The sequence below is a fragment of the Xenopus laevis genome, chromosome 8L (assembly GCF_017654675.1).
Source record: "Xenopus laevis strain J_2021 chromosome 8L, Xenopus_laevis_v10.1, whole genome shotgun sequence".
Lineage (NCBI taxonomy): Eukaryota > Metazoa > Chordata > Amphibia > Anura > Pipidae > Xenopus > Xenopus laevis.
The window spans coordinates 69,849,229-69,979,463 of NC_054385.1; the positions used below are offsets into that span (position 1 = coordinate 69,849,229).

The 130,235-nt window shown below is 38.7% G+C and overlaps 3 protein-coding genes across 4 annotated transcripts; 1 reads left to right on the plus strand and 2 right to left on the minus strand.

Moving 5' to 3' along the window:
• The first annotated feature begins 10,706 nt into the window (after positions 1 to 10,706).
• prx.L (periaxin L homeolog) lies at positions 10,707 to 33,074 on the plus strand. The gene is made up of 7 exons (XM_018230236.2): positions 10,707 to 11,084; positions 15,125 to 15,180; positions 16,159 to 16,260; positions 16,631 to 16,744; positions 18,788 to 18,947; positions 20,463 to 20,656; positions 21,493 to 33,074. The coding sequence occupies exons 1-7, from the start codon at positions 11,069 to 11,071 to the stop codon at positions 27,565 to 27,567; spliced, it is 6,717 nt and encodes a 2,238-aa protein (XP_018085725.1). The 5' UTR covers positions 10,707 to 11,068; the 3' UTR covers positions 27,568 to 33,074.
• A 2,441-nt stretch (positions 33,075 to 35,515) lies between these two features.
• Positions 35,516 to 87,182, minus strand: LOC108698619 (numb-like protein). Of its 2 annotated transcripts, none has more exons than XM_018230238.2 (10): positions 86,686 to 87,182; positions 58,689 to 58,786; positions 54,749 to 54,890; positions 52,134 to 52,208; positions 48,157 to 48,231; positions 46,870 to 47,010; positions 46,466 to 46,670; positions 45,264 to 45,575; positions 42,295 to 42,468; positions 35,516 to 39,691 (listed from the first exon to the last, which is right to left on the minus strand). In XM_018230238.2, the coding sequence occupies exons 3-10, from the start codon at positions 54,872 to 54,874 to the stop codon at positions 39,033 to 39,035; spliced, it is 1,767 nt and encodes a 588-aa protein (XP_018085727.1). In that variant the 5' UTR covers positions 54,875 to 54,890; positions 58,689 to 58,786; positions 86,686 to 87,182; the 3' UTR covers positions 35,516 to 39,032. The 2 variants fall into 2 exon arrangements, with proteins under 2 accessions (XP_018085727.1, XP_018085726.1); XM_018230237.2 differs by lacking the exon at positions 86,686 to 87,182 and adding an exon at positions 60,429 to 60,551.
• Positions 87,183 to 99,316: 12,134 nt separating this feature from the next.
• Positions 99,317 to 121,323, minus strand: coq8b.L (acoenzyme Q8B L homeolog). Its single transcript, NM_001093990.1, is given in 15 exon segments — positions 99,317 to 100,355; positions 102,365 to 102,451; positions 102,626 to 102,691; positions 102,966 to 103,073; positions 103,598 to 103,739; positions 104,007 to 104,100; positions 105,811 to 105,892; positions 107,346 to 107,486; positions 109,014 to 109,099; positions 115,986 to 116,108; positions 116,198 to 116,275; positions 116,362 to 116,428; positions 116,697 to 117,005; positions 118,924 to 119,109; positions 121,279 to 121,323. Coding segments are annotated over 13 exon segments (1,683 nt in total). The 5' UTR covers positions 117,000 to 117,005; positions 118,924 to 119,109; positions 121,279 to 121,323; the 3' UTR covers positions 99,317 to 100,049.
• Positions 121,324 to 130,235: the final 8,912 nt, after the last annotated feature.

The window sequence follows — 130,235 nt, forward strand, 5'->3', positions numbered from 1 at the left end:
ATTAAAAGTTAAGTGTCAAAGAGACAAGAGGATATCTCTGCCCCATAGAGCTTACACTCTAAGTGGGAGGGTAACTTACAGACACAAAAAGGAGGTTATTAAGTGCTGTGGGTTCATTCAAGTGCCAGTTCCCAGTTTAGGTGTTAAGCAAGTGTCCCAATAGGCAGTATTCAAGTTTTTTTCTGAAGATATTGAGGGAGGATTCTCTCTGCAGGGATGGCGTTTCAAATGTAAGAAGCAGCAAGGGATAAAGGTTTAAGGCAGGAAACCCCAGTAGTAGTCGGGGAGTGCAATCTAGTGGTTGCTCTCAGAGGAGTCAGCCAGGAATGTATGGAGACACATGAGAAGAGATGTAGTGAGGTACAGAGCAATGAAGTGATTTAAAGATTATGAGATCTGTTATTCTTTGTTTTGTGGGAAGCCATGGTAAGGACTTCAACTGAGGAGGGGGCCTGTACCCTCTTGGATAACATGAGTTGGATTCTGGCAGCAGTATGTAATACAGGCTTTAGTGGGGAGAGTTGGGAGTTAAGGAGGCCATTTAGTAGAAGGTTACAGTAGTCTAAATGGCATAGCATGAGAGCATGCCTGAGCATCTTAGAAAGTGACTGATTTTGACAATATTGTCTTTAACAGGTTTTTACAGTGGTGTTAATATGGTCAGAAAAGAAGAGAGAAATAAGTCAAAGATTACCCCCAGACAAGGCGCCAAGAAAGCAGGGTTAACGAGCAATATATCAATAGAGGTATGAAAGGGGGGGGTCAAACCAGGTTTAGTTGGAGAGATGATTTGTTAAATTTTTGTAAGGTTTGTTTTGAGGTGGCATTGGTTCATGGAATTTCACACACTTGGAGATTGCTAGGAGGTAGAGTCTCAGTTTTAGCTGTCAATGAAGGGGTTCATAAGTATATTTGGATGTCATCATCAAACAGATGATATTTAAAGCCATCTGACCAGATGAGATCTAAAGACAGAGTGTACAACAATGGACCAAGTGCAGAGCCTTATTGCCCCCTACATTAAGGGGCCGATTCATCAATAGTCGAATATCGAGGGTTAATTAACCCTCGATATTCGACTGGGAACTAAAATCGTTCGACTTCGAATATCGAAGTCGAACGATTTTGCGCAAATCCTGCGATCGATCGAATCGAACGATTCAAAGAATTTGAATCCAACGATCGAAGGAAAATCCTTCGATCAAAAAATCACAGGCAAGCCTATGGGGACCTTCCCCATAGGCTAACATTGACTCCGGTAGGTTATATCTACCGAAGTAGGTGGTCGAAGTATTTTTTAATGAGACAGTACTTCGACTATCGAATGGTCGAATAGTCGAATGATTTTTAGTTCGAATCGTTCGAATCGTTCGAATTCGAACGAATTTAACCAATTCGATGGTCGAAGTACCCAAAAAATACTTCGAAATTCGAAGTTTTTTACATTCGAATTCTTCACTCGAATTTTGTAAATCTGCCCCTAGTGGAACTGGTAATGAGATTTTGTTAGAATAAAAGACAGTGAACAGTTGGAAAGGTAAGAAGAGAGCCAGGATGCGGCCTGATTATAGATACCAGGTGAATTCAGAATTTGCATCAGGAGGGAGAGGTCAACTATATGAAATGCAGATGATAGGTCAAGGAGCATTAGGATAGAAAAGTAACTTCTTTATCCTAGTTTAGGATTCATTGTTTAATGCAGAATATTTCCTCTGTCAGTTGGCAAGCAGAATGCTGGCTCTTCAATTAGATTACAGCTGTATTTATTTATTGTTTGATACTGTGTGATGCTCACACTTATTTTTCACTGTAGGACATTCTGTATGTCATGTAATTTGCAGAGGATGGAAAGCTCCCCCTGATGTCACCAGTAGTTGTCCAATCATTAGGCTGCTTTAGTGTTTTTGGGAGTTTTTGACACGCTGTGCCCAGCTCAGTAGCCTCTCCCCCTAGCCCTGAATGTCAGGCTCCCTGTGACAACTCACACACTGGCTGGAAGCAGCTCCAGAAGTGAGCTGGGCGGGGGAGGCAAAGGAGAGAGACCCCAGTTTGCTGTCAGGAGAATATAAAGACTTTAATCTAGGACCTTGGTAAGTTGATTACACTTCTGGAAATTTCTCTACTTTTCTGTCAAAATAGAATAGTGATGACTGTGTTTATGGGAATCAGAGGTATTTGTATACTGACTGCACAGACTGAAAAAATATAGACATTTATGTAAAACTGAAGTGTGTGAATATCATATAAAAAGCAGTTGTTTGAGTTGCAACTGAGGTTGCAGGTATCACCACACCTGGAGTGCATTGTAACACTAGTATCTGGTACTTTACTCTTTACCCAAGAGCCAAAGCTGGGTTTTAAATCCCGTTAGACCTTCAGTAGCAGGTGATTACTGAAACCAATGGACAGTGCTGAATTAAGGGTGTAGAAGTAATGACATATAAAATACACATGCCCTATAACACTGTGTAACTTTTCCTAGAAATTTTAAGTAAATACATCACAAAAGTCCTGTGTGCAGCTATTCTTTATCTCAGAATCCTACAGGCAGTCATATATTTACACCAACACTGCAGACTTACTGTTCTGTAAAATGTATACTCCTGTTTGCCTTTAAATTGTAAGCTCCCCGAGCCAGGGAAGTTAGAATTGTATGGATACCCAACATGGTGAACATTCCATATCGATCTGCAAACATGATATACTGTAAGTTACTTGACAGATGTTATAAATTTGCAGTTAATGATGCGTCATAATTTAAATAAGTAAAACACGATTTATCAAATACTGAACGGGCAATCCTGGAGGATATTTCAATATTTCCCCCCATTGATCAAAACTTTCTTGACAGTCAGGTACCGTAAATAATTGACAAATTGACACATTTATCAACCATGATGTCAGTTCTGCTGAAAATGGGACCGCGTTGTTTTGTACTTCATTTATTTAATTATCATTGCACAAGTGAGTATTAATCCTGATATACATATTACCTACATTTATACCTTTTATGACAAACAAACCTTTAAATGCAGGTAAAGCTGTGTAACATGTGGTCCTCCAAATGCTGTTGGACTACAGCTCTCAGCATCCTGCCAACTGCCAAACAACAGGCATTGTCACTTAAATTGAGTTTGCGATTGGTGTACATCTTACATCAAGGGTCATCTAAGCCTTTGCTGTGTTTCACAGCATTGGAATTGTCATATCTGCCTTGGTTGCTTTTGAACAAATTAGCATGACATTGAGATACTTGCACAATCGAAATAATTGAGCAGCACTCCTATTTAGTGCAAAAAGGTGAATATGTTTTTATGAGCCAGAAGCTTTCATTATACTGTTTGTACATCAAAACTTATTTTGCCTGATCAGTTTCCCTCTTGGATCAAGGCACTGGTTTAATAATCTTATCAGTCTATGATTGTTCTTGTTATGTGTGGTAAGTGTGTGAACCTCATCTAACCAACTCTCTGGGCACTTTAAATTCAAATGTCATTATCAATTTAAATTGGAATGTGTAAAGGAATCAATATTGAGGCAGGATGTCAGTCATACAGAATCTGACAGCTCTAAACAGCACAATGTTTCAAACAGAAGCAAAGTGCATAAGATAGGATTCATTCACAAACCCAGGGCAGAAGTGAGTGCATTTAAAGGGGAACTATGGCGAAAATGAAACATTTTTATAAGCTTCCTCATACTGAAGTAATAAACTTTCTAAATACAATCAATTAAAAATTCTGCATTGTTTCTAAAATAACCAAGTTTATATTCACAGTTCTTCTCTCAGCAACTGTTTCTCTTCATTGTGTCTTCATGCAGCAGTTAGGTGTCACGTGAATCATCCAATATATCTTCAAGGGGGGGCTCCCTTTCCTAGTAGATGAATTAAAGCTTACTTAAATAGCTGATTCCAGTACAAACAAAATAACTGCCTTTTGCACAAATTCTGCATGTAGAGAGACATGATGTCTGGTAATTTTAGCGTGAGCTCTAATACATCTTCTAGGCAAAAGGAGCCCCCCTATAAGATATATTGGATCATTCATCTGATGCCCATCTCCTGAATGAAGACAAAATGAGGAGAAACAGATGTTGAGAGAGAAATCGTGAAGACAAACTTGATTATTTCAGAAACGGTACAGAATTTTTAATTGATTGTATTTAGAAAAATTTTTTATTTCAGTATGCTGAAGCTAATATAAAATTTAAATTTTTGCCATAGTTCCACTTTAACCACAAATCGCAAAGGTACTTGAGTCTATACTTTTATAAGCCCTCCTTGCACCCAGTGCTTATTAACTGGTTCAGCCTTCATTGATGAATTATGAAAAATTGTGCACAAGGTACAAAGCACAGGGTGCATAGATGCAAAGAAGCCCTGGAATTATAACCTGTCATGAGGAAGCATGAGGAAGATTCCAGTGTTCCCTAAGTGCATTAGTTCCGAAACTGTGGGTCTTGCCCTTATAGGGTGCCATCAAGCAGTGGCAGGGTGGCTCAAACTAAATTTGCATACTTAACAGTGAAAATTGTGGGCAATGCCTATTTGCTCACCTTGATACACCTAAAAGCCCAACTTGACAGTAAATTATCTTGAGATTTGGCTCAAGATTATTCCCCTATAGCCGTTATATTGTTATGAACTAACAATAACAATAGGCTGGATGTCCAAGGAGAGCCGGGAACTGAAAAGTCCAACAATTACTGTTGTTCTCTGTTGCTCCCACATATGCAGCTGACTTGCACCCTATGAATCACAGTTGCAGTTCCACAAGCACAATATTATTTGGTGCAAAATATATAGTTGTGCATAGAGATCATCTCTATATGAGAAATAGAAACTATGCATTGAGAAAAGACTATGAGAAAATCAAACTTTTGGGACTACAGCCCTCAGTAAACAGCACTATTTTACCTCCTTGAACCATACAAAAACCCTAATACCAACCCTCAGGTACAAATGTGTGAAAGTCCAGCGGAAGGCTAACTAGTCTTGAACCAATCACAGACATTAAAGTCCACTCTAAGATGCAGAAGGTTTTTCTATAAACGTTCTCAGTAATTACATGTGATTCAATCAGAAAAAAACAAGATAGAATACGTCTTGCAAAAGGTAGTTGTAATATCAAATAAGCATTTAGCTTATCCCACAACTGCAATTTTGTATTTATAAATAAAACCCAGTTGTAGTTCTCATGTTGACCCAAGCCTTTGCAAGAGACTGTTCTTATGGAATGAGTAAGGGTCCCTTAGTATACCATTGATTTTGCTGACGTTACGGGATGACCAGCCCCGGAAGGATATTCACATCCTGCAGCTTATCTGGAATGAAAATAGGATGCAGAGGCCATTATTAGAGGCTGCAGGGCTGGGTCACTGCCCACATTCTGAAGACTGCACATGGGTCCCAGTGAGGAGGGAAGAGGACGCCCAAGTGTCTGAGGACCTAGGGAGTCCACTTTGTGGCAGGAAAGGCCTCTTCCTTTATTATGACGTAATCTTACAAATATTTAGTGGATGGATTCCTTTGGGTGCCTAAAATAGTTTCTAAGAAACTGAGAAAATGACAAGTCATTTACGTCAGACGTCTTTCTACTATTAAAGCTTAATGATTTAAGAAAAAGGAAGGGTTAATACTCCTTCACAAAATCTGCACGTTTCTCATAAAGTATATGTTGGGTCATCTATGTGATAATGCAATAAACAAATTACAACTTTTCTAGCAACCTATAGCAACAATTCACAGAAGGTAGCATTTACCAGCCAAACACATCTGGTTGGATGTTGGAGGTTACTAGATATGGGCAAAGTTCATAAAGGAGAACTAAAGCTTAGAAATTAGGCTAGAAATGTTGTACATTATGTTTTGGGCTTCTGTACCAGCCCAAGGCAACCACAGCTCTTTAGCAGCAAAGATATGTGCTGCTGAAGATGCCCCAGTAGCTCCCCAGCTTCTTTTCTGAGGATTCACTGCACATGCTCTGGGCTGTTGTCACTTACTGAATGTAGGGACAAAAGCACAATTTACTGTACATATAGAGTATAACTGTTACAATATAACAGAAGCATCAGATTTTAATAATCAGCCTTATAGCATCAGCTTATATTACAGGCCAACCTCATTTTCTGCTTGTTAATTTTGACAACCCCTAAGCTTAGCTTCTCAACAGCTGCTCAGAGCCCACTGAGCATGTGAATGTCACTGAGCATGTAACACTTCCCAAGATGGTGTCCCCCTTTGACAAGTTTGAAGTCATGGATCATTTCTGCTACTGAGAAGCTGAAACTTTAGGCTGGTGCAATAAGTTCAGTATATAAAATATCACATTTTGTGCACATTCAGTTTTAGGGTTTAGTTCTCCTTAAAAGGGCATAGACATGAATCAATTTTTAGTAGACTCTTAACTCACTAATACTGATCTGGATGTGAGTAACAGGTAAAATCATGACCAATCCAAGGAAATTAATGTAGCTGTATTCCACCTGCACAGTATAAGTTATATTGTGTAGCTTAAAGAAGAGAAAGGTGGGGTGTTGGGTCTTGAGAACTGACCCTCCTCTCCATAAACTGTTGGAAGATGATATGATATGAGGTATGATATATTGAGACTTCAGTACCTTAGAAAATGTCTTCTTTTGTTCATTCTTTCCTCATTTTGTAATGTATGGTCCCCAGGGTTGATACAAATAGGAACAGATTTACCAAAGTTAAATTTCAAAGTTTAATGAGATTTATACATCTAAAAATCCCATAGAAATGAATAGAAAACAGTGAGTTTTAATCTCACATTTGGATAAATCTACCTCTTAGTGTAAGGACGTTGTGCAGAAATAGTGCCCCCTAATAAAAAAAAATAGTGAGTGAGGGCGCCTGTGTTTTGGCAGCACATTTGCTGCCATGGGTGTTCCCACAGGGGATAAGATTTGAAATCAAATTCCCCCCACTCTTTCTATAGAGATTCTCTGTGAAGGGCTGAAAATGAGTTAAGAGTCAGTGCGAGTGTGCGCTTACACTAACACACACAGGATATTACCAGTTTGGGTTAGTATTTCCTAAGGATGCAGTAAATTTTTCTAAACAGATTTAACTCCTGCGATCCTGAGCCAGCAATAAGAGCAGCTGATTGTATTTCTGTCAATATCTTTTCCCCTGAGATATATGTGGCTTGGTTTTCAGCCAGTGGTAGTTTTGCACCATAAGTTTAGAGTTGTTTTTTAAATCGTTCTGCCTCTGATTACTGAGGATATAGATACAGATCAGTGTGAAGTTCCTTTGTATGGACTTGGCACTGGGATACAGGCTAAAATAGCTAAGAAGTCTTTGCTAGCATAGCATTATTGTAATTGAGTTTTGATAAAGGAAAAATATTTACAGCTGCAGAAAGTCCTATAACGTCTGTCTTCAATGCAAAAAAAAACAAGGCTTATACCATGTTAAATGACTTACCAATCATAATAGACTGGGCACCCACCTACCTTCCATGGACACAAGGCAACTAACAGCTCTGAATCCACTTATTTTTATATGTACTGTAGATATTTTTAACTTTGTTCACTTAGCTAAACCTTTGGCACCAATCCTCCAGCCACAGCAACCCACCTTCTTAGATTGATTATGGTTGCTAGGGTAACTTGGAGCATAGTGACTAGATGGCTGAAAATGCAAACTGGAGAGCTGCTAAAAAAAAGCTAAATAACTCAAAAACCACAAATAATAAAAAATGAAAATCAATTGCAAATTGTCTCATAATACTCTCTACTAAAAGTTAACTCAAAGGTGAACAACCCCCTTTAAAGATACTGACAAAAAGAGTGAAGAATTTTTCAGCAGTTGCATCTGACCCGCTACCTTCCTTTAAGCCATATTCAGGAGTTCAAAGTGTAATGTTGCTAATGTAACTAATTTAAGTAGCTCATGCCTTTCCTCTTTGTATTGTATATGCCCATTGCAGGCAGTGCTGTATTTCTGTTATAGTCTATTCTATAGGTAACCATTTATCCTGACAGAAGACAGACAGAAGGTTTTTACACTTGTGTTGAATTTAATTGTCTCTGTTAGTTGTTATTTGTTTCCCTTATATTTTATAAGAGCTGCAGAAAAGATAGCTCTCAATGACATCTTTAACCAAATTCAGTTTAACATGATGTAAAAGTAACTCTTCTGAAAGCATTAATGCTAATTTACAAGCAGCCTATGTAACTATGCTTTGATCTAGATTCTTCTTTTTCTAGCTTCCTTTGTACTCTCACTGTACCAGTATTGTTACTTGCTGCTGAATTTCTGTTTTTTGTCTATTAAAGGTCAGCCAACATGATTAGTATCACAGAATATTATTAAAGGGCCACGTATTCTACACAATTCACAATTCACAGCGTATCTTGTAGGGATGCACCTAATCCACTTTTTTGGATTCGGCCGAACCCCTGAATCCTTCACGAAAGATTCGGCCGAATACCGAACTGAATCCGAACCCTAATTTGCATATGCAAATTAGGGGTGGGAAGGGGAAAACATTTTTTACTTCCTTGTTTTCTGACAAAAAGTCACGCAATTTCCCTCCCACCCCTAATTTGCATATGCAAATTCGGATTCGGTTCGGCCAGGCAGAAGGATTCGGCCGAATCCGAATCCTGCTGAAAAAGGCCGAATCCTGGCCGAATCCCGAACCGAATCCTGGATTCGGTGCATCCCTAGTATCTTGACAGTGCTATATAAATAAATGATGATGATGACAAATTCACAGCCTTTGGATAATTTTTGGGAAAATATCTAGGCCTTCAACCTAAATGGATGCTGTAGGTGTTGCAGAAGCTCCCAAGTCAGTAACCCTTGGGCTGAAGCTCAATGTGCAAATTACTCTTTAACTACTTTTTTTGAATGTAGTTGTGCACTTGGGCCCCACACCTAGGACTTTATTTGTTCTAAAGCATGCTGATGATAAAGGGGGATTGTGGAAGATATGGTGCATTGTGCCAAATTAAATTACAGTAACAACAAAAAATTAAAAGATAATAAAAATATAATACAGTGTCGCCCTGTACTTAGGGTTGCCATTTGGCCTGTATTTTACCAGCCTGACCGGTAAAAATGATGCTTGACCCCAATGTTATTAATAGGGAAAAATCTAAATATACAGGAAGGCTGGTATTTTTTCCCAAAAAAGATGGCATCCCTACCTGTACTGGTAAAACTACTGTTGTTTAAATAAATAAGCTGCTGTGTAGAAACGGGGGCAGCCATTCAAAGGAGAAAAGGCTCAGGTTACACAGCAGATAAGCTTTGTAGAGCATACTGACATTATCTGTTAGCCACTATTTATCCTGTGCCATATAGCCTTTTTCAATTTCTGCCATTACTACACAGCAGCTTGTTTATATGAACTATAGTAGTGTTTCTGAAGCAAACACATCAGTTTTACCAACGCAGAGCCACACTACATGATATTTCCATTACTTTAAAACACTTTTATTTTATGGTGTTCCTGTTCCTTTAAGCCACAAAGAGGCAGGCCCTTGTTAACTGAGATCCTGGGTATGTATATTCTGCTTTCCAAAGATGAGCTCTTTTCTCTTCCATAGAATTTTGGAATTCCATAGAATTACTAAAAAATATTTGGAGATTTTACTAAAGGTGTAGATCACCTTAAAATTAACTTTTAGTGTAAAGTATACAGTGACTTAAACAGTTTGTAACTGAGTTATTTAAACCTTTTTTGTGTAGCTGGAATATTAATGACCATCTTGTTGCTAGGGCTTATTGCTATAGTAACCAGTCAGCAATCTGAAAGTCAGAATGGAATATGAATATACCATGCCTGAAGTAGGGACCTAAGAAACCCGGAAAGCTTGCATTTTTTAATCTAGTAAGATAGCCAATAAAATGTATCACATACTGCTATTTTCTGTTTTTGATATATGGTTGACATGTTACAACACTCTGCTACTATATGAAGAAAAGCAGCATCAGACTGAGGCATAGGGGGCTGACTGGGGCTATGACACCAAGAGCCCTGCTTGCAGCCACCAGACATCCAAATCCCCCCCCCCTTGCTCACACGTCGCATTGCAACACATCACGTCACATACAGATGGTCTCCTTCCTTCTCCTTAACAGAGGGCGACTAATCAAGGGAGCGGAGTCCACTGGGTTATTTTCTAGTGTTCTGGCGGCCCAGTCTGACACTGAATAACAGAGCGCCTAAGTGGAATGTTAAACAATTCTAAAAAGATGTAATTATAAAATTTGGTTGTTGGGGGTCAGTGTCCACAATGACCAGATCACATTGGTGCAGACTATTTTACTAATATTGGCGATAAAAAATATAAAGTTCTGGAAATGTTGCCCATGACAACCAACCAGCAATTAGATTTAAACAGCCATCTATAATTTAGAAAACAAATGCAAAGATCTGATTGGTTGCTATGGGCAACATCTCCAGAAATCTCTCCAGATATTTATCTCCAATGTTAGTAAATTTTAGGGCTAATAGTTTAAATTAATAAAAAAACACAGAATATCAATTCAAAAGTTGCTTAGAATAGGTCTATATGGGCATCCATAGCAGCTTACATTTATAATTTATAATTTGTCTGCAATGTTTTGGCAGCTATCGTAGGTTACAGCATATGCTCCAGACATAGTGACATACCCAATGCCCATTCTTAGTGACTGCCACCTGTTAGGGAAAACCCTAATGAGCACTGTATGTAGCAAGTAGAGGTTAAAGGCATAGAGACGTCTCCAGAAATAGACTGCTATTACCCAGTCTCCCAGTGAAGACATGAGAGGGATGCCTTCACACTCATGCTACCTGTGCGATTTACAATGCAGCAAAATTTGAAGCATTTTCTGTAAATCTATTTTACCATGAACATGATTCATACTTCATATTCTACTTGCAATTTTGTCTATTTATTATCCATATCTTGGGATTGTTCTGGCTGGAATTCAGAATGCAGGTGATATGATTATAAGAAAATAAGGCTAGAATAGGATGTGATTCTTTGGATCCCAGGGCTACAGATTTTAAGGCACTCTAAGGAGAGAGGTGTTGTATTCCTGAAAATGCCTTTCTGGAAAGGTGAGTTGGCATGCCTTGCTGGTGTTTTACAAGTAATTGGCATTGTAATTATTATTATTATTTTCTACCTTTTCTTTCTGAAGACTGTGCAGGAAATGTTCAGTCAACAGAGTTCAGAGGCAGACTGCTTCCCCCCAGCTCTTGAAATGCTGTGGCATGTTCTTTCAAAACCATATTGATATTAGTTTCTGTATTTTTGCTAGTAAGTCAATAAAAGAATATAATCTGAACTTGGTATCAAGTTTTACAAAGAGACTTGTTTTATAATTAGCCATCAATATATTATCTTTTTTTTATCTCCAAATATAACTTTCAGTGAAAGCATTTTGTTTTTCTCTGAAAGCTATACTAAGGCTGCCATGCTGGTTTTGGATAGTATTATGTAATATGCACAACAAATCTTGTGCAAAATTGTCTATTGCCTATTGATTCTATTACAGTAGATTCCAACACCAAAGCATAAATGACAGGGACACTGAGTCACTAAATTGTAGAACAATTATTTTAACTCCATGCTCCTTTGTAAGGGCAGAAAGCAGTTACAGTATATTTTCTCTGTCTGTACCCCTTCTACTTGTCTACTAGTCTGAAACTAGGACTCTTGCCCCCTCCCCATATAACTTTTAACACAAATATTGGCAAGATCGTAATAGCAGTATATACTTTTCCTACATGTTTACATTATTATTATTGATATTCTTTATGTATATTCCATAAACAACCATTTGTAAATCCTCCTGTAAATGAGGCTATTGTTTAATACCAGTTCTGCCTGTGCTGTCCGACAGCACAAGTTTCAATGGCATGATTTTCTGCACTGCATTAAGGGATGCATTGTATGGAAACCTTTCCTTGGTATGCCTGAAATGCTTTCTGAGGGGGTCCTGAGATGGCTGCCTATTGTCCCTCATAGGACTGAGAATTCCATTTATGAAGCTCTGACCTTTCATGTAATGACTGATTGTGGGCTGAGCTGTGCCAGACGTGGGCAGCTGGAATGGGCACCCAGGCTTTGACCTGCAATAGCTTGCAGACTCCAGAAATCTTATATTCAGATTGCCTCCCCATCTTTTCTTCTTTGAAACAAAGCCTTAGCAGCAGTTTGTAAACTCACAAAGCTCTATTCTATACCAGCCAAAGTTTACTTAAACATTATTTATGTGTAGATAAAGGTTATTGTTATTGGATGTGCTTTAATGCGACTTCGGAAAGCAGCGTGTGTCTCTGCCCTTCCTGGGCAGAAAGGCTGTCAACATTATTGCAAATACTAAATAGCAATTGGCTCAGTGGAAGTGCTAGCCACTTGTGCTGCCGAGGAACACACTATATCAAGTACCCACTCAATATTTACCTTTACATGTACATGAAGCAAGTAGGTTCTGTTATTTACTACCAGGACCAGTCAATTCATACTATATATGTTACCTGGTCTTGCTAAAACTTCTTATCTGCTAATATTGTTAAATGCTCTAAAACCTGCAGTGATGTAAAAAGTGGGTTTTAATATGAGATCCATTCCTTACATTATATAAATAAGTCAAAGCTCAACTATAAATAATGGCAGGACTGCTGTCCATGAGAAACATGAAACATTACACATAGCTGGATGTTTATTGATCTTTAAAATTGCAATACGTTGTTGACATTTTTTCTGCAATAATCCCCCCCCCAGGTCATGAGCTTATTTAATAGTAAGCTCAAATGGGTAACCCAATTGAATTAAATTGCAGAAAAAAGTAAAAAATCATATTGTTCCATTTATTTTCAACTTGCCCGATGCATACACCTCCTACTATTTCATTGTTGCAGGCTTTAGGTTTTAGTTAGTGACGTCTTTCATTAAAGTTTTCTAAATTTTTTTAATTGAATAAATCTTGAATTTTCATGTTTTAAAAACTGAATTGTGTATACATATGGGATCAGTATTATGCAAACCGAAATGTTAATTCTTGATGATAGTGCCCTATTAACATTTACATTATATTTATTAAATGCTGACAGAATGCCAACTGCCAGTCTTCTCACTTTTTCACCATGTTAAGCACTGAGTACAGTGTATATTACTGCCTTTTATACAGTTGCAAAGCAAACTATACAACCCTAGTACAGACAGAGCATGGACATGGATTGGCATTCAATCCCTAGGATAAGCCATCTTGTTATGCATTTCTAGCCTGTACAAGCAATTACAGATTCTTTTTCTGAGAGCAAAGTGTTTAAGATTTCTGTCGCATGTAATATCAGAGCCCATCCCTGCACGAACTTCAGCCTCTGACGGGAGTGAGAGGGGCAGCTGCCTTTATATCCCACCCATATGTCCTTAGCCTTCTAGCTTTGTCATCCAAAAATAGCCAGGCTTGTACAGTACCGCTGGCAGAAGAAAAAAGCTGCCTCTGGGTTTCCAAAGCAGAACATTTTTAAGTATAAAGCCATGTAACCAATTACATTTTCTATTTGAAACAGTGACTGTTGAATCTTCATGTAGTTTGTTGCCTCTGTCATGTTCTATGAGCCTTGAATATTAATTGAGCCTTGCGACTGCCAACAATTCTCTTGGTTTGAGCGGTTAAAGCTTTAGAATCAGGCATGTAACATCCAATATATCCATCATGGATGTGCAAGCTGGCAAAATCAGTTATTTCCGTGGCACTTATTATTACCAAGCTGGCATTGGTGTTAGATTATTAGATAAGTACTTTGGGCTTTTAAATGCTGTACTGAAAGTACAGAACAGTTATAAGACTGTACATCTTGCTGTAAATACTTTTTGCTTTTGCTGTTTAATGCAAGAGAATGAATTAAAATAAATGCTAGTAAATACAATCCAGGCAAGGATTAAGCTAAAGAAACATTAAACTAAAATAGTTGGAAAATGGTAAATATGGTAAAGAAAAATATCATTGATTTTTCTCTTGTATCCACAAAACAAAAACTGTGGTACCGTGTTAGCCAGTAGCAAAAATAACAAATAAAAAAACAAACAAATACAAAAAGTATTATAGAAGTGATACCTATATTGGCAAAATGCCTGACGAAGGGGCCTTGGTGATCCGAAAGCTTGCAATGTATTTTTTTTTTATTGTTAGCCAATATAGGTATCGCTACTACAATACTTTTTGTATTTGTTTTTTTTTATTTGTTATCTCTTGTATCCAGAAACCTGATGTTTAGAAAGTTCCTTATTACAGGAAATACATCTTGAAGTACAGTAGGTGCAGGGTCCACAGTATAAAGATGTCAGGATTTCAGGGGGCTCATATAGCTGATGGTCAGATTTATAAAATACAAAAGGGGCAGGGCTTGTGGCTGGAATGTGTGTGGTTAAGAAGGCTCTGGGTGTGTTAGGATGCAATGTGATGTGTCTGGGGAGACTTACCATAGTGAGCATTATTTTTCAATTGTGATCACTTAATTCTTAGTTGGCAGGGCCCATTGCCCAGTGGTGGGCTAAGCCCTGGGGAGAAGGGTGCTGTTAAAGGAACAGTAACCCTTTACTGTTTTGTTACCCTGCACTGGTAAGTTCTGTGTTTGCTTCAGAAACATTACTTTAGTTTATATAAATAAGCTGCTGTGTAGCCAACTATTCAAATTCAAATAGGGCTTAATTGCACAGGTAACATAGAAGATTCTAAATAACATATAATTCCTGAAGCTAACATAGAATTTATACCAGCACAGCACTACGTTGTCTTCTAATTACTTATTTTTGGTGTTACTGATCCTTAAACTAAGTAGTATGGGGCCTTATAATTCCTGACACAATTTAAAAAGGTATTTTTTGGGAATGTACTTGCCATGTCATTTGTATTTTCACCTATGCATTGTATAGCACTGCAGGATATGTTGGCAATTTAAAAGCCCATTGTAAAAATAGATTAGAGTTGACATGGGCAGACCAGGATGATAGCAAAGTCCATGGTTTCTAAGTCCAAGAGGAAAAGCAGTTTACTAAAATCCTCCTTATTTCATGTATTGGGGAATTAAAACTTTTGTTATAATATTACATCTGTTAATGTTTACATTAATTTGTGTTTCCATAGGAGCAGAGGAAAAAGCAGCTAAAATCCATGTTTCAAGCAGAGAGTGTGAAACCCCTGTAAGTATGAATATCACTGGGCAGATCTTCCTATTAATATCATAAATACTGAAGCAGTATGCTGTGGCAATGATCCAGACCCCTCAGTGTATGTTCTCTAAGTTTTCAACTTTTCTGAAAATGCTGGCCGCCTTCTTTTTATATTTCTTTCATACTAATAGCATTGACATCCAGCATCTTTTTTTATTGGCCAGGCTAGTAAAATACTAGTCAGGTGGCAGCCATAATGATCTTTTGGTTTGAAACCTCATCAACATTTCTGACACACATAGGCTAATTCTTTTATGTTATTTCAACTTTTCCAGTCAAGTAGGATACTTGATTCTGAAGTATAGTCCCCTCTAGTGGCATGCTAAGGAGACAGCATCTTTTGTAGATTCTGAAGAAAAAATGTGTGCCATGCAAAACTTCTATATATACGTTTGTTGATAAGCAGAATAAACAGGATGACTTCTCTTCACAAGCAATGCCTAGAATGGCATGAAAGCATCAGCACAGGTCAAAAATGCCATTTGCAGAAGCTGATGATCTACCGGTTAGCTTTACACAGCTATCAACACCAGGCAAAATTGCCCCTTGGCAGTAATTCATGGCAGCCAATCACATTTTTGCTTTTATTGATCTTATTGCAACTGGCTAAAAAAAATCTGTGATTTATCACTATAGGTTACTGTTGCCACCTTTTCCGCAAAAAAATACTGGCCTTCCTAGATATGTATCTTTTTTTCCCTATTAACATTGGGATAAATCATAATTTTTAACCGGCCATGCGGCAACCCTAGTTACTGTCCAGGTTCAAGTTAGGCCAGAATTGACAAATGAGCTGCAGTGCCTCAGGCATATCTCTAACTGGATCATTCACAGACAAAATTTCTCAGCACATTCCATAAATTGAAAAAAAAATACAATTTAAAAAGTTTTTTGTTTTTTTCATGGCCAACACTGTTCATTGTTATAATTTTTCTTTTAAACTTACAGCCAGGAAAAGTACGAGAGAAATTCAGCCACCTGAAGCAAAGGTCTCCTCCGGCAGGCCGACCCCACTTGTCCCAGGAGGAAAGTAAAGACATAGAACAAGCAGTAAGAATGTACAATGTTTCCTCAGCCTCAGTGGTAGGAGGGGAATGGGATGTTTGCCTGAAAAGTGAGCCAGATCCTGTGAATCAGTAAAGCGAAAAAATTATGCAATCCGCCATTTTGTTGCATTTTGCAGCTTACTCCCTACATAAATAAATTGCTGCATGTGTTATAAATAGAGCACTATTTGTATTCATTAGGGTCAGGAAGGAATGTATGCATCCCCCACCTTGCACAGTGTTCAGATGCACTAGTTAGGGAGCAGCAATGGATGTAGGCTGCAAGAGGGGAAAAGTTAAACTCAACTGTAAAGTATTTACTCAGGGTACTTGGGAGTCCATACAGTGAAGCTAAATATCTCTCTATGTTTTAGGCACAGAAGGAAAAGTTGCACGCAGAGCTTAAGAAAGTTCTGCTTCTAAAGGGACAGAAAGCCTTAGTGGAACAGGAACCAGCTAAAATGGAGACCCCAATCAAGATTACAGAGGTAACTATTGTTCTATTTCTTCCTCATAAAATACTTTAAAGGGGCTTGGCTTGGGAAGTCCAGGTGGTCTTGGTACAAATTGGTACAAAGTTACACAGAAGGGCGAATGTCTTCATGAATCATTTCAGGTGAAACTGGGTGAAAGGCTAAAGGTGAGAACTTTTAGGGTAATTATCTCAGATATATTCCCTGTGCCATGTGCTACATTTGGAAAGCAGAGAGAGCTTATGGCGATTAATGCTAACAGATTGGTGTATGTAGGAGGGCTTTGGGTTTTTTAGAGGACTGGGCTGAATTATTATTCAATTGGCTATTTGGAGGGATAAGGGAAAGAGAAAAAGGGGTATGCCTGTTTGGATTAAAACCCCAATAGAAAGGAAGAAGCCATAGTGGAAAAAGATCTGAACTTTTCTCAGATTGTAAAGCATCATAATTCACGTAAGCGAATAGGCTCAGTTCTTGTTGCAAGTAAGAAGGGCTGCTAGTTTGTGGCAAGTCTTGATAATAAGGGATTGTAATTACTCAGATAATGATTAGAGCAGAAGTTCTTTTTACATTGAATGCAGTCTCAAGATCCACTTAGTAGGGACACCAGGGCCTTATGATATATACCCTTAAGTGCTTAGCTTGGTTAAGGTTTAGCCAAACCACTTTTCTCATTTTATACTAACTTGTATGTACTTTATACTGACTGGTATGGCACCAATGGATTGGGGGAAATCCAAACTAAACTAAAGGTGGCCATACACGGAGAGATCCGCTCGTTTGGCGACCTTGAGGTGGGCAATATCGGGCTGATCCGATCGTGGGCCCCAGGGCCCAACGATCAGATCTTAATTGATGGGAAACGGGCGGTCGGACCGCATCAACGAACAGATGCGAACGCGATCCGACGGGATTTTTTGTCCCATCCGATCGAGATCTGGCAGACTTTTGGCCAGATCTCGATGGGGGAAGCCCGTCAGGGGGCCCCATACACGGGCCAATAAGCTGCCGACTTGGTCTGTGTATGGCCACCTTAAGATTTGTTGGTCTTAGTAAGGTTGTAAATAGATGCAAAACTGGGTAAAGGATAATGTACAATTACAAGAACAACATACATATACTTTCTCTACTTAGAGTAAGGCTCTTAATGTGGTGCCCCAGGGTTGTGTATTGGTCCACTCTTATTTAATTTGTTCATTAATTACTTGGGGAGGGCATGTATCATTATTAATTATAAGAATTCATTCCATCCAAGATGTGGCATCCTTGCAACAGGGCCTGGACAAACTGGCAATCTGGGCAGATGTTGACAAATTTAAGGTTATGCAGATGGGATGTAAAAATATGCTAACCTCTTATACCCTTAATGAGTAGTGATGAGTGAAAAATTTCGACATGGTCAGTTTTGCGTCAAATTCCCGTGTTTCACCACAGGCAAAAAGTTCCACAAAACTGCTGCAAAAAAATTGCCATCTGTTAAGTTTTGCGGATGGCAAAACATTGACACACATCAAAAAAAAATTGATGCTCGTCAAAAAAATGTTTTTGGGAACTTTTTCAATGTTTCACAAATTTTTTTGCAGTTTTGTGAAATTTTCAGTGAAGCAAAACATCACAAATTCACTCATCACTATTAATGAGATTAAGTTTGGCAAATACATGGTGATGCTAATGCCTTTATTGAATCCATGTCTGGAAGTCATGCCATTAACACACACAATCAGACAAATGTGCTCCAAATTGCTGTGATTTGCCAAAATGGGCATGAATTTGAATCCTTATTGGTGCACCTTGTACCTTGTAGCTGATCCATGCTACTACTCTGGAATTCTGGGAATTATACTGCATTATGGGTAAAAGAACATAGGTCATGTGGTCATAAATTAGTCCTAATGCCTGTTATTCCTCCCTTCCTGCTAGCTTTTTGGTTGGATATGAAAGGACATGTTCCATAGGCAGGACAGCTAATTTGGTCCCCCCTTTGTAGGGTGTCTAGGTCTATATACATTTCAATGCAAAGTGCACAGTTAAGGAACTGACAGTCTTTTCTTTTAACAGGAGACGCTGCAAACCTCAGAGGTGGTAGAGGTTATTGTAGAAACAGAAGCTAAAGCTGGCATGAGTGGCATCGTCATTTCTGGAGGTGGCAGAGAGGGAGTGATTATCAGAGATGTTGTCAAGGATTCACCTGCTGCTAAAACGTTGCCTCTTTTGGAAGGTAACAGTGGATCATTTATGCTGTGTAGAATGCTGAGATGTGCTGGTCATGTCTGCTTGCAGTGCACTCTGGGTAACTGTAAAATAAGGATAAATAAATTATAGCTCACAAAACAGGACTGCCACAAAAACAAATAAAGCTGACAACATGCAACAAGAACAGTGCACTGACATAGTAATTTATACAGGACACAGCATGACCTTCTTTTAACTAATCAATACAAAGTACCAAAAATACACCCCTTTAAAGGTTACAATAGGAAGGGGTCCCCATCCAAGTTTATCTCCATCTTCTTTATAATGTGCCACCTTGGGATATTCACACCCTTTGTACGGCAAGACACTACAAAGGAAAGTCATATTATAGGGGGGGGTTGAATTTGCCAGGCACCCCCCAGGGACTATAATCACTAACCATGAACCCCAGAGCAACACAGAATCTATGCAAGAGGTCCCATTGTAATTATATTTTATATAATTTGACCTGTAGAGAACATTGTTCTCTTTAGGGTTAACACCAATTCAAAAGGAGTTAGAGGAAATAGTGGTTGCAAATCTCAGTAGTAGCCTTGTCTGGATTCTGGCAAAAATGTACTTATGTTTTTACTTGGTATAGTTTGTGATAATACAGTGATGTAGGTTTTTGTTAAACTATTGTGTACATTGCAAATAATTCATTCTACCATTTACAATTTTCTTATTGAACCAATACATTTATTTTATTAGTAGTAATAATGGTGTGTAGGCAGCCATCTCAGGTCATTGTGCATGAGCCTGTGCTTTCAGAAAGAGCCAACACTTCACAATGGAACTACTTTCAGATAAGCTATTGTTTCTTCTACTCTTCTTCTAGTGTAACTGGAGGAGTCATGGTCGGACTTGGCTGTTTTACCGCTGAGTGCTATTCTTATATCTACCACTAGGTGGGGAAAAGTTTTTAGCAATGCTGGTGTCAGGGAGCTTCTGTCTCATTACCTTCCTATTGGTCTATTAATAGGCTACTGGGTGGGAAAGGGAACAGGGTGATATAACTGACTAAAGTTTTTGAGCACAAGTCATTAGCTGAGAGAATGTGGGGAACTAAGAACATGTATAGCCCCACTGTAAATTTCAGAATTCAATATAAAAATCAGTTTGCTCTTTTGAAAAACAGATTTCAATGCAGGATTCTGCAGGAGGAACACTATTAACTGATACATTTTGTAAAAAAAAACATATTTTCCCTTTGAAAGGGGATTAAAAAGCTGGAAGTGTTGTTATATCAAAGTTGGAGTCATATCAATGTAGATGCAGCGCAAAGTAATAACATTTTACTGAAATTCAATAATTTGATGCAGCTTTTCTACCCAAGCAATTTTTGCAAAATTGCCACTTCATAAATCCTCACAATAATTAGTCATTATCGCAGAATATTGGAATAGATAGTACAACACTGCAGTCTTCTACCCATAGTAGTGCTCAGTTGTTTTTAACATGTATCAAATTTTAAAGCCGCTTCTTTTCCCTTGGTTTGCAGGAGACCAGCTCCTAAGTGCCCATGTCTTTTTTGAAAATGTCAAATATGAAGAAGCTTTAAAATTACTTCAGTGCATGGAGCCTTACAAAGTCTCATACTGCCTTAAACGGGCTGTACAGTCCTCAGATGTCACAGTGTCGCCAACATCCGGAAGTGTAGAAGTCAAGGGTCCAAAGACCAAGATGCCCAAAATGGTATGCAGAGGAATCTTGCCCATCCAGTAGACTCTAAACCAATTACTGTGATTATTTCAGAGGAGTTAAAAAATTAAGATTTTTTTCACCTGAAGTGGGATGCTCTATATTTGTCTAAATCTAGTTAGTCAATCGTCCAGCTGATAACTAGACTTCAACTCCTTAAATTGCAGCCAACATCAGCTCTAGAAAATGTGTCAGTTATTTTCCTGTTATGTTAAGGGTACGGTTTTAAATGAACTATGGATTTTTGTTCCTTAAAGCTTGGCACAGAAAACAGTATGTAGAGCATCCCAGGGCTGTATTTACCATACAAGCACCTGAATTACCCAAGCCAAGAAAGTATAAGTCAAAAGTAATTCCTCCTAATTTTATATAGGGTTTATTTTATCTTCAAAGAGAAATTAGTACATTTCCTTGATGCCTCTGCAAAAACATAAAAACTGTTTATCCAGAAAACTATGTTTAAAGATAAGATATACCCCATATACATATTGAGAGTATTTTTAGTCAAAACATTACTTTCTGCATGTTTTACTTTATCAATGTGAGTGGGAGATGCCATACTGCTTGTCTCATCAGTTGAATTATGCATAGACTCTAACAGATTATTATTGTCTACTACTGATATATTTTCAAGTAAATAGAATACAACATGAATTTAAAACTCAGGTATATATTGTCTTTATGCATGAAGTGACATATCAGTGAGCTATGAAGCCAGACAAATGCACACACGGGCAATCTATAACTCTCTATCTACTAAGATTCCTTTTTTTTTTTACGTGTATTTTTTTGCAAGCTCCAAACTCAGCTGTGACTTTATGTCTTCTCAGACTGTTAAAAGCCTCACATCAGTGAAAAAGAAAAAGAAGAAGGAGCCAAGCCAAGTAAAGGGTTATGAAGAAGTCTCCATAGAAGCCCACAAAGGTTCAGAAGTATCTGTTGGCAGTATGGATATTCCACCTGTTGATGTTGAGTTTTCATTTCCCAAGTTTTCAAAGTTGATAAAAACCAAAAGTGCAGTGGAGACTACCACTGACATCAAAAGCACAAAGGTTTCAACTAAGATATCCACTGCAGAAGAAAAACGAGCTAAAATAAAGTTCCCTAGACTTAGAGTAAAAGATGCAGCTGCTGGGGTCAAGGTGACATCAACAAAAACCAGTTCTGAATTAGAAGTAAAAGAAAAGGAGAAATCTACATTTGGAATTTCTTTTCCTAAATTTATTAAGTCACCAAAAGTAGATGTGGTGGTGCCAAAAACAGAAGTAGAACTTTCTACACCAAAACTGGAAATGAAAACCAAGGAAGAAAAAATAATTAAGGGTCCACAAGTTGAAATAGATATACCATTGCCATCAATAAAGGCGGAAACCTCAGATATTTCCGCAACAGAAAGTGTGAAAATGGCCATATTGAGCACCACAGCTAAAATTCCAGATGTTGAAATAAAAGTGCCTACATCTCAAGTTGAAGTGCATACAGGCAAGCTTAGCACACCCCAAATGTCAAATATTGCCAAATGTTTAACTAGTCTTGAAAAAGAATCCTATGTGGCTATTGAGGGAATATCCAAGACAGAAATAAAACTTCCTTCTGTTGAAATAGCAGCACCAAAGCTTGATGATTTGAGCCTGTCTAAAATTGAAGGCAAAGCTGGAGCTGAGCCATCTGATTCAGGTAAAATGTTTCAAATCAAAATCCCACATTTAGGTCTGTCATCAAAATCTCCAGAGGACGATTTGGACGTCAAGAAACATGATGGCAAGAAACATGATGGCAAAAAACCTACTGAAGACAAATCTAAAATGCCTTCTCTGAAATCTCCAGAAATTGGTCTTATTGTATCTAAAGGAAAAGTTGAGGGGGATTTTTCAGAAAAGAAAGCTGTTATGAAATTACCCTCTCTAGACATTTCTGCTCCTAAGCTGGACTTTGATATAAACATTCCTAAAGGAAAATTGGATACAGAGCTCTCAATTGAACTGGATGCTCCAGCTCCTGCTATTCCTGATGTAACTTTAAAAATACCCACAATTACCCCCCCTAAAACGGGAATGAAGGTCAAAGAAGCATATGCTGAATCTCCTAAACTAAAAACTGGAAAACTGCAGACTGATATTAAAGCAGAGACAACTGAAACAGAAACTTTATTTGAAATTCCAGATTTCACAATAAAAATGCCTAAAATAGGCATTCCTTTGCTTGGAACAAAGGCAGAAACGCCTCATGCAGAAGTAAAAACAGGAAAAATTGCTGGGGAGAGTCCAGATATCAAACTGAAAAGACCAAAAATCAAATTACCTAGTTTTGGCATATCTTTGTCCAAAGAAAAATCTGACTTATCTCTTCCTGAAAAAGACATATCAGAGAAAGAAACAGCGACAGAAACAGATGGAAAACTAAAAATCCCTTTAATTAAGGTGCCGTCTGTTGATATATCTTTACCTAAAGTCCCAGATATTCAGTTAGTGAAACATGAAGTTACTCTACCTTCACTTAAAGCAGATATAAAGGCTCCTGAGCTTGAAGTTCCAGAGACTGGCGACTTGCAGTTAAAAATGCCAAAAGTATCCTTACCTAAGTTTGACCTGTCAACAAAGCTTGAAAAACCTCTGTCATCTTCTCCAAAAGTGGGAAAGCATGATAAAAAGACAGATACAAAGATTCCAGAAGTGGACCTAGATGTGAAGGGAGACAAAATGACATTCTCAAAGGTAGATATTTATCTTCCTAAGATAAAGACGGGTGATTTAGACATTCTTTCCCCAAAAACAGATGTAGACATTTCAGTAGATAAACCAAAATTAGGAATGAAAATCCCCAAAGTGGTATGTGATGCAATAGCATTTAATGCAGAATCAAGAGTTGACATCACTTCTGTTAAAGTGCCTGATCTTGAGATAGTCGCACCTAGGTTTGATGTTGATTTAACCATGCCAAAAGTCAAAGCTGAAGCTTCAGAGTGTCTTCTTAAAGAACCAGAGTGTGACTTGCAGCTGCCAAAGTTAAATCTCCCTAAACTTAGTGATGTAGCAAAAGATATGGCTGTTGAACTTGATGTTCCAAAAATAACAGGTGATGTCTCTTTCTCACAACTTGCTGCTCATTTAAAGGGTCCTGAACTGGAGGGAAAGGATGTGACTGATACAGGGGCAAAGATTCATCTACCAAAAGCTTTATTAGGATTTGTAAAATCCACAGAGGATCACATTTTGGAAGTAAAGGAAAAGACAGATGTAAAAATCCAAAAAGAAAGAACAGATGCACAGACAACAGATGCCAAAATCAAACTGCCTTCGGTCCAACTACCATCTGTAGAAATCGCTGTACCTAAAATTCCTGATGTTGATATTGATGCAAGTATACGAGAGGTTGCTATAGAGGTACCAAGTACAGAGGAAAGAACAGCAGGGATCATTGGTGAGAAAGACGTAAAATCAAAGTCAACAAAATTTTCCTTTCACAAACTTGGAATATCTGGACCCAAAATTAAAAAAGGTATAGAGGCAGAGACCAAATCACATTTGGAAAGAGAAAAAGAAATGCCATTAAAGGGACCAAGAATGAAAATGCCCAAGTTTGGACTCACTTTTCCAAAAGCAAAGCATGATATAGATGAGGATGTTGCTAAATTAAGCAAAAAGAAAACAGATATCTCAGTCTGCAAAGATGATGACTCATCTGGAGGGAAGATAAAACTTCCATCAGTGAAACTTCCTTCTGTTGACATTTTGGCTCCAAAACTAGAAGTTGATATTGGAGTTTCAAAGGAGGATGCTCTTCTTGTGACAGACAAACCAACTGATATTAGTATTGACATCCCAGATGTTAAGGTTAACCTTCCCAAATTTTCACTGCCCAGGTTTGGCAGCAAGATCAAAAGAGGTGAAATGGGTTTTGAAATGGAAAGCTCTAAATCAGGTGAGAAGGCGTCAGTAAAATCACCGGTTTCAAGAGGTGATAGTGGTGATAAAACAGGAAAAGAGCCTAAAGTGAAGATGCCAGCAATCAAACTGCCTTCATTTGGAATATCAAAGAAAGAATCAGGAATTTCAGATGCTAACCTAGAGGTGAAAATTCAAAAGTCAAAAGAGCATGGGAAAGAATCAAAAGTGGAGACAGATGTTAAGGAAACCAGTGAGAAAACAACATTCATGAAAATGCCAACATTTAAAATGTCTCCTAAGGTTAAAGCACATGATGTTAGCCTTGGTATGAAAGGTTCAAAAGAGGATCTTCATCTACCTGATGTCCATGTGAAAGTTCCCCATATTGCATTGCCTTCCATTGGGATGAAAAGTGATAAATCAGCTGATATCCCACTAATAAAATCAGAGGCAAAAGTAGCAGAATGGGTTCAAGAGCAAGAAATGCACTTAGAAAAAATAAAAATGCCTTCATTGGAAGTTTCAGTCCCCCAAGAAATTCAGTCACTGCTAATTTCTGTTCCATGTGTTAAAGGAGATGTTTTCACCTCTTTACCAAAAGCAGAAGTTGGTGTTTCAGATATATCGACAAAAGCACATGAAGGAGATATGAAATTACCTAAACTGGCCACATTCAATGTTCCTACCCCAAAGGTGGAGTTAGATATCAGTTTGCCTAAAACTTTTGAACACAAACCCGATCTTTCTCTGGAAAAATCAGAAATCAATTTAAAAATTCCAAAAGTGGAATTACCAAAGCTTGGGGAAAATGAGCAAGACGTGTGTGAAACAGAAGGAAAGTTGAAGATTAAAATGCCTCATGTTGACATTTCATTGCCTAAAATCAAAGCAGATGAAGAAGACATACCATTCATAGAAGGGGAGATGAAAATGTATGGGTCTGATTTTGAGGTAAGGTCCAAAGAGGAAACATTCAGTCTACCATCTGTAGAGCTACCTAAAATGTCTACTCCTAAAATTCGAGCTCCAGAACTTGAACTTGATATTAGCCTAAGCAAGGAAGGCGACAGAGATGCTGTGATAAGTAGCCCTGAAAGCAGACCATCTGATCTAAAATTCAAAATGCCAAAAATGAAACTGCCCAAATTTAGTGGTTCCAATGATATGGACGATGAAACTGCTAAAGTGGATGTCAAAATCTCAAAGACAAAGGAAAGTACAGATTCTGGGCAATCAGGCTTCAAGCTTAAATTGCCTAAACTGCATGTAGGTTCTTTAAAAGCTAGAGGAGTGGATGATGTGTCTGTGGAAATGGAAGGTGAACACAAAATAATCAAGAAAGGATATACAAAGGCTATAGATCATGAAGATTCAGAAGATAGGAGAGGGTATAAAATCAAGATGCCTTCATTTGGTATTTCTAAGGACAGCGCAGATGCTTGCACAGAACCCTTGCACTTAGCATCAGATGGGGCTGAAGTAAAGTTCAAAATGCCTAAAGTCAACATTCCTGATGTTGGATTTTCCAGAAGTGAAGCAGGGGGCAATGAAACAACCTTAGAAAAGGGATCTAAATCAACCACTGCTGAGAATTTAGATTTAGATTTGGGTCTGAAAATTCCAAAAATAAAGATGCCATCTTTTGGCATGCCTGGTCGAAAGGTAGATGATGACATGAATATGTCACTTGAAGAGGATAAAGAAGCAAATAAATCTTTATTTAAGGTGCCAGACCTAGAAATCTCCACCCCAAAGATGAAAGCACATGCAGAATACGATGTAGATGGAACACTGGAGCACGAAAAAGAAGTAGTTACTAAGAAAAAACTTAGCAACAAAATTATTGAGTCAGCTGAAGAGGATTCTGGGAAAAAATACAAAGTAAAATTGCCCAAATTTGCAATCAGTTTACCCAGATCTGTTCAAGCTGATGTTGAAATTTCAGCACCTAGATTACAATCAGAGGGTGAAGAGTCTGAAGCAAGTCTGAAAGGCAAAAGTTTAGAGCATGACAATCAAACAGGAAAAAAGTTCAAAAAAACGATTTTCTCAGTAGGAAAAACAAAAGAGAAACATTTCCTAATGGCAGATGCAGGAGAAGGAGACGGTCCAGAAATGAAAATTAAAATGCCAAAAATAAAGATGAAACCTACTTTTGGAATGTCAGGAGGTAAAGTCAAAGGGAAAGAAGTAAATGGAGAGTTTGATGGTTCTGCAAAGGAAGATACTGATATTAACCATGATGGCACAACAAAGTCTTCAAAGTTAAAGTTTCCCAAGTTAGGATTTTCTTCCAACAAAACAAACTCTGGTGACGTTAACATTAATGGCCTGAATGGTGAAACTGATGTGTCAGCACTTCATGGTGCACAGGAGGGTATGGTGAAAATCGGAAAAATAAAGTTACCAAAGGTTGAGTTTTCCTCACCTCATAAGGTGAAAACAGATGGTGAAATGAACTTAAAGTTGGTCAAAGCAGAAGAGTCTGATTCCAAAGAGGAGGGCAAAGAGAATACACTCACAACCAAATTTAAATCACCTAAAATAACATTTTCAGGGTTCAAGAAGAAAGATAAAGGGGAGGAACATCAGATCAGTTCTTCTACAAGAACAGAGTTGGCAACAGTGGAAAATATTAAGGAAGGAGAAGGAAAAACTGGGAGAGCTAAAATGTCACTGGGTTTTCTCTCAGGCAGATCTAAAGGTGAATACACAGTGGACAATAGTGGAACAGAGAAAGGATCCATGGTGGAGGCCAAAGAAAAATCAGCCAAGTATAACTTGCCTAAATTGTCTCTGAGCGCTAAAGCAGAAAGCGATGTAGAGGTTAAAACTGAAACTCATAAAATTGTTGATGAAAGTTCTCAAGAAGGTCTAAAAATCTCCCTACCAAAGGTGGGTTTTACTACTGAAGATGAAGAACAGATAGAAGAAGAGGTGACTGGGGGCATTCTGAAAATTACAAAAATAAAGCAAATTATAACAGAGACAGTGGCAGAAAAAACTCTGGCCTTATGAACAACAGTTAACAGCCCTGCTCAGGACTTCATATAACAGTGTTAGACTGTCACTGGCAGACAGCAGCTAATATCTGCTCTAACATATTTTATATTGTTTTCCAGCATTACCCAGTAGCAGGACTAAAAGCAAATCCAACTCTGTGCATGTATGTGTTTCAGAAAGCTTAAGCGATTAAAAATGCTGGTCAGAAAATATATCAAAATTAAAATGCAGAGCAAATGTTTTTGGAGACTAGTTCACCTGGGAAATGCTATTGATGGCAATACAAATAGGTGTAAAATTTAACTGTAATACATATATGTGAGTGATATATTTTCATATACATACCCACAATTTGTATTAAAATTGAGGGCAATAAAACTTCTGTATGTTGTGAAGAGGGAACATTATCACTAATATGGAGCACAAGATAACCTCACAGCCTTGTTCGTCATACTCAACAGCTTCTCCGGCACCCTTTTTCGCTTTTCACAAAAGTTGGTTTCCCCTGTTTGATGAAGCTCTATCTCTGTGGAAGAATCACTAATGAAGTACCAAAATCAACAATGGCAACAGTCTTTTACCCTGATTGTGGTACTGTGGCACCATCTCTGGCCTGTGCATAAACTTAACAGCAAAGGAACCAACATCCATAACATGAGTCAACCCATGAACTGTTCATATAGGCAATGTTAAACACTGGGGCAAAGGATTTTGAGCAAATTTTGCCTGGGATGTGTGCATTTGTGCTGAGTTTTCAGATATGATTTGTTTATCTTACCTTACATGACATATATAATTATGTGCTTGGCCTCATTTTCTCTCAGTTGTTATACGTATTGTTAATTTTTAAATATGGAAGTGGCTAATTAAGTCAAAATGCTTGTGTTCTGGCCAACAGGTGTTTAACCAATTTTTTGCAAGCAAGAATATTAAATGACCTGCACACATAATTATAGCCTTTATCAAATGCATGTGTGTTGATGCATGTGTGGTCACAATAAATGGGGTTCCCTGTCTACTTAATATTTTGTGTATGTGCAACTCCTTTGAAACTCACTTGCATTTTGTGTAGACATGTGTATCTAGAGGAGTCTGCACTACCATTGCAGGATTTTGGTGGAGATGTGGCTATACAGCATTGCTGAACTTTAATCACTTTCTGGACAGATTATAAATTCTAGGACCAGGTATCTGACCACCGATGCTGTAGAATTTACATGTTGTGTGTTTATTGGCAATGCACATTGTGAGAAGTTCAAAGGAGGCAGGCAGGGTAAGGCTTAAGTCAGTCGATGTTTTCAGGATATTTAGTTCAAGTAAAGACATGTATGCTTGTGTCGAGCCAGTTACCAAGCAGCTTGGTGCAGTTAGTAGAAAGCTTGTAGCCAGGTAATGTATTGACAAAGAATGGTGCTGTGAACCATTTAGTGTATTGCTGTATTGGTTTCATGGGAGCAAAATGGTGGACATGGTGGTTTGCAGACCCTTGTGTTGTTACTTCTGATCAAGGACTATATTTAGACACATTAGAGGTATTGTAATAAGAGGCGCAAAGTTTGGTTAAGGTCTAGGAAATCTTAGTAACTAGTTGAATGTTTGCTTTCCAACATAGACCAGTGCTACCTGGTTGCTCTGATTTACAGGAAAGAAATTATGCCTTTTTGTCTTTGATAAGTATGACCCTGTGTGTGTCCCTCACCATTACAGTTTACAAAACCATTGGCATATTTTATTTGCTTATTATCACATAGTTTAAATGTACACAGCATCATTTTCATCTAAAACGGTCACATTATATTTTGCAACTGTCGACCCATTATGCCCTAATCCTACCCTGCCTGCTGAGTCAAATGCTATCAATCCCATGTCTGGTCAGTGTTTTGTCTAAAAGTGGATGTTTGGTAGAGCTAAGCAAGTGAATATCTGCACTGCACTTTGGCCTCTGAAGGGCACTGTTTGTTTAAATTTACATATTAAGTTACATTTCTCCTCTCAAGTGCTGCTAGTATGGCAAATCTCACATATATTGATAAAAAACAAATTAGGTAGTATCTGTGTAATGTCGGCAATAGATCTAATACCCATTACAACCAAACAGGCGACCAATAAGGGCTAGCTGCTTATTGGTTGTTAATGATTACTAGACATGTTCAAGACAAAGTAGGCAAACGTACAAAGAATAGTTTCCATAATAGGAACATCTCAAAAATATTGTGCATTACTATATTAGGCCCTTAAGGTGATATAGGCCATACTGAAGTTTAGGAAGGCAATTCCACGGGAGAATTATAATACAATAATGCTAAGAAAAAAAGGATTTCTCTCTAAATTAAAGAAATACCCTCAGATATTCTTGGTGACAGTAACTCACGCGGTTGGGCTTAGAAAAATCTGAAATATTCAGAATGCATTTTGAATTAGTTAAATAGAAACAGCTTGCTGTAGTATGCAAATGAAAAAGAAACCATTGGTATGTCATCCTTTTCTCCATACACACTCAGTATTTCTGCCCAATTGATTTTTCAACACATTCAATAATAGCTGTCAAAATTCTGCCCTGACTCTTCTAAGAAGAGCTTAGGCAGATGGGTCATTGCACACTTCCATGGGGACAACTGGAAACAACCAGTGGTGCTTGGGCCTAGAAGTTTCTCCAGCTAATGCCAAATATTGTTCACGTTAAAAACAATCCTCCCTGTGAAATTGGGTGCTTGGGATGACATCTCAATGGTTGTTAAAATTATGGCTGAATCTCTGTCAAATGATACTCTCATGTGAGTAAATCGTGCCATCTGAATAATCCAATATCTTTGGTGGGATGGCCGAAAAGACATGTATAAACAAAGCTATGGTTACATAAACTGCATTTTTCCATCCTCCAGACCACCATCATGCCAGAAGGAAGTGGCCACAATTGCTAACCCTGGGAAATCATTCAAAAGTGCCAAGAAGTGTACGAGATGTTGATCAAGCTGATTTCTCTCCAGTGCAAAACTAGAAGTTATTGGGCCCCATGGTAAAACTTTGGAGTCCCCTCTTGTGCAGAGAAAATTATCAGATCACTTAAATATTTACTGAAACAATTATTTACAAATTACTATCACATATTAACTAGGACATTGATAGCTTTGATTCTGTCTCAGTTCTCACTGGAACCCCATAGTAGCCACATGATCTGCTATCTTTATAACTGAGTTCATGTCTTTCTCATCTTTGCAAATAAGCAATTGAAACTAATTTACTAATGCAGGAGCTAAATTGCACCGGTGCTGTTACTCTTAGCAATCAGACCTTTATGGAACTTGCAGATGACAAATCAGAACTAATAATCACTGCACTGGTGCAACTTAGCACCTCTGTCTGTTAGTCACAATATGTTAACAATGACAGCAAATAACAGTGATTAACTAAATCATTTTATTTCTACATTTTATTGCTACCCTGGTTTATTGACATTTGACAGTGTTTGCGGTATCAATAATATTTCGACCATTAACCAAAGACGAAAAAACTAAAATTAATGTTAGAATATCATCCTATTGGCAGGTTGTCATAAACTGTAATCTGGCCTAAAATATCACAAACGATTAGGAATGTGGTGTCATGATGGTTAATGTTGGAGGTGGAAAATGAAGCGCCATGTTGTAGCAGGTCAAATGGATAGTGTACACTCACCTAACACTTGCGATATAATGGAACAGAGATCATATTGCTGTTATTGGTACACATATAAGGTTGTTACATAGAGTATTTTTATAGATGCATTATCAACAAATTATATCAAACAGTAACAGCATGCTTTTATATATGCCATTAAAAAGCTGTGCTATCAATTATTGAAGCAATAAAGGTGCTTCAAGTTTGCCCTTTTGCCATTCAGAACTCTCTATCTGAGCCAACTTCATACTTAACATCATTTACATTTATCATAAAGATATTTTCAAACAGTACCATCCATCTCTCAGCAAGGAAGGAGGAGTACAGGGGGCATGCTAGGTTCTTCAAAAGTTCCGTGACCTGTATAAAAATACTCAGCTTGCAGAGCCTATATACATAGTCATTGAACTCTTCATTGACTTCTAATATCATTAGATGTCATTAATGGGGACATTGTTGCCTATATCTTGCAGGGGGCAGCTCGAAATCTGACCATTTGTTATAGCAGAAACATAGAAAAGATAATTGTTACAATTAACCAAATTAGAGTCACAGAATGCACAGCAATTAAGAAATCTCCTATAAGTCTTATTTTCCTGCTGATCCCCATAATGCCACGTTGATCAGCCTCACTGTGTCATAATTAACAATAGCGCATTCCCAGGCCAAGTATAAATGTCTTCTGTGCCATGTCCACTGGCAAACATTTAACTGTAGTTGGTTGGTAAATTTTAAACTATATTGTAGTATGTTAAAGTATGTATTACTGATTTTAATAATTGCCCATTTTTTCTTTTTAACTATGTTGTCATCAGAAGCCATATAGATTGCTATCCATGGGCTTTTCTCCCAACCATGCAACAAGCAAAAGCCACTTTCAATTTTTTAATGCATCTCAGGTGAATGAACAGTATGTAGGATGGGAATGTCCATTTTTTTAAGGTAGCGTGTCCTTTATCCTAAAGTTACCAGGTCTCTAAAGTTACCAAATCTAATTTACATGTAATAAATGAAAGTTGACGTCTAGTTTGATTCTCCCAAATTTCACATGCTCGTGTAACCTTGCATTGCAGTGGGCCATAACAATTCCTTAGAGGCCTGGGTTTGGCAAAAAAAAGCTTGAAATGACATTAAGATCGGAAAAATGTAGTAAAAGGTGCACAATTTGCACAGGTCTAGTAACCCAGAGCAACTAATCAGCTGGTATAATTTAATGATGTTGGAGGAAATGTGATTGGTTGCTCTAGGTTACTAGACTTGGTTAACATTTTGTTAAAACTGCTATATATAATATATGTAAAAACCCTTCTTACAATATTAGTAAGTAAAACACTTGATATTTGAAATGGCAGAATAATCAATGTAATGTTTCTGTACTACACAGCAACAAGCCTCAATTGTTCATATGTATATGTAATCTAAACTATTGTGTATCAGTTGGCACTGACTTGGAGAAGCTCAATCAGAAGTGAACAACAGAAATAAGAAACTACTAGATTTGTTTGGATAACATCATAATCCTTTGTATGAAAACAAATCCTGGTATTAGTCTTGAAGGTTAAGGTAGGGTATATTCTATCTGTGTATGTATGCCACTGCTATATAACAGCTTCCATACTATGTAAACAGAGAATTACTACAAGATGTATATTGTATTTTTGTAATAGCTTTATTGTTAGTTATTAAAAATTCAAGCAAGTTTTTCTTTGAAGTGCTCTTTTGAAACAGACATCTCATTGTAAATTACTGACTAACCGCTTTCCTGGATTTATTTTGTTCTTTTTTTTGTAATTTACATTTTGACATAATAATCAGAAATGTAATAAAAATGTTTATTAAACTTTCAAATGAAAATACTACCAGTATGTCAGATGTCTGTCTATTTTATTAAAAAAAAAAACCCTAGAACTGTAGAAAGGATTGTATATAAAAGAATAGAATTTTGCAGTATTTTGGAGATCAGAATGCTCATATATATATAATATCTCGATGGTTTCATGTCATCTGGAGAGCTGGAGTTTACACTACAGTAAAAAAATCACATCAGTTTAAAGGGCTTTTTTATTTTATAGGAAGAAGATGAAAAGGACAGTGGAAAGTATAAATGCTGAATAACAGAAGAGATGTTTAAAGTAAAGTAAAGGGTGGCCATAACCCAATAGATTCTAGACTACTTGACTTTAAGCCTCTTTTTGTGCTCCATCTATTACAGTTTATTGAGTTAATAAGAGATCACATCACATCCCTACTGGGCTTCAGTCTGGACTACTGAGACACTACATAGCACAGCAATTCTTTGACATACAGTAACTACAGGGAAAGAAGATCTGCAGAGGAACCTAGTGAGATAGAAGGCTCCATAAGATTCTTCAATTTCCCACACCTAAACTGCACTTGAAGGTCCCAAACACCCTGTGCAGCATATGACCTCCCTGCAGGTGCAGTGGTGGGAAGGCAGGACCACTTGGTACCTAGTGAACATTCATCCACTGAGACATAATGGTAAGGCCTCCCGCCTGTAAATCAGATCCCATCTTGTAAGATCGTCCCCTTAGTTCGGGAACCGATAATTTAACAGATTAAGCATGTCAATATCTAGAGAGAGGATAAGAGTGAAGAAAGTGATGGCAGAGAGAAGGAGCATTCTTTAATAAATAAATGTCAGGTGTCAGCTTCAAGTCTATCCTGAAAATACATTTTTACTCTATCCTATTCAGTTCAGTAGAGTTAAAGTAGTGGAGTTTAACATGAGAAAATATTTTTAAGTAGCACGACTGTTTTTCTGCAGAATGTATTAATACAAGTTGTAATACCTATTTCTTATGCCTGAAAACTATCAATTCAGTGTCACTTGGCCAGTAAGAAAATATGATTGGGACCAGTGTTATTAATAGGCAAACAAATAGTTGGTACGTATGTTTGTTATTGAATAGGAAGTTTCTCATAATAATTCAAGACCATTGTGGAGGTGAGGCCTATGGATTATGCTGTAGAATGCTACTGACAATTATAATGAAGGAAGGTCTTCTAATCCCATCTAGTGAAGTAGTTCCAGTATTACAGGCTGCTCTCTTACTTGCCATAATTTCCCTTTGCATTCTATGTTTCACAGCACTTGGTGCTAAAATATATAGTATTTAATGCCATAATGTTGTGCCAGTATTCCCATTGTACTCAGGTGTAAGCTGCATCATGCAGAATGCTAAGGTACAAGTCAATCCTGTACCTAACACCAGCTACCTTTGGGGCAAATTTACTATCCTCCGAAAATTCGCCAGCGATGGCTTCGCTCACATCGCAACACTTTGCCAGGCGTAGATTCACCAGGATAATGCTAATTCCCTAAAATCCTAAGTTGTGTCCAGGGCGTTGAACGATGGCGAAGTAGCTCTAGCGTTACTGTGGCAAGCAAAGCAAGGTTGCGCTAGCGTTGCCTAATTTGCATACGGCGGGAAGTTAAAGTTCAATAGACGTATATGTTGCAGCCAATACATTACACTACACAAGCCTGGGAAACCTTAATAAAATAGAGTTGTTGTATTGCCCTACACATGATCCCAGTGTATAGTTTATGTGCCATATGTAAGGAAATGTAGGGGGGAAGCCGAGTACCCCAGAAGTAATTTACGATCTTTTGCAGCCTATCACCCTGAATAATGAAAAGTCGCCAGCGTTTTTTGGGACTTTTCAACTATTTTTTGAGGAAGTCCGATCTACTATTTTGCACTTAGCCTGGTCTAAGGTGGCGAAGGCAAGTCTGGCGCAAGAGGTAACGTTCAGTAAAATCCGCATCTTAGTGAATTTTCGTAGTTACGTCCATTCACCAGAGCTCAACTTCGCCAGGCATAAGGGAGCGAAGTACCGCTTGAGTCTCTCTTTCGATAGCAAAGTTATGCCAGCGACCGTTAGTAAATCAGCGAAGTAACGAAATGACATCATGCTGGTGAATTTTCGCTAGCGTTAGTCACTTTGCCCTTATGTGTGCTAAATTTATGCCAAAAAGTAAATTGAATTAAAGGATGTGTAAAATACATAGGCCTCAGGATTGCCCTGTACAATTATTATTATTACTTTTATAATCTGCTCAATGTTTGCTTTTGGGGGAATTTCTAGGCCACACATTTATATGTTAAAAAATGGTTTACAATAAATTGATCTACAATCCTATCAAATTATTGGACTGAATAATTGTTTATTTGACCGTGGCTAATGCAGACATCCTTCTAAAGGGCTGTAAAGAGTTAACACGTCCCTTGATGTCAGTGAAAGCATTCCTAAGCGTTAAACATATGGGTGCACACACAACCGGGTTCTATATATTTATTTGATTTATTTACCTTTTTTCACAATGTTATTATACAAATACAGGAGTTTGTTTTAAGAGATACAAAATCTGGAAAGCAAAGTACAAATTTCTTCCTCTAGACCACTTCGGAACCTAAATTTAGAGGGGACAAAATGTTGTACAAAACAAGTTTAAAACCCAGCAGATTAAAAAAAAAAAGGAAAACAAAATAAATTTGAGAGGTAAATTGCAGCAGTTATTACTACAGTATTTTTTAATAGTAAAACCTTGTCATTGTTTTGGTTGGAAAGGTTCCCAAAAAAACCCAGCATAATAACTGTTCCTGCAGGCTTATTCTATGTGGTAGGGGATTGTGGCAAATTGTTGTTCTTGGTGATAGAGTTTGGTAAAGCAGTGCTTTCCATTGGAATTGTGTGTGGCTATTTGCTATTCTCTGGGGCCTGTCTCCACCTTTCCTTCAATTGGACCAACAGCCTGAACAATCAGAACTGCAGGAAGTAAAATGAAGCTCCTCATTGTTGCCAATTCTCTATACACCGGCTCACACAGTGCATCAGCCGATAACATTTTTAAACCTGCCAGACTGAGATAATGATATCTGCGGTACATACAGTAGATATCGGTCAGGACCATTCAGGCAACATACACGTAGCATAAAATTATATAGTGGTACGTTTGTTCAACTTAAGTGAAATTGAATTGCTTAGCTCTGTGGCAGTCTGGCTAGTAAGTGGTACCCCAAATACTAAGGAACTGCAACTTAACAAACAGGATTAGTAGTTTTCACCAGACAGTAAATATAGTCCTATATGCTCTCTGTAGCAGGTATGTCCCATTTAAAACTAATATCATTGTACTGAAAGAACCGAGGCCTGTACAGGTGGCTTATGCTTGGTACTGAAATGTATAGCATCATTGCATTTTATGAAGGAGAATGAATGTATACACACAGAATGTATACCTATTGTGTACTTGTTTATATATCTATAACTGCAAGTAAATGTATACTTAATCATGTAAGCACGCCCATTTAAATAGACTGTCACTGTATACAGGATTCCATAAGCTACTGTGTAGATATTTTTTTTTTTTATCACAAGCAACATTTCTGAGTTAACACTATATGTAGGTATTTTACACTTTAAAACATACACCTGAGTCATTGACTTATATGTACACATTTACACAGAGAGCACATGCTTAATTATCTGCGCAGATGGAGCCTAAAAGGAGAGCAGCTCATCTGCAGCATCGTTTTCCTTGCCAGGGAACAGATTTCTGGAGATGCTCCAAATAAAATCTAACTGGAACTCCATGACTAGTTTCTTCTTTAGCCCACTAGTATATTTTTTTGTTATAGTTTGATTGTAGGGGTCAGCAGCTAAAACTGAGCTAATGGATCAGAATATATATTATAAACAGTGTCTATCCCTATGTCCAGTAATGGTAGATGGTCCATATTTTCCTGCAGATTTGAAGTTACCACAGTGGGCCTGCTTAACTTGTGAACAGCAGCTCCTAATATCATTTGTATCTGAGCTGCAGAAATCTGCAGATATTGTTATTATTATTACCATGTTCTCATAAAGTGCCAACATATTACACAGGGCTATACAATAGAATATCCTGTACAGTATCCCACAATAATGCTCTGTAAACATCCATGTTGCTCATAATGTTGTTTCACAATGCATGCCCCTGAAATAAGGCTTAAGGGCAAAAGGAATGCTGTGGATATTATACATTTTGTACTCGTTCCAAAACACAGAGTGAATGGAGGGTGCTATGAAATTTGGTGGTGCTGCATGAGATAGTTACCTACACTTACATTTTGTAGAGTACATTACTGGGATCTATGTTCCAAGCAGTGGCATCTATAGAGTAAGCAGGCCCTATGGCTGCAGGGGATGCCCAGAAAGTGGCCCCTTGAGGCTCTAATTCATATACAATTTCAATAAATATTGTTAACACAGTTCAATATCTAGATATTTTGGGGGCATGAAATTTTTTTTAATGTGGGGCCCAGTAATGGACTAGTTACTCCACTGGTTCCAAACACCCTTACAAGCTCCATTTAGGTCCAATTTTAAAAATGTCCCCTATTTACAGCACTTGGTCTGTGTGTGACTCAGCATCTTGCTGTATCCAAAAGAATAGGGGCAGAGGTAAAACAAACCAGTTTAGGAAGAAATCCTTTGTCCTCTATAGAGATGCAATACGATATATTGCACTATTGTATAAAATTGTTCTCCAGATAATACTCTGCTTACTATATGCATTTTCATTTGGGGAAAAAAAATCAACATTTTCAGTCCCAACTGATTTTCTTCCTTTTCCTTACAGTCCTACAGCTGGGTCAAGTGCTAACCATTTAATAAAACCCTGTTCGAGATTAGTCATTCCAATCCATTCATTAGTTCTTCCCTATTTGGTCAGTTTTACATTCCAAAAAAAAATAATTTTTAATAACACAATTAAGCTAACAAAAAAATATATATTAAATATAGAATACATTTGGCATTTAACTTACAATAACGTATATAAAAAAGAAAACTATAAAAATTGTGGTCTTGTGTGGGCCTTTGAGGAATTTAGAGCACAGCAAGTACTTTACCCCCCTGTGTTGGATAATGTTTGTCGTGACTTGACAGGAAGATGTATGGCACAACAGATTCAGCTGGGGCACAACACTCTCCGTGCCTTCTTTTCATAAGGGATACATACCTAATGCCACTACTTTTCCACATGCAGATTGAAGATGTAGAGTCTGATAAATATTAATACGAAACATTGGATAGTGAAACATGAGGGCCAAATACACAGTATCTAGGCTATGCCTTTCACGTAAATCTACTAGATACTGTATATCACGACCTGCATAAATGAGAATCTTCATAGAATGTTCACAAACAAATATGGATGTAGCAACCTATGTAATGCAGTAATTAATAGAATGAAGACCTTCATGTCTTCATCCAAACCCATATCAAGAATACTTTCCTATATCCAGTCATTCAACTGCTGCGTCACCTCCCCATAATCACATACCTCAGACCTCCACCCAACATACTACTAGCCTCCATTAAATGCATGCCAGATTAATCATGCCCTCACATTCAAATTCAAAAGTCTAAATACTTCTTCCATGAAAAAGCAGCTTTTTAGAAGACCCTCACAAACTTGTCCATCAAAATTCCCTCTACTCAGCACATATATTACAAACAAATTGGATTATTTTTGCTCTTGGTATGTTTTAAGAGTATCTACCAGATTCCATATCCATTGTGAGTTTGATATAATCATCAGAACAGAACATTGGGGCTGATATTGTTGTGTCTCCATTTGCTCTAAAGTCACATATACCACCCTATGGTTTATAATTTGGCATCCAGCAGACTTGCTAAATATGTATTGGATGAATGCCTGAGTATGAATAGTCCTGTTGGCAGACTCTTGCTGGGCAGGCATGTTCTGGCAGTTACTCTTGACCTTACATCATGCTGGGATGATATGTTGGCTACAATTCTATTTGAAAAGTCTTTTGTAGTTCATTTGAAAAAGGATTGGCCAATCGCTGTTGAGATTTGGACTCCAGTGCTGCCCACTGAGCTTCGAACTGGTCCACTTCCTGTGCAGTAGATGCTAGCCTCAGTTGGTTTGGATCTGGGGGCCATGATGTACCATTAGCTGTGCCATTTGGCTTGGGTCCCAACTGGCTAGACTGGGCTGAGGCATTTGATGTTTGCAAGATGCTCTGTGGGAATGGGTTGGACTTACTTGCTAGGTTAGAAGATGGTACTTGGGTAGCAGAGCAGAAAACATTGGCTACCATCTGAGATGGAGTAATCCCCACCACAGGGACACTTGGTGCAGGGTAGGACATAGCAGGATTATAACCAGCTACAGGTACATAAGCAGGCTGCATATGAGGTGTGATAAACATGCCAACAGGAGCAGTTGCAGCATCATAAGGTACAGAGTATGCCTGAATGGCAGCCGGCACAGGCATTGGAACTGCCACCATAGGCTGAGGGGGAGGTTGTTGCTGTTGAGCCTTAGCTGCCTTTGCAACCTCCTCAAGCCAGCGCTCTGCTTCAGAGGGGGTTCGGCGATGCCCCATTTGGAAGCCTGAAGTAGATGCTGATGTACCGGTTTGTTCTGCCCACCCTGAGATCCCTGAAAGAAAATAAAACTTATGTTAGCTATAAAATCACAGAGGCAATGAACGATAATAGTTTCTATAGAACAGGGGTCCCCAACCTTTTTTACCCGTGAGACACATTCAAATGTAAAAAGAGTTGGAGAGCAACACAAGCATGGAAAAAGTCCCTGGAGTGCCAAATAAGGGCTGTGATTGGCTATTGGTGGCCCCTATGTGGACTGGCAGCCTACAGGAGACTCTGTTTGGCAGTTCACCTAAACTTGCCTCCAAGTCTGAAATTAAAAAATAAACACCTGCCACTGAGAGCAACATCCAAGGGGTTGGGGAGCAACATGCTATAGAACATAAGTATACCTTACAGTGCTAGTAAAAGGTCCACAATAATGGACACTGTACATTCATTACACACTTTCTATTTTTTTTCAAGTTATTTGTATTTTTTTTGCTATTGAAAGTTTGTACCTGCCTTTTCTCTGCTCTGTTGGCTCAGACTGTTGATAAAATCCTATAGTCATTGTCATTCTAATAGGGCAGAAAGCTTCTGAATAGGGTTACTATAGTTACTAGAGTAATGTCTGAGACAGGTGAAGCTTTCCTCCAGCAGATGGCGCTATTGTACATTCCTGTATGTCTTTAGCGCTTTTATGCCTATTTGGCTATATATATATATATATATATATATATATATCAATGTACGCTTATCATCTCCATGGTTTAAACATTTTCACCCCTATCACCCCTACATACAATGAAGATAATTTTCTTGGCCTGTTACACCTACATCTCTGTGATATTGTGTACTAATGATTCCATTATCCTGCAGATAAGCACAGATAAAATACATCTGCCTAGATTCAGTCAGTAATCTATGTCAGTGTGTGCTACCAGACATTTCTAGAGAAATAAAATGGATGGGAAAAGTGTTTATGTTTCTTTAAAGCTGGTCAATCACATATATTTCCCCAATGCTCTTTTCTCTGTTAAACTGCAGCACAGGTTCACTAAATCAGAAAAAAATATCAGATGCTGTCAGTCAAAATGATTTCCTAACTCCACACATGTATGTATGCATGTATATTTATTTATAGGCTAATTATCTATCTACAGGGCTTCCATCCATGTGTAGCGGTCTCACGTGCTTGATAGGAAAAGGCATACAAGATGGAAACATGTATGTTGCAGATATGGGTAATCAATAGCACAGACAAAGCACTTGAAGTAATCGTTAATAAATTAGCCCTTTAAAGGGGATGCACCAAAACAAATATAATGGAAGCCAGAGATTGTAGCACAGGAATAACATACCTCCCAACATTTTGGAAATAAAAAGAGGGACAAAAAAGTTGCAGTGGCAAATTTTTGGCCATGCTCATTTTGTAACCATACCCCATAATTACCATGTTCATTTTACAGAATTTGGCAGGTTATGAAAGTTTGAACACATTTCTGTGTTTTGTTTTTCAATTACAGTTTTGCTAATGAAGGTGAATTGCCCTTTAAACTGTGAGTCACAGTTTCCCCAAGGGACCTGTTATCTTATATTGTTACAATTACTTATTTGCTTATCTGAAATTGTTACAAAAGTTCCAAGTGCACCTGGCAACTTAGAAACATTGTTTCTTTTTCTGGCTGTTCAGTGCAGAGAAAAACAGGGCTTTCCAGTACAAATGAGGGACTGCAGATTGAGCTGTCAAAAGAGGGACTGTCCCTCTAAATATGGGACAGTTGGGAGGTATGGGAATAAGTATTTGAGAGTCAAGCCAAGTCGCAGATGAAACGTGTCAGGCTTGGTGATGGCTTTCCAACTTAAATGGTGGCATGTAACACCATAACCAGTTACTTGCTACTTGAAGCCATGATTGAATTTTCAAAGCACCAATGATTATTATGGCTGGTGAGTACACATCTTGACTATAAAAGCACATTGTCAGGGGCAATCCTGGCCCCTCTGCAGCTTGCTGGGGGGGGCACGATGTCGACAGAGGGCGGAATTTCCAGTTTGAAGACCGGGCACAGAGGGTGCCATATTATAGAAAGAAATAATACCCTATATTTCATTAGTCTGCCCTTTTCCTGTGCTACAAGCACTGACTTCCATTATATTTGGTTTGGTGCATCTTTGGTCTTTAGGGGAATGGAAAAGGAGAAATATACCTCTGAATATAAACAGAATGTGTAAGTAAAAGCCTTTTAACCTCCACTAAACATGAGTTTGGTCCTGAATTTTACACTCCTCCGTGTCAGGCTGTTCCTTGAAAGTCTGCCCACTGAGAGTGGAGATGCAGATGCCCCTTTCATTCCTGTTGACTAGTGTTTGATACAATTGGCTGGCACCACTCAGTCAGGGCAATGCCATGTAATATGGAAGAAGCATGTGAATGTGAAATTTCATCTTCAGCAGCACTGAACAACTTGGAATTTGAAAACCCAAGATCAATTGGAAAAAAGTTCATAATGGTATGAACTGTTCTAATTGAAACATCAAATTCAGACATGTGGAATTCTGCATTTTCCCATGTTTCATCATTAGCCTAAGGCTGTATCCCACAGTGCACTGCACAGAGCTAGATGATGGGTGATAAGACACGACTCCTAAAAAGTGTGAAGCGATTCTTACCTTGCACTGTTTGTGGTGGCAAGGAGACAGCTGGAAGCATGCTGGGTGTTCTAGTCCCGTTGCTATTTGCAAAGGGATCCTCAGATGGCTTGTTTGTGAAGGAGCTGTTGATTTGGTTGCACAGATCATTGATTCCATCATATTCTTGATGCATTGAAGACTCCATTTCAATGGCTGTAAGACAGAGTATGATTGAATTAATGCATAACTGATTATTTCATTAGCCTTAATGCTTCTTCGTTTAAGTCTTCAAAGCACTCTCTAATCATATATATTATTAGATTTTTATGCCTTCCTGTAGCAGGTCAATAGCTCATTTAAAAATGCTCTGAATACCAGTACTTTTATAAGTGCTGTAAACTCACAAATTAAGGTGGCCATACACGGGCAGATTAAAGCTACCGTAATTGGACCTTTAGACCGGTTCGGCAGTTTATCTGCCAGTGTATGGGGGCTTCCGATGGGTCTCCCTGATCTATATCAGGCCAAAAATCAGGCAGATATTGATCGGGGAGGTTTGATTTTTCTGGTGATCAAGGACTGCATCGGCTAGTTGATGCGGTCCTAAGAACTGTCCATTCTCTTCATTGAAATCAGATCTCTCTGTGACTGTGCCAAACGAGCGGCTCTTATCGTCTATAGCCACTTTTAACTGTGCTGCAGGCAACATGCACTTCTCCCAGAACTGCACCCATCCCAAGAGTCCAGTTAGTGAGAAGGAACAAAATATGTGTCCAATAAAAGCAGCATGAAACAGTTATATCAATGACTACACTGGTGCTAATTTACTAACCAATATTCTAAATTGCATCAGAGTACCAGAACCATCTTATCCACAATAAGTCTTGACTCTGATTGGTTGCTAAGATTAACAACACTTTTTCACTCATTCAGGAAATTAGCTCCACCGATTTAAGTCTAAAGCTTCTTAAATATGCATAAATCCATTTTCATTCCAACAGTCCAGGCAGATCTCCTCATTAATTGTTTTTCATTTGAATACAGAAGTTGACAACAATATTTGGCCAATATGAAAGTATTTAGATTACTTATAGTGTGACTATTTGTATTTAAACTTGAGTAAAGATAGGACGGGGTTAAACACTGGGATGAAGCTAGCATCACCAATAATGGTAATGGCACATGTGCTTTTAAGTGAGAATGTAACTCCCTCTTTTTCACTCAAGCTCATTCAATTGGGCTTATGTAGACAAGTTGCAACACTATCTGAACTTCCAGAAATATGTAGTGAAATGGTCTCTGAATTAGAGACAGGCTTTTAGGATAATTTTTTAAAAAATTATACAATAGTTGCTAATCCACTGATATGCTGAGAAATGTATCAACTAAGGTAGCAATTTGGAAAATGTTCCTGGCTAAAAGCAATTGCAAAAAGTCTATTTCTGGTGTACTATCTTACAACACCTGAATTGAACAAGTGATTTAAGGATCTGATTGTCCTTACATTACAGGCTTCAATTAGTGATGGTGAGGCAGTGGCAAACCTTCATGTTTTTGACATTTTGCACCCTGCTGCCCCATCAATGCTCTATAGTCTATTGCACTCCATGTATTCGCCCCATAAACACACTGCTTCCTATGTTTGGCAGTGCCAGTGTCAGAATGGGATGTCAGGTGCCCAATATAAAACCTTAGATCAGAGACCAACTCTCCACATTATTTTTCTTCTTCTGCTCTCTCAGCTTTCTTATTCTCTTCTCTGTATCATACTTTTCTGTACTATCTACTACCTTCTCTCCATGGGGCACATTTACTAAAGAGCGAATTGTGTTTTTTTGACAAATTTTCGATAAAAAGACAATTCGAAAGGCGACATTGCCAATTTACTACAAGAAGAGCAACTCCCTGCATTTTGCTAACTGAATTGTCGCTCAGGAGATTGTGTAAACATTTCAATTTGTTACCCTTTTCCCCAAAAATCTATTTTGCCAGGTTCTGACTGGTGAAATAATACAATGAAGCTACATCCTCAGTGACATCATATCCTGTATTCCAAAAAAAACATAAGTAAAAGTCAAAACCCTAGCATCTTGTCATATTTAAAGTGGGATTATAGTTACAAGTTGTAACTGTTAAAAATATTTTATTTACACTTTTTAACATTTGAAGCTCACGCCACTTTTGTTTTAGGGTGGGCTCATGGCCTAGGACAATTTTAATAAGAAGTGGCCACTTCCAGCAATTTCAACAGCATCACTAATAAATACATTCATATGACCTGTATGTACCCAACATATTTAAAGTGACATAAGTTAAAGTTCAGCTAGCAAGGACGTAACGCTAGAGAAACATTCATTATGAAATTTTCGCACCAACGAATCATTGCTGGCGAAAGTATGCTATCGTTCTTTTAACGAGATGTCATTTCATATTTTGATGAATGCGCGTATTCATCATGACATACTGTCTGATGTAGTTGCGCAAAGTATGGCAGAGACTTCCGAATCAAAAATTTGCAGGTAAGTAAATGTGCCCAGGACTTCTCTTTGATCTCAAACAAAAAACAGGAATAAGCATGATATAGGTATACAAAGCAAAAATAAAAGTCCACTGACACCTGGGCTGTATTCATGAGGCACGGGAAGGGGAGAAATTTAGGAACCCCTCTTCCTGTCCCCTAACTTCAGACCGTGGTTTGCAATAGAGTCCTTTACTTAAGGTCCACTGCTGTACTCTGCACTTCATGCTGGAGATTTAATTAGACATTAGGTACAGTATGCAGCAAAAACCCACACACAAATGCTTCTTGCATGAGCCTAAAGGGCACAATTCTCTAACCACTATTGCTCTAGCACTTATGTTCAGGGTCATCATAAATGACATCTTACATCTTAGTATTCCTGCAAGTTGTCTTATGAATCCATTCCCTATAACTTTTCAGAAAGTACCCTCCAATTTTTTACTGGTCATTCAACCCAACAGATACTGACTTTTCACATTATTATTACCTTGACTCTTGTCCTGGAAATTGGTTTTACGTTGAAGGGTGGACGGGAGCTCATTGAGTCTCAGTGAAAGCTGCCGTTTAAAAGGTGAGTTTTTTTGGCTCAGGGCAGGGAAACCACGAAAGGACCCCTGTCTCACGAGCTGTTCCAGGGGAGCATGTCTGCGGGGTATGGCATGCTGCCCACCAGCCTCACTCTTGTCTGATGGGACAGTGGCACACTGGGGTGGTGACTGGTCAGGCTGTGCTGGCAGTACAGGATTTGATGGTGCTCCCACGGTTGCTATACTGGAGCAAAGGGATGGAGCAGCTTCAGCTGTAAAATATTAAAAAGAGCATTGCTCCAACCAGTTATTGATATAAAAACATTAAGGGGCACATTTACTAAGGGTCGAATTTTGAAGTGCTAAAACTTCGAAATTCGACCATCGAATTAAAAAAAACCGATAGTAGAAGTTTTCTTTTGTTTGAATTCAGCTGTTTTCGGACGAATTAAAATTGTTCGATCGACCGTAGAAATCGTTCGAATCGAACGATTCAATTGATCGATTCGAACGATTTTCCAAAAAAAAAAACTTTGACTTCTAAAAACTTAGCCAAATATTGGCTATAGGTTCTAGGAGGTCCCCATAGGCTAACATAGCAATTCGGCAGGTTTAAGGTGGCGAAGTGTCGAATTTGAAGTTTTTTAAAGAGACAGTACTTTGGATTTTCGAATGGTTGAATATTTTCAATTCGAATAGAATTTTGGCCTATTCGATGTTCGAAGTACCCAAAAATGAATGAATTGAAATTCAAAGTTTTTGAATTCTAATTCACTTCGACCCTTAGTAAATGTGCCCCCCACTGTGTATGGCATTTCATGCTGAATAAAACAGGGGTATTTTAATTAGGGATGCATCTAATCCACTATTTGGGATTTGGCCGAATCCTTACTGAAAGATTCGGCTGAATACCGAACCAAATCTGAATCCTAATTTGCATATGCAAATTAGGGTCAGGAAAGGAAAAAATCTTCTTTTGTGACAAAAAGTCACGTGATTTCCCTACCCAACCCTAATTTACATATGCAAATTAGGATTCAGATTTGGTTCGGCCAGGCACAAGGATTCGCCCGAATCCGTATCCTGCTGAAAAAGGCCGAATCCCGAACCGAATCCTGGATTCGGTGCATCCCTAATTTTAATATCTGAGAGATATGTTTACCCTTCTTTTTATCTTGAAGTTGCCTCATTACTTCTTCACGTTCTGCCTGCTGGGAGGCAGATGTGACACGGAATGATCCCTCGCGAGCAAAACTGGTTCGACTGGCATCAAATGAAGCTGTGACCCCACACTCCTTTTCCCTCTTCTGTTTTCTTTCCAGGCAAGCGGCAAAAGCACAGCCAACAGCATGGCTCAGACGCTCTCCCTGTGTAGAAAGAATAAAAGAGAGAGAAGTTGGAAACCTGAAGACAGATTTTGCTGTTTAATACGAGTTTTAGGATGATTTTGGGTTTACTGTACAAGTTACTTAACATGAATGGAAATTATAAGTGTTTTTGGAATAGACTGTAGTTAAATCAAGCTGTATGGTTCTACATTGTATTTCTATACAATGCCATACTTACGGAATCCTTCAAGGCCAGGAAGCAGTGACAGATCCAGCGACGGGTTGTTCCATCCCGACAAATGTAAGAAAAGGCCTTGTCAAAGTTGCGATCAGGAGCACAAAATGATACTTTCTCAATGGTCTGATCCACTATCAGGTCCTAAAAATAGGTCATACGGTCAAGCATTTGAAAGAACTGTTAGATAAGCCTAGATGTTCAGCAGAACCTAGTCACAAACATACAATGAAATTAAAGCCGTCCGTAGGGGACATTTACATCTCCAACACAATGCAAGAGTGTACCCTTTAGTTCCCATCTGAGTAGCAATTAGAGCCAGTGTCAGACTGACCCACAGAGATACCAGGAAAACTCCCGGTGGGCCCAGGTGTCAGTGGGCCTCTTTCTTCAATCCATTTGGCATATTTCATGGTCATTCCCTATTTCTTCATGGTAACAAAGAGGCTTAATAATGGAATAATAGAGTATAGTATGTAGAGAAAAGTAGGGATGCACCGAATCCACTATTTTGGATTCGGACGAACCCCCGAATCCTTTGCGAAGGATTCGGCCGAATACCGAACCGAATCCGAACCCTAATTTGCATATGCTAATTAGGGGTGGGAAGGGGAAAACATTTTCTCCTTCCTTGTTTTGTGACAAAAAGTCACGTGATTTCCCTCTCCACCCTAATTTGCATATGCAAATTAGGATTTGGATTTGGTTTGGCCGGGCAGAAGGATTTGGCCGAATCCGAAATCCTGCTGAAAAAGGCTGAATCCAGAACCGAATCCTGGATTCGGTGCATCCTAAGAGAAAAGAGACTATGAGAATAAAGAGGTTGAGTGAGGTGAGGAGGTATAATTGTTTGGAAAGTGGGCCCTCAGCCTAAGGTTTTCTGGTGGGCCCTTGGCATCCCAGTCCAACACTGCTTAGGGCATGTGGTTAAGACAGGGCTCATGGTGGGCTGCACCTTCTGCTGCTCCCTACCTTGTGCCTCTGAACAATGTGCAGGTTAGTGGGAGGGGTTGCTGCTTAACACAGGCAGCTCTTAATTGAAGGTTCAAGGTGTATAGTACCAGCAAGTATGCATCGTTTTACATTCATTTATAACAACCAGGGTTTTTTTTACAATAATTTAACAAACAAGGGTTACAAAATAGGGCCCTACTTTCAAGAGCTCACAATGATTTTCAAAATGAGAATGAAAAGCAGAAGTTTGGACAGCACTCACTTACAAGCTTCTGGTATATATCAGTCCTACACAGTTAGAATGACACATCTATATCAGCAGCCTGTTTGACTCACCTTCGTTTTATCATCCACAACACGCAGCCCATCAGCAGAAACCCAGAGGATGGCTTTCACAGACTTCTTTCCAAGCTTGAAAGGGGATCATATCATTAGTATTTACATAAGATAAGAAATATGCTTGCATACACAAATGCACATTATATAAATATATATCACACATACATATTTACACTGCATAAAGGGAAGGGAGTACAATAGGGCTTCTGTACATAAACCGATTAAAGGATTATGCACAGCCACTGGTATAATTTGCTCTAGCCCTGTAACCCAAAGCCACCAATTATATCTTTGTTTTCACTCTTCTACCAGCAACAGAACATTAAAAAAATGACTGCTGACTGGTTGCTACGGGTTGCTGGACTTTTACCATATTTTGAGGGAACCCTGAATGTACCCTGGAGGCTTAACATGTTAGCTTCTCCATTAATCCCCATGTGTGATTTTCTATACACATGTAGCTGTAGGCTTCTGGTATATATTTAGCTACCATGATGATTTGCCCACTGATGAGCACAGGTACATTTCTCACTGTCTGCTATTTGCCACCTGATAGCTTTTTCAAGGGAACTCCAGGTGTGATAGCAGCAAACAAACACAAGAGGAACATTCCCAGGAGTGCATTCCCATTGTGCAAAACAAAAACTATGGGTAAGGGCATTTCTAATTATATTCATTCATTGGTGGCTGCAAAGAAGATACATGACAATCCCCTGACCTGGTGTATTTAGTGCATGGATAATTGTCAGCCTCGGGTTGCAGAAAGCTTACACAATATAACATTCAGCCAAAGGATATAAACTATAACTTTTAAAAGTTTATGTGTGCCTTACTCTATCATATACATTGCATAAGTGCCCCATATAAAGCTTCTGGCTGCAGTTTCATGTAATAGTTGTATACCAATCTTTTTTCCACCTGATATATTTTCTCATGCACAGAGGTCATATTTAATATGATATGCTACAGCCCCACATGTCCCCCTTATGAAGGTTAAATACATGAGACTAAGAAAATAAATAGACATTTTTTGACTTGTCACCGGTTCTTTGATGTGAACATTTGGATTCTTTCCTGTATCTTATTAAGTCAATCCATGCATATGACATGCTTTTCCCAGCCCTTTCATCTTATCTGCTAGTTTCATGCTGCAGAAGATTTCCTTTTTCCTGGCCCTTCGGCTCTTTCTAATTCCCCAGCTCTATACTGCACTTTGTATGCAAATGCACAGAATGGAGGTTTTAAACCCTATGCAACCCACTTTGAGATTACTATGATGAGTGAACAAAAGGCCTAACTTGGCAATAAACTGTTGCAGGAGATGGGGAGCCATAACCATCTGAAAGGCTTTTTGCCATTTGTTTTACTTGGAGAAATAGCAAAGCTACAGAAAGTGCTGTGACGGACCCTGCGGGTGTTGTACTTACATTCACCCACTTAGATTAGGTTGATACTGTATGCATTCATCTAATATCATGAGGCTGTGCTTCTATAACCACCTTATTTTCATCTTCCAGCTCAAATATACTCTACAAGAAGTGTTTTGCCACTGCATTTACAATCATAAATCAAAGCCTTAAAATAAACTTGGAAAAAGAATAAGACTTTGAATAAAAAGATGAAAGGGAAGATTTGGGCTGTTGAATGGGAGTGATGGGGAGAAGGCATTTAACAGAAGGTTTAGAAGCTGTGGCATCTGTGACATTATATGCAATTCAAATTGTGTGGCAGATTATTACCACACAGTCTGTCACTGACACTTCCATTCTTTCTCATAATTATATCCTACATTTTTCTAGCTCATATTATTTTGAAAATCTTAGTTTCACTGAGAATTGAGGATCATTTTTATTTAACACGTTGACATAACCACTGGGGAGAACGGATTCTGTATTTAGCACTTTGCTTTCAATAGTTACGTTTGCTTTACAGTGACATTTTTCCTTAAATTATTCCATTGTCAGTACAATGTGCTTCTGTATGGGCTCCAACGTGTAACTAATTGTTTTCTTAGGGTTGTGTTGTTCACATATATGGAAACTGAGTAGTATTCAGACCCATTACTGGGGGGATATATTCCTAAACCCCCAAAATTAGTTGCCATTGAGTCAGTTGTCTTTATTATTAAAGTCCAAGATTAGACTATACAAATTTACAGATACCCGTTTAGCCCATCAATTTATTTAGACTTTTCTAAAATGATTCAGAAGACAGATGTCAAGCCCAAATCATGCTGAGGTCCTTGCAGTATCTTATTCACTAGAACAGAGCTATCCAAATGGAGCCCTTTTTGATGCCCATTAAGATATTTTATGGTTCCAATACTAACAAACAAAGAGAATGCATCTCACTATATTAAAAAAATTGTACTGCACTAGAAGCAGTGCCTCTCATTTCCTTTTATCCTTTGCAAGGATTGTCCAGTGTGTAACCCATCAGCCTTTGCTTAAGAAAAAAATTAATGTTATGCTGAGAATTCCAAGCAGGGCCGCCATCAGAAACCGCAGGGCCCCATACGAAAAAATTTCCTGGGCCCCCTGGGCTGCGCCCACCATAAGCCCCACCTACAGGTCCGCCCTCCCCACCCCACAGGACCACCACCCACTACACACTAAAAAAAACATTGGTGGCTATGGTTCCCACATGTTAATAAAACAATATTGGTGGTCAGGGCCCCCCCCCATTGAAAAAAACATTTGTGGTCAGGGCCCCCCATTAAAAAAAACATTTGTGGTCAGGGCCCCCCATTAAAAAATATTCGTGGCTAGGACTCCACATGGTGAAAAAAATTGGTGGCCAGGCCCCCCCCACACGTTATAAGAAAATTGGTGGCCAGGGCCCCCCTGAAACGTCCATGTTACACTTACTTCATTAGTGTGGCCCACCTGCTGTCAGTGAGCTGCCAACTACAGAAGGGAGGAGGGGAGCACAGGTGGCTGCATCTTCTTCCAGTGACAGCATTTTCTTCCCTTATTGGTCACAGAATTTCAAGTCCTGGTAAAGCTGCATGGTGATTGGATCAGCTGGAGAAGTTCAAACCTCAACTATCCAATCCCTGAGCAGCTCAACCGGGACTTAAACTCAGTGACCAATAAGGGGAAGTAATGGACAGAAGATACCTCCCCTTGTGCTCCCGCCCTGCCTTCCCGAAGTCGGCAGCTCTCAGAAAGCAGGGGGCCCGGCCAATCAAGAAAGTACGGCGTGGCCGGGGCCCCCCTTACCCTCGGGCCCCCTACAACTCTCCCCCCTGTCCCCCCTGATGGCTGCCCTGATTCCAAGTGCTAAGAGCTGGTTGAGAAACTATGTCAACCCTTCTGCTGGTAGAAGAATTTTGTCTTGCTTCACATATAAGACTAGTTCCCATACCATCACCAGAAATAAAGCCTTTGTCCAGCAAAATGATCTTGTATTCAGGGTGGATTGTGTTGACATTTAAAGGAATTGTTCAGTGTAAAAATAAAAACTGGCTAAATAGATAGCCTGTGCAAAATAAAAAATGTTTCTAATATAGTTAGTTAGCCAAAAATGCAATGTATAAAGGCTGGAGTGATTTGATGTATAACATGTCAGTCAGAACCTGCTTTTCAGCTCTCTTGGTTTACACAGACTGGTTACCCTGGTTACCAGGCAGTAACCAATCAGAGACTTGAGGGGGGGCCACATGGGTCATATCTGTTGCTTTTGAATATGAGCTGAATGCTGAGGATCAATTACAAACTCACTGAACAGAAATGTACCATGTGGCCCCCCTTCAAGTCGCTGACTAACTAAGAGTTATAGAGCTGAAAAGCAGGAAGTTGGATTCTGGCTGTTTTATTAGACATCTGTTCACTCCAGCCTTTATATATTACATTTTTGGCTAACTAACTATATTAGAAACATTTTTTATTTTGCACAGCCTATCTATTTACCCAGTTTTTATTTTCACACTGAACTGTTCCTTTAAGTAAAACAGAATTGTAAAGTTAACCTACTGTTTTCAGCTTCTTCACTGCATCTTCGCACACGTGCATCCCTCTTGACTCCTCCACTTCCACATGTCCAAGGTACTGTGAGCAAAAGAAAAAAACTGGCTCGGGGCTTTTTAGAGAATAGATATCCTGACTCTAGTGGTAAAATGTTTTAAAATGTTATGAACTTATGGCAAATGTCAGCCTGGTAGAGAACTTAGGATTTGCCTATAAAACAGAAGCTTTAAAAATGCAATCCCTTTAAAACCTTTTTACAGAAAGCATGCAAATTACAGGAAGGCCATCTCCAATAGACTCCATTTTAATCATATAATTCTAATTTTTGAAAATTATTTCATTTTCTGTAATTATAAAACAGTAATTTGTACTTGATCCTAACTTAAATATAATTCTCCTTATTTAAGTAATAATAATATTTTTTTAGTAGACTTAAAGTATGGAAATCCAAATTACAGAAAAAAACTGGAAAACCCCAGGCCCGAGCATTCTGGATAACAGGTCCCATAGCTTTAATTATTTAACACCAGATACATGAAACAAGCCTATTGTTTTAACAGAGGTGAGGCTGTCAATAAACCTGAAGGAAGTGCATCTGCTTTTTAAGAGCTTAGCAATCAGACAGTTATCACTTAAGGGTGGTGGCAGACGTGAAGATTCGGAGTTGATTAGTCGCCCAGCGACAAATCTCTTGCTTGAGCGACTAATCTCCCCCGAATCTTCACGTCTGCCACCAACCTAAAGGACACTGCCATCTCCCAACTTCTCTTTAGTGTCCAGTTGCCAGAAATGCACTACCTGCCACCATGCTGTGTTTAAAGGGGACACTGACCTTTTTGTTCACTATCAGAGAGATACATGATTTTATTGTCAACAGCCACTTCCAGTTCAGGTAAATATGGTTGCACTGTGTATGGTGATCAGTGGCGTAAATAGCGCCCGCAGGACTGCACCGCAGGGGGGGGCCTAGGTCCTGAGGACCCTTGTCGCTACCAGGTTTTAAACAGAGCTTTCTCACCTTCACGTTCTGGCCAGAATAAATCAAAGATGGCCGTGCATTCCACCTGTGGAACGCACGGCCATATTTGACTTTTTCTTTGACTTTTTCTCTTACATTGTAAGTGTTGCAAGGTATACACGTGCTTCATCAGTTCTCGGAGGGGGAGGGGGCATCCCATGTTTGTCTGCAGGGGGCCCCTACTCCACTGATGGTGATACTCACTAAATGCCAAAACAGTGTGGCACAGTGTGGCTCTTTCATACTCAATAACCTGTGCAGAGTCTGTCAATGGGGAAAGGCAGTTTGATCACTGCAGGTATCTCTGAGATGAATTCAGTTATTCCATATAATAAGAGGAGATCACTCCAAAATAGCAATATGCTTTGGTTGTGCTTATTAAATATACTCGCGTATAAGCCGAGTTTTTCAGCCCCCAAAATATGCTGAAAAACTCTACCTCGGCTTATACTCTGGTCAAGCACAAAAACGGTCGCCGGCGCCTAAGAATAGTCGCTGTCGTCTGAAATAGTCGCCGGCGACTAAGAATAGTAGCAAGTGCCTAAGAATAGTCTCCGGCGCCTAAGAATAGTCTCCAAGAATATTTGCCGGCGTCCAAGAATGGTCACCGGCATCCAAAAACGAGCAGCCGGCACCTCCAATGGGAGCAGAAACCCTCAATTTTTTGATTGAAACTTACGAGAAGCTGCTGCATTTCTCACCCTAGGCTTATACTCGAGTCAATAAGCTTTCCCAGTTTTTGGAGGTAAAATTAGGTACCTTAGGTACTCGAGTATATACAGTACTCTCTCTGAGAGGCTTATGGTAGATTGTAAACACTACAGCCAGAGGTTCTTAACTTTTTTTCTGACTGGAGCCAGCCTAAGTGTGGGAAGCAACTTTGTGACCCATTATTAGGTTTAGAGTTAATTTTCTATCTGATTGTATTAAAGGTGATCACCCTAAACAGCATGGACCTAACCCACAGGTTAAAAAAAACCTTTTATTATGCCATTGTGTAAAGAGCAGCATATCATTATTGATGTATAAGCATAATGATAGTTATTATGCAATTGTGTAGCTTAGAGGAAAGGTGTGCTTGTGCAGCTATGTAAGCTTATGATCATGGGATAAATAATGTCAGTGGAGCCCTATGAGAATAAGTATTGCGGTATGAATAGAATGGCTGCTTGGCCAGGTATAATGTATAAAATTCCTGTTATGTGTACAAACTACTATAAGGCCTATTTATCATGCTGTGTAAAAATTGGAGGAAAACATCACTGGTGACTTTGCCCATAGCAACCAATCAGCAATTAGATTTCATCTGAGGCACAGGAGATAATTGATTTTTTACACAGCATGATAAATAGACCCCTAAATGTTTCCAGGTATAATGGCACTTTTTGACTGTATTGGCCCAGAATTTAAACTGCAGGTCATATTTTTGAAAAACAAAACCCAACCATAGAAGAAAAGGAAGACAACTGGGATGCACTTGGGTATAAGTTCACTATAAGTTATGTCGGAAATAACTGCTACGCATGAAAAACTACAGTTTGGACTTGTTAGCAGTCAAATACTGATATTAGCACCATGGCCTGATTAGCAAATAATGACTCACCCGCACAGGAAAGCTGCATTTCCCCCTTCTTACAGCCTCCTCATCTGCCCCCCACTGGTGCGGCCTACTGGCCTCAGGGACATACGTCTGCTTCTTTCTCCGCAGGCTCTGACGCAGTTTGTTCATTTCAGGCGCTGCAGCGCTAAGGAAAGAAAGGGGCATTTTATCCTGATCCACCGGTGTCTCAAAACATGTAGACATTTTTGAAAATACTGTATTTTCGTTTTAAATTTCACAAATTCACTGTAGCCCATATTCATATTTTCACCTTCCTGGAACTGTGGGCTATATGAGATTGGTGAGACCTTTCATAACTGAATGTACAGTAGTTGATGTTTGGCCTCAGGAAATGGAACTAGCTCTGTCTATTACTGAGCAGCCTGCTGACCCATAAATGTCCCTTTACCAAACACATCTGCGAGCCTAACACAGACAAATATTCTGAAGCTAATAAATGGGTTACACGTTCCCAGAATCCTCTCTGTCTTTCCTCTCTCCACCCTTCCACACATGTTAGTGGAGATTGAAAGCATATGGCAAGAGCAGAGAAAAATAACTTTTTCCCCCTCATTGACGAGAAAGCAGCCGGAAATGAAGGATTTGAGAGAAAGCTGGAAAGAGAGAACAAAAATCCCAAGGCGCTTATTGCAGTTCTATTTAATACACCCTTAATTAGTTCCAACACGAAGGAAAGAAAGAAAAATGTAAGGGCACTCTAACACTCCAGCCCTGATATATGTCTTCATTTATTGATTTTAGTGCGTGAGAATTTTAAAATGGCTTCCCAAGTGCATTTTGTCTTTTGAAACCTTTCAGGCATGAGAACTTTCTCTAAAGGGCTATGATTTAATAGGTTATTAATCAAAACAGTGAATACAAGAGCATGCTAATTATTATAGAAGGAGCTTTTAGGAGTGAAATCTACTAGCACATTTAACATCCACCCTGTGAGTGTTGCAGTTCAGCAACAGCTGGAGAGCTGCAGTTTGAAATTCTCAGTATACTGTCCATTGCCAGGGCGGGTTTACTTTTTGTATTTTTTTTTTACCATTCAGGAACCACATTGTAGTGGAACTGAATTTACTAAATCCAAATACCCATTTTTTCATACAGTACTAAAGCAGAGCACCAACACTTCAGTACAGTCACGCTGCCTCACACTTAATCTGCTAGGAAAAGCAGAGGAAATAATAGCGCAAGGATTTAATATCCAGCTATTAAGTGAGCAGTATAATCCTGTCGCTGTACAAATTGAATTAACCCTATAGGATGAAGTGAGAGATGGGTCCCATCGGTACTGCCTTCATTATGTCATAGTGACACTTCCATAACATACTCCTTACTTTATCCTCCTACAGAAACACAGATTATTATTGATATAAGGACAGATTGGCTCTTATCATTAGTAACTAGTCCTGGCAGGACACATTTATTATCATAAACAAGCTGGGGATTAATACATATGCTTGTGTTATGTTAAATTATTTGATAATATTTTTAACCCTTCCACATTCATAAGAGGAAATGGGTTTGTCATTGCCTAAGAGTGGGCAGGGGAGCTATAATACATTGAGGGATGTGAAATTTCCTGTGATACCAGAAACAGCAGAGGAGGTGTCATTTTGTTAGGTGTCCCTTTGCTTTGTATCACCTGGCAGTAGGAAAAACAGTCACCCTTCACTTAGAACAACTAAACAATTTCACCCTCTATTGAAAGGGACTGTCTTAATGCCTTTAAGCTCCATTCTATCTACATTTCTCTGCTCTACATAAATAATATTTCTGTATTTAATAGTTGACTTCGGAATCTCAGTCTAGCAACCACTAGCTCTATGTTTTATATATGTTGTCTGTAACTGTTAACAGAACAATAATTGTGAACAGGGATAGTGAGAGTCCAAAGGTTTCCATTCACAGTTATTACATATTTGGAATATCATGGGTTAATGGCATGACTGCTTTTAAGCTGTGTGTGGTCTCTCTATGTACCGTTTCCTCACTACTGGACACCCGCTGCTCTAGTAAAAGGAGAGGGCCGAGCCCAGGGAGACAGGACAAGTCAGTCAGAGCTTTTATTAGGATGGTTTTGTCTAATAAGCAGCTAATTAGCAGTGAATGAGAAGAAGAGAGTGGTACAGCAGAGTTGCTTAGTGTGTGTGTGTTAGAGATGGAAGCTGAGAAATCTAGCTTGCTAGTGCTGTGTCTCTGCTTTCCAACACTTACCAGCACTAAGCCTTTCAAATCTATAACTACAATTCTGCTAAACATTATGTTAATACTGCCTGTGAGCAAGTGCACTGTACACTGCTAGTACTGTTTCCCAGCACTTCTACTGCACGTTATACTAATATTAACACACTGAAACAGGTCCGGACTGAGAATTAAAATAGGCCCTGGCATTTCAAGTATACAGAGGCCAAATCAGCCCACTAAATACTGACTTTCTATGGCACTTTATAGCAGCCCCTCTGGCATTTGCCAGAACCCACAGATTGCCAGTCCAGCCTGCTCTGAAATGAAACTGCCTCCCTGCTACTCCAACACACCCTGTGCTAACAGTATTACTACTCTACTTAAGCAGTGCGCTTTTGTGACTTCACAAACACTGAATCGCCAATGATATGTTGCTGTTTCATTTTATGTTATGTTTTACAACTTTTCTATGTGTGACTGTTTTTCTAATATTGAAGTGTAAAGTGTCATTTTCACAGCAGCTCTGGGGAGGGGGTCGCTGACGCTGTAAACTAAATTGACACATTTAGTTGATACATTTCTTATTTTTTTCCCTGCTGAGCAGAATCCCTGAGTTTCATTAAAGGAAGCTGTTAGAATTGATACAATAGTTACTAATACTCCCTCTAATGCTGCTGAGAAATGTATCAACTAAATGTTGCAAAATAGTAACAGTTTAGAGTCTGCGCCTGAATTACTGAGCTGCCAGACTCAAAATTAAATTTTGCCTACTAAAAAAAACATAATTCTAAGCTTTCCAATGGACATTATTTAAATATTTTCAGTGGTTTTAAAGTTATTTGTAAAAATGATTGTTATTAAAAGCAGCATTGATTAATTCCTGGTTGTTACTTTTTAAACAATGTTGCAAAAGTCTTGGTTTCCCAGCAAAGACAGGTCTGTTAATCGGCTGCCTTGTCTTACATTGTATCAACAGTCTGAGCCACCAGTGCAGAGAATAGAAACGTATAAACACTGCTTTCAATAGCAATACATATTCAAATAACTTAAAACCTATAGAACATTTCTAACAAATGAATATGGAAAAGTTGCTTAGAATTATGGTTTCTTTTATTAGGCAATTTTTTATTTTGGGGTTGCCTTTTAAAGTTTAAACTTAGATTTTGTAAAAACAGTAAAAAATAAAAAATGGAAAGTAGTTGGAAAAAGTCTTTATTTCTGGTAAACTATCTAAAAACCAACTGAGCTGAAAAAAGTGTTGGAAGGTGCCCCTTTAAAGGACAATGCTCAGTGGGCCTGATGTTAAGAAATATATCAACTATTGTATCACATTTTAAACGTTTTCCCCTCCACCCGGAGATCTGCTTCCTGGGAAACATGAGAAGAAAAATAAATGTTAATAAACAAACTTAACAAACTAAATGACAAAAAAGTAAAAAATAAAAAGCGAAATGCAATCGAAAAGTGTTAATTTACAGAAACTAGTAAAACCAAATAATAATTTCTTTCCAGAAAAAGGGACAGTTTTCTAGAAGAGACATTTTTTAATACAGGCTGCATACGAGATGGAGATTGGCTGGATTTTAGTAGAAAAGAAAACTTTTGTTTAGGGCAGGACACCAATTTATAAATGGGGTCTCTCATCACACTGATGTTCTTAGGAAAGGACTGTTTTGCAATCTACAGTTTTCCTTTAAGCTAACAATCTTCAATTCCCTGTACAGACATTTACAAGTGTCAGACTTACAGTGGCGGTGGGAGCGGCAGGGTGGTATTTTCTGGGCATCCAAATGTTGAAGAACACCAGTGATATAAGATCAAGTTAGAGATGGTTGCAGATGTCCACTGAAAGAAAGAAAAAGAAATGGTTTCAGACGTGTGAAAGGGACAAGCACAAGCTGACACTCTCTCTTTTATTAAGTAACCTTCCAATAAAGAGAATATAAAGACCCCTGTTCAATGAAGCAAAATCTGTGGATTTAATGCATCACTATGCACATTATGATCCCTTTAAGTACTGCTGTCTGGCCTTAGGATGAGGCAGACCCACTTCCACAGCCACATCTCTCTTTTAATGCACATCTGCTATCAGTGAAATGATATTTTGCAGCTGAACCTGTCAAATCCCCTTAACGTGCATGGTTTTAATGCCATCTGACTAAAAGCCAAATTTTTGGTGCTCTTCCCACTATCTTTATCTGTGTACTTTCCACCTATAAACAATCAAAACTGGACACAAAGCATGACTGATCATAGCACATTGGTGATTAGTTACAGCATGTTACAATTTAACATCTATATTAAAGGAACAGTTCAGTGTGAAAATAAAAAACTGGGTAAATAGATAGGCTGTTAGTTAGTCAAAAATGTAATGTATAAAGGCTGGAGTGACTGGATGTCTAACGTAATAGCCAGAATACTACTTCCTGCTTTTCAGCTCTATAACTCTGAGCTAGTCAGCAATTTGAAGGGGGGCCACATGGGACATATCTGTTCTGTGAGTTTGCAATTGATCCTCAGCATTCAGCTAAGATTCAAAAGTAACAAATATAACCCATGTGCCCCCTCCCCATGTGTTCCGACTATGTTAGACATCCAGTCACTCCAGCCTTTACACATTACATTTTTGCTACTATTAGAAAGACTTTTTATTTTGCACAGCCTATCTATATCTATTTATCTATTAAGTTTTTATTTTTTCACTGAACACTTCCTTTAATCAAAGAGGTCCTACTCAGTTTGATGCAAAATTAGGGGCTGAAATAGAAGCAAGGCATACAACATTTAAATTAGACTGTTCAAATGAATAACTGTACATTTAAAATTGCCAGTTTAAATGAATAATCGTGCATTTCAAAATAAGATATAAAACAGCAAAGGAGCCAAAGCTACAGGGCACAATATCCAAATAATGTGATAACAAATAGACGTGGGTGGTGCTGCTACATTGTCTAAAGGGAAAGTTAATTACACCGGTTACTGCAACCAGTTCTGCAGTATCCATATCTGTCAATTTTTACTTTCTTTGATTATTGTAACCCATTTTGGGAAATATTGAACCCTACAACCTTTGAAGAAACCCCAAACCCTGAGACCCCATAGGGAATGATTAAATATAGCAGCAGATGGCAAGCTGGAAAAGTTCCAAGCCCATACTGTGCTGCATTCTCTGGGTTATCTAACTAATGTTGCAAACAATAAACTAATAAACAATGGTACCTGGACAACTCATTTCTTTCATTAAATATCAAAACAACTTATCACCAGATTTGATCACATTATAAAAACTACATTATCTGCATATTCACAATAAGCCTGTCTACAAATAAGAAAAATGTATATTATATATTCAGGTCTATAATGTCAAGCAATTAAAGTGTTTTAATTATTTAGATATTGTTAGATATTAACTTTGGCATGCGTAATATAAATATAATTTGTCCATACAGGCAAACCTTCATCAAGTTCTAAAGAACACAACACCCACCATTTCCCAGCCATGTCTACTGCGCCTCCTGTCCAGCAATGATCCTGAAATGTCAGTTATCCCGACTGCAACTGTTTTGGCAGCACAAGTGTAAAACAGCTTGAGGCACCCCTACAATATGGAGATACTTGTACAGTCGTACATTCCACAGCAGCAATACATAATTGAAATAGTTAAAATGATCTGTACTGCATACTTGAGTTTATTATTAATGAACTGTACATAGCCTAAACGATAAAGTTACTGGTGCCCTGAGAAAATCTTTTTGGTCATCCCCTGATAGCAGCCATACACTAGGTATCTGGCCAAATGGCTATAGGTCACATTCTATTGTTCTGTTTGATCAGGGCAATGACCAAGATTTCCGACCCCATTCACTTACTCAACTACACATGCATTTTACACCTGCAAACAAGGTTGATTATACCTGGTTGCAGCTGCCCCCCAAGGTGACATACATGCCCAGATGTAGTGGAAATCTGGTTATGCATGACCAGCTTTGCTCCCAAAATAATATTCCTACAAATAAATAAAAACTGAAAATCGGTCAGGGCTCCCACTGGGCCCCTGGAAGTCACTGGTTCTAATGTCTCTATTGTTAACCTAAACACATGCCAATATAAGATGCAGACTCAGTCCCTTTAGACCAAGCTGCCATCTTATGGGCTAATGTGTGGGGCCTTTCAGCAGCCGTCTTGATCAATATCTGACCAATGTGTTGGGTAGCTTCAAGAGATATCTCACGTATATGAGATGTTTATAAACATGTTATAGACAAAATACATGAATAATATAAATATATATCCTAAACAGTACTTAGCTAGGAGATAATCAACTATCTTCAATGCACTGGTTCCGAATCCACAAAACATGCAGAGATACAGGCCCCGCATGTGTGCCGTCCTATTGGATATTTCTATGCCTCAATCTATTTATTCATTATATGGCAAATAGTTTTGTTTCATTTGCCTTTAAAATTTCTGCAACAAAGTAGAAGTTCAGCAGAACCACCTTCTAAGACTAATGCCTATTTTGATGCTACACAACCCTGACCTCTTTTAAAGCAAGGCCATTTTGTCTACTTTCTTCCCCTTCGCACTACAATAATAGAAAAGACTGTCTAGAAAGTCAGTCAAAGAAGTCAAGCTACTGCTGTATAACCAATAAGTACCAGTCTCCCTATATTTTTAATTGGCCCATCTTCTCCAAAGTGTCATGACAACTCTGAATGAAAGGTGACAGCACTAGTTGACTATTTGATACAAATAGTTGTACTGTGTATGACACATGTAACACAGGGCTCAGCTGTCAGTTGTATCAGCACAAGTTGCTCCCACGTATCCCAGGAGCATGGTATCTATGGCAACAGTTGCCAGGTTATAGAATTATGGCTTGTAGAGTGCATTGCAGGGGTGAGCACTTTAATGATGGGAGCAGATAAGCTGTATAGGGGCCCTGTGTACAAGGCACAGAGAAGAGTGCAGTGTAGCATCACAAGACAGAGGAGGGAGAGGTGAAAGGAACGTTAGGCCTCCCACAGAGATTTTCTAGCTTAACAATCCCCCACAACCACAGAAACATGGCAGTCTCTGTAAATCAGACTGCTTAGCACAGCCATAAGGTTCTGATCTGTGGTCAGCCTCCCAACAGAGTTGGCCTGGACTGTAAGAGAATGTAAAACATCTTGGCAAAGATGCTCTACTGAATTACTATTTTTGCTTTCAGTGGACAGAGTGGAAAGTAGTAGTGGTAATAATAAATGGCTCTTATTTGCATGAATGTCCTGTATTTTAACAGGCAGCTTGCAAATGTACAATAAGCATCTGAAATGTTCCAAAAAAAAAAAAAGGATATACTTTAGGGATGTTCTACATTCTACACCCACCATCTACAGATGTGCTGAAGGATGTAGGTTTCTTTTAAAATGAATAGGATTCTTATGGATGTACAAAACACCTCTGGATGCATTAATGTCTCTTCTAATTAAAAAAAAAACACTGGTACAAATTGCAACAAACACATCAGGCACCTAAAATATGATGCAATAAACTTTCAGGTACATCAGACCCTGCCAATCTGTAAGAAAACTGGTAAGACTATAAGATCAAGACAATGAATGCTAAACATGCTCAGTGCACTGTATCTCACTCAGTAATCAGCTTCTATCATTGTTAATCATTGGCCCATGGTGCCTTTATTTAAGAACAATTGTCAATTACAGGTGGGGGCAAAGTGCAGCAGTACTTGGGGCTGCCACCTGGCTGGTATTTTACCAGCCTGGCTGATAACAATTATGCTTGATGCCAATGTAATTTATAGGGAAGAAAGGTGAAAATATAGGATGGACAGTATTTTTTTTTTCTAAAAAAAAAAAAGTGGTACCGCTAGTAATGCTGTCGGAGAATAAATAAACAATATCATCCCTTACTCTATCTGGAGAAAGGGGAAAGTAGAAAAAAATCTGATCTGGACTTCTGACCACTTTGCTTAGTAACAAATTAGGATGGTACTTCACCTACTGAGACCTTTGCATGCATAGACAGGGCAGATTACAGACAGAAGATGTGGATTCCATTCCTGTAAGTGCATACACACATTATGCCAAATCGGCGTATCCTCTGCTGGCATTTTTCCACCAGCTGAGAAAACGCTGTGTCTGACAATATCATTGAAATCAAGTTCATTTAAAGGCCATGTAGAACTTCCATAAAACTCTTTTATTGTACTCCCTAGTTCTCCACAGTAGACAGCTCAAACAATATTAACTAATGATGCAAGAGCAAATTCCACTCAGAATCCAGCCTACCACTACTATATCTGTTACCTTGCTACTATATAAAATATAATTGGGAGATAACAGATTCTTACTCAGAAAGACTTTATCCAGTGTATTGCTTTACAAAAAAAAAAATCTATCCTCTCCAATAACACTTTAACCCTTTGTCTGTCAATGATGTACAGTATATGCTTTGTCATCCTCAAGCAGAGGTACAGCCTGCAAACGTCATTTCCAGGTTTAAAGTTACACTATAGCCAAGCAATGTGCTTTTTGTGAACATGCTTATGCTGGCAGGTAAAGGCTTAACCCTTATAATATGTTGGAGTAGTATGCTAGAAGATGTATTATGGCAACCTATGGATTACCAGGTGGAGCAATAGTGTTTATATCTTTGTTAAGTCCATAAATGCTCTCATAAACTGTGAAAAGCAGAACAATCCTCTTACATTTTAGAGCAATATTTTACTGGATATCATGCACCCCTAGAGATCTGCAAATAGCTGTCCAGTCTAACTAATCCCTTGACAAGTACATACCGTACTGAAATATTTTGCAAAAACCAGGAATTTACCAAAACTGGATAAAGTCCAACCCTTCTCATAGAACATCTGTAATTGTTAAAATAACGCTGTTTACATAAATCATTTCATACAGGAGCTCCATTCCTAACCCTTTCTACGTACATGCACCCCTGTCCAGCATATCAGTGGTAATGAAATAGCTATCACTTTATACCCAGATACAAAAGCAGAAGTGGTGTACATGTCCGCCAGTGGTTAACAAAGAAAAATGTTGATGCAAACTCAGGAATATCTGGCCTTGCGCTGTCAGTGGATACAGGGTGATGTAGTTTTAGCTGAAGGGCTGCTATAAAGTATTCATGACATCTTGCCTTACCGCATACAATGATCTACAGATGCAAACAAAAAAATCTGTGATGCACAGTGGAGATGTTTTTCCCTTTACCATTGTATAAAAGAGCTGCTGTGGGAGTCCAGGGCAGTTGCCTCTACTTGTACCTTCTAAAGATTACTCGGAGTGAGCATGATACATGCAAGCCAGACTGGGGGGCTTTGTCAAGAGCTGGAAGTATTATAAACCAAGTGAATGAATTGAAGGAGTAAAAGGAGTTACGGCAGGGGCTTCATGCAGATGGTCAATACACTTCATTTCCATCTACCATGCAAATAATTAATATAAATGACCTCTCACTCATGGTGAGGTGAAGGAAAGCTGGGGGGAGGTAACAGGCCAGCGTGTGCCACAAACAATACCAGTCTCCTATTTCTTTATGTCACTTGAATAGGCTCAGCACGAGCGTCTAAGTAGAACACAGATGCTGTAACAACAGAAGCCCCCGCCCTTCATTTACCCCTAACAATACCACTCTCCTCCCTTCCACCAACTAAAATCTCATTTGCTCCGGCCCCAGGCCTTATCAGGACATGCTAGGCCTCAGAGCAGATTGAAGGTGGTTGCCCAGGAAGAAGTGACCCAAACCCCCTCCCTCTCTATTGTGTCCCCTTGTTTTAATTAAGCCCCAGAAAAGTCAAAGTTGGCAACAGCTGTTTGGGGAGGAGGGAGGCTGACAGAGTCCAGTGTTGAGGAGAGACAGGACAAAAGCTTTGGGCAGTGGACAGGGTATTGAAGGCAGCTGGGGAGCAAATACACACACTCTCAAAAAAAATATTAGGACAGCTGTTTGCCAGACACCCCTCCCCCAAACTAAAGCTATGGACCTCGGTCAAAAATCATCAACAGTTGGCAAAAGTCGTGGGTAGCTGGGTCAAATCATCTTCATGGTGTGTATTGTTTATTTGTATCCCCTTATGCCTGAGCATAAAACTGATGATGAGGAGATGCAATTGTAACTGTATCCACAGGGGAGGCAGGTGTTGGGATCATTTAACCCTGGCAGACTCCTTGAACAGACAGCAGCCACATTCACTGGAACGATTTATTGCTTATGCTCTCCACTTGTTTGCATCAAAACCATCTTTCAGTGGGCTTCCACAAAAAGCAAAGTATATATGCATTTTACAGTTAGTTACACTTCATGCTGAGACATGTAATTTGACAATACCCACAGAGCAAGACGTTGGGTATTTCTAAATAAATCTTTGTCCCAACAGCCTCTGCTATGGTGTCAAAAAGGACAAGATGCCAATATGGGCAGGTTAGCAGGGTACAACATTTTTTTTTACAGTGAATTAGCATAAACATTAAAGCAGGAATCACATATTAATATATCCCACTCTGGACTAGCAATACATCAAATTCTATATAACAAGCTCACCAAATGTAGCCTTTATTAACCATTCTGATGCTTGTGTTACTTGTGATACAGTCAAAACCAAGCTAATACTCCAAAGGAGTGTCCTATGGAATTTACACCAACCCACCTTATTCCATATCAAAGACAGAGTTGTGTTTTTTTTTCTCTTTTCAAGAATGATTCCGTTTTTGGGAGGGTTTTTTCCTAAAGTAAATATGACCCTGCACTTCCTTCCTAGATTGCCTAGTTCTGCGTCTTCAAGGGTGCGGACCCCCTTTGACTGTGCAGGAGACGACGGGGAGGGTGTGTGTATGAATTTCAACAAAAGGATTTCCTTCCGGAGAGGCCTTGGTCAGTATCTGCGAGTCTGCCTGGAGCTGAGGAAACCCAGTTTTGGACATTGGCGAGGCCCTATTTTTAACCTCTAGGCAGCAAAATATATCTCAGGTCATACAATCTCTAAAACTTGCCCAGTTTATATAATTTCACCATGAATTCAACATCTGTGTGTGCATGTGTGTCTCCTATCACCAATAAGCACAATTGGAAATGCTAGTTCAGTAATGGCCAGCTAAGTATGCTTAGTATGACAGAGTTAAACCAAGGGTCTGTCACTACATTTGCACAAATCTGCTTATGTATCAAAAAAAGGTCAGGCCTTTCTAATGGGTCTGTTTTGCTAAACATGTTCAGAGAACTATAGAAGTGTCAATGCTAGAAAAGAAAACTACACACAAGCAGACATTGCCTATAATAAATATGTAATTAGCAATTGGGTACATTCCTCCAACTGTTAATACAGGGGTATGATGTTCTTATTCACAGGGTTTCATCTGCTTACCATAAAAATTTCTCATACCTATTCTAGACCTCTTCTTGTTAGCACCAACCATACAAAAGTAAGAGTCTATCTTATGACAAAAACCTGTGTTCATGCACTGGTTGTTGGGTCTTCCTTCGACAAGGGATTCCTGGAATAAACTAGTTAACAACATGATTGCATTGGTTAAAATCACCCACAAAGCCAAAGCTACCTAAATTCCACAAAATTTAGAGTCCCTGGTGAATATAGAGAACCTGGGCCATTACTCATACTCACCCTCCTACTCAGTAAATGTAAAATGTTTCTTTGAGCTATGAAGTTTATACGGTAACAAACTGACTTTATAAACGTATTTTTGATACTTAACTGGTGACAAACCAATGCTATTTTATTGTATGTTATGAACCAAATAAAATTCACCTTTATATAAAACAATCTTGTACCTATAAGTGGAAATATTTATTTGGGCAAAAATTACTGAAATATTCAGAAATGTTTTATGTGTCTGGCACTGGTAAAGAGAAAAGTAATCACCCTTTGTCTATTTTTAGTTGGCCATTTATTCTCATTAATTTAATGGACTCCGCAACAGATATCTCAACACTATATTAAAGTAACAAGAAAGCAAAAAATAGTCAACAATATATACATTAAAACTGAGGTTGTCGGATTTTCCGCTCTATCCATCTATCTAGGACAACAGACAGGCACTTTCCCTAAGAGCCCTTCAAGGTGCGTACTTCATCATTTTTCCAATTTTCCCACATCCCCAATTTGGTGAACAGCCCCACAGTTTGGGAACCACTACCCCCAAAGGAACAGTTAAGGCCAATTGCTCTGTTATAAACCATTATAGAATCAATTACCTGTCCCACAACTAGAAGTTATATAAAAAGTTCCAGCTGAATGGCACAAATCCATATATTATTTAAGAAATAATTCACCACCGATTGTATGGATCTTCAAGATTACTTCTAATATTTTGCAACAGGAGGTATGTTAAAGAACAGGTTTTCTACACCTGCTGTATAATGCCAGAGGAGAAAATGCAGATTTTGTCCCCTACCCCCTATATGTGTTGACATCAGCCTGTGACTATGCATCATGGGTGGATTTTTGTCATAAAATGCTCAAAAGTGCCCCAAATCTGCCCCATTATGTGCAGTGAAAAACAGATTAAACTCTTTACAGTGCTCAAAAATAAGGGGCAGAATTTGCATTTTTTCCACCAGTGACACAAGCCTAAAAATTGATGTGCCTCCTGTAATATATAAAGAATCTAGACGTAATCTTTAAGTGTAACAGGAGCCTTATAATACACACATTTCAATGAGTCATGTGACACCAGTAAATACCAATTACAACAAATGAACACAAAGCCCCATTTACAAGGTTATATTTTACAGGTTCCTGAAGGCTCTTAGTAAGTAAAGTCACTTTATGCTTTAGTTTTACTTTCAGTGTACAGCTGTCATATAACACAAACAGGACACTCCCTGGAGCTTATTATTCTGCATCACAATAATTGGAGCTGAATGAAAATGGTAAAGTACTTCTTTACTTCAAATGTATAAATCTGAGCCAGCTTACCCTCTCGGGATGCCACCTGCTCTCACTCTGCTCAGACATATAGAAATTCACAGTATTCCTAACATACTCTTCAAGACACACAGTATACCAGCCCCTGGAGATCCACAGATCATCGGTCCTTTTCCCATTTTTTCAAAACCAAACATACTTAGATTTTCATCTCAATTCCTTTACTATAATTATCCCCAGCCAGTTTTTTGAAACTACATTTGGAATACTAACTATACCAGGTGAGCACTGGAGAGTATTCCACCTGACTCGATAGTGTACATTATTTAGTTAGACAGAAGACTGAAAGCAGAATTTACAGGAACCCAGTAAATATGCATTTTGTGGTTTTTAGACCTTACCATCTACCAGAAGCAAGAAAATGAGATCAGAGGTGAGGTATAGAGAGAGCTAAGCAGTCAATAGTTGCACCTGCAAGACAACACATAGGGGCACATTTACTAAGGGTCGAATATCGAAGGTTAATTAACCCTCGATATTCGACCATCGAAGTAAAATCCTTCGACTTCAAAGTCGAAGGATTTACCGCAAATACTTTGGTCGATCGATCAAAGTAAAAATCAAACGAATGATTCGAAGGATTTTAATCCATCAATCGAATGATTTTTCTTCGATCAGAAATAGCTTAGAAAACTTATGGGAAAGGTCCCCATAGGCTAACATTGTAGCTTGGTAGGTTTAAAGTGGCGAAGTATGTAGTCGAAGTTTATTTTAAAGAGACAGTACTTCGACAATCAAATGGTCAAATGGTTGAACGATTTTTACTTTGAATCGTTCGAATCAAAGTCGAAGTCGTAGTCGAAGGTTGAAGTAGCCTATTCGATGGTCGAAGTACCCAAAAGAAACCTTCGAAAAGTTTTTTATATTCGAATCCTTCACTCGAGCTTAGTAAATGTGCCCCATAGTGCGACATGGTACTCTATCTGACCAGACAGTAGTTGGATAACATACAAGGGGCCACATGCACAGTTTTATCAGTATGTGTTTGGCCAGCTAAAATACAGAACAAGGAGCTATGTGGAGTTACAATAATGGTGTAGTTTAAAATAGTACATTATAAGTAATTATCTTAATAATTATATATAGCAAAGCTTTGTGCATGAATCCCGCAGTTCATACACAAGCTAGGGCTTGGGTATTTTAATACAGAAACAATTCATCTCAGTCTGCTGTGTTGCTCTGTGTGTGTAACCAAAGTGAGAGTACAAGTCAATTGGTCAAATTGCTAAGTCTGTAACCACAGTCTGGTTGCATCACTAAGGGAAATGAATGTCCTCTCCCCACAAAGCCATGCATTTATTTTCTTAAGTCTGAGCAACAGGCAGCTAGATCTGCAGATGGAACAGCCAAAGAGAGGTGAGTCTGTGTCATTTCACAGTGCCTGAGGCGCACAGACACCAAGTGAGTCAGAGAGCATTTGGGGTGGGAGAAGAGGGTCAATCTCAGGGATGCTGACTGGCAGTGAATAAAACTTCATTACTGGAATCACCAGGCCGGGAAGCAAAGCTGTGGCTGACTTTAAAGTTTAAATAGCTCATCCCAAAAATCTAAGCAACCGAGTCAAGTCAAAGCAAAATAAAGCACTCTAAAATGGAAAGGAAAAGAAGGGATTAACTGGGCACAATAATAACAAAATAATAGAGACACTGGCATAACTAGATATGACTGGGCCCCACAGCAAATTATTTTTCAGGCCCCCAAAATGTCTAGAGGTTGACCTGTTTTACCAATATTTATTGAAATTCTATATGAATAAGGCCCTTGTAGGGTCCCCTCAGGTGGACTGGAGCCTTGGGGGCCCACCGGTGCTGCAAATGAAGCAACCTCCTCGCAGTCCCCTGGGGCCCCCTCACAACCTCTGATTCCTTGGCTCGCTGTTATGGTGCGATACACGCGCATTCATGAATACTACTCACAGGTTTATTTATGTATGGGGCAATCGGGAGGAGCAGGTCTGGGCCGGAGGGGGCTCATGAGTCCCGGGGCCCACTGGGTTTTTACACGGTGTCCCAACGGCCCAGTCCCCCTATACCTCTTGGGCCCCCTGCAGCCACAGGGTCTGTATCCTCTGTAGTTACGCCCCTGAATGGAGAAACAAGCTGAGATATTAGCCTCCATTCAGTTGCTAAACTAAAGGTGCCCATACACAGAGATATCCGCTCGTTTGGCGATGTCGCCAAACAAGCGGATCTCTCTCCGATATGCCCACCTTGAGGTGGGCATTATCGGGCTGATCCGAATGTGGGTCCTAGGGCCCAACGATCTGATCCTAACAAATGTGAACGGGCGGTCGGATCACGGGACCGCATCAGCGAACAGTTGCGGCTGCGATCCGACGGGATTTTTTGTCCCATCCGATCAAGATCTACCCGACTTTCGGGCAGATCTCAATCGGGGAAGCCCGTCGGGGGCCTCATACACGGGCTAATAAGCTGCTGACTCGGACTGTCAGCAGGTTTTATCGGCCCGTGTATGACCACCTTAAGAATGACGAGTTTTGTTTTTCCATGTTTATTTTGAACAAGCTAAAAGACTCCAGTAATCAGTGATCTTAAACTTCAGTTCCTCCCACTGATGAGAATTGCATGCTGGGAGCTGAACCATTTCAGACCTCCCTACTGTTTCATTCTCCACAGGACAGCCACAAAATGCTAGATATGGGACTAGTAACATCCCTGTTGCAGAGGGCAAGAGTAAAATGGTATACTGAATTACTAATTTAAGAGTTCCCAACCTGGAACAACAAAACCGTATGCAAAATAAAACCATATGTGAAGCTTAGGGAATGTTATAAAACCAATTATGTATGACAACATTGTTTAAAAACAATGGGTGAATAGCATAAGCACAGCAGCAACAAAGGCAAGAAATGACAATATGCAGAATACACAAGCAGGAATAAACACAGCTGGATGGCCAAACACATCAGCCCCGTAATTCTCACCCTGTCACATACGTTTCTTTTGCTGTTATCCGGAAGACAGGCAAAGAACTAACAAATGCACAGATGGTGCAAAGTAATGCAAATTCACATTAAAGACACCTTAATTAAATGCAGGTTACTTTAATTGAGTATGCACACTGAAGCACTCTTCAGTCCATGGATAAAAAATCCAACATTTTCAAAGTAATCTTGTAAATGGATTTTTAGTGGCCATATTGCTCTATGTGAATCATTTCTGGCCAGCAGCTATAAACGGCAAACAATGGGAAACATTCCCAGCCTAATTCAGAAATTAAACTGGCCCAACCCAATGTTGTTGCATAATTATGTGAAAGGGGCCAAAACTTCAGCCTGTCCCCTTCCTTTCCTTATGGCATTCAGTGGTTGCATTTGCTACTTGCTATCCAAAGCTTATACTTATCTCCACACTATTCTTTTAATCCCTGTTCTAATTATTTATTGTCAGACTAGGAAATTACAGTGGCTAATGCTTACTCGTCTAACTTGTTATTACAACCTCATAACCTGAACATCTACACACAAAGTGATTCATACCACCATTATGTTAGACTCCTCCTCATCCTTCTTCTTTGCTCAGGAAAATTGCTATTTTGGTTCCAGAATGTGAAGGGCGAAATAAGCAGGAAAATATAGCACTGATAGGAAATGTTTAATGAAACCCAGTTATAGACCTGTCAGAGATGCTGCCTGTGGAAAAAGTGCATTCGAACTCAAAGGATTTTATCTACACTGCAGAAAAGAATATTGAAACAATTTTAACAAGAGGATTCATTAGCACAGGGCCACACAGGCATTAGCAATAGAAACAATATAGCTAAACAGACAAAGATACTTTAAGATTACTGCTAAATCCACACATACAAGTCAGATCTCAAATATGTATATAGAAAGTTAAATAAAAAAATATGATACAGGTATGGGATCCGTTATCCGGAAACCAGTTATACAGAAAGCTCTGAATTATGGGGTGGCCGTCTCCCATAGACTTTATCCAAATAATCAAAATTTGTAAAAATGATTTCCCTTTTCCCTGTAATAATTAAACAGTACCTTGTACTTGATTCAACTTAAAATATAATTAATCCTTATTGGAAGCAAAACCAGCCTATTGGGTTTATTTAATGTTTACATGATTTTCTAGCAGACTTAAGGTATGAAAATCCAAATTATGGAAAGATGCGTTATCCAGAAAACTCCAGGTCCCGAGCATTCTGGATAACAAGTCCCATATTTGTATAGAAAAAATAATACTACAGGTAACTTCTCTTATTATCTACTCTACATCATACTAAAAGTTTATTTGAATATGAAATTCCCCTTTCAATTACTTATAGGTTTACAGGTTATCATTGTGACTTGTGGTATGCTGCAAAATATGCTGTCACTTTATATGTCACTATGATTTAGGTGTTATTAATAATAATAATCATTATTATTATATAAAGAAAAACTGAAGTAGAGCGTTAATACCATGTTTCATGCTTTCAGCAGTCAAGAGTGCCAAGAATGAGAACGACATTCAATTCCTCCCTCTCCATCTTCCCAGATATCAACCTCCCCCCAGGTTCAGTCACTTCATGATGAGTCACGCTTTCAACAGAGCAGCAAATTCTGATAAATAACAGAAGGATTGTGTGGTCCCTATGACGCTAAGGGAAATTTGTACAGTAGCTAATCTCTTCAGCCAGGGGAATAATGGCCAAACCTTATTAATACAGATATGATAACTATGGGAGGCAGAAATAATAGGAGAGGAAATAATTAGTATGCGTGTAAGCATGATACAGATTTCATAAAAGAAAAACCTCTCCCAGACATCAGCAATGAGATTCTGACTAGTGTATAGCAAGAATGAAAGAGATTGGTTGGTGAAAAATCAAATCTTGGATGATAGACCAGATTCGGGAGTTTTATATCGTCTTGCATCGTTCAAAGCCCATTGTGTGGTCTGGTGGTGCTACATAGATGACATTTTCATCACGTGGAAGGATGGTGGCAGGGTCCCTATTGTGGTTCCACAAAGAGATATGTGACATACATCCCAACATATCATATACTTTAAATATGGCTAGGAGATTGGTTAATTTTTGTGGACGTGAAACAATAATGGTATTTACAAAACCTGTAATACATAAGAGCCATAAATAATCTTTAGAACCTGGATAAATTATTTCAGGATTCAAGCAGAATCCAAGCCTTTTTGCAGAATTCAAACCTGGCCAAACCTTGGCCTAAACATGTAATCACAAGACTTTTTAAAAACATTTTACCAGATGTTGCCGATTTTTAATATTCTGGTGATTTTGCTAATTAGTATATACAAATTAGGATTTGAATTTGGGATTTGCACAATTTTTTGTGGTCGACTTTTGATCTTTTGTGGTATCCAGCCAATTCCTAAAATTCTGTATTTGGTGCATCTCAACCTCTGTATCATAGTTTTTTGAACAGATATACCCATCTACCTAAAAAAATACTGTGGGCACTTTTCATCACTGCTAGACCTACAATGAGAATGAGGAATTTGTATTTTTCTGTGCATCCCTAATACCAATATATACAGGTATAGGATCCCTTATCCGGAAACCCGATATCCAGAAAGCTCCGAATTACGGAATGGCTGTCTCCCATAGACTCCACTTTATCCAAATAATCCAAATTTTTAAAAATGATTTCTTTTTTCTCTGTAATAATAAAACCGTAGCTTGTACATCATCCCAACTAAGATATAATTAATCCTTTTTGGAAGCAAAACCAGCCTATTGGGTTTATTTAATGTTTAAATTAATTTCTAGTAGACATAAGGCATGAAGACCCAAATTACGGAAAGATCCGTTATCCGGAAAACCCCAGGTCCCGAGCATTCTGGATAACAGGTCCCATACCTGTACAATACATGTGCAATATGGAAGGTGTTTCAGCACAATAATAAACAGGCAATTAAATATAACTTAATCTAGGCATCATAAAACATAATTATGAGATACTATTAAATAATAATCATATCATTAAAAAAAAGCAACAAAAAATTGGTGAATTGGTCAGGCCTAGAGCTTTAAAAGTTCCTAACTCACCCACCCTACAGTATTTACTGTTACTTGGGGTTTCTATTTCCTGGTAGCAGCAATAAATGTGCAAAGATTAACCTGCACCAAACTTTTAACTAGTCAGGTGTATGTAAGGCAAAGGGCACAGGTGCTTCAGGCAGTAACACATAAAATGTGCGGTCAAGAATCCCATGAAAAATGGCCATGACTTCACAAGAAAAATTGTCCAGGTTTTCTCTTATAATGTATGCTTACATGCTATATGTTTTTTTTTTTTTTTAGAATACTCCAACAATACTCAAGTGAATCTACATATACTTGTACAGTGTGTGAATAATTTGGAAAAAGAGTTATCGCCCTACAAAACACTGGAAATCAAAAGAATCATTTATTAAACAAAATTTCTCCATCCACATCTAAGTGAATATAAACTTTAGGGCACTAATGAGAAACCATCAGCAATATGATTTTAGCTTTTGGGCCTCTACCCACAACCATAACGTTTTCTACATTAAAAGTGGTAATTTTGATTAATTTAACTTTTAGTATGTGACAGAATGTTTCTTAGAAACTCATCAATTTACTTTTATGGATTTTTAATTATTTGCCTTCTTATATTCTATTATTATTGCCTTCTTCTCTCTGACTCTACAGCCAAAATCGACTGCTTTTTTAAGGCTAAATGTTACTGTTATTGCTCCATTTTATTATTTAGCTTTCTATTCAGGCTCTCTCCTATTCCTATTCACAGCTTCCATTCAACCCAGTGCCTGGTAGTGAGGGCAAATTTCAAGCTGTGGAGCTGCTAAACAAATGCTAAATATTTAAAATAAATAATATTTGATTAGAATAGTACACAATACTACTTTCAAGGTGAACTACCCCTTTAAAGTTCACATCAAACTATTTATTGGAAGCAAATGTCCTGTTTTATATGAGAAAAGTTTTCTTTCTATGAAAAGCATTTGAACCTTGTTTATCTTTATTTGTGTAAGATTTAAAATCACTGTGTTCTGCATAATTTATTTGTTATCTAGCTATATAAACATGTACCCTATAGCCTCCACTGATTACACAGAAGCTTATTTACATAACCTGTAGAGGCACTTCTGAAGCAAATACAGTTAGGGTTAGTTCACACGAGGAGATTCGGGGAGACTTTGTCGCCCTCTTCTTCTGGGCGACAATCTCCCCGAACTGCCTCCGTGTGTCTTCCCATCCGCTATAATGAAAAGTCACCTGCGCTAAAGCACGCGCGTCGCTTCGTTTTCCGAAGTCGCCAGAAGACATAGACATACATACATGGACATACATCATATGAAATGCACCAAAACAAATTGTGTTTTTTTTGTGTTGCAATTAAAACAATAGGCAAAACATACCACATACACACACATACAAACTTTCAAAATGTTTTGCGTGTCTTGAATAAGCCAGAAAATCCATGCAAAACATCTTAATCCATAACTAGCCATTACATTGTTTTCCTTAAACTGACATAATTTATTTAGAGATAAATTATCCCATTAAGTGCTGGGTTCCCTGACACTAGGAGGCCCATCTATGTTCATGGTGTGAGTTCATGGTGGGCACAAATGGGCAGTGTAATGTTAAAAAGTGTTAAACGTGGTGCAAGCTTCCATTGCCATTTAAAACTGGTTTCTGATGGTGACCCTTCTCAGAATGAATTGGGGAGCAGGAGAAGTTATGGAATGCTTATTTATTATGCTGGATGTACCTGAAACTAACCTTGTTATGAGTTGTAGTAAGGTCACCATAATAGGAGCTTAAATTATGCTATTTATCCATCATGATGCTCACCAACCCCTTGAATGTTGATTCCAGTGGCTTCAAAGCAGGTGAATGAACTCTGCCACGTGGGACTGTACCCATAGGAGCAGACACCAATGTTCAACAAAAAAAAATTATGACCTGCTCGTGCCCTCGTTTTTTTTGCAGCGAATAGTAAGAAAATGCATTTTGTCATCATTATCCGCTCAGTGTGTCTGCACAGTGGCCAACACTGTGCCTATCAGTGCAGGGGAGGGAGTACATTAGTGATTTCTCCGCATGTGTTGAGGAGCTGAGGCTGTGCCTCATGTGACCTAAACGTGGGCTTCCTCTGGGCTCCCTGATTTCCAAAATGCAAAGTCTTGCGTTTCTTTCACCAGAATCCTCCAAGTGTGTTTGCACTGGAGCCAACACAAGGCTTCTGGATGCAAACAGAGAAGAGAATACTTCTAGCAGTGAGGGGCTGAAATCGACCTGCAGATTCAAGCAGGCTGATTTTGACACCGTCCGGCCCCAGCCTTAGATTGTAAACTCCCTTGGGGCAGGGACTGATGTGAAAGATGTATAATCTCTGTACAGCTCTCCATGTTATTGCTATATAAACAAACCATTTGAATAATACCGTTGACTTTTTGCTCCATGCATACATTGGTTAGAACATTAAAGGGGACCCGTCACCCAAAAAAAATATTCAAAATCCTATTTTATCACATTAGTCAAGCAAAATGAACTTTAATTACACCATATAAATTATTTGAATCTTGTTTCCTTCAGTCTGGGATTTCATAATTATAGCAAGCAGGCAGCAGCCATTTTGTGGACACTACTATTAAGACAAGCCTTGTATCATCTCAGAATCTTGTTTGTGCACCAGAATGAAGAACCTATCCATCCCCATGCCCTGGTTACACAATTAAATGGTAAAGAGAACAGGGGAATGTGGGGAGAGCAGTGACATCTAGTAAGTGCTGAATGGAAAGTAAAAGTACTTGTCTGCCCTGCCTCTATGCCACTGGCATAGAGGATGGGCAGACAATATTTGATTGACAGCTGAGATTTTTAAATGAGCTTACAACAGTTATGAATGCTTTAATAAAAAAAAGAAATTGGATTTCATGTTTAATTTGAAAAGGACTTTTATTATACAGATTTTTGTGTCTGGGTGACAGGTCCACTTTAATGGGCAAGCTATGCAAAGGGAATTTCAAAATGTTCCATTTTGACCATAAAAAATAAAACTGGGTTTTATACAAGGCTATGTTTAAAAATAAAATATAATTACTTTTAAAAGTGATTCAACAGAAAAAAATGCAGTATTTACTGAATACAGAAGAGAAAGAATTGATCCAGTGGTAAGAAAAAACAATTGAAAAACTGCAATTAATACAAAGGTCAGGTTCACAGCATTGAGCAAGCACTGAGTGGCATGTTTCAATGCAATAAACATAGATAAGCATGAAACAGAAGCAGTGGCAATGCATTTAGGGCCATTTAAATGACAAAGGACAGTTGCTGAAAATGCTTTCCTGGGCCACCAACTGCTCCAGCCATAAGAGCAATCAGCTGAGGAACCTGTAAACACTGTAGGCAGCATTTCCCTGGGGACAATGACTTGTTGCTGGGGAAAGACTGGCGTGCCTATTGTTAATAGATGTTTGCAAGTGCAAGGAGTAGGTTAAAGAACATCTAATTCACTTTCAGCCTTTACATATGGGAATATCAGCAGCCAACAGGTGCCCATGTACTATGCTAGCTTTGCAATACTTGTTCCTTACCTGTGCGCACTACATCATACAGGGCCATACTGAGTAAATAACTAGCCCCCGAGTGCCTAGCAGCTAACTTAATGACTGCTGAAGACTGATCCAAATGGGACAAGTCACACAAGCCAGTTTTAGCTGATATGTCATGCCAGATCATTTATTTCCGAAGATATTAACAGGTAAAGGTGGCCATACATGGGAAGATTAAAGCTGCCGATATCGGTCCTGTAGACCAATTCGGCAGTTTATCTGCCTGTGTATGGGGTGTTCCGATTGGTCTCCCCGAACTATATCAGGCCAAAAATCTGGCAGATATCGATCAAGCAGGTTTGATTTATTTGGCGATCGAAACTGTCCTCGTCATGTCAGCACCCATTTCCATAGTTGTAATCCGATCGTTTGGCCCTAGGGCTGAATGATTGGATTAACCCGATATCGCCCTGCCTTTCGTGGGCACATTGGGTTAAGATTTTCTCGTTTGGCGACCTTGACAAACGAGCGGATTTTATCTTGTATGGCCACCTTTTAAATTAAGATATGCCAGTTGATTGATTAGGATACTGAAAGCTGTTGCACATGAAGCATTTGTGGAACCTTTCCTTTTCTGTAGTAAAATAATGGGAATAGCATTGGCTGCCAAAAACCAAATACAATGGGGCCCAGCAAGAAGGCCAATTTTAACACTAACTTCCTAGATCCATGGTTTTGAAAGGATAATCAGAAAGATGAATAGATAATAAAAAGATGCTGGCAAATGGCAGTGGTCCCCATTATAGGAAACGAGAAGCAATTCATTGCAATTCCTAGCATGTACTGCTAGGGAACACAGCCGTTATCCATAGGCGACATGTGCCATCAGGTTCACAGCCAGCCGTCATCTCTACAAGTACATGCCCAACCCACTTATATACTTCAATCGGCTTTAGATAATTGCTGTTCCAAGCAGTGTTTCTAATTGGGGTGACACTGAAGAGACGACAGCTTTGCCAGTACCATTAGAATTGTGATTTATTTGCATGCAATAAACGGAGAGGCATTTTCACTGCTGCAAGTAATTCATGGCATGCAGACATAAAGATGGCCAAAATCCCAGAAGCCTGTCAGCAATGGCTTCTATTTTACTTTACATATATATCTTATTGCTTTATGTATAAATGTACAAATTCCTTACCAGTAGCTCCTTAAATTAATATGTCCGGCTCTTTTTTAATTACTGCCCACACATTTATATGCAAATTAAAGACAATGTTATTCCTCTTAATGATACCCCCCACATACACAAATGTTTTAGATGTGTGAATTTAAATATGTCCTATAATGCTCTTCAACAAGGAAACACACCAGGGACATCAATTATATTATGGCAGATTTCTGCTTAGTATATTTCCTTGCAGCAAGCCTCTGACACCATTAAAATGCTGGCCAATCAAATTCCGTTTTCCGACTCAAGCATCCAGAATGCTTTCTGCTCTGTACCTATACCTTGACCCATTTATGCCATGTCATCTGTCTGTAAATCCTCACAGGTATTGTGTGTGCATGTTCAGAGACAAGTCATTTAAAATATCAGCAAAGGAGGTGGAATGGATATCTGTGCAGAGCTAAAACACAAAAGACTATTGATCCATGGAAATAGCCATTTGTATTACTGGAATTGAGAATAATCATATATTCCCAACCCCCATCATGTCTGTTTAGAACAGAATTAAAGGGTAAGTTTGCCTTCCAAACACTTTTTTTCAGTTCAACTCTTTTCATATAGCATACCAAAAAAATAGCTATTTCCCTGGCCATCCATGTCAGCATTCACTCACTGGTTATTCCACCCTCTTATAGCTAATATGACAGAATTAAAAAATAATTAAGCAATAATTACTTCTAACACCGATTTTTCTGTCCTAAAGGTTCTCATGGCTTGTCAAAGCCTCTGCTATGTTCAGTATAATACTGTTTGTATCAATGCAGGTTAGCATATCTATATTATGTCACTGTAGCAGTTACATTACAAGGACTCCCCATTGTTTCTGTGTATATCTGCAAATTGACACGATGCTGCTGTATTCAGAATATCAAAAAGATGTATAACATCCTATTTAATATGAACAATCTCTGCAAAAGGACTAAGTGTGGTGATAACTTGATTAATAGCACATAATAAATAAAACAAACTGGAAACAAGTACAGGTATACTGGTCTAGAAAAGAAGAATGAGCACAGACTTCCACTCTAGCTGAGTGGTTTCTTCAGTTATAATCTGGAAATGGACACACTAGTTTGCCTGTGGAAAACAAAAATCAGATGCTTGATTTTAGTTCAAGCTTCTGAAGGGGAAATACTTAGCTATAGCAAGGGAAAAAACTCACAGTCCAGAAACATACATGCTCTAGCCTCAGGGTGACAGGAGAGCAGAGACTTCTGAGTTTACTTGAAGTGAATGAATGGTGAACACAGGCCAGAAACACACACAAACTCTAGCCTGGGGGAGACAGGAGAGCAAACACATGCCTCCTGGTTTAAGATAACACAAGGGAATATATATATATATATATCTCACTCTCTGGAGCCAGGCCCTCTTATTTTGTATGTCATCTGTATGTTGTATACACACCCATTTATTGTACAGTGCTGCAGAACAAATTGGCACATTATAAATACATGGTTGCTGCAGCAAATGCAGCAGAATGCTAAGACTAGGCTGGAAGTACACACTAGCTTTGGGAAGACAAGAGAGAGGAGGCTTCCATTCTGGCTACAGATAAGAATGCTGAATATAAACTGAGGCTAGAAGACTTTAAAGCACAGCAATGGGCAGAGGAAGATTAAGGCTGCCTAGTCTGCTTGCCTCTTGTGTGTAAGGATTATGTTTCTGTCCTGTGTCTGTAATTGTATACAGCTGATTACTGCGTGGGCAAGGGTAGGTGAGAACACTCATGTGTGTATCATTCCTGCGCAGCGATTGTGGATGATGGATTTTGGATGCAGTACAATGCTTCCATAAACAAAATCATTTGTAGTCAGGTATATAAGATTTGTGTCTCATATAAAACAGTGTTCCAAGAGCATCTAATCAGTCTATGCATTCTGAAAAATCCTGTTTGTGTGTGTGTATTTTCAATATTGTTTATGAGGTGGAATATAAACAGTATTTAGGGCCATACATTTAACACTGAGGTGTGTTTAACTGCAACATTTGTGTCCAGGAAGTTTTTATAACGTTGACGTCAATTGGCAAAAAATTTAACTATTATATATTCACTGGGGTGGGTTTGTGTGTGTGTGTAAAACCAGCACCTGAGATTGTGTGAAAGAAGGCGAGGAAAGTGTGCATGGTAACCGTTGTACTTTTTACAGGTTTTGAGATTTTCTGGAAAGTATTCAATATCCCATATATATGACAGACCTATATTTGATTTTTCACAGCAGGACATATACAAAATAAGGATTACAGGCACTCTCTTGTTGGCTATGACATTGCAGGGAATTGTGTAGTCAAGTGTACTGGATCTGAAGAGGAGATCTTAGAAATGTTAATGGTTCAGTGTAGCCTATGGGCTAAATTCAATCGTCTAGTACAGAGCTGTCCAACTGGCCCCCGATCCACCCTTGTGTGGGGTTTGGGTGTTATCCATAGGGGAGGAGGCATATGGATTCAAGGGTATGTTTTAATATCACTTAAATTTATCACATATGAGTGATGAGTGATATCCCTGCAGTGAGCACCAACCATTTGGTTTTATGATGTGCTACCACCATAAAGGTGGCCATACACAGGCAGATAAAGCTGCCGATAGATCAATTCGGCAATGATATTCATTGGGAAGTTTTCATTATTCTGTCGAAGTGACCCTTCGAAGCCCATTGCTCCTCATTGTAATCTGATGGTTTGGCCCTAGGGCCGAATGTTCGGATTGCCCCGATATAGCCATGCCATTGGTGGGCATATTGGTAAAAGATCTGCTCATTTGGTGATGTTGCCAGACGAGCGGATCTCTTCGTGTATGGCCAGCTTTAATGTGGACATGGTCTTAAAAGTTCTTGTGGTAACATGGGTGTGGTTAAAAGTGGATGTGGTTTAAAAACTGGGAGTAGTCAACACTGACATCAATTATCGGCCCTCCACCATGCAGGCCAGAAAAATTGCGGCGCTTGGTACCACAGAAATTGGACAGCACTGGTCTAGTAGTATAACCTGTGGCAGATTTCTGTGTATATGAGTGCACTGGAATGTTCCTATGAACTTGCTGCACAGGGAGATCTATGAATGAACATGGCTCTGGTATGGGTAGGAAAGTGTACTTAAAGACTGCAATGTAAATATTATTCAGGACTAGTAACTGAGAACTCTGCAGCATTTTAAGTGCATAATGTTATGAACTGATTGGGTGGGAGCACTGGAAAATGTGTGTTTTCTTTTGGTTAACAACTCAGTGGGTGGATGTATTGGAACAATTTTGTGCACTGAAAGCTTTGGACTGGTTCTGCTAGAGTGTAGAAGAAAGGCAGTACAGGGGCTGAATACACTCAAGCCACACTAACATGCCACCCTACATGTACATCAAATAATGTACATACACCAGATGTATTATGAAAAATTGCCATATCACCCTGATCCGGCAGATGTACAAACAAATAAAATCTCTGTATGCGTGCATCTACATTATGGGGCCCATTCACTAAGTTCGAGTGAAGGAATAGAGGAAAAATAGTTTGATTTTCGAATGTTTTTTTTGGCTACTTCGACCATCGAATTGGCTACTTCGACCTTCAACTACGACCTGCCCCTATATGTTACACTAAAGCAAAAAATGTCATGTTACACGCAAACACACAAATAACCAGTATATCTTTAAAATACACAAGAATATCCTGTAAATGATATCTTTATAACCAGTGCTTAGTGATGTTATTTTTGTCACATAAAACTTGTGTATTATAATAAACAATGTATCCCCTGTTGTAAAATATGAGGATATTAGAAGTTACCTAGGAATTCCATGACCTGTATATAAGTACTCAGCCTTGTGCTCCTCTTTGACTTATAATATCCTTATATTTATAATGTTGAAGGCATATTATTCACTATATAACACAAAGAAGCCATGATTTAGCTGTAAAGTATATCCTTATGTGTTTTATGATACCAGTCACCAAATACAATAAATTCTAAGTGCTGTCATACATGACGACTCGCTGAAGTGCATTATGAAAAAAAACAAAAATAAATTTACCCCTGTTGTAAAATGTGACAATGTTAAAAAAACTCTTTTTAGTTTCATGAGCTGATTAAAAGCACAAAACCTCTTTTATGGCCTTTATATGGTTATGGAAATCCATTGTGACTTCTAATATTCTCATATTGTGCTATATAGTTCCCTATATAAACAATGCTCAGTGATGTTATTGTTTAATTGGTGTCTAGCAATACCACTTGTAAAATATGACTGACCAAAACTTGTGTAATAAATGAAATAAAGTACCCTGTACTTTATCTATGGATTATGGCCTTGTGTCTTTATGTAGTCACAGGACTCTGCACTGTGGGAGATTTGTATATTTGGAGGGGGATGGGCAGTGGTTGAACTAGACGATTTTCTTTTATAGGGAGGTTAACTATTTCTGATATAGATACTGGATATAGATACATTAGTGAGCTATGAAATACCTTGGAAAAGGTGTATAAGGATAAATTCTGGGTGCTTGGGAACAATATTAGAGATTCATATGGGTGAGACTTGTTTGTATACATATGTTGATACACAAATAGATTTAAACAAAGGAATTTTGTGAGATTGGGTAAACTATGAGCTATATCTGTGGTTACTTGGCACTGTGTATTTTTGTAATCTTTTTGGTGTGGGGAACACTGTGATGTGATATATTTATATGCAAATATTGGTGAGTGAGCGCATTGTAAAGTATCTTTATAGGAAAAGTCTAGATGAGTGGATATTCTGAAGTGTTTGAGTAAAGTACTTTAGGTGAAGTGAATGGACACAATAACAGTTATGTATATGGGTACAGTAGAGGTATACCTAGGGGCCTGGATGAGACTAACTGGTAGTTATTTACATGAGAAAATTCTAAGTGATGAGCCACACTATGAGTTATTATGGTTGGACACTCTAGGTAACTTGACTGTAGGTAGTTAGTTAAGTGTTGGATACACAACTATTTTTTTTAAATCTTAAGTTTGAGGTGTTATATATTACTAGACATTAAGCCCGTTAAATTAACGGGCGCTAGACGGTCCGTGGGGCACATGCGCAGTAGCGCAATCCCACGGACACAGGGACTGGATGCAGAGACACTTCAACTTTATTATATAGGAAAAGATGCACAGTTTTCTCCAGGTCACTTATATGTACTGGTCAACTGTAACTGAACTGAAAACAAACATCTTATTAGTTGCAATTGGTTACTGCACCCGGGCAAACACTGCATCAATCATTACATATGGGGTAAACTTTCTTTTGTAATGTGGGTGCATCTAAAACTGTAACCTTTGAAAAAAAAGGCTAAATTAGCATTCTTTCAGAGAATCTAAGAAACCATACTGTTAAAAGCAAATACATATACAATTCAGAGGAGGAGTAAGCATTTCCTTAGCTGTGTACACATTACAGGAAGTCTGCCAGTGTACAATGGGAAATGTATCCTAAGGAAAAGCTCCATGTGCCCATTTAAATTGTGAAACATTGTAAATTGTTTGCATGGGTGTGTAACTGGGAGATGCAATTAATTTGCCTATATGTGTATATATAGGGAGATATTAAGGTCAGGGCTTAAAAATGGGGGCACTGGGGGGCTAAATCATTAGTGTTTACAGTACTAAACTATTGTACTTAATGGGTTGGCCACATTCTGGGCCAGTGTTGCTGGCTTAAAGGCCAATTCATTCCCTTGCTAGCTGTGCCAAAAGTTGCCAGTCCTACCTGTGAAGAAAAAAAAAGAAAGCAACCCATCTGAGTGTGTATTCTGGTTGATATTCACAAGCAACAAGCATTGTTTTGGCATCAAATAGCTGCCTCAGCAACCACAGGACCCCAAATAACACATCACTGCGTTAATTTGAGTGTAAAATGAGATAATGATCTATTTAAATGACATGGTGTGACAAATATCTCTATAAACTTTCCTGCACATTTATATGTGCAAGTAATTCAGCTTTGTATAAAACACAACAGGTAGGAGTGGAGTGTCCGGCAGTGCACACTTGGATGTATGTTTGGAAAATAATGTTGCTGTGTATGTACACAAAATAATGTGATGATGAAGCAATGTGTCTTGGACTGCACACTGGGGATGAGGCTGCAGTGCATATATGTACTTAATGAAATATACACTTGGAATGGAAGCATTTCAGCTGGGAGTTTTCACTGGGGTGTGTGTATTAAAAATAACCTGATCTTTACGAGACTGTATAGCTGAAACTGATACGGCTACACGTGTTCACTGGAAGATGTAAATGTGAAGCTAACCAGCTTGGTTATGCACATTATATGATTTATCTTGATAATATCTGCCTGGGAGTGGCCTGATGGACCAGACATTGCTACAGTACACCCTCCCTAATGCTGACAAGTTAATTGTATGTGTTTGTACCAATGTACATTGCATGTGAGTCACCTGAATATGTACACTGCATGATACTAAATGAAATCTGCCAGTTGTCTTAATTAGAGGATGTATATGTGAGATTAATATGTCTGGTTGAGTACACTGAGAGATGAGATTTGGGTGAGTGTGTGCATCCACATGGAGAGTAAATCTGTGAAGGAGTTTCATGACCATATTATACAGGTAAACTCCGAGGTAACTTCTAATATCCTCATATTTTGCAACTGGGGGTACTTTATTTATTATGATACACACGTTTCAGTGAGTCATTTGACAGAAATTACATCAGAACTCACCATTTATAAGGATATAATTTACAAGATATTCATGGTTTTTGTGTATTATATATATATATATATATATATATATATATATATATATATATATATATATATATATATATATATATATATAATATATATATATAGTCCACGAGATAGCCAGCACTCACAAATAAAAGTTACAGTTGCCTGGGTGCAGTATCAAAAATTTAAAACGTAACTAGCACAAAGGATCCGCACTCACAGGTCTTATATAAATATAAAAATTTTTTTTATTGTTGTATGCGAGTCTCGCATACAACAATAACATTTTTTTTAATATTTATATAAGACCTGTTAGTGCGGATCCTTTGTGATATATATATATATATATATATATATATATATATATATATATATATATATATATATATGCTTAAGGAGGGGGTAGATACCTCCAAAATATAAATGTTGCTTGTCTGACTTCTATACATATAGGTGTGTTTGTGGGTGTGTATGCTAGGGGATACACATGTTGATAAAACCCATGTGGGTACATATAATGGGTGGAGTATATGGGTACAAAGTGAATGATGTGTATTGGTGAAATTCACTTTGGTGTGTAATCACATGGATGAGCTATGTACGTGGATTTGCACAGTGAGACACGTCTGTGTGGGTGTGTACACTGGCAGAGGTATAGTGTGAATGGAATCTGTGTGGGTGTGCACATGGATATTAGGAAGGTGTCTGCATGGTGAGGATAGAGATGCACACAGTTTATATGCACAGAGCAGTGAAAGAGGTATGTAGCAGAGAGAGAAAGCTGTTAGTCAGCATGTACACAGGCACAGCCAAGGCAGAAAGGAAAAGTGTAATTTCTGTGACTCAAGCAAATGCCATAAAATCCCAGAAGCAGACACTTCGGCAGTTGCTCTGGATTCTGCATGGGGAGTGAAGTGCTGCGCTCTGTCTAACAAAGGGTTAATGTCCTGACCATCCAACCTTTGGAACTACAGCCCCCAGCATCCTCTGATACCCTTGCTGGGAGCTGGAAGGAAACCACAGGTTTAGCATGAAATGAAGTGGCCGGCATTGTGCTCAGAGAAGGGACGTGTGTCACAGCTGGGGATCTCCTGGCACCCAATGTTGGACCCAGTGGGACAGTCAGCTGGTGACATGCCAGAACACCGTTTGCTTTGCAGCAACTGCCCCGGACCACCCAGCCTTCTCCTTCCTCTACATTCACATGAAATGCCTCCCTGATTCATTCAATCTATTGGCCCAGCCTGTCGAACACAGGATGCCAAACGTTCCCAGGGAAATGCATGTACTTACGGCTCTCTGGGCAGATGAAGGACACGCACAGTCACAGAGCCGATGTGATGTCAAATTCCACGATTTTGTATGTGCAGCAGCCAGCGACTGCGCGCGTCACTCAGAGCCTGCGACGATGTCAGATAGCACAATCCAGCTTCAAAGCTTTCCAGCCGATGTGCCCTGATCTAGTGGCTAGCAGCAAATAATGTGACTGCCAATCTGCTTTGTTACCCGCTCATGGACGCATGCTCCCTGCGAAAGCTCCAATCACCATAACCACGCCCTGGTGCAATTTGATTGGCCGACGCCCTTATGAAATGCAGATTCCTTTCTTTTAACCCCGCCTGTCCCCCTATTGCCCACCCGCTTGCTCTGCTCCAAAATTCTTTCCTTCTGTTACAAATTTCTCTGATTTAATGGATTCTTTCCTAAATACAGTTCTCTTCCAGGGACAGGAAATTCAATGTATTTAAGTCTAGCACTCTTGATGTTTTGTACCTGTAAGACTGCTGGGTAATGCAGTCCTCTGTGCTACACATAACAGTTCACAGAATAACTAGTTAATATTTCATGGAGCAGGAAGTTAGGGATTTTCCAGCCAATCATCAGGAGGCCAGTCTGAGTCCTGCCATGAGAGCCAGGCACAGGAAGAGGAACCAGCCAGGAGACATGAGAGGATGACTGGGGGACTTACAGACTGGCATCTTATATTCCAGACCAGCCAGGGAGATGGGGAAACATTGCAGAGTGCAGCCTGCTGGGAGTTCATTCCTACCAATGGCTGGAGGGAGTGTGTGCAAGGTCCCAGCAGCCCATATGGTCCTGGGTGTCAGCTGGAGGTGTGAAAGCAATGCTGTCAGACCTACTTACAATCCTTACAGGTGGAGGAGCAAAATGTGTAATCCCTTCCCTGGCACAACACTCAGATGGTGGCTGTAGCAAGCAGGGAGACACATCTGGGTGCTGTGGGAACAACTCAAACGCTCCCCGTTCCTTCAAAACCACACAGTCTCACAGATACAACTGTCACTTTCTCTTTTCTCCCTCCAGTGTACTGGCAGAATAATGGCTGGTTACAGAACAGTCCCTTAAACTGGCAAAGCAAGGGTTAAAATCAATTCACAGTTCAGCCGCTTCTCCTTTCACGTTGGCTTTCTCCTGATCAGGAATGGCTGCAATCCTTGCACACTCACTCACTCACTCACAGTGTGAAGATGCTGAATAAAAAATACTTCTTTGTATCGTGGTACTGGAGGGGCAATTTCATGCATTGAAGGGAAAATCCTCCAAGCAAAGAAATAAATATTTGTAAATGCAACTGAAAACGACATATATTTATAGGCAAACAAACAACAGATTTTGGGTGTAGTTCCCCTTATTTTCTGACATGTACAAACACAAAATTGCCTCAGTAGGGTTGATAAAGCTGTGCACCAAAACAGGTATAGTATATAGAGCCGTCCTCAGTGTTTGTTGTTATAAAAGAGGACTTGTTTGGGCACTATGTTGACCAGGTCATGGGTAGATTATTCTGAACATGCAGCTGCTGTGAACATATATACATATAATACACAAGAGCCATGCATATCCTGTAAATTTTATCTTTATAAATGGTGACTATTGATGTCATCAGTTATAAACGGTGAGTGGTGATGTCATTTTTGTACATGACTCTTAAAACTTGTGTGTTATAATAAATAAAGTACGCCTTGTTGGAAAATTTGAGGATATTAAAAGTTACCCTGGCCTCGTGCTTTTATATGGTCATAGAACTCCTCGGCAGTGCCGGGCCATGCTGGGCAGGCGCCCTTCTGCGCATGCGCGAATTTGCGCTTCTGCACATGCGCGAATTTGCGCACATATCGCGACAACTACATTGAGTCGGCCAGAGAAGAGAACCGGACTTGGGGTAGGCGACAGAGGAGGTACGTGCCTGGCGCCCTCCGAGCTTTGCACCCTAGGCACGTGCCTACTCTGCCTACCCTTAGTTCCGGCCCTGCTCCTCCGTGACATAATATCCTTATATTTTACAATAGGGGTACTTTATTAACTATATAAATAGATCAGTGTGTGGCCCAGGCAGGCTAAGCAGCTGATGAGAAAATAAACCAGTTGGTATAATCACCACCCATCAAATTTTTCAACAAGTACCAAATATTTCACATCAGGCAATGTGTACATTTTAGGGCCAGATAGATTGCAGAGACCTATGCAAGGAAAAAGCATTCATTTAATCAGAATAAAGGCCCCCATACACAGGCCGATAAAAGCTGCCGACAGACCGAGTCGGCATCATATTGGCCCGTGTGTGGGGCCCTCTGATGGGTTTTCCTGATTGATATCTGGCCGAAAGTTGGCCAGATGTTGATTGGGCAGGGCTCCTGTCGGATCGCAGCTTGTTCGTTGATGCAGTCCCTCAATCCGACCGCCCGTATGGCCTCCATTCTGATCACGATTGGATCAGCCCACCCCCTCTAGTTATGTTACTGAGTGGTGCCAACGCTCCATGTCTCCTTAGCCTAAGCATGGCATGTGGAATAGGTGGGACTGACCAGGGGGCCCCTTCATATTGCAATTTTATCTGCATTCGAAAATTTTATACTGCAGGATCATATGAATCTTGCCACCACTCACCCCTCCCTTGCAGGGGTTTCCAAAGTCACTGTTTCCAAACCTGCCCACAGTCCTTTTCCTTTTGCCCATTTTATGCACAGGTTATCAACAGAATGCTGGGTGGCCTTTAGACTTAGCAGGAACAAAATAGGCAATATGTATATAGTGAAGCTTTTTAAAATTACATTGATAGGGAAAGAGTCTGAAATACCAGACTTAGAAATCAATGCAACTTTAGTTTATAATATCATTAATGGAGACGAAAAGCATACAGTGCTTCCCCAATCTGTCAGTGAGAATAATGAAGCAGAGGATATGAAGATTTTTCCATATTAAAAATGAAAACAACAAACCATGAGGTCATCACCCATGTGCATATTAAATCTAATGTAGCAATTAGACTGCTTACAGATCCAGATAAATTAGACTATTTGCTCCTGGTGTCAATCCCGATCAAGAATACCCGTTCTGGAAATGATTGCAGCTAAATCCATAAAGTAAAGCATATCATGGAAATGTTCTGAGTAATAATGTATTTTTTTATCTCGATTTGTACAGTAGGGGGTAACTCAAACAACAAAGTTTAAATTTGACAGGGAAAATGCAGTATTACAGGGTTTCCATAATCCCACCTATAATGTGAAATCTTTTCCTACAACAGAAAATAAATAAAATGAGGCTCATAACTAAACCAAATTTTGGGTCACAGAGCTGATACTATAATTTAAGAAACACTGATGTATGTGAAACAATCTGAAACATTCGTTTAAATAGGGTTGCCATCTGGTCAGTATTTTGCTGGCCTGGCTGAAAGAATAGTTCTTCATACCAATTTTATTAATAGGGGAGAAAGGTGAAAATATAGGAAGGCTGGAGTATTTTTTTTTACAAAAGTAAATTGACTTTTAAATAAACCGTAATACACCAATAGCTGTATTATACCACTTATTGGGTGGCTGAGGATGCTGGGCATTTCAGTCCATTGACTACTAAAGACTTTAGGAAAAAAATGGCACTTTCTTTATCCTGCATGGTGTTCCTAGAGGTATTATACTGTATATAAAACTGGCACTGAATTTTACTACTATGCACTTTGCGGTTTACTAGAAAAATATGAACTTTCATTTGAAGCAACGTAGGTTGTTCTTCACAGTCAGGACAGTGAGGTTGTGGAATGCACTGCCGGGTGATGTTGTGATGGCTGATTCAGTTAATGCCTTTAAGAATGGCTTGGATGATTTTTTGGACAGACATAATATCAAAGTCTATTGTGATACTAAGCTCTATAGTTAGTATAGGTATGGGTATATAGAATTTAATTAAAAGTAGGGAGGGGTGTGTTTATGGAAGCTGGGTTTTCATTTGGAGGGGTTGAACTTGATGGACTTTGTCTTTTTTCAACCCAAGTTAACTATGTAACTATGTAACTATGTATATCTGTTTTGTGGGCATTATGCATGGAGCTAGCACTGTATTTATCCTGCCATAAATTCTAGGATGAATTTTAAATTAAACAGGTACTGCCTTTATCCTGTCCGGTGGTTTGGGATATATATACATAAAATTGCCACTGCATTTATCCTGCCATGTGCTCTAGGTATTATACATAACATTTCACTTCATTTAACCCACCACCCCAGCCACAGAGGCCCCCCCATTCCTGCCGTGGACCAAATGAACCCATTATACCTGAAGCTGGCACTGCATTTATATACCATATTCTCTGTTCCGGGGAACTGAAATGGGATGGCGGATCCCTTGATCACCAGGGTTCACTAGACTATTTTCCAAGATCCCACCAGCAAAGTATGACACTGTCATGTATACTAGAGGCATTATACATGGAACTGGTACTTTAGTTCTGTGATACTATGAAGGCATTTATATAGAAAATGGTTGTAATTAGCCTCCCTAAACATAAAAAACCCTCAGCCTCCGTGAAAAAGTATTAGTTCTTCAAAGAACATCTTACAACCTTTTCTGACAGACTGCTGATTTATCAATGGCAGTGTATACATATACTTATGGTTACTGAGTCAGGGGGAGGCCAAAATCAAATTTCCTTTTGGCATTTTACAGCACTGCATTTTACACAAATAAAACTACCGGTTCTCATTCCCTCCCTATTGGATAATGTATCCTGCTCTTCTCAGGATGCGACTGGTTTCTCCAGACTGAGGTAAATGCAGTCCAGCCGAGTGTCATTCTATGGCTTTTGCCCGTGGGGTATTTTTGATACACACTGTAGCATAGAAACTCTAGTGTTTTGGGTAAATAGAGACAGGAAGACGTGGTTCTTAGGGGAGGGAGCCTAACTCCATGGTGGGGTTAAGTGCTACATTGGCACAATTTATACTGAGCTGACCATGTGAATCCATACCGGTTAAAAGACATTCCAGGCCGCAGAGAATGAATGCCAGAGAGCACACTAAGGACATGCCATATTCATGATTGGGTGCGTTACTATGACTCACCTCTTAGGAGTCTGCTGAAATAGCTGACAGCACTGACTCCCCTTTAGACAAACTGCAAAGAAGGGCCTCTTTTGTACCTGATCCACACCAGAATGCCAGGAACCTTATTGTGGCACAGTTCCTCTGGCTAAAGTGGCAGGAAAAGAAGTTTGTTTAGAAAGTGCTGTTTATGTGCGGAGAGTCCAGGGAGAGAAGTATACATGTCCTGAAACAAAGTCCATGTGCAGAAACAGCGCCACCTGCCTGTGAATTGATAGAGAAAGCTCAGATCTCTAGTTCAAAGGAATGCTTCAGGGACACTACACAAAGTTATATTCATAATACATGGTCTTCTGTCTCTCATATTCAATTTCCAAAAGATTAGGGCCACATGGGTTACTAGATCACCCAACGTGACCCTATATAATGTAGCTCACTTCAGACCTCTACTATGTGTCTCAGACAACACTCTCCCATTTGGTTGCATTTACAAGAAACACTGCAGGGTATATCTGGTGGTATTTGGAAATAAGCATGCGGCAAGATTGCTTAAGCCTTTTGCAAAGAGACCCGGATTTAGGAGTGATGAGTTTTACCTGGTATAACCATTTAAAAACCCAGTAAACCTGTTGTGCAGGATTACATTATTCTTGGGAAAACCATTTCTATGACATGCCAGTACCAATAATGGTAAAGTCTAATAGTCTTCCCATGTAATATTTCAATCTATTACTATTTCTGAATCTCAGCTTCATCTCACAGCAGGACTTCCATACGTATGCAGCTTCTCTATCCTCTACCTCTGAATAAATCCGTGGATTCTTTATGAATAAACAATAAATATTTTATTACTGTAGGACTCCCTGGGATTTACCCAATCCCTGCTGTGGGGGGGAAGGGAGAAGGGGAATGTGAATTCATCTGAGACGATAGTCAGGCCATATCAGAACCTACATATACAGATTTTATAGCTGTTAATTATACTTTATATAAATTTTCACATATTGACATATGGTCCAGTAGTGGTAGGAAGTGAACTAGAACTCCTAGCATCTCCCAAAGCAGTCAATACACTTATGATAGACCCAGCTCAGCTTCTTGTGAGCCAATCAGTTTAGTCGTCTGTGCCTCGGGCCCTACACCGACCATGATTACCCTTTGTACAATTCTGTGTACAATGCAGTCAGTGGTGCAACTAAAGGGACAGCAGAAGAGTAAGGGAGTTGAGTGTGATGTACAGTGGTAGCACACAGACATGTCTCAGTCAACACAACACTTTCTATGCCTGTGCTTCTATTACAAATAAAAAAGAGAAACCCAGTTTCCTGCATGAAACTTTTCTATACTTTTAAGAAAATCAGCAAATGGAAACAAATTCCCAAATGCAGTCAAGTGTGGGCATTGAATGAAGTTGGGTTCTCTTCAGTGTGTCAACCTTAACACCCACTGCTTTTCTGAGCTTACAGTTAGATTGATTTTCAAACTCTTTCCTTGAATTAAAAGCCAGCTTGTGGGAATTGCCTTACAGTAAAGCCATTGTGCCTTGGTCAGTGACCCTTGCCAAGTGAACTTTTCCTCTACCCTGCAGGGCTTTGTGTGAGGACTTAAATACTTCTAGGGAGGGTGGGTTTTTTTGTGCAAGTCCAAGATCCTGCTTTTGAGAGTAGCTAGATGCAAACAGGTTAATTCTCTTTTTACACACCACCGATATTTTAGGCCACAAACAAATTTATAAATTACAACGGGAGGACTAAAATGACAGGATTAGAATGTAATATTCTTGGTTTGCATTTTGCCATCTAAAACTACCCTGCAAGCACATTGATGCTGGATTGTAATGCAAACATTTCATAAAGCTGCCTTCTGTTTAAAATGACTACATAAAATCAAGAGGCAGAAGATCTTCTTGGGTTCACAGCCAGTAGTACATTTTATTTCAGAGAAGGAGATGTTTGTCTCTTATTCCAGACAGTGCCCTTATCAGTACGATATCCTTAAATGACAGCTTTAAACATAACATAAGTGTAAACATAACACAAACACGTTTGTAAATTATGGACTGGGAAGAGATAGGGTTAGGCTCTGCCGCCTTATCCTATAAATTCCAAATCTTACACTTGGGGGGTTATTTACTATTACATTTTTCTCCGTTTTTTATTAAAACAAAAATGACCAAACTTCCATCCACGAATTGAACTCATTTATCAATACTTGTTCTAGAAAAACTTGAGCAAAAAAACCTCGCAATAAAATCGAGCATCCATTCTAATTGTGCACTGCGTTAACGCAACTTTATCAGATTATTGGATGAAAACCCAGACTTTATTGGATTATTCAGCGCAGATCACAATCTCAAGAAACAACTTCAAGGACATCTGCCATTGACTTCTACTTGACCTTGACACGTTTGAGATGGAGTATTTTTGAATTCAGATTTTTAGCAGCGTTGGGGTATAATAAATCTCAAAAAAGTCAAGGTTTTGTTCCTTGACAAAATTTAAGTTTTCCCCTTTAAAACCTCGACCAGATAAATTCAAGGTTTAATACTGTAAATGGGTCCTTATGTGTTGGTGGTTGCTTGGGTTTCAACAGCATGGGGGTGAAACCAAGTTACTCACCAGTGCAGGGGGCATGACAAGGCAGCAACCAGTGGGGCGGGTTCAATTATTGATGGTAGTAGCTACACAGGAAGGCTTGTCAGAGACTGGTGGTGGTGGGGGGCTTGGAGGCAACTGGCACCACTGGGGGGGGGGTTAAATGACATGCCAGTAGCTGAACATACCAGATTCCACATATTAAATGGAAACGATAATTGTCTGCCATGTAGAACCCGTTTCCCAATCCATACCTTAATAATGGAACAATGTGAGATTAGAGTTGAATGACTTTGTGAACCTAAGGGGAGGTTTGGGAGGATCTTAGGAGTCAGAGGCAAATTATTATGTTCTTTTCTTCAATCTGTGGAATCAGTTATGTCTGTGTAAAAAACCCAAAACATTTATTTTTGGCATTTCTGATTATGCAGCTTTTTAACAAAAAAAACAAAAACAAATCTGAATGAGCTCATGTGAAAAAGAGGGGGTTCAAGTTGTGCACTGCATAACAGCTGCCATGTTTTCTGGCTAAATTTGCCACCTTGCTACCGTATTTTGTCTGAATTTATCAGCTTTTACCAGCCTAGGGGCAAATGTTAGTCAAGTCAATGTTTTATAAGTAAAATTCTGTTGGAGTTGCCATTTACAAGCAAGTTGCAAATTAAGAGCAGCAAAAGGTTTTCACATTGGCTTTTTACTATGTTTGACCTGTTTACCTTTTGAATATTTTCAGTTCTATTTGTAGAGACCCAGAATTTACCAGTTAAGCAAAGACCTGAATCAGAGCTGTATCAGGCTCTGAGCTCTTCAGTTTGAGCCTGCACACGGGCAGATATGGGGAGATTTAGTCACCTGGTGACTAATTGCCTCTTCTGCGGGGCAACAATTTCGCCAAACTGCCTTCCCCCCTGCTATAATTAGAAAACTCCAGCGCCAATGCACTTGCGACGCCTGAAGTTTCCTCGTGAGGCACGATGTGGCCCCCCCAGGAGATTATTCTGCAAACCTTATCTACCTGCTGAAAGCTGCTGCTGGATGACATACAGTAATCAAAGTACAGGTATGGAATTGTTATCTGGAAACCAGTTATCTAGAAAGATCCAAATTACCGAAAGGCCATCTCCCATAGTCTCTAATTTATCTGAATAATCCAATATTTTAACAATAATTTTCAGTACTTTGTACTTGACAATCAATCCTTATTGGAAGCAAAATCAGCCCATTGGGTTTGTTTAAGGTTTAAATGATTTTCTAGTAGAATAAAGGTAAGAAGATGCAAATTATGGAAACATCCATTATCTGGAAAACCCCAGGTCCCCAGCATTTTGAATAAAATTCTACGTAACACTAGAACTGATGGCCCTCCAAGTCACCTTCATGGCTCCCAGCATGCTCTGCTCTGTATCCAGGGCCGGGCCAAGGTATTTTGGCTCCCTAGGCAAGGATTTCAATCAGTGGTCCTCCACCCGGTCCTGCATTACCATTTCCCAACTTAACATTCATTTTGCCCCCATTTGTACCTGTGCTAGCACCTATCATATTGCTCAATTTGTACCTGTGCCAGCAGCAGTCAATCCCTCAGATTGCCCCCAATCTGTACCTGTGCTAGCAGGAGCCAAAAATCCATCATATTGACCAAAACATCTGTATACCTGTGCCAGCAGCCACCATATTGCCCCATGTAACTGAGCCAGCAGCAGCCAATCTGTCATATTGCCCCCAATCTGTACAAGTGCCAACAGCAGCCAAAAAATCCACAATATTACCCCTAAATATGTACTTGTGCCAGCAGGAGCCAAAAATCCATCATATTTCCCCATATCATCTATTGCAGCCAAGATATTGCCCACAAATATGTAGCCGTGCCAGCAGCTGCCAAGAAGGAGATGGGGAGTGCTTCTGCCCACAGTACGAATCATGGGCAAGAGGGGGTTGGAACAGGCCGTTTATAAAATTGAGAAACTATTAAAGGCCAAGCAAACCAGGGTTTAGAAAAAAAAGCGAAATCCCTCCCTCTCCACCATGATTGTGCCCTAGGCGGGCGCCTACTTTGCCTACTCCTAGTTCTGGCCCTGTCTGTATCATAAGACACATAAAGCTCAGAGCAAAGATGTATAGGGATGCCTATCTGCTCTGAATTGGCTCTGTGTGTCTGCAGCCAGGCTGACGGAGCGCCTCTTGCTTAAGGGCAATGAAACATGAGGAGATTAAAAATGTGATATGCTGTAAATCACAGATGAATTCAATGCCGACCGTAGAACCGCTAATGTTGCCAATGAATAACTACTTTAATAATAATTAAAAATTAAATACATGCATTAAATAAACACAAAAAAGACATTGTCTGCCCAAATATATCTGTATAAATATTTTTTTTTGTATAAAAAGACACCTCTACACAGCTCAAACTGAAAATTAACATCTTTCTTTGGTGAACACAATTCCATTGTCATCAAATATGAAAGGGTAATTTTTTTTTTTTTTTTTACAAATATAACAAAAGGTCAAACTTTCAATCAAGCACAGCAGCAGACAAAATGATTACATGCTTTGTAATATGTTGGCACTGCACAATAAATTAAAAATTGTAGCTACTGAATATAACAGATAGGCTCTGCAAGCCCAGCTGCCTGCAATGTCCAGCTGAAAACTTTAGGGTCGGGCCACAAGGGCAGATTCAAGGAGATTAGTTGCCGCGAAGAAGAGATTTGTCACTTGAATCTGCCCGTGTGGCCAGACCCTAAGAGAGTGCTGTGAGTCAACACCTGCAGGAGGGCTGCATTGTGTCTATGACTGGGGAGTATACCCATTACACTATATCTCTGCTCGAGTGGCAGCATTTTATTTAGATTTTTTCAGGCAACAGAATTAAAAGGTCATTTACAGAATTTTTTCCGCCTGTGGTAAACACCTTTAGATTAACTATTAGTTTTTGTAGCTTTTGTTCAACAGCTCTCGAGTTTGGAATTTCAGCAGCAGAAGTCTAGGTTCCAGTTTACCTTAGCAACCAGGCAGTGGTGTGAATGAAAGACTGAATTATGAATAGGAAAGGGCCTTATTAGAAAGATATGTAATAAATATAACAAATAAAATTGTGGCCTCACAGAACACTATTTTTTTACCTGCCGGGTCAGTGTCCCCCATTTGAAAGCTGGAAAGAGGCAGAAGGCAAATCATTTTAAAAACTATATATAAAAAAAAAAAATTAGGACCAATTAAGTATTTCCTAAGAACAGGACATTCTAGAACACTGGAAAAAGTTAATTTAAATGTGAATTACCCCTTTAAGGTTCAAGCACACGCGCAGATTCGGGGAGATTTAGTCGCCTGGCGACTAATCGTGTCTTCTGTGGGGCGACAATCTCCCCCAAACTGCCTTCCCCCTGCTATAATGAGAAAACGCCAGCGCCAATGCACTTGCAGTATGGTCGCCCAAAGTTTCCACTTCGGCAGACTTTGGAAAACGAAGCGCCGCGTGTGCATTGCCGCATGCAATTTTCATTTTAGCCGAAGAGGAGATTTGTCGCTGGGGCGACTAATCTCCCCGAATCTGCTTGTGTGGCCAGATCCTTAAGGCAGCTATTTTTCTATAGCCATGCACTGAACATAACCTTAACAACTGTAATTTGCTGATAAAGATAAATAAATCATGAGGAGTCATGTTCTCTGCTGTCAGTGCAGATCTGTAAAGTGTGATTACACAAAAGAAAGAAAAAAGTAATGAAATAAAAACCCTGCATACTTTTCCAGAAGTCTTGAAAGCTGGAACTTAAATGAAACTGCTAACATTGTGGCCTCATCATGTGCTGTAAAGAACATTTGTTAATGTGAATGTGAAAGTCTAACATAGGTATAAAATGGTTGCTAGATATAGGTAGAGCCCAGGCTGGTGCATTTCTTTTACGATAGGTGAAACAAGGAAACTATGGTGCCTAACAAATTTGTACACACAGTTTAATTGGCCTTCCTTGTCCTTTAAATTGTTTTTCATTAGGTGTTTTGTTTAATTTTTCTTTTTCGCCCCTTCTCCAACATAATTATTATCTGAATGTCAAGGACAGGAACCTCACCACAATAAAGTTGATTAAAGGAAGACTATAGTCACCTCTCTTTTTATAATTTGATAATATTTTTCATACTTACTTTAACAGTTGTGCAGTTTAACAGGTAGTGATTTTATCTATCTATCTATATATACATATGAATTTTAGTTCAATTCAGTGGTTTGCTTGTGTTCTTGTGTTTTCCCCTCATAATTGTATTCCACTTGTACAACAACTGTGAATTAAATCTAAATAGGCCTTTTACATAAAAGGTTATTAATCCTGCTCTCTGTTTTATCCGACAAATGCCATAAAGCAAGGCAGAAATGTTATTTTTTATTCTTGCAATGGTATCCCCTTTATTGTGGCACTAGATTTAGCTTCCTTACATTTCACTTATCAACTTTATATCTTCCAGTCTGTTATTGAAACCACTGCCTGGTCAATTGAGCCTTGCCAACCAGATAGTTAATCTAAAAATCTGATAAAAATAAGGATAGTTCTGTTTATAAAGCCATACTTTACCTTTCAGGAACACAGAATAAAAGAATTTAATTGTACAAACATAATTGATAATTACTAAAGTATAATTTATACGCACATTTTCCCAGCCACAGACATTTAGATTTTTTTGAAAAATATAAATTAAATTTTGTTCTATTTTAAATAGTTAATTTAAGTTGGAACACACCATCCATATATATGTTCTATCATCATTACACTGGCAGTGATCTGACCAAAGACAAAATTTAAAAAAAAGGACTGAGGACAAGTCTGATATGGTAACAATATTTACCATATTTACCAAGACAAGTTTAAAAAATCATCCCCCAAAAGCACCGACCCTGATTTCTTCTTCGGATGGGGTGTTTCTGGTGTTCATGGTTACATTTGTGATGGTTTAGGAATGATTTTGGAGCACCTGTATTTTTGTCTTTTTTCTTTATTGTATTTTTTGCCACAATGGGGGAAAGAGAAAGAATAGTTTGTGTAACTCCTCATCATTTTTGTTCTGACCCATATATATAGTGAATAAAGTACCCGCTTAGGATATTATAAGTTACCGAGGAGTTCCATGACCATTGTTCCATGCTTTTATACAGGTCATGGAACTCTGAGGTGACTTCTAATTTCCTTACATTTTCCAACAAGGGATACTTTATTTATTATAATACACAAGTTCTAGTGAGTCATGTGACAAAAATGACATCAGAACTCACCGTTTATAACTGATAACCAAAGTCATTGTTTAAAAGGATATAATTTACAAGATATTCATGGCTTTTGTGTATTATAATGGCATTCTAATCATGTCATAGGATGTAGCAGCAGACTGACCATATAATGACATTCTTCCTCAACATCTTCTTCCCTCATTTTCAGCAACCTCAGACCCCCACCTCTACTTGTTTGAATCCCTCACTGAATTGAATATAATCTGTTTACAACATAATATTTACACAAAGCAATAGGTGAGCTATTTCTACCCTCTTGCCTTGTTCCTCAAATCTAGTTTAGCAAGATGAGGTAATAGAGCAGGACCACGGATGGAACTTGCTTCCAGGTATCCAGAGCAAAGAATATGCTTATACTGGATCCCGGAATGTGTGGCTGAAGATGTTGTAATCAGAGCACAATAGTAATTTACTACCTAATGTAACACCTTAGAAAAGGGGTGTTTAACAAGTGCTTGTCCTCTGTGCTCCATTGCTGCGCCTCTCCCAGTACTCGCAATAAAATCTCTGGAATAGCTCCTTGCATGGAATAACTGCCTGAAGTTTAGCACAGATGAGAAAGGACCCAGCTATTTTACGGTGAAGAGAGTACGTTTCCTCCGGAGGTGGGGTCAATCGATCCTTCAGCATGACAGGAATTAAGTCATGGATCCGACGAGTGGTGTTCTGGGTACCGAAATTGAATGGCACATCTGAAGCAAAAGCTTCGCCAAGAATCATCACTGCATCTATATGAGCTTCTTCAAACACCTGAAGAGTTAATAATAAATAAAGAATAAAAGATCAGATTTATTATTAATGTAATAAATTCCAAAACCTATAATTGCCACAAGGTTTTTAAGAGGTTCTGCTAACCCATATCATTCTCAGACAGCTCTATTCAGAGTGTGAAACTAATATTAGGGGACTGTTGGAGAAGCAGTCATTGCAATGCTAAAGTGCTCTTATTTATGCTTTCTGACAGCTAAAGGGCCTGTTTTAGGATTAGGCACTGTTTGCAGTATTCATCATTCCCCATATTTAGGACATTAAGATTTTTTCTACAAAGAGATAATTTAAAAAAAAGATGTCCATGTTAAACAAAACAGGAATTGTAAATGTAGCTTTAATGAATGGAACTTAAAAAAATTAATTCTAAATAAAATCATAAAAATGAAAAAAAAGTAATAATAATCTGAAATAATCCAGTTTACTCTCCACTATTCCCCATTCAGCAATTAGCCATACAGCTTTGACTTCTGTTTAATATACTGTCTAGGCAAAGGGAGCACACACAATGTATGGCCACATTTTATCTTCTTGTGTAGGTGAACTCACATTTTACTCTGGGCAAGGACCATTAGGAGGTGCCCAACACTCATTTGCAACAGACCACAGAACAGATAGGAATGGATCTATAAGAAGCTCCAATTAAATTTTAAGAGCAAACTTATCTAGCCTAGATAAAATGGTGCAATATATATTATTCAGCTTTGCCTACATGAGGGTAATTTTCAAGTATAGTGTAGAAAAATGCAAACCTTGCTCCAAACAATTAAAAAAGAAAAATAAGCAAGGTGCATTCTTAGGGCTTGCTAGGACACAAAAATTTTTATTAAAAAACAAACATTTTGATCAAAACAAAGGGACCTTCTTTGTTTAATAAACATTTGTTTATATATAGCAAGCTTTGACAATGCCTTCTCTATACAGTGGACTATATAAGCATCCATTGTGCAGGACTTGCAGGGGTTCAGTTCTATTCATTATCTGCTATGGCAAACAAGTCGGAACTGCATTACAAGCTATTTGCACTAAAGCGGTTGGTTATTCCTCGTACTGTGCTCTTTTACAGTTTACAAGGCTGGACTTTTCAGAATCTGTATTTTATTGAAATGTACAAAAACAGATTTCTAGAGGTTATTTTAATAAGTTCTAGGCACCATTCTTTTATGTATCCTGTATGACAGGATACATAAAAATTAACACCACGCTAAAGTTAATTGCTTTGCCTGTGCAAAGTTGCTTTTTTCTTTTGCAGTGTTCTGTTCTATTGGAATAAAAATAAAGAATCTTTTTCATACACAGGATGGAAAATATCCAATGAACAGCCTCTATGAGTAGTGACAATTATAGCCCACAACTCAAGACAAAAGTAGAACATACTTGGCAGCCACCTTCACCTCTGCTTTAATAAACAGGCTAACAGGATATGGGTAATATTGGTAACAGGATACCAAATATTTTACGGCTTAGGTTGTGCAAAACATTTTGTATAACAGAATCAGGGGCAATGCTTCATAATGGAATACGCTTATATTGTCGAAATGGGTGGCAAATGTAAACCCATAAGAGAATAAGCAGACGACTGTCAATTCATAAATGAATCCTTTTGTATTCTGTAATTCCGGACATGATTCATAAAAAAATCAACATGTACTGTAAATTGGAGTACATTTGAATATAGGACCAGACTGCATTGTTAAAAAAGGACCTACAACAGCAAGAGACTAACCTTGTGTTGGTCACAATGGGACTTTAATCTTTGTCATTCTAAGTGAGAATGATTTCAAATGTAATAAACCCCTCTCCTGAAGCATGATAGAGGACTTCCTTTAAAAAAAACTCGAGGTCTGTGCATATGATACCCATCTCCAGCAGACTACAAATCCCTTATGTTATGCAGAGTATTCCCAGTTTTCTGAAATACTCAACCCAGTCCTTACATGAGACATCTTTCTAAAAATGACTTTTTATACTTTGTGTAAAAAATATTTCACCTTTGTTTCAAAACCTGTCAAAAACCGAAGGTCCTGTGATTTCTGAAGGACTTTTGCTCTGTCACCATCTGCTGCTGCCTTGATAACCTATAAAATATCACAAAGAATTACATCCACGGATTAATGAAGATGGTAATAAACATTTGTATATTGTGAGAAAAGACGCAGTGCTCCAATACATGCAGCTTAGAAGAAGACAAGTGTGTTTCCGGATATGGTTTTATTACAGGGGACATATTGAGCAGATAGAACCTCACCCACCTCTATATAATCATCTGTAAATTTTTCTCCAAATTCTCTACTGGCACCGAAGTCCAGTAGAATCACCTGTAAGAGGGAGAATTATTGTATATAGTATTCAGCATTTTGTAATAAGCAAAGCAACAGGTATAGAGTACACCTAAACATTGATTATTGCCTCAGGTTACTTTCCATGTCTGCAACAGGAAGTGCAAGTAGCATTTAGACTATATATGCAGCCGCATGTTTTCAGTTAGCGATTGTGGGCTAAGGGCTTCTCAGGAGGCTGCCAGGGATGTAAACGGCAAAGTACAAAACATAAAGATGTAGGAAACAGTATGTTGAAGATCAGTAAACCCACCTTATTGCTTTCTGTATCATAGAAGAAATTAGACCAGTTAGGGTCTGTCTGCATGAAGTGAAAATCAAAAACTTCCTGCAAACAGAGACGCAGGATGTTGTACGAGATCTGAAAAGCAAAGGGGAGCAATAAGAACCTGGACTGAAAGCACACACACAGTGCAATATCTGTGTCCAAGGGCAACACTACAAAACGGAAACAGGTGAGCAGGACCAAAGAGAGAATATCTTTATTAAACACATGTGAAAAAGTAAATAGTGGAACAAACTGTATGCCTGTATTGTGGAATTAGGTCTACAACAGCACTACCAAGAGCAGTAAGCGGTACAGTGTTTAAGACCACAGTTTAGAACCTTTTTATTTAATAACTATGCCACATGTTTATCAAAGTTAAAACCCTGGTGTTAACAACGGCTACTGTGTCTGCAGCCACAGAATATAAATAATCAGAACAACTGCAATCTTGCACCCTAGTAAGAGAAAATAAAATATTCTGGAAATTCTCTGCTATGGCAAAAACTAATTCTGTGATATAAGGTAAAAAAGAGCTTGCCCTTCCAGAACAAGAAGTATTCCTGCTGATGCTCACATATGCACCTACTGTCTTTAACTTCAGCCATGTGAGCAACTACCTGGTTGCGTGTTTCCTGGTCCATCTCAACACACTGATCCAGTGGAACCCCAGGCACAAGTTCCATTGTTAGCACCCTCTCAGTTGTAAGCTCATCAATTACTTGTGGCACACTGAAGAAAGGGTCTTCATTGAGAAGATGCCTGAAAATTAGGAAAAACACTCAGTTTCCTTGCAAAGACAGGACAAAATATAAGGAATAAAACAATGTTTAAAACGAAAGTAAGGAAATCAGGGTGGTAGTTTTGCAGAAAAGAATAAAGAGAATTAGCAATTATATTAGGACAATCCTCACTGGGTAATATTCATACAAATAAAAAGGCTTAACATTGCTAGAAATGTTTTGCTATGTTCAAGTAAGCAAGCAAGTTTATATTAACTCTCACATGCCAAGTGCCCTGTATTATCACCTGAATCTTTTGACAGACTTGGCTTCACGTGTGTAGTCACATTCCCATGTTAACTCCTTCTGTAAGACTTGGACACTGGTTTCAGGAAACAAACCTGTGTTCAATACAGAATATTTTACTGGAGGCTTTTCAAAGTCTGTTCCTAATCATATTAAAGCCAGAAATACTGATCAAAGTAAAAAAACAAATTGCTGTTTAAAAGTTAAAAATAATACCAAAAAGTTTCTCAGTCTTGGTCCCTGGACACAGCTGTTAACACATGCCTAAAAAATGCCTACATTATTTCCAGATGTCTCAGGTACCATAATTAGGTGAGAACTAATGGACAGTGACTATGTTTAAAGTAATATATGCCTAAAATATTTTAGATTTTTATGTAAAGTGTCCCTTTAATAATGCACAAAAAAAGAGCAATGTCTTGAGTTAATGTGCTCTCCATTTCTGCAGCTCTCCATTGTGGAATTGTACAGCATTCACACCTACTATATAGTTATAGCTGCAATTAGGAGATGGGTGCTCAGCAGATTCAGCTGAGGTTCAGCACTGCACCATAATATGAAAAATAGTTCTTCTGGTGTGGCCTAGCACCCCTGGTTTAGGCAGTGTAGTATTTATCGGGGGTTGGCCATGGTGGCATATAAATGTCCCTTGTCCTGCCCCCTAATGTCATTCTGACAGGAGCACTGCCGTGCATATTGTGCTAAGGAAGCATAGTCATACATATAGTGCCATCTTGCAACCACCATTGCTGGACTCTGCCCTGAATTTGAAATCGGATGCGAGATGCAGAGCACAGCTATGTCCCTGTTCAAGTGCTGGGTAAATGAGCAGAACTATCAGTTGCATCTGGGGCTTTTGTTAATGAGCTTTCATGACTGTTACTGTTGGAGGCATGAATATTAAAGAAGAACTGGACCCTAACAATGGATATGGCTACAAATTCCATATTTTTACAATAAATTTAATGCACCCGTCTAAAGGTTCTGAGCAGGACACAGATACCTTTACAACCTTGGTGCAGGGTAGAGAGGGGGCGTAGGCAGAAAATTATCAACCTACCCATCACTACTAATTTGCTGTACAAGATGTAATGGAGAAAACGTAACTAAAATAGTTAATTATGTTAATATGTTTTCATATCTGTTAATGCAGCTACTGAGCTGGTAATTTAATTAATATGGTTCAGTCATGGGCTGATGAATCAGGTACCTTCAGATGCTACATAGCCATCTGTATTTCATAAACACTCATAAAATAAATACAAATAAAAAATGGAAGAGAAGCTTTCCTTATTGCCATCATCAAAGGTGTTCCAGTTAGGAATACGGTTTGAGTCTCTCACTTTTTGGGATTATATGTAAACAGACACACAGGATTTAAATGTGTCTGAACACAGTGTACAACACGAATGAAAGACAAGAATAGTATAATGACAGAATTCAAAGGGAGGTTTACAGAGTGGTAAGCAAGCTGCCAGATCCAGTAAGGGGCAAACCTTAGTAGAATGAATACTGGGAAAGTTAAAAGGGACACTGGCAGCTTTTCTTTTGCATGAAGACAAACACAGAAGCTTTGTGCAAACTGTGTGCTCTCTGTTTAAGTACATTTATATTCCAGGTATTTTGTTAATGTCACAACCAAATATACAGATAATTTAAAAATTAAATAATATGACTAAGTATTTTGGTGGACATTAATATTACTGGAGAATGGAATGTTTTTGACTCGTCCTGGTTTAATGAACTTTGGCAAGGTTTGTGAGGAGCAGGTACAAGTACACCTAGGTATGAATTCTGCCCCTTACCTGCAGGAATAACCACACTCATTTTAAGTATTGATAGGAGATTTTCCACATCACTATGTATACTTTGAGCAATTCCAGGGTACTGTTTCAAGAAAAAGCACATATTATATATATTAGATTTCCATAAGTAGTTTTTATCTAAAGAATATATTTGTAAAGTTAATATAAACACATCTGTGGAAGTCAGAAGCAGTAATGAAGAATATGAACAGCTAGACAGATACCGCTTTTAAAAGCAGTTACATTACATTTAAAAATTACTTTAAAGGGGAACTCTGGCTTCCAAACCAAAATTTGATAGAGGCTCATATAACACAGAGACCCCTAATATACCCATCACAGTTACGAGTTTCTTCAAAAAGTATGAATAAATGCCATTTTCTATGCTGAAATCCAACAATTCTCCTCTTTCTGCATCATTTGAAATCCTGGCAGGATTGGAGGGACTAAAACACTGATGTTACAAACAACTTCTCCACAGCCTACAGACAGCATGCAGGAACTACAAAACCCACAATGCATTGCACTGTGATGTTCTTTTCCTTATTGAAATCACATGTGCAGGGAATTATGGAGTTTGGAGGATGAAGGCTGAGGACAGATGGCTGCTGATACAAAGTAACAGTAGTCAGCCAGCTCAGCAAAGCAGTCAGACAGATCAGCAGAAGAGCAGGGGGCTAGGCTTAGGGAATTATCCAAACCATTAAAAATCATGAAAAGTCTGCAGATTTTTTAATTGATGTATATTGCAAAGTTGTTGGAAATTATGTTTACTTTTCAAAAAGCTTAAAGTTATGTTTATGTGGAGTTACCCTTTAACAATGTCTACCACCCAAGAGATGATACAAGAAAAGCACATAAAACAAAATGCCAATATGCTTACCGTATATACTCGAGTATAAGCCGTCCCGAGTATAAGCCGAGGTACCTAATTTTACCTCCAAAAACTGGGAAAGCTTATTGACTCGAGTATAAGCCGAGGGTGAGAAATGCAGCAGCTTCTGGTAAGTTTCAATCAAAAAATTGAGGGTTTCTGCTCCCATTGGAGGTGCCGGCGTCTCGTTTTTGGATGCCGGCGACCATTCTTGGACGCCGGCGAATATTCTTGGAGACTATTCTTGGACGCCGGCGACTATTCTTGGACGCTGGTGACTATTCTTAGGCGCCGGCGACCTTTTTTGCGCTTGACCCGAGTATAAGCCGAGGTAGCGTTTTTCAGCATATTTTGGGGGCTGAAAAACTCGGCTTATACTCGAGTATATACGGTACATTTACAATCGACTATACAGTTCCTGAAGGGGACCTGCCACTTGCATTAGAGGTGTATATTTTTAAGAAGATAAAGAAACAGAGGAAAGAGGGTCTTCTCAATATTTTTGCTGCTGCTGAGGTTACTTACTGTTCCCCCCTTAAAACTCACAAACTGTATTTACGGCTAAATGTGTTTATGTATATTACTAATTAAATATATTCTATTATTTACAAACAATCGTCTTCATAACTTCAATGTGCAAAACAAACCCATTCTGTCTTACCTGAATCTTCATGGCTACTTCACGGCCATCCAAAAGGCGGGCAAGGTGGACCTGACCAATGGAAGCAGCTGCAAAAGGTCTTTCCTCAAAGTATTCCAGCTTCTCTCTCCAACCATGTCCCAGTTCATTTTCCAGCACTTTCTATAAGAACGAATGATAACCTTTATTTTTTTTTCCAATAAATTGTTTATTGAATTTTTTTGAAATCAATCTTGCAAAATGTAGATAGCTTTACACAGTGTATGGACAATGAAAGATTCAGAAATATAGAATAGTGCATTCATGATCATTTCAAAAATGCACAGGGTAATAGAAAAGGAAATCAGAAAGTTGTCCTTTTTCTGCTAAATAAGTAGAGAATTGTCCCTCTGTATATGCAATCTATGCACTACTGGGCATGTTTGTCTAATGTGATACTGGTTAATTTTGCATTAACAAATATCCAGTTTATTTCTGCTTTGTGGAAAAGTGTGAAAAATTGATTGACAATTGTTTCCAGGAATTTTCTATAAGATTGAACATTTACTAGAAAGACGTTGCTATGGTTTATGTGGTGCTGGGCAAACGTATTGCCTTTTTATTACATACTGGGTATAGGACTTTCCTCAGGGGCACCCATCATACAAACATTGTTTCCAATAATAGAGGAAGCTACATCCCTGTGTAGGGGGATGGTACTTGCAAGAGCATTTTCTTGAAAAAGGTTTGTTTCCCTCAAATATATATTTATATATATATCAATATGGCCACGAGGATTAAATAGAGACTATACCCCAGGGATGTTTATTTTTAAGTAAGTTTGCATACAAAATATTAGAAGTTGATACAATTTCTGATTTTATTCTTATGTAACCGTTTTTAATTCACTTTGTTTCTTTTTATAAGGTTACTACTTGGTCTGTGAAGTAAACTGGATGCTGCACATGTTTCATGTGCAGAATCAGTTTGAATGCATCTCAGGCAATATAAGACCATTGAAGTATAACTTCATAATTTAATTATTTTTTGCACTGATAATATTCACTTAGGTATGAAGATTCAGAAGATTGGATCACAATATGGACTTTGAAAGAGACTTGTTTTACACGTCAATACACAATTTTATACATTTTATATTTATTATATGATGTCACTGTGAAGGGGAGTAGTTTGTAACCCATCCTATGTATCATACCTTATATAACACTGTGATTGCACTTGAACACTAGGCTTGATAAAGGGCTCAGTGGAGCCCGAAACGTTGCCCTTTACCTGTATGCATATGGGCTAAATACATCACAGAATCATTTTTCACCTTTATCAGTGGGCTACTGGTTTTACTCTACATGGATTGTTGGACCTGAAGGGTAGGCAAATGTCATCCAGTTTGAGCACCTGACACCCTAATTGGGTGCATAACAAAGGGTTTTGAGCACTCCACAACTGCTAAGTATGTCCCTTCTCAACCTGTCAGAGCTTCTAATGCTAATGGACTACTGCTGCACAAATATGAGGCCTCCTCAGAGGAACATGGGGAATCAGATAGGTAATGTAAAAGCATCAGGCAAATACTTTTATGGCAACATTTTAAATACCATGCAAAGACAAACGTTTTCATTTCTGATGTCAGTATATCTTTAATTCCTTTCCCTCTCCTACGTCAAAATTATATTGCATGTGGAAACTTACAGTCATTTGCCAGGCTGGCATAAAGTCTGCACTTTGTCTGACTCGTTCAAAGATTTTCTGTAGCTGTGGACTAATAAAGTTGTTATCTGTAGGAATAAAACAAACAATTATTTTAGAAAACTATACAGTATTTTCAGGATATTTACCAAAAAAAAAATATTTGGCAATTGCCTGTTTATTAACTTCTTTCATCTTTTATTTACAGACCAGGCAAAAGGATAAAAAAAGAATGCCTGCCTCTATAACTACTTTGGCTAATCATCAAAATGTACAACATTCTGTGTAAAAAGTGGAGTGAAGCATTACTGGTGATGTTGCCCAGAGCAACAAATCAGCAATTAGATTTCAACAGTTAGAAACCAAAAGCAAAGATCTTATTGGTTGCTATGAGCAACATCGCTGGTATATATATATATATATATATATATATATATATATATATATATATATATATATATATATATATATATATATATATATATATATAATGCAATGATGTTATATGCATGTGCATCATATAACATGCACTACAACGCATGTGATTTACCTCATTACCTGCCCATGCGGGCTTTCATATGTGGGCAAGACGGATTTAATGTTGCGACTTCGCATCGATGCGCATAGATCAGCAATCAATCGGCCTTTAGAGATCAAAAAAACACTAAACCAGTGGCTAAACATTTTCTAGAGATGGGCCATAGGGTCCCAACATTAAAATTTATCGCAATTGACCATATTCCGATGCCCAGAAGGGGTGGCGATAGATCTCGTCTCCTCCTACAACGCGAAACCTTTTGGATAAAAAGTTAGATACCCTCTCTCCCAAAGGTCTGAATGAGTATTGCACATACAGCTGCTTTTTGGCTAAAAGATAATATGTTTTTATTCTATTTTCTATTTATTCTACTCATTATTGCACTGAGTTCATTTTTTGTAAAATTAAGCCCTTATTAACATAATTGAGTGTGATGTCAGCAACAAGGCGGGATTTGTTAAACCTTTATATTTGCCACTTTCATTGCCTGTTTTTTAAATGAGTTAATGCATCTTGACAAAGGTCCCAGACCATGGACCGAAACGTTGATGCTTTTATTATGTATCACATAAGATAAATAAAAGTTGAATTTTACTGAACCGGAGTGCGTGCCGCTACAGCCTTTCTTCTATGACACAACATTGACACAGCACCCGGAAGCTGAACATCGGAGTTGAATATCAAAGTATAGCGTGTGCGGACGCCGACGGCATTGGATACACGTATTTGGTTGGAATACTGCGCCCAGCACCGCTACTGTCTGTAATACACGCATTGCTTGTTATAAATGGAGGACTTCGCTGATCGTGCAGGCTTGAACGCTGACTATGCGAAAACATGGCATGTGTCTGAAGCGGATGCCGATCGAGTATTATGGACTAACACACAAGGGGATCTCCCCTCTACTATCACGGTCAAAGACATCAGCAAGGAACTTACGCGTCTTAAGCAGCGAGTTGTGGATCTTGACCTACACGGCCTTTTCTTGTCAGACTATTACCGGGCAAAGAAAATCCTGCGGGGCTTCCGTATCCGCAATGCACCGACGGTCGGTCGTTTGAACCCGGATTTTTGCAAGAAATGGACCGGCGTCCTTAACCGCTGCTCACTAGATCTAATTGTATTAGTGATTGAAGAGGTTTCACATGAATTGACAAAAGCACGCAAAGAGTTAACAGCTTTTGAAAATGATAATCAAGCCTTGATTCAAGCGGATACCTCCTTTGACATTATCACTGCCTGTGAAAAGCAGGTTGCGCAATACAAATCGGAACTTTTGCAGTTTAAGAGGGATAAATTAAAAAAGGTCAATGACGACTATACTAATCACAGAGTGTACCGTTGGCTCAGCGGTGAAAAATCACCACCATATCTCCCCTACACACGTAAATGGAGAGAACGCCGCCCACGCCCGAAGACACTTCAAACGGTGGACACCAGCTCGGGAGACTCGGACCCAGATGAGAATGCTGGACCTGGTAATACACAACAAGAGAATGCAGCAGATAGACCGGAGGGCACGCATGGTGATTTTTTAGACAGAGGTCCGATCAATTCCAGACCACCTTTACCCCCAACAGGAGGTCGAGGAAAAGATACCCCACTCGGAGGGGCAAGAAGGGGAAGGTCACGGAAACAATGAACACCCCTGTATTCAACCTATCGGCCCACTCTTTGACTGAAGCCGAATCTGCAGTCCTACGTAAAGGTTTGACTTTTGTTCCCACTACCAGATTTGAAAGATTCAAATGGGATGTTGACTTTTTTCGTTTTATTCGCAAATTAAACTTAAGGGAACACTTTGGTACAACTAATGTAGATAATCAGGGGTTTGATGATCAATTGAAACTTAAAAGTAACTTCTGCCCCCCTACACAAAATGTAGCCATTAAATTGTTTAAAAAAGCGATAGACAGGGAGGTTGATACATTGTGTACTAAACAGGACAGACCCCATCAGAATTTATCTAAAGGTGAATTGGAAGCAATTGACACATTACGTAGTGACAAATCCTTGGTAATACGCCCTGCTGATAAGGGGGGAGGCATAGTCTTGCTTAATTATTGTGACTACCGAATGGAAATATTGTCACAATTGTCAGATGTTTTGATATACAAAAAATTACAGGGTGACCCAGTCTGGACATTTAAGGCCAGAATAGACAAATTGCTACAATTGGCCCTCACCAGTGGATGGATCAACCAAAAATCGTTTGATTATTTGAAACAAGATCATCCAATTTGCCCTATTTTGTATTCTCTCCCAAAAATTCACAAGAGCTTGACGACCCCCCCTGGGCGCCCTATTGTGTCAGCCAGAGATGGTTTATTACATCCACTGGGCATATTCATTGATCGAATTTTGCAACCAATAGTCTGTTCAACAACTTCATATTTACGTGATACCCCACATTTCATTCAATGTTTACGTGAATGTAATTGGCAAGATGATACTCCTAAATTGCTCGCCACAATCGATGTAGTTAGTCTTTATACCAGCATTCCACATCAGGACGAGTTATATGCGGTTGAAAAATCCCTTATTGAGAATACTAACTACAAAGGGCCACCCATCCGTTTTGTCATTGAACTCTTACAGATGTGTCTTACATTTAATTATTTCAGATTCGAGAATAGCTATTACCAACAGGTGTCAGGGACCGCGATGGGGGCGCCCATGGCGCCCTCATACGCTAATCTCTACATGTACCAGCTAGAGAAGGAACATATCTTACAGAAGTACAGTCATATGATCATACTTTACAAATGATTTATCGATGATATTGTGCTCATTTGGAAAGGTGATCAGACGAGCTTTTTTCAGATGATTGAAGAAATCAATATTATTTCAGAAACCATCAAGTTCACTGCCAATTGTGGCACTGAACTTGAATTTTTAGATCTACATCTACAAGACACTAGGGTCGAATATTCCCTGTTTCGCAAAACTACTGACCGAAATACTTTGCTTCATTCCACAAGTTGCCACGCACCGGCACTGAAGCGCTCCTTACCTGTGTCACAATTTTGTCGTGTATTAAGGAACAATTCTAATCAATCCACATGTGAGAAACAATTGACACAGATGAGGGAGCGATTCATTTGCCGTGGTTATGACATTAAATCACTTGATGTGGCACTACAGAAAGCGAGACTTAAAATTTCCGAGCAAACACCAGACGATCCCATTCCAAAAACAAGTCCGCTCATAATGTCTACTTGTTTCACTAATATGTCTGCCTCTCTGAATCAAGTTTTTAGAACTAACTGGCACATCATTAAAGCAGACGACATGTTGGGTCGTCTCTGCCCTGATCCACCGATGATGGGTTACCGACGTGGACGAAGTCTCCGTGATCTTTTAGTATCCAGTGACCCTGTTCAGTGCTATAGTGAGAGTCCAACGGCGACCACTTGGCTTTCTTCCAATAAACCAGGGTGTTTCAAGTGCCCATCCTGTTTGTCATGTAGATCTATGACAACAGGTACGAGTTTCGCACACCCCCTAACTGGCCACAGATATAAGATTCGCCATCATATAACAACATGCACTACAACGCATGTGATTTACCTCATTACCTGCCCATGCGGGCTTTCATATGTGGGCAAGACGGATTTAATGTTGCGACTTCGCATCGATGCGCATAGATCAGCAATCAATACGGCCTTTAGAGATCAAAAAACCACTAAACCGGTGGCTAAACATTTTCTAGAGATGGGCCATAGGGTCCCAACATTAAAATTTATCGCAATTGACCACATTCCGATGCCCAGAAGGGGTGGCGATAGATCTCATCTCCTCCTACAACGCGAAACCTTTTGGATAAAAACGTTAGATACCCTCTCTCCCAAAGGTCTGAATGAGTATTGCACATACAGCTGCTTTTTGGCTAAAAGATAATATGTTTTTATTCTATTTTCTATTTATTCTACTCATTATTGCACTGAGTTCATTTTTTGTTCAATTAAGCCCTTATTAACATAATTGAGTGTGATGTCAGCAACAAGGCGGGATTTGTTAAACCTTTATATTTGCCACTTTCATTGCCTGTTTTTTAAATGAGTTAATGCATCTTGACAAAGGTCCCAGACCATGGACCGAAACGTTGATGCTTTTATTATGTATCACATAAGATAAATAAAAGTTGAATTTTACTGAACCGGAGTGCGTGCCGCTACAGCCTTTCTTCATATATATATATATATATATATATATATATATATATATATATATATATATATATATATATATATATATATATATATATATATATATATATATATATATATATATATATATATATATATATATATATATATATCCTGAAGACGGCTTAAGTTAGGAGCCGAAACGTCGAAAATAAAGTAAATTTTTGTTTTTTCAACACTTATGAAAGTCCTGGTTGTGCGTTTTTTTTGATCATTTTGCTGTTTATGTTTTAACCAGCACCTATGCATTTACTAACACTTGGGAGTGCTACAGACTGTGAATTTTATATTATATATATATATATATATATCTATCTATATCTATATATCTATATATATATCTATATATCTATAGATAGATAGATAGATAGCATAAAGTCCAGAAAGTACCTGCACTCTATCCCTTCAGGTTTGTGGTGGGTGCTGGGTCAAAGTTATGACATATAATCTTCAAAAATGGATCCGCACTCCAAACAATTCAATCAAAGTGATTTTCATTGAATTATCACTCACGTATATATAGCCATCACTGTTCACAAAACAAAGAGTAGGCTGTGCCAAAAGTGAAAGCTCTGAAAATTGAGAGACCATGATGGGAAAGATCATGGTCTCTCAAATCATGGCCCTTCACTCCTCTGCTCCTCACTACATTTCTTCTCTTGTCTTACTATACGTTCCTGGTCGTCTTCTCCGAGCCACCTTCTCTTCACACCATCCATCTCTCGTCTCAAACCCTTCTATTCCATCCCTGAAGTTTTTTCTTGAAGATATTAAGTCTACCTTTTGGACCAGTAGAACATTAGCCTAGTCCTGTCCCTACTGATTATGCTTTACCTTGTGCACTTTATCTCCAATTTGTACCTGTATGTTAGCCTCCCATCCACTTACACTGTAAGCTCTAGGGGGCAGGGACCTCCTTCCCACTATGTCTCTTACCACAAAGCACTTAAGCTCTTTGTCCTATGATTCTGTATATATTATGTGATTTGTCTCCCCCATGTATACTTTTATATATATATTGTACTTTTATGCACTGTACAGCACTGCGGCTCCTTAACAGCGCTTTACAAATAATGTTATACATACATACATATATTGATTATTCAGCAAGTCCAGTTGTTTTTAGGTTTACCTATACTAGATATACCATGACCTGGATGAATTAAAATCTTCATAGTCATAGTTTACATACATACATACATACATACATACATACATACATGATCATATTCCAAATCAAAGTGAAAAAGGCACTTTCAGACTATAAACTCTATAACTATGCATATGGGTCAGCAGAAGCCAGTTGGATGGTCAGTGTTAGTTATGTTAAAATCTTTGGCAGGCTCAAAATCTAGGGCCAGAAATGCCTTCTCACATCTTGGAAAATAAAGATTTCCCTAGAAAACCATCACTTGATCCCATAGTCAGTTGGTGTTGGGGAAACAACTGGCTCAGGAATACCCAAGCAACCAAATTTTTGGTGGGTCCATCATGCTACTTTCCAGACTCCCTGGGTCTTGGAAAGTAGAGATGTAATATAATGTCCCATACTTGTGGTCCTCTGGATACTTGCATTACAGCCCTCCTTTCCTTAATCCATACACATTCTGATAGATGATATATGTAAATGCTGAAAGAAAATTCTAAGCCCCTGACCCTTAGCCACAGGACAAAGTATATTAGGAAAAAGTTGGTACATTTCATAATTATAGACTAAGGGCACTCATTCTAGAAAAGTATGAAGGAGGTTCTCTACAAATAAACAACTTCCTGCTATCAGTCACCTACCAATGTGGTAAGGGGTGCATCACTGACCCCACCTACCAGTTTGTTTGTGTTGCAAGTCAGGATTCACAGAACTATTTAGCGCATCTGAGACAGTACTAACTGCTTATATAAGCAGTGTACCAAAATCAAGGGGCAGTAAACTCAGTGATAAGAATTCTACCTAATGAAAGGAGTACAGACTATACCAATGTCTATAGTAAGACAGATCAGGGAACTTGAAGGATTTGTAAACCCAAAAACTAGTAAAACAAGTAAATATTATTCAAATTTTCAAGCATATATTGGAAAATTGATTAGAATTAAATCTGTTTTCTGGCAATATTTAATTTGAGTTTACATCATTAATGCCTTGTGTACAGCATCTTTCTGGATGAATAATATCACAAGACAGGAGTATTAGGGAGCATCTACATCTTAAAACCATGTTATTCTGCATGTCACCTTGCAAACTCAGCATCTGCCCAATCTTCAATGCAGCGCCTCTCACTTTGCAAAGAGTGTCAACAATCCTTTCAGCATTGGCTTCATTCAATAAAGTATTAGATTCCAGAATGGAATGATTATCTGTAAGATAAAACGATAAAGCAAATAGTTTTTAGTACAAGACATTTGTGCATGTATATTGCAAAACCTAATAGGATGCTAGGACTTACTGTCCTGCTTTTCCTCTCGATTCAGAGACTGCTTGACCACCTCTGTAAGAGCACCGATTCCAAGCCCAACTGCAAGACCTGTACAAAAATTTCAAAGCCAGTAAATTAAACAAAATGAATTCAAACTCCTGACATATGAAATTTCATTTGCAAAAACAAGTTACCTCCAAAATTTGCCAAGCGGCTTATTCGAGATGCAGGTACTTTCCTTTCTCTTGCTCTATCACTGAGCTGTAAAAAAAATGTAAAACAACAATTACTTATGTTGCACCATTAGTCCTTAAAACAAAAATGGAATTTTAATTTTCACATCCCCCCCCCCTTATACAGAAAGAAAATCTTTTGGGATAATTGTTTAAAAAAGTCACAGCTTATTTATGGACAGCTGGTGGCAATATTGTGTTGGTGCAACTTCAATAAAGAAAGATTACTGAGACTAATAACTTTATGTTTTAATGATTATGAATGCACTTGGAGGTCCAAAATTTCTGTTCAGTACCTTCTGTTGTTTGTATCTTCCTTGTTCCTCTGTTCCTTTCTGAACCTTTGACTCCCTTGCCCTCTTGAGCTCCTCAGCTGTGAGACCTCTAATCGTGCTGTAACTTCGATATGCCCTGACCTGTCCAGTGTTAACTCCAGTAAACCCGGAGGCCCTCCCTGAAGAAAATGAAGTAAATGTGCTTGATCTGACAGTTCCATCACTGTTGTCCGTTGGCTCCTCTGAGGGAGGAAACTCTGACGCTATGGTCCAATTGGAAGCATCAAGTTCTGAGAAAGAAGAGCGTTCCCTTGAATCAGGCATTCTAGTCTAAAAAGATTGAAAGGAATAATAATTTTGATATAGGCCTTAAAATCACCAGTTCAAAAAAATAATAATGCATTAATCAAGCAATTGTTTCACTTTTACATTAAACATATGCCTGAGCCAGAATTTAGTCAAAAACTGGGTGAAGTGAACACTACAGTATAATTTAAAAAAAATAAAAATGTGCCATTATTACATTCTCTGCAATTGCATCGCACATAAAAATTTAAATTGTGGGTGACTAGAGAACTAGTTTGTTTATGGACAAACCAGGGGAATGCAGCCCACTCTTCATTTGCCTGCACCTCAATAAGTCCAACATGTTCCAGAAGAATGGGCTGTGTTTCTTCCACCACAGGAGAATGTGGGCAAAAATGCTCATGTGTAAGAAATCCTTAAAGGGGAACTATCGCGAAAATGAAAATGTAATATTTGCTTCAGCATACTGAAATTAAACATTTTCTAAATACATTCAATTAAATATTCTGTAATGTTTCTGAAATAATCATGTTTAGCTTCACTATTCCTCTTTCAGCATCTGTTTCTCCCCATTCTGTTTTTATTCAGGAGTTGGGTGTCAGATGAATGATCCAATATATCTTATAGGGGGCCTAGAAGATGTATTAGAGCTCAATCACTATTAAAATCACCAGAAATAGTCTCTCTACATGCAGGATTTGTGCAAAAGCCAGTTATTTTGTTACATTTTGTTTGTACTGGAATCAGTTATTTGAATGAGCTTTAATTCATCTGCTAGGAAAGGAGCTCCCCTATAAGATATATTGAATCATTCACCTGACACCAAACTGCTGCATGAAGAGAAACAGATGCTGAGAGAGGCATTGTGAATATAAGCTTGATTATTTCAGAAACAATGCAGAATGTTTAATTGATTGTATTTAGAAAGCTTCTTACTTCAGTATGAGGAAGTTTATATTACCCAGACATTAACTGCATAATAAAAAAAATGCATTTTTAAAATGAAACATGAAAACCAAATCCTGTTTTTTCTCATTAATGCAGTCATACCAGTTCTAAGCTCATTTAAAAAGCTCAGTTGTCAGTCATATTTCCCCACCTCTATGCCTTACTGTCTATAACTGTGTAACCTATTTATGGACATGTGCATTAGCACATACAATACATTTTGGTATGATGCAAAGCTTGCCTTGATAACAATTTCCACAAAATGGTGCCCGTCTGCTGTAATTGTGGACTCCAAAAGAAAAAAAAAGATTTTAAGAATGTAAATAGTGTAACTAACATGATAGTTTAGGACTTGGAATTATTTCTTAGGGTGAAAGGTCTCCTTTAAAAAGATGCTTTCATAAATCAGATGCAACTGTGCGAATTCTGCATTATGTCATTCAAAATGACGTCTGTATGGAATTCTTTAGGAACAAGTGCATTGCACATATTGATGCAGAGAGGTGTGGTGGTAGCTCATCTGGATTAATATACACACATGCATTCAGAAAGGAGCATGTTTGGATGCCACAACTGCAAACATTTTTGCATGTCCACAACTCAGCAAAATTATGCTTCACACTTTAAAACTGTACAATTATTTTGATAAATTGTATTTTGCTGCACTATAACCATAAGTGGTCCCTGAATCTTTGCACTCATCACTGGTCTAGTAAAAGTTATTTTCAAGGTAAACTGCCCCTTAAGCATTGATCATGGTATAATGCGAAAGAATGCAAATAGCACATAGTTATATGCTTAATTGATTCATAGTGTATGAACTACAGTGATACGTTTAAGCTAAGTCACCGCTAGGCACTTTTTTTTTTTTTATTAGTCAGTCTTAATAAATATTTAGTATTTATTGGTAATATAAAATTGACCTACAATAAATATATTAGCATTTATACTGATGGGCCAGTACTTCCCAGTGTCCTTAAAGGCAGTGAATTACCTGACAACGAGTAAAGATAGCACCAGCACAACGCTCTGCAGTATTCTGCACAGACTTAATCTCTTTTCCCAGCGTGGAGGTAAGAATAAACATCCGCAGCTGTTCGGCCTGAATATCCACTACAGCCTGTCCTACACGAGATGCACCACGGAACACCAAGGACACTTCGCTCCACATTTTGAGGACCTGAAGAAAATTAAGTGCATTGCATGAAAAAGCTGATGAGGAGAGTGGTGAGGATATGCAGATTATATAGTGCTATGATCACTAGGCATATTGTAGAACTTCACTAACTCAACTATATTTAAAGCTGTTTTTTCCAGCGGTCCAAATATATAATCAAGTTTTGCTTAGCCTTTTGCTTCCTTATATTAAGGAATGTATACACTTCCTTCTTCTAAGGTGTGTTTAGAACATACATACTGGGGTAGTGTAATAAAAGATACATATTTTGCAAAGCTGCCATTTCAAAAAAGATGAACAGTAAATGCTATTTGCTAAGGGTTACTAAACTTGGTGCAAACTCATAAAACTTTAGTCATAAGACACATAAGCTAGTACTGGTTAAAATGTCAAAGCAGTTTCAAAACACTAAATATCACAGAAAGCAACTCAATAGTACAGAACAATGATGATGGCTTTTTATAAGTTTATTTTTGAGTGGACCAAAGATTGGTTCAGAATTTTAGACCTCGTTTTAACTCTGTTTCTGTGGAAGCAAAGATGTCACTGGGATCCCAGCCCCACAGGGAATTTTGATTTCACTATACCCTGCATTTTTCCCACTGTATTACTTTTCACAGGCTAAAAGCAAATGCTACTAATCTTTCTGTCTGTGTGCAAGAAGATGGCTGTATGTCACTTCTAGCAGCTGTTCGACTTAATAACATGGGGTGGGCAGTACACTGGCATTTTCTGTCTAATTCTTTGTAAACAAATTGTAGGCAAAATACAGAGCCCACCAGGCAATGCCCTATCTTAACTATGCCAAGACAGTGAAGCAGGGAGATAACATTTTGGTGGAATGCCCCTTGATATGATGAAGGGACATGTCCCTGAAACATTACAAGGTGCTCAATAAATATGCAGAGATCTCCCTGATTCGCTTGCCTTGGCATGCTGGTTTCATTTTGTAATTAGCTACATTGTTAGAGAGGTGCTGATCCCTTCAAACCAAGCACAAGGCTACATTTGAAGGGATGTTGAGAGAAATTTGGGGAACAAAAAGTTTAGGAGGCTTCAGAAACACTATGCCACCAATGATAAAAGGCCAGCCCAGCCACAGCGAACAAAGGAAAAGGAGTGCTGCGCTGGGCAGCAGGCCCGGACTGGCAATCTGTGGGTTCTGGCAAATGCCAGAGGGGCTGCTATAAGGTCCCATAGAAAGTCAGTATTTAGTGGGCTGGTGGGAGCTGTTTGGGCCTCTGTGTGGGCTGATTGGGCCTCTGTGTACCTGAAATGCCAGGGCCTATTTTAATTCTCAGTCCGGACCTGCTGGGCAATGAGAACTTGCACCTGAAATGGTGGCCCATTTTTGGTCCAAACCCGCAGCCAGTGGGTTTTGAGCCAGCCTGGAGATCAATAATGTGCATGGATACAAGAACAAACATTTTGAGCCCAGTACACTCAACTCAACTGCGGTTCGCACAAATTTTGAATGAAAACAAATAATTTAGTGCTTATTCTGAACGTCCACACATGAATCTTTTTGCACTCTTTTGTGAAGGAAGGATATTTTTCAGCACAAAAAATGAAATCAGAGGGAATACTGGAGTTCATCACACAGTTTCTGAATGGAAACTACATATACAGTTGTAGTTATAGGGGTATTTAACATTTGTGTAGAGAATTCAGACAACGAAGGTACATTTTAGAGCACCAGTCTACTTTTTTTTTTGTTGTTTTGCAAGTGCAGTGTGTTACATGTATGTTAATTACAGAGAGTGGGGTGAATCATTATTTTGCTGTATATGTACTGTATAAAGTTCAACATCCCCTCTGCACTTGATCTTGTAGTGACATATAGAATATAAGCAATACATGATACATTACACTCTCTTGCCTTACTTCTCTCTCTCACACACACTGTTTGTGGGAAATTATATATATATATATATATATATATATATATATATATATATATATATATATATATACATACACACACACACACACAATAGACGTATGTGTCCCACACACTACACATTGGACACATTTCTGTAAATGACCGTGCAATCAGTGGAAGCCACAAAAGCAAAACATAAACTATGGCTGATATATAGACACAGCTGAGGGCCTCTGTAAAGAACAGTGACGCTTATAATGTAACCGGCTTTCTATATCTCTCGCTCTCACCTTCCTTTCCTCCTGTGCTGCTCAGTACAAGGACTCCTATTTGGGAAGTGATCGAACAGACTACCTTCCAAGAGGTCACGATGTCACAGCCATGTGACTAAAATGAGGGCGGGACTGCGTTATGTCATACCCGGAAGCGACTAGCTCGCATGCTTGGTAAGGACCTGCCTACCCAGTCGTTGATAGGGTGCTTCTGCTGTCCACTTAGAGAAAGGAGAGGTATTTGAGTGTAGCATTATGGCGTTGCTGTGTTAATTCTACTAGTGCTTTTTGGGCTGGAAAGGGGTCCACGAACAGAGCAGAGACTATTAATTGTACAGAAAAGCTGGGGATTTGTGCATGGAGAACAGCAAAAGACTCTGCCTGAGTGACTGTCACCATTTCACACTGAGGTTAAAGACAGTGTTGCATCTATGCCAGATACTGACAATGAGAGGCAGGTAGCAATCAATTTGGCTAAATCGTCTGCTGTTCCCTTATAGAAAAGGGTACGTGGTGGCAGATATGTGCAATATAGAAGAGAAAATGTAAGGGACAGCAGCTGAAACGAAAAGCTCCACCACTTTAGACAGCTAGACATCCCCCAGCGTGAATATACAAGTAAGCTTGAATATATGTAATATCATTATAGGCTATGTACCGTACAGCATAGGCTCTCAAACTATAAGGCTGCGCTAATTCTTGGTGTAAAGCAGCGGACTGGCGGCATATCCTGAAGACATACAGTATGTGTGATTTGAAACAAATGTTTATTAGTTGTCCAATTACTGCATATTACTGGAACAGGATGGTGATTTTTTTTCATATCATGCTATGAAGTGAATGGAGACAAAACAAAAAGCTGGACTGTAACTGGCGGATCCAAACAGGCAGGGAGATGGGATGGGTTTTCCAAGCTACAGCAGAACTCGGCCTATCAGTCAGTGATGTGACCAGAATGAACAGACACTCCCACCTCACATTTCAGCTTAGCTTCTGAACTGAGAGCTTCTAATTGCAGCTCTGATGTAATGACACTTTTAGCAGGTAAAATGCATTCAGAACATTTTTTTCTGCATCATTACATAGTTTGATGAAAGATTAATCATATATCTGAATATGAAGTTTATGTAAAATGTCTCCTTTAAGGGATAACACACTTTGCACCATTGCACATGGGCAGGCCCACCACCAGTTGTTATAGTAGCAATTTATGGGCTTCTTCTGTAGGGGGTACTCCCTGACCTGGAAACAAAACCAGTGTCAGTGAGCCCCTCAGTGGTTGCCTCTCCACTTAAATGGGCTTCGCCTAGTTTACCCCCGAGGCCTGAAAGCAAAAATGAGTGCCAGGTGGATTCCCAGTGGTTGCCACACACAGTTCCAGGGCCTGCCAAGCACTATATGGGGCCCGTATTGCTGCCACCAACAGAGAGGAGTATCCCTGCCAGTTAGGATAAGTAAATCATTAGCTAGTTCTGAAAAGTGGGCCAACCCAGGGAACTCTAACTCTTATGCTACTGTATTTTATGATAGAAACTGCAGCCCAGTGAATATCAGAATGATCCACTATCCCTGCCTGAATGCCACTCTTGACACACTGTATGTAAATAGTTTGTAGTACTTCTAGTGTTGCCAAGGCCAACTTGTAAAACTGCCCATTTAGACTCGCTGCGTCTGCATCCGACAGTCGTGACGTGTCAATGCTGCAATACCATCTGACAATTCATTCACTTCCCTTATAATCGCACAGAAAACGCCCGTGTAGTCGTACCCCAACTGATTGACCTGAACTGAAAAAATAGTTGATTGGTCCTAATGTAATGACAAATGACCAAAAACAATCAACTATTTTTTCAGTTCAGGTCAGTCAGTTGGGGTAGGACTACACAGGCGTTTTCTGTGCGATTTTCGGCATGATTGGTCCTAATGTACTAACAAATGGTCCGTAACCTTTGACCTGGTCATTAAGTATACTACCACAGATAGTGACAGTCTGATTTGGCCAACCTGCAATCCAGAAAATAATACTGATTTGTTGCATGCTAATAACTTGCTTATGCATAGTGCCCGATGATACATTATGCAAAAAAGGCAGCTTTGAAGAGTTGTAACTCAAAAGAGTCAATACAAACTGTCACTCTGGTAGGATTAAAATGTTTGAGCTGTAGCAACATGCCCAAGACATTTTTTTTTCCTTTTAGAAAGACTATATAGTGCAACAGGTAACTGCTGTCACTATCTGCTGCTAAGTTGCTTAGAATTGTTTTCTTTAATTAGGCAAATTTTTATTTTGGGTTTGACTTTCCCTTTAAATAAGCACTTTCAATATATATTGGTAACACATGACAACCTCTGGATATTTTGGGAGCCCTAAAATGTATTTGCTTTGGGACCCAGTAACATCTTGTTACGCCACTGCAGTGTGTACGTAACCAATGCAAAGGAAGATTAACTGGAAGAACCCTAGCCTGTACCATCTGCACAAGAGCTAAAGCCATTTCATACTGTAGAAAAAGTAAGCTCGGCAGGTAAGGGAAAGTGGCATCAGGACAGCTGTCTCCAGTCTCATGGGTGCCAGAAACATCCCTGACTAAAACCTGTACCTCTGCCAAACCTGTGTATAAAAATCACATTGGGCCTTCTATTCTACATATTGCTAAATTTGCCCCACAGAGAAGAATTACACTCCCTAGTAAAATGAAGTGAAGCATACTTTTTTTTTTGTAGGTTTTTATTTTGTATTTCAATTTTCCAACAGTACCAAGGGGGAGCCCCCTTAGTTAAGAGAGTAACAGAAGAGAGAGAGGATAGAGTTAGAGAGAGAGTGAAGCATACTTTAAATATTTATTGTATCAAACGTTTTAATCTCTCTTTTTTCAGATCTTTCTTAAAGATAACAAAATCACTCTTTCATTAGGGTAGCAAAGCATCCATTTATTTTCATCCAATCATGACATTGCTGTTGTTTTCATTATATCACTAATTTCACAGTCCACTAGGTGTCTCTATAGTGTCAGAAAAACTCCATATAGAATGCCTTTTAAAGGACCAGTAATATCAAAAAATGAAATTGTTTTAAAGTAATAAAAATATAATGCAGTGTTGCCCTGCACTGGTTAAACTGCAGTGTTTGCTTCAGAAAGACTACTATTGTTTATATAAATACACTGCTGTGTAGTAATGGGGGCAGCCATTCAAAGGAGCAAATGCTCAAGTTACACAGCAGATAACAGATAAGCTCTGTAGAACATAATGTTATCTGTTGTCCATTACTTATCCTGTGCCATTTAGCCTTTTTTCAATTTCCGCCATTGCTACAAAGCAGCTTGTTTATATGAACTATAGTAGTGTTTCTGAAGCAAACAGATCAGTTTTACCAGTGCAGGGCACCAGTACAAGATATTTTCTTTACTTTAAAACACTTTCATTTTTTGGTGTTACTGGTCCTTTAAGAAATACATTTTGGAACCTGTCTTTCCTTTTCCGAAGTGCTTTAGTTCATTTTTTATCTTAAACAAATTCCATATCAGTTTATTAAAATAAAGCATAAAAATGAAGTCCTCTCTCTTACATCTTTTCAACCTCTTTGGTCATTCACATTGCTGAGTGTGTAGCAATTCGGCCTTGTAGAGCGTTTGGATGTTGTGGCCTTATCTGCGTGTGTTTCCTTCCACATTCCAAAAACTTACAAGCAGGTATATTGACTCCCAATAAAGTTGCTTATTGTGTGTTGTAATGTGATAGGGGCCTTAGATTGTAACTTCACTGGGGCAGGATGTAATGTATGATCTCTTTAAATTGTAAATGTGTGTGTTATGTGAACACACACACTCTTGTTTGCTATCCCAAAGGCTTACCCTACCCTTAAACAAAGACAATTATTTGCACATAAATTATTCATGTATACATTTTTCCATACACTTGCAAAAAAAAAAAAAAAAAAAGATTATTCTTTCTGTCTGTAATTCACAGTTCATACAAACATATAACACATAACAGAACAATCAATAATAAAAAAAATGAATACAATCCAAGGATACATTTTAGTGTCTGTTTAAGCCATATGGCATTACACAGTTCAGATTATACTGGGATAGCCTCAGCTGGTGGGAGTCTTGTCATGGGACTGGGGTTGAAACACAAAACAGATGGTGTTTGGGTGTAACAGGGCATGGTTGGGTAAATTTGGGCATGTTCTGTTTAGATGCCATTTTTTCAATTAGAACCTCGTTTTACTAAGTTGGCAGAGCCCACCATCCCAGTGTTAGTAACCTCAGGCCTCTGAGGAGGGAGAGTCATACTAGTTAGTATGGTAACCCTTAACTCATATATATTAAAACTCACTCAAGTTGTAATATAATCAACCGTTATTTAGGTGAACCGCTCTTATTTGAGTGAACCACATTCTAGTAGAAAACATTTAAATACCAATAGAATATGTTTAGCATCCACACAATGCTCCTAATTGCTAGGAAATATCCTGTTGGCTTTCTTTACCTTTTTTTTACTGATTTTTCCTAATTGAATGGTGTCTGTATATCTATGTGCATACTGATTTTTTCTTTTAATTGCCTAGTTGTTTTACCACCATAAAGCAGTCCATGTCATGTGTCATCTGATCATTTTTAACATACAATATTTCTATATACTAATATTTTGACCAAAAGATTCTTTACATATTTGTCAATAGACCCACCAATGATTTAGATCTATAGATACATAGATATAGACCTAGTATTAGCACTAAATCTTTTATTTTTGTCATTTACTTTTTGTACTTATTCACATATAAGAAGTGGATGATTATGGTTTGGTTTATTCCTAATACTTAGAAGGCACACCCAACCCATATGGGGTTGACCCTAAATGCACCATGAAATAGCTTCTGGAATGATTAGTTCTGGGTAAGATTTAGCAATGTATAGGTTCAAGAATGTGACCTGGCTAAAAGGAAAAAAAAGTGTGGCATTCCAAAAATTACTCTCAACAGTGTTTACATTTAGGTATGCCACTTAAACCTGCAAGCATTCGAGTGACAGTAGTTTTGTATGAAACACAGATGTCCACAGTGTCTGTGTTTCAATTTAGTGGACCTAACTCCTGCTATAGTTACCCTCCCAAAAATGAGCAATCAGTTCAGTTTTCTCTTACTTGTAAGTAATTCTGTATTAAGTTGTTATCACCATTCTGTAACTTTAGAGTTTTGGGGTCCAGGGATAAAAGGCTTTTTTATGGATCAGCAGTTATCAGTTCCCAGTACTCACTTTGTTTGCTGTTTTTTTCAGTTCTAATATATATTATATGGATGGAGGGTTGACTCATGAAGGAAGTTTAAAAGAGGCTAGAAGATGTGAAGGTAACCAAAGGTCCAGGACCAGATGTATTCATCAATGCTAAAAGAGCTTAGCTCTGTCATCCTCTTTACATCATTTCTCAGGACTCGTTAGAATAGATACAAAGAATGGTGGCACATGGATCATTTTCTAATTGGACCAATGTTGTTAATGCAGTACCACAGGTACTTCATTAATTTTCTTGTTAATGACTTTGAGGCAGGCATTGTGAGTATTGTATCAATTTTGATGATACTGCATTGTGCAAAACTATAAGTTCCATGCAGGTCGCTGCCACATTTGCTGGGTGATTTGACTAAATTGAAGAACTAGGAAGAAAACAAGTTGCAGGTCATCCATGACGTGGGAAAAAACGCAGATGATTTTGGATGTAGGACAGGTCATCTGTGGGCCCCTGAGCATCCTCAGGGTCTGCTTCCTCTATATTTACTCTGCTGGTACAAAATATATTTTAGAATACTATTAAAGAACAAGGAAATGTAAAATCACTCTGGGGAACCCCCATTGATTCCAGTCACTAACTGTACCCTTTACCCCAGGCTTGTTGCTTTTTTCACTGAATAGTAAAAAAGAATACATCTTGGGACGATGGTATTTAGTTCTGAATGAAACTTTAAAAGAGGCCCCAATAATGATATTTGTAAATATTTTAAAAGAGAGAAAAACTCACTAGGGGGCCAAGTTGTTAGTCATTCTAGTTATCTAAAAGTTGCCCTGGGCTGGTGCTCCTCCTCTTCAATATATACACCTGTCTAGTTTGGTTTTAGAGAAAAGGGCGTTAAGCAGCTCCACAAGCAGTATTTCAGGCTTCTGCATTTTTTTTTTTAGCTGAAGAGCATGAGTCTGGAGCAACAGGTAGGCAACCAGAATCCTCTCCTTTAAAACATATATAAATATTACTCTTGAGACCTCCTGTAAAGTTTTGTTAAAAAGAAATTTGAAGAGATGCTAGCTATTATCTGATAATGTCTTCTTCTTTACTTTTCAGTACTCTGTATGCATTTGTTCACTTTTCTTTTTACCTAAACTTATACTATCATACCATGTTAAAAGGCTAAAATAGTGCCATGAATAGCTTTGCAGTTGTGAGCAAAAATGAATATTTTGGGTCAGGTTCACATTGGGAGAAGTGAAGCATAGTACACAGAGGTAGAAACACATACAATACATGTATTCTGCACACTAAAAAACTGAGCATGTTTATGATGGTTAGAGGTGTTTATTTACTTTTCCATTTCAATTAATCCTTCATATGAACTACAGCAGTTTTGATGTTATGCAGGTTTTTGTGGGCATATGACTGAAAGAACCAGAACCTATGGTTTCAGGCCTTCTCTCCATAATATATTATGTAGTCCTATGATATTTTTTTCTGCCAGCGTCTGTCATATTTACAAACACAAAACTGGGAAATTCAGTTGTGCCTTGGGGCTATAAAACTGTATGTTATGTAGCAGCCTCAGCATAATGATTCATGTGAATTTCAATCATTGGCGCTTATAGATCAAAATAGCCACCACCCACCATAATTCACTTTCCATTGATATTAATATGATACCTTCAACCATGTACAATCAGTAATGAAATATATATCAGTGAGTATTTTCTGTGTAGTAACCACCTATCAATGTGTGATGGAATCTGCAGCAGTTAGCAGTCACTTATCACACCCAGTGTACCATTGCCTTATTCCAGCTTCAAACCTGACTACAACCTTACATTTAGAATAGAAACAGCTTAGTGGTTGAATGAGTTGTACTTAATCCCCCTGTGGTCTTTGAAACTTCACTTTAATTTCAAGCCTTCAGACCAAATGATATTGTGATATTGTTTACTGAAAAATGGACTGGAAGTAAAAAGCAGCCCAGATATAAACATGCAACATTGGCAGTCAGCCCCCCCACAGGTTAAAAAGCATTGGTGGTCAGCCCCCCCATAAAAGTAAAAAAAAACATTGGTGGCCAGGTCCCCCCCATAAAAACTAAAAAACAAATTGGTGGCCATCCCCCTTGAATTAAAAAAAAAAACATAGGTGGACAGACCATTGGGGCTGATTTACTTAAACTCTAATATATCTAATTGTTCCCAAAAACAAAGTCGACCTAACTCCCTTCCATGATTTTAATTCATTTATCAATAATTTCCTTGAAAACATCAGTGACAAAACGACACAATCGAGCGTCAAGTTGTATTGTACTGCTGACGCTCTGAAAACGCAATTTTATCGAGTTTGGGCTGTGAAAACTCAAATTTTTATTATCCAGCACAGATCACATTGTCAAGAAACAACTTCAGGGACATCTGCCATTGACTTCTAGATGACCTCGAAAGGTTTGAGATGTCGTATTTTCAGATTTGGATTTTTAGCAGCTTTGCGGTATAATAAATCTCTAAACATTTGTGGGGGGGTTTTTTTTTTTTTTTTTACAAAAAACTCAAGTTTTCCCCATAAAAACCTCAACCTCGAATAGGGGTTTAACAAATGGGCCCCTTGGTGTTCATTGGCAGCTTCTTCTTCGGCTCCCTTCACTTTGGTGGCATCCCGAGCAGCAGATTGCCAGTCCAGGACTACTTCCATGCTATACTCTTTACTCTACAGAATTCATATGTGTGTTCCCTGACAGTGAGCAGGACATACAAGGTAGCAGAGAACATACCATTCAAGCAGAATGGAGAGATGCTATACTGTGAACAACAACATTGCACAGCTCTATTTTTCAGTGCACGTAGCAACCTGTGCATTTAATAGTGTTAACTCCTTTCTGCCTATTTTGCCCTAAAATCGGTGTGACATACACCTGGCGCCTGTTTTCTCTCGCGTCATATGAATGGTATAAGTAAACAGTGTATAATGTAGTAGCATAATGTCACTCAACGTGTAACATGTAACACAATCTGGTATTGTCCTGTTACGAAACCACTGTACTGTTTTTTACGAATTTTTCCATGCTTATGTCACAGTAAATTCCCTTGTGTGACTTGCCGACTGAAGAGAGAAAGTGACAGCTCGATACAAAGACATTGCTTTTGTGACTTGCCCACGTTTATCGGAAGCAGAGAATGATTACACAAGTCATATTGTGGGTTTGTGCGCAAAACCTAAAGGTTCTGTATCCCCTGCCTTTCCTTCCCCCACAGAAGAGGAAGAGATTTTGATTTCCCTGTGGGTGTGTGGGGGCTTGAATGGAAAATTGAAAGGAGTTTAAAAGGCATCAGAAAACAACGACATTATTGTTTAAAAACAATTCACCCTTTTGCTGCCACAGACAAAGTTCATTCTTTAGTCTAAGAATCACTGCCTTCTAGTCATGGAGGGATTGTTGTTCGTATGTGAATGTTTGTGCACTGGGTTTCATTTGGAGGGGTTGAACTTGATGAACTTTGGTCTTTTTTTCAACCCAACTTAACTATGTATTCCTGTATTCCCATTCTTGATATCCTTCCAAAGCATTTTCTTTCCATATTAATGTTGTTTACTTTATGTAGTATGCACTATACAATACATTAATAGAGCAAACAGAGGTCAATCCAATAATAAATATAATGTACGTTGTACACTAAGCGGTCTATTTATTATGCTGTGTAAAACAGTGGAGAAAAACTGGTATGTTACCCCCCCTACAG

Excerpts from the sequence above, each read along its gene's own strand:
- LOC108698619 (XM_018230237.2), bottom strand. Across the intron at positions 54,891-58,688 it reads CTGCCGCTCCCACCGCCACT|CGCTGCAGCGCCTGAAATGA; the intron begins GTAAGTCTGACA and ends TTCTTTCCTTAG. Across the intron at positions 47,011-48,156 it reads TTGTGGATGATAAAACGAAG|GACCTGATAGTGGATCAGAC; the intron begins GTGAGTCAAACA and ends ACCTATTTTTAG.
- prx.L (XM_018230236.2), top strand. Across the intron at positions 15,181-16,158 it reads GCAGAGAGTGTGAAACCCCT|CCAGGAAAAGTACGAGAGAA; the intron begins GTAAGTATGAAT and ends TTAAACTTACAG. Across the intron at positions 18,948-20,462 it reads AACGTTGCCTCTTTTGGAAG|GAGACCAGCTCCTAAGTGCC; the intron begins GTAACAGTGGAT and ends CTTGGTTTGCAG.